The 144,179-nt window shown below is 35.3% G+C and overlaps 1 long non-coding RNA gene across 1 annotated transcript; it reads left to right on the top strand.

The window, feature by feature from the left end:
* The first annotated feature begins 27,803 nt into the window (after nt 1–27,803).
* On the top strand, nt 27,804–91,660 carry LOC139081130 (uncharacterized). The gene is made up of 3 exons (XR_011536123.1): nt 27,804–28,053; nt 90,458–90,603; nt 90,728–91,660. It is a non-coding gene; the product is annotated as an uncharacterized lncRNA (long non-coding RNA).
* Nucleotides 91,661–144,179: the final 52,519 nt, after the last annotated feature.

Raw genomic sequence — 144,179 nt, 5'->3', positions numbered from 1 at the left:
GACAGCTACTTTGAATTCTCTGTCATTTAGATTTTAAATTTCTGTGAATTCAGGGTTGGTTTCTGGAGACTTCTCATTTTCCTTCTTCTCTGAATTGTTGCTATAGTTTCTCAAGGTGTTTGATGAACTAATCCTTTGCCACAACTTTTGTGGTAGTATCAGGTCACAGATTACACCTGCTACTGTTGGGGGGATGTGGGAGCTGTGTTTCTGATCCCACCACAACTGCTGGAAGTTGTAAGGGTACAGTGGGCCCCGTCTCCAGCTGGGAAAGAATTTGCACGTGGCCTCAGTTATACTGCTGCCTCTTCCTACATTCACGCTAAGTCACATTACCACTTCTGGGGCTGTAGCAGTACCTGTTGGCTGGGAAAGTGTTTGTGTGCACACATAGATCTGCTGCTGCCTCTTCTTATGGTTTCAATAGCCACTGAATTTGGTGGATGGGGCTTCTTTGTGAGGTCAAAGCCTGGGCCACTCTTTGGAACCACAGTAGCACAGTGGGCTCTCCTACCAGCCCAGAAATTGTTCATGTGGCCTCAGGGCTCTTGTTGCCTCTTCTTACAATCATGCTTGTGCACATTTCCACTTGTGGGACTGCACTGGCCCTATGGACTGGGAAAGCTTTTGCACATGCACATAGAGCTGCTGGGGAAGGGTAGTGTAGTGTTAACTTATCTCCACTACTACCTGGGGGACCCAGTCCATCCACCTTTAGATATATACTTGTGTGGGTCTCTCAGATATCTTGTTGTGCTCTGTGGGTATCCTCCATTAGTCAATTAATGCCCATTTAGTTATAGATCAAAGAGGGAGAAATTAAAGAAATGTCTCACTCCACCATGTTGCTGATGTCACCTCCCTAATTTTTATAGTTTTAAGTGTATCAGTTTAGGGCCTGTTTTGTTAACTTATTCCTAGGTATTTTATGTTTTCCAGTGCCAGCACAAGTAAAATTATTTTGTCCTTTTATTTTCCAATTGTTTTTGGTAGTATTTGAAAATACAACTAATTTTTGTGTATTGAATTTGTATTACACAATCTTGTTAAATGCTATTACTTCTGCTGTTTGTTTCATAGATTCACTATTTTCTTAGTAAATAACTATAATACTTACAAAAATACAGTTATACTTCTTTTCTGACTTTGATTCCAATTCTTCCTTCCCTCCCTCCCTCCTTCCCTCTTTTGTCTTTCTTTCTTTCCTTCTCTTTAGTTCTTTCTTCCTCTCTTTCTTTCTTTGTTTTTCAGTAGCTTTTTCTCTTTCATTCTCTGATTGAATTCTGTAGAAATTACAGTAAAATGTTGAATAGAAGTGATGAGAAAGTTATCTTGGCCTCCACCCCAAACTTAAAGGAAAACATTGTCTTTCACATTAATTATTATGTTAGCTCTAGGATTTTGGCAAAAGCCCTATGTCAGAATTTGGAATTTTCTGTCTATTCCTTCTTTGGCGAGAGTTTTTTAATGTATAGGTAGTGAGTTTTACCAAATGAGTTTTCTGCATCTAGTGAGGTAATCATGTGCTTTTTCCTTTCTAGCCTGTTAATATGGTGAATTATGATGTCTGATTTTCAAATAATAAAACAATTTTGCATTCCTGGGAAAAACTTCATTACGTATTCTAATTTTTATATCTGTGGGATACAGTCTGCTAATATCTTTGTACTTTTAAAAATATTCATGTTCAACCCGTTAGAATGACAAAAATATCTAAAACTAATAGCAACAAATGTTGGAGAGGCTGTGGAGAAAAAGGAACCCTCATACACTGCTGGTGGGAATGCAAACTGGTGCAGCCACTATGGAAAACAGTATGGAAATTCCTCAAAAAATTAAAAATAGAATTACCATATGATCCAGCCATCCCACTACTGGGTATTTATCCAAAGAGCTTGAAGTCAGCAATCCCAAAAGTCCTATGCACCCCAATGTTTATTGCAGCACTGTTTACAATAGCCAAGACATGGAAGCAACCTAAGTGTCCAGCAACAGACAAATGGATAAAGAAGATGTGGTACATATATACAATGGAATACTACTCAGCTGCAAAACAGAACAAAATCATTCCATTTACAATAACATGGATGGACCTTGAGAGAATTATGTTAAGTGAAATAAGCCAGCGAGAGAAAGATAATCTGTGTATGACTCCACTCATATGAGGAATTTAAAATTATGGACTAAGAACAGTTTAGTGGATACCAGGGGAAAGGTGGGGTGGGGGGTGGGCACAAAGGGTGAAGTGGTGCACCTACAACATGACTGACAAACATTAATGTACAATTGAAATTTCACAAGATTGTAACCTATCAATAACTCAATAAAAAAAAAACGTGGGGGAAAAAAAATCATGTTCAGGGCCAGTCCCAGTGACCTAGTGGTTAAGCTCAGTGCACTCTGCTTTGGTGGCCCAGGTTTGGTTTCCAGGCATGAACCTACACCACTAGTCTGTCAGTGGCCATGCTGTTGTTGCAGCTCACATACAAAAACAGGAAGATTGGCAATGGGTGTTAGCTTATGTAAATATTACTCAGGGAAAAAAATTCATATTCATTTTATTATTAACTCTAAACTGTACATATGTTATATACATGATTTGTACTGATATGCTTTTGGAAGAAAATTTTTAAAATCTGGCATAAAATAGATATATCTTCTGTGTTGCAAATGATACTGTGTCTGGTAGATCTAGCAGGTGATTGCTACTTACAGAGAACATTCTTTCTAAAGGGCATGTTGCTTTCATTTTATAAAATTCCTTCAAATTTTTCAATATCCCTTGCAATTATTACTTTTTTTGGTAAACTCTTGTTTGAGAAATAAGTCAAATATTATGAATTCATCCATTTAAGGTGCACAGTACAGTTTTAAAAAACTATCTTCACAGGTCTGTGCAACTATCACTGCCAGCTAATTTTAGAACAATTTGATTCCCCCTAAAACAAATCCTACATACACTGTGTCACACCCCATTACTCCTTTTCCTAACCACTAGTTCTGCCTTAGGTGACCACTAATATAATTTTTCTATGTATAGATATGTCTTTTCTGGATATTTCATATAAGTAGAAACATAATATGTGGTCTTTTGTGATTTACTTCTTTCATTTGACATAATTTTTTTAGGGTTTATCCATGTTGTATCAGTACTAAGGTAATTTTTTTGCTGAATAATATTTCTTTGTATTGATCTACCACATTTATTTATGCACTCATCAGTTTATGGATTTTGGGTTGTTTGCTCCTCTTGGCTATTATTAGTAATACTGATATGACTACTTGTGTACAAGTTTTTCTGTGAACATATGATTTTGTTCCTTTTGAATATATATTTTGGAGTAGAGTTTCTGTGTGATACTGTAACTCTATGTTTATTTTTTCTTTTGTGAGATGTAATTTGCATATAACATTGTGTAAGTCTAAGGTGTAAACATGTTTATTTAATGCATTTGTGTACTGCAATATTATTACCACCATAGCATTAGTTAACACCTCCATCATGTCACACAATTATCATTTCTTTCTTGTGTTGAGAACACTTAAGATCTAGTGTCTTATCAACTTTCAAGTATATAACACAGTATTGCTAAATATATGCTGTGCATTAGATCCCCAGTACTTGTTCATCTTCTAACTGCAAATTTGTACCCTTTAACCAACATCTCCCAATTCCCCCATCCCCGAGTCCCTGGTACCCACCATTCTACTCTGTTTCTATGAGTTAGGCATTTTTTAGGTTCCACATATCAGTGATATCACACATATTTGTCTTTCTCTGACTTATATCACTTACCATAATGCTCACAAGTTCCATCCTTATGTCACGTGGCAGGATTTTCTTCTTTCCCATGTCTGAATAATATTTTATTGTGTATATATCTATATCTCTATCTATAACTACATGTCCTGTATATCTGTCTATATCTATATCTGTATCTATAGCACATCTTCTTTATCCATTCATCCATTGATGAATGCTTACATTATTTCTATATCTTATCTATTGCGAATAACACTGCAATAAACAAGGGATTGCATATATCTCTTCAATATCTTATTTTCACTTACTTTGGGTATATACCCAAAAGTAGGATTGCTAGATCATATGGTAATTCTATTTTTACTTTTTTGAGGAACCTCTATACTGCTTTTCATAGTGGATGAATCAATTTAAAGTCCCACCAAAAATGCACAAGGGTTCCCTTTTCTCGATATCCTCACTAACACTTTTTATCTCTTGTTTTGATGATAGCTCTTCTAACAGGTGCAAGGTGATATCTCATGCAGCATTTTACATTCTCATGAGGAGTGTAAGAGGGCTCCATGTTCTCCACGTTGTCACCACTTGGTATTATTTCTCTGATTACAGACATCCTAATTCGTGTAAAATGGTATCACACTGCAATTTTTATTTGTATTTCTCTGGTATCCAACAATTTTGAGATTATCTTCATGTGCTTTTCAAACATTTGTATATATTTTTGGAGACATGTCTACTCTCTTCCTTTGTGCCTGTCAATATTTGGTTATTTACCTTTTTATTGTTGACGTGTAGGCATTTTTAATATATTCTCAATTCAATTCATTATCATATATGTAATTTGAAAATATTTCTCCCAGCCTTTGGGTTGTCCTTTCACTTTTATCATGACGTCCATTGAAGTACACAAGTTATTTTCATGAAATTCAAGATATCTATTTGGGTTTTTTTTGTTATTTCTTTCTCTTTTGTTTTCTTTTGAGGCCCTATCTAATTATTCATTACCTAATCAAAAGTCAATAAGATTTATGACTTTATTTTCTTCTAAGAGGTTTATAGTTTTAGCCCTTACATTTAGGTCTATGATTTATTTTTCTTGCAATGTTTTATATTTTATTTTTATTTATTTAATTTTTTTGGTGAGGAAGATCGGCCCTGAGCTAACATCTGTTCCCAATAGTCCTCTTTTTGCTTGTGGAAGGTTGTCCCTGAGATAACATCTGTGCCAAGCATCCTCTACTTTGTATGTGGGATGCCAGCACAGCATTGTTTATAGAGCAGTGTGTAGGTCCATGCCTAGGATCTGAACTGGTAAACCCCAGGCTGCTGAAGTGGAGTGCATGAAATTAAGCACTATGCGACTGGGCTGGTCCCATATGATTTATTTTAAATAATTTTTTTCACATACGTATTTTTTACTTTTTTTATTCAACATTTATTTTCTGAAGTAATATTGGATTATAACATTATATAGCTTTCAGATGTACAATGTAATATATTTCAAATTCCATGTAAATTACATCGTGTTCACCACCCAAAAACTAATTACTGTCCATCACCACACATGCGTGCCTAATCCCCCCTTGTGCCCTCTGCCCTCCCCCCTTCTCCTATGGTAACCACCAATCCAATATCTGTTGCTATGTGTTTGTTTATCATTGTTTTTATCTTCTACTTATGAGTGAGATCATATAGTATTTGAATTTCTCCCTCGGACTTATTGCACTTAGCATAATACCCTCAAGGTCCATCCATGTCGGCACAAATGGCCAAATTGCATCATTTCGTGTGGCTAAGTAGTATTCCACTGTGTATATATACCACATCTTATTTATACATTCATCCCTTGATGGGCACCTAGGTTGCTTCCAAGTCTTGGCTATTGTGAGTAATGCTGCAATGAACATAGAGGTGCATGTATCTTTATGCATTTGTGTTTTCAATTTCTGTGGATAAATACCCAGCAGTGGAATAGCTGGATCATATGGTAGGTCTATTCTTAATGTTCTGAGGATACTCCATACAGCTTTCCATAGTGGCTGCACCAGTTTGCACTCCCACCAGCAGTGTATGAGGGTTCCCTGCTCTCAACATCCTCTCTGACACTAGTTTCCTGTCTTGTTAATTATAGCCATTCTGACTGGAGTGAGGTGATATCTCATTTTAGTTTTGATTTGTATTTCCCTGATAGTTAACGATGTTGAACATCTTTTCACGTGCCTGTTGGCCATCCGTATATCTTCTTTGGAGAAATGTCTGTTCAGATCTTTTGCCCATTTTTAAATTGGGTTGTTGGGTTTTTTGTTGTTGAGTTGTATGAGTTCTTTGTATATTTTGGATATTAACCCCATATCTGATATATGGTTTGCAAATATGTTCTCCAAATTGTTAGGTTGTCTTTTCGTTTTGTTGGTGGTTTCCTTTTTTGTGCAGAAGCTTTTTAGCGTGATGTAGCCCCATTTGTTCATTTTTTTCTTTTGTTTCCCTTGCCTGGTCAGACATGGTACTTGAAAATATGCTGCTGAGACTAATGTCAAAGAGCATACAGCCTATGTTTTCTTCTAAAAGTTTCATGGTTTGGGGTCACACATTCAAGTTTTTAATCCATTTTGAGTTGTTTCTCTGCATGGTGTAAGATAATGGTCTACTTTCATTCTTTTGCATGTGGCTGTCCAGTTTTCTCAACACCATTTATTGAAAGGACTCTCCTTTCTTCATTGTAGGCTCTTGGCTCTCTTGTCAAATGTTAGCTGTCCATACATCTGTGGGTTTATTTTTGGGCTCTTGATGCTGTTGCATTGATTTGTGTATCTGTTTTTGTGCCAGTACGATGCTGTTTTGGTTACTATAACTTTGTAGTATACTTTGAAATCAGGGAGTGTGATACTTCCAGCTTTATTCTTTTTCCTGAGGATTCCTTTGTCTATTTTGTGTCGTTTGTTGTTCCATGTGTATTTTCGGATTCTTTGTTCTATTTCTGTGAAAAGTGTTCTTGGAACTTTGATAGTGATTGCAGTGAATCCATAGATTGCTTTAGGAAGTAGTGACATTTTATCTATGTTAATTCTTCCAATCTGAGAGCATGGAATATCTTTCCATTTGTTTGTGTCTTCTTCAATTTCTTTCAACAAGATTTTATAGTTTTGGGCTTACAGATCTTCCACTTCTTTGGTTAAGTTTATTCCTAGGTATTTTACTCTTTTTTTTGGAATTGTAAATGGGATTGCATTCTTAATTTCTCTCTCTGCTACTTTGTTGTTAGTGTATAGAAACGCAACGGGTTTTTGGATGTTGATTTTGAATCATGTGACTTCACTGTATTCATTTATTATTTTTATAAGCTTTTTAGCAGATTCTTTATGGTTTTCTCTATATAAAATCATGTCATCTGCAAAGAGTGGCAGTTTCACTTCTTCTTTTCCAATTTGGATCCCTTTTATTTCCTTCTCTTGCCTGATTGTTCTGGCTAGGACTTCCAATACTATGTTAAGCAAGATTGGCAAAAGTGGGCATCCTTGTCTGGTTCCTGTTCTTAGAGGGATAGAGTTCAGTTTTCCTCCAATGAGAATGATATTTGTTGTGGGTTTGTCATATATGGCCTTTATTATGTTGAGGCATTTTCCTTCTATACTCATTTTATTTAGAGTTTTTATTATAAGTGAATGCTATATCTTGTCAAAAATTTTCTCTGCATCTATTGAGATGATTACGTGATCTTTATTCTTCATTTTGTTAATGTGGTGTATCACATTGATAGATTTGAGGATGTTGAACCATCCCTCCATCCCTAGAATGAAACCCACTTGATCATGATGTATGATCTTTTTAATGTATTGTTGTATTTAATTTGCTAGTGTTTTGTTGAGGATTTTTGCATCAATATTCATCAATGATATTTGCCTGTAATTTTCTTTGTTTGTGTTTTCTTTGTCTGGTTTTGTAACAGGATAATTTTGGCTTCATAGAATGAGTTAGGAAGCCTCCCCGCCTCTTCAATTTTTTGGAACAGTTTGAGAAGGGTAAGTATTAACTTTTCTTTGAATGTTTGTTAGAATTCAGCAGGGAAGCCATCTGGCCCTGGACTTTCATTATTTGGGAGGTTTTTGATTGTTGTTTCAATCTCCTTACCGGTGATAGGTCTATTCAAAGTCTCTAGTTCTTCTTGGTCCAGTTTTGGAAGGTTTTACGTTTTAGAGCATTTATCCATTTCTTCTAGATTATTCAATTTGTTGGTGTATAGCATTTCATAGTATTCTATCTTTTGTATTTCTGAGGTGTCCTTGGTAATTTCTCCTCTTTCATTTCTCATTTCATTTATTTGAGCCTTCTCTCTTTTTTCTTGGTGAGTCTAGCTAAAGGTTTGTCAATTTCATTCATCTTTTCAAAGAACCAGCTGTCGGTTTCATTATTTTTTTCTCTTTTTTTTTAGTCTCTGTTTCGTTTATTTCTGCTCTGATTTTTATTATTTCCTTCCTTCTTCTTATTTTGGGATTTTTTTATTATTCTTTTTCCAGTTCATTTAGATGCACTGTTAGATTGTTTATTTGGCATTTTTCTTCTGTGTCGAGGTAGGACTGAATTGCTATAAACTTTCCTCTTAGAACCACTTTTGCTGTATCCCATAGATTTCAGCATGTCGTATTTTCATTTTCATTTGTTGCCAGGTACTTTTTGATTTCTCCTTTGATTTCTTCATTGACCCAATCGTTGCTCAGTAGCATTTTGTTGATTCTCCACATTTTTTTTGGTTTTCTGATTTTCTTCCTGTAGGTGATTTCTAGTTTCATACATTTGTGGTGAGAAATGATGCTTGGTATTATTTCAATCTTCTTAAATTTATTGAGACGTCTTGTGGCCTATTATGTGATCAATCCTGGAGATTGTTCCTTGTGCATTTGAAAAGAAGGTGCATTCCATGGTTTCTGGATGGAATGTTCTATATATATCAAGTATATCTGGTCAAATGTGTTTTTAAGGCCAGTGTTTCCTTATTGATGTTCTGTTTGGATGATCTATCCATTGGTATAAGTGGAGTGTTAAAATCCTCTACTATTAATGTGTTGCTGTCTATTTCTCCTTTTATGTATGTCAATAATTGATTTATATATTTAGGTGTTCCTATGTTGGGTGCATAGATAATTACATGTGTTGTATCTTCTTGTTGGATTGTTCTCTTTATCATTATGCATTTCCCTTCTTTGTCTCTTGTTGCAGTTTTTGTTTTAAATTCTATGTTGTTTGATATAAGTATTGCTACACCCGCTTTCCTTTCTTTGGCATTTGCATGGAGTATCCTTTTCCATCTTTTCACTCTCAGTTTGTGAGTGTCTTTAGGTCTGAAGTGTATCTTTTGTATGCAGCATTTATATGGCTTTTGCTTTTTTATCCTTTTGGCCACCATATGCCTTTTGATTGGAGCATATAGTCTATTTACATTTAAAGTAGCTATTGGTAAATATGTATTTATTGCAATTTTTTTACTTTTTTTTTTTTTACCAGTGCTTTAGTAGTTCTTCTCTGTTCCTTTCTTTTTCTTTTGCTCTCTTCCTTTGTGGTTTGATGGCTTTCTTTAGTAATGTGTTTGGTTTCTTTAATCCTATTTGCTTACTTCTTATAGGTTTGTGGTTTGTGGTTACTATGAGGTTCCTATACAACATTCTGTGTATATTGGAGTCTATACTGAGTTGATAGACTCTTTAGCTTGACCTGTTTCTAAAAGCTCTTCTTTTCTCAGTCCCCTCCTCCCACATTTTATGTTTTTGAAGTCATATCTAATCTCTTGTTTTATGTGTGTCTGTCTATTACCCTCTTATCATTGAAATAGGTAATTTTAGCGCTTTTGTCTTTTAACCTTCATGTTATTTTCATAGGTGGTTGATCTGGTACGTTTACTATATTTTTATCTTTACCAATGATTTTATTGCCTGGTTTTTTGGATAATATTTTTATCCCTGTTTGTGCTTATCACCTTCCCAATTAAATAAGTCTCTTCAGCATTTCTTATAGAACTGTTTCTTGGTTATAAACTCCTTTAATTTTTGCTTGTCTGGGAAGTTCTTTATGTCTCCTTCCATTTTGAATGACAACCTTGCTGGATAGAGTATTCTTGGTTATATGTTTTTTCCTTTCAGCACTTTAAATATGTCATGCCATTCTCTTCTCACCTGTAGGGTTTCAGCTGAGAAGTCCACTGATAGCCTCATGGGATTTCATTTGTATGTCAATTGTTGACATTCTCTTGCTACATTTAGGATTCCCTCTTTATCTTCAATTTTGGACATTTTAATTATAACATGTCTTGGTGTAGAAATCTTTGGATTTATCTTGTTTGGAGCTCTCTATGCTTCCTGTACTTGGATATCTGTTTCCTTCCTTAGGTTAGGGAAATTTTCAACTATTATTTCTTCAAATAGATTTTCTGCCCTTTTGTCTCTCTCTTCTTCTTCTGGGACACCTATAACATGAATGTTAGTGTGGTTATATTGTCCCAGATTTCCCTTAGACTGTTCTGATTCTGTCTAATTCTTTTTTTTTTCTGCTCAGCTTGGGTGATTTACCCTAGTCTTTCTTCCAGCTGGCTGATCCATCCTTCTGTATCATCTACTCTGTTATTGAGTTCCTCTAGTGAATTTTTCATTTCCAGTATTGTATTCTTCATTTATGATTGGTTCTTTTTATATTTTCCAGTTCTTTGTTGATGAGCTCACTGTGTTCATCCAGTCTTCTCCCAATATTTGTGAGCATCCCTATGAGTGTTTGAACTCTTTCTCAGGTAGGTTGCTTATTTGTCTTTCATTTAGTTCTTTCTCTGGGGTTTTCTCCTGTTCCCTTGCTTGGAATGTATTCCTTTGCCCACTCATTATGCCTCTTTCTCTGTGCTTATATCTATGTATTAGGTGAGTCAGTTATGTCTCCTGATCTTGGAGAAGTGGCCTTATGTAAGAAATGCCTTTTGAGGCCCAGCAATGTGCTTCCCTCTTTGCACCAGTCCGAAAGTTCCAGGAGTGACCCCTCTGTGGGCTACTTGTGTCCTTCTGCTGTGGCAGGGCTGCTCTTAATGCTGGTACCCAGGGAGTGTAGTCTTTCATTCCCTGGACAGCTGTTTGTAAATCTGGCCTGAGGAGCCTCAGCAGCATCGGCTACAAGGTCTAACAGCACACTCCTGTTGCAAATTTCCTGTTAATTTGGTAGGTATCCAGTGTAGCTGGTTCCTAGGCTCAGGGGCTCACAATAGCTATAGGTCTGAGGCCTACAAGACTGTTGTCAGTTTTCTTAGGAGTGCAGCTGGCACCAGGCATGGAAGCACTCAGTTGTTTCAGGCTTTCGAAGGTGGGGGTGACCCTTTCAATGGCTATTTGTGAAACGCAGGTCTTCTGGTGCTGATAAGCCTCACCCTCCCACACTGGTCCACATACCATCAACATAGTTCTGGTCCATGTACATTTCCCACCCCCCTAGGGCATAACCCAACACCACACTGCAGAGGCCCCCACCTCTCCACCAATGCCCCCCACAGTTCACCTAGTCCTCACATAAGCCCTGCCCCACAGAGGCAGACACAATCTCCTGCCTGTAGAGGATCAAGGCACCCAGTCAATGCAGGCTGACAAGTAGCTTGAGGGCTTGCTGTTTGGTGGGGCTGCTCCCTATGGAGGGCTGCCTGCCCTGCCAGAACTGGGTTAAATCTGCACTCTAGTGGGTGTGGCATACCCTTGTGCTAATAGGCCAGGGGAAGAACTTCAATGGCATCTGCCAGGGTCTCTCTCAGCATTTCTGGACTAGGTGACACAATGGCCACCACCAATGTCTCAGTCTCTGGAGAGGTCTCTCCTCTCACCTAGATGCACCCAGAGCCTACCACATGAGTCTGCTTTCACCAAAGAACTGTCAGCCTTCTTTCTGGTGATATTAGGTTGCTCTTTGAGATGACTGAGTTTGTGCATGGGCCCTTCAAGATCCAGGTTTTTTTGGCTTTTGTCTGATAGCTTTTCTGGGGGTATTCCCCACTGCACCTAATAGCCAGCAAAGCCAGATAGTAAGACCCTTATCACAGTTGTGCCAATTCTGAAGGATGCTTATAGCAGTATCAGGCCCCCACTCAGGACCTCACTCCACCAGTGAGGGCTGCATATTTTAGGGTGGCTCCCACCTGACCAGCTCTGAATCTCCACTTCTCCTGAATGTGGCTTGTTTTTTCTCCAGAAGGAATTTCTGTCTCTTCCGCCTTAGTCAGGACTACACCTTTTTCTGGGGGTTCTTTTTATCCATTTTTCAGTTTTCTATCCAGGGTAATTTTTCCAAAAATAGTTGTAACCTGATTGTGTTCATAGGAGGATATGAGTTCAGAGTCTGCTTATGCTGCCATCTTGATGAGGTCTCTCAAGAATTTATACTTTATTCCTTTTATAATACTTTTAACTTTATTGATAGTCTCATTTTGTTCATGCATAATATCCCTGATTTCCTTTAGAGTTCTTTGCTTTTCTTTAGCTCTTTGTGCATATTTAAGAGAAGTGTTTTATTCTAAGTATCCACTGGATGAATGGATAAAGAAAATGTGGTATATATATACAATGAAATATTATCCAGCCACAAAAAAAGAATGAAATCTTGATACTTTAAACAACATGGATGGACCCTGGGGGCATTTGTCTAAAGGAAAGGTCAGACAGAGAAAGATAAATACCATATGATTTCACTTATATTTGGAATCTAAAAAAATAAAAAGAAAAGCAATCCAAGCTCATGGATACACAGAACAGATTGCCAGTTGCCAGAGGCAGGGTATGAAGGGTGAATAAAATGAGAGAAGGGGGTCAAAAGGTACAAATTTCTAGGTATAAAGTAAATAAGCCATGAGGATGTAATGTATAGCATGGTGACTACAGTTAAGAATACTGTCTTGTATATTTGAAAGTTGCTAAGACAGCAAAATTAAAACTCCTCATCAGAAGATAAAAAAACACTTATAACTATGTATGGTGACAGATGTTAACTAGACTTATCATGGTGATCAGTTTGCAATATATACAAATATCAAAGTGACATCAGCAACATGGCAGAGTGAGCTCTTCCCTTTATCTCTCCCCCTTTGAACTAAAACTAAATGGACATTGATTGACCAATGGAAGATACCCACACAGCACAACAGGATGCCTGAGAGACCCATGAAGCTATAAATCTGAAGGGGATGGACTGGGCCCCAGGGAAGTAGTGAGCACTACCCTACACTTCCTAAGGAACCCAGTACATGTGTCCAAATGATTTCCCAAAAGATGGGTGCACCCATAGCAGTCCTACAGTCCTGCAAATGGGAATGCACCTTCACATGAGTGCAAGAAGCTGTGGTGGCAACCCTGAGCCACAACACAAAAAATTTCCCAGCCTCTTGGAGTGACCACCATACTGCCACAACTTCCAGCAGACAGGGTGGGATCAGACACACAGCTCCTGCTTCCCCCTAGCAGTAGCAGGTGGAATCTGCCACCTAATACTACCAAAAATGCACTGGCAAAGATTAGTTCATCAAATACATGAGAAACTACAGCAAGCATTCAGAGCAGAAGAAAAATGGCATGTCTCCAGAAACCAATCCTGAAGTTGCAGAAATTTACAATCTAAATGACAGATAATTCAAAATAGCTATCATAAAGAAACTCAAGGAATGACAAGAAAACTCAGAAAGACAGCTCAGTGAGATCAGGAATAAAATTAATGAGAAGAAGGAATACTTCACCAAAGAGATTGAACTATAAAGAAAAATCAGAAATTCTGAATATGTAGAACACAATTAATGAGATAAGAAACCTAGAATCCTTAAACCCTAGACCTGACACAATGGAGGAAAGAATTAGTGATTTTGAGGATATAAATACAGAAAGTCTACAGGTGGAGGAGGAGAGAGATCTAAAATTTTTTAAAAGGAAGGAATTCATTGAAAAATATGTGATGCAATTAGGAAAAGCAATATAAATATTGTAGGTATTCATGAGGGAGAAGAAGGAGAAAGGAACAGAGAGGTTGTTCAAAGAAATAATAGCTGTGAGCCTTTGAAATCTGCAAAATGAACTGGACTTACAAATACATGAAGTCAATAGAACTCTTAATCACACCAATGGCAAAAGACCTCCTCCAAGGCATGTAATAGTAAAATAGGCAAAAGTCAAAGACAAGAAAAAACAAGTGCAGCAAGGCAGAAGAGAATAATCTAGAAAGAAACCCCTATGAAATTTCAGCAGATTTCTTGGGAGAAACATTAAGAGCTTGGAAAGAATGGAATGATATATTCAAAATACTGAAAGACAAAAATTTTCAGCCAGGAATATTCTATCCACTGAAACTATACTTCAGATATGATGGAGAAATAAAGGCTTTCCCAGATAAACTAAAGCTGAGGAAATTCATGGCCACTAGACTTCCCTATAAGAAATGAGCAAGGATGCCCTCATACCTGAAACACAAAGCCAAAAGACTACAAAGCTTTGAGCAAGGAGATAACTAGCAGACAAAATCAGAAAACTGCAGGTCTCTTTCAGAGCAAGGCAGCAAACACTTAATCATAACTTAAAAGATAAAGGGAAGGAAAACACCAAAAGTAACTATAAAAACTTCAACTTAGGGGCTGGCCCCGTGGCCGAGTGGTTAAGTTCGCGTGCTCTGCTGCAGGCGGCCCAGTGTTTCGTTGGTTCGAATCCTGGGCGTGGACATGGCACTGCTCATCAAACCACGCTGAGGCAGCGTCCCACATACCACAACTAGAAGGACCCACAACGAAGAATATACAACTATGTCCTGGGGGGCTTTGGGGAGAAAAAGGAAAAATAAAATCTTAAAAAAAAAAAAAACTTCAACTTAGTCACAACTCACAAAACAAAACAGAATAATTTGTGACAACTTTAAATCAAAAGGGGAGGAGTAAAGGGATGGAACCTGCTTAGGCTAATGGAGATAAAAGGCTATCAGCAAATGGACTATCTCATCAGCAAGATCTTTTATACAAACTTCATGGAAATCACTTAGCAAAAAAGCAGAACAGAGTCACAACTCACAAAAAAGAGAAAACTGAGTAAACCACTACAGAAAACCACTAAATGAAATGGAAGTCAGAAATACAAAGGAAGAGAAAAAATGGAAATAAACAACAACCGGAAAATGAGATAAAATGGCATTATAAGCCTTCATATATAAATAGCCACTCTAACTGTAAATGGATTTAATTCTCCAATCAAAAGACACTTAGTAGCTGGATGGATTAGAAAACAAGACCCAACAATATGCTGCCTCCAGGAAACACGTCAGCTCTGAAGACAAACATAAGCTCAGAGTGAAACAATGGAAGACAATACTTCAAGCAAATGGCAAACAAAAATAAGCAGATGTTACCATACTTATGTCAGACAATGTAGACTTCAAGGTAAACAAAAAGTGAGAGACAAGCAGGGGCAGTATATAACAATAAAAGGGGCTTTCCACCAACAGGATATAATTATGAATATGTATTCACCTAACACAGGAGCACTAATGTATACAAAGCAACTATTAACAGAACTAAAATGAGAAATTAACAGCAACACGATAACAGTGGGGGAGCTCAACACCCCACTTACATCAATGGATAGATCATCCAGACAGGAAGTCGACATGGAAATGAAACATTGATCAGATGGACTTAATAGATATATAAAGCATTCCATCCAAAAACCACAGAATACACGTCCTTCTCAAGTACACATGGAACATTCTCAGAGATAGACCATATGTTGGGAAACAAGTCAAGCTTCAATGAATTTAAGAAGCTTGATATCATATCAAGCATCTTTTCCAAACACAATGCTGTGAAACTAGAAATAAACTAGAAGAAAAAAGCTTGGAAAGTAATTATGTGGAGAGTAAACTACATGCTACTGAACAACAATTGGATCAATGAGGAAATCAAAGGACATATCAAAAATACCTGGAGAGAGACAAAAATGAAAATACAGCATGTCAACTCTTATGGGATGCAGCAAAAGCAGTTCTAAGAGGGAGTTTCATAGCAACACAGGCTACTCCCTCAACAAACAAGAAAAATCTCAAATAAGTAATCTTGAACTACACCTAACAGAACTATAAAAAGAAGAACACACAAAGCCCAAAGTCAGCAGAAGGAGGGAAATAATAAAAATTAGAGCAGAAATAAATTAAATAGAGACTAAAAAAACAGTAGATAGGTTCCAGGAAACTAAGAGCTGGTTCCTTGAGAAGGTAAACAAAATTGACAAACTCTTACGCAGATTCACTATGACAAAAAGAGAGAAGGTACGAATAATTACAATTGGAAATGAAAGAGGAAAAATTACAACAGATATTGCACAAAGGATTATGAGAGAATACTATGAAAAATTATATGATCACAAATAAGATAATCTGGAAGAAACAGATAAATTCTTACCCTCATACCACCTCCCAAAAATGAACCAAGAAGAAATACAGAATCTGAATAAACAAATCATATGTAAAGAGAGTGAAACATTAATCAAAAACTTTCCAAAAACAAAAGTCCAGGACCAGATGGCTTCTCCAGAAAGTTCTATCAAACTTTCAAAGAAGATTGAATACCTATCATTCTCAAACTATTCCAAAAATTTGAAGATGACAGAACACATCCTAAGTAATTCTGTGAAGCCAGCATTAATTACCCTGATACCAAAACCAGGAAAAGACAGCACAAAGTAGGAAAATTACAGCCAATATTGCTGATGAATATAGATGCAAAAATCCTCAACAAAATATTGGCAAATCAAATATAGAAATATATTAAAAGGATCATACACAATGATCAAGTGGGATTTACACCAGGGACAAAGGGATGGTTCACCATTTGCAAAACAATGTGATATAACACATTCACCACATTAACAAAATGAGGAATAAAATTCACATGATCATCTCAATAGATGCAGAGAAAGCATTTGACAAGATACAACACCCACTTATCATAAAAACTCTCAATAAATTGTGTATAGAAGGAAAGTACTTTAACATAATAAAGGCCATATATGACAAACCCACAGCCAACATCATACTTAATGATAAAACACTGAAAGCCATCCTTCTGAGAACAGGAACAGGACAAGAGTACCCTCTCTCACCACTCTTATTCAACAGAGAATTGGAGTTTTTGGACAGAGCAATTAGGCAAGAAAAAGAAATAAATGTCCTCCAAACTGGAAAGGAAGAAATGAAGCTCTCACTGTTTTCATATGACATGTTTCTATACACAGAAAACCCTAAAGAATCCATAAGAAAACTATTAGAAATAATCAACAAGTATAGCAAATTTGCAGGGTACAAAATCGACTTATAAAAGTCAGTTGCATTTCTATATATAGTAATGATGAACTATCAGAAAGAGAAGTCAAGAATAAAATCCCATTTACAGGGGCTTGTCCCATGGAAGAATGGTTAAATTCATGTGTGCTGCTTCAGCAGCAGGGTTTGCCTGGTTTGGATTCTGGGCATGGATCTAGCCACACTGGGGTGGCATTCCACATAGTAGAACTAGAAGGATCTACAACTAGAATATATAACTATGTACTGGGGGGCTTTGGTGAGAAGGACAAAAAAAATATCGGCAACAGATGTTAGCTCAGGGCCTATCTAAAAAAAAATCCCATTTACAATCACAACAAAAAGAATAAATTATCTGGGAATAAATTTAACCTAAGAAGTGAAAGACTACAAACGTAAAAATATGACACTATTGAAATGAATTGAAGAAGGTATTAAAAAATGGAGAGATATTCCATGTTCATGGATTTGAAGATTAAACATAGTTAAAATGTCCATATTACCTAAAGCAATCTACAGATTCAATGCAATCCCAATCAGAATCCCTATGATATTCTCCATGGAAATAGAACAAAGAATCCTAAAATTTATATGGAAAAACAAAAGACCTCAAATAGCCAAAGCAACCCTGAGAAAAAAGAACAAAGCTGAAGACATCAAAATCTCTAACTTCAAAGTACACTTACAAAGCCATAGTAATCAAAACAGCATGGTACTGACATGAAAACAGATACACAGATCAATGGAACAGAATTGAAAGCCCAGAAATACCACCACACATCTATAGGCAGTTAATCTTCAACAAAGGAGCCAAGAAATACAATGGAGAAAGGAAAGTGTCTTTAATGAATGATGTTTGGAGGACTGGACAGCCACATGCAAGGGAATGAAAGTAGATCATTATCTTTCACCATACACAATAATTAACTCAAAAGGGATTAAAGGCTTGAATGTAAGACCTGAAACCATAAAACTCCTAGAAGAAAATATAGTCAGTATGCTCTTTGATGTTGCTCTTAGAAGCATCTTTTCAAATACCACATCTACTCAGGCAAGGGAAACAAAAGAAAAAAAATAATAGGTGGGACTACATCAGACCAAAAAGCTTCTTCAAGGCAAAGGAAACCATGAACATAATGAAAAGACAACCCACCAACTGGGAGAGAATATTTGCAAATCATATATCTGAGAAGGGGTTAATTTCCAAAATATATAAAGAACTCATACAACTCAAAAACATGAAAACAACAACCTGATAAAGAAATGGGCAGAGGATACGAACAGATATTTTTCCAAAGATATACAGATGGCCAACAGACACATGAAAAGATGTTCAGCATCATTAATTATTAGGGATATGAAAATCAAAACTACAATGAGGTATCACCTTACACCTGTGAGAATGGGTATAATCACCAAGACAAAAAATAAATGTTGGAGAGGATGTGGAGAAAAGGGAACCATCATATATTGCTGGTGGGAATGCAGTCTGGCACAGTCACCAAGGAAAACAGTATGGAGATTTCTCAAAAAATTTAAAATAGAAATACTGTACTATACAGCTATCCCTCTACTTTGTATTTATCCAAATTACTTGAAATCAACAATCTAAAGAGATGTATGCACCTGTATGTTCACCGCAGCATTATTCACAATAGTCAAGATGTGGAAGCAACCCAAGTGCCCTGCTATGGGTGAACGGACAAAGAAGATGTGGTATATATTTACACAATGGAATACTACTCAGTCATGTACAAAGAAAATCATCCCACTTGCAACAACATGGATGGACCTTGAGGGTATGAGGTTAAGCAAAATAAGCCAGACAAAGATAAGTACTGCATGATTTCACTCATATGTAGAAGATAAACAGACACATGGATAAAGAGAACAGGTTAGTGGTTACCAGAGGGGAAGGGGGCTCATGGATGGGCTCAGTGGTTAAAGGGGCATATATATACGGTAGGTAAAAACTAGACTACTGGTGGTGAACATGATGCAGTTTATACAGAAATTGATAAATACTAATGTACACCCGTAATGTACACAATGTTATAACCATTATTATCTCAATAAGATAATTGAAAAACAAATATTGAATCATTATGTTGCACACCAAAAACTAATACAATGTTGTATGTCAATTATACCTCAATAAAAAAGAAAATTGTTTTTATGTCTTTTTATATCAGAAATGTTGTCTGTACTTCCTTAGGGATAGTTTCCATCAATTTATTTTGTTCCATTGAAGGAGCCATAGTTTACTGTTTCTTTGTTTGCCTTGTTTTTTTTCCATTGGAATTTGAACAGTATAATGTGATATCTCTGCAAATCAAATTCTTCACCTTTCCCAGGGTTTGCTGTCTTTTTGTTGAAGGCTACAGTATTTTGTTTAGTGGATTTCTCACATTTTGGGGGGGGGGTAAAGGCTGTATTCTTTGTTGTATATACTCACTGCAGTCTCTGTTCCTGAGCTTGTAAGGTTCTTGAAAGTCAAGAGCTAAAATACAGACAAATAACATCACCTCTCCCTGTATTTATAGATTGACTCTGTGTGGGCAGACCTTCAACACTTAACTAGGCTTGCTCCTAACCTAGAAATCAGACTGATATGAGAGTTTAGGGTTTTCTCAGGTATTTTCTGAGCATTTCTTTTTCACTGGGCCTGGGCATAGCCTTTTAAATTTCTCCATATACTGTTGTTTTTAAATATCCTAATTTCCCAAAGACACTCTCTCCAACTACTGCCTCTGTGCCTTAGGTGGTCTAATACATGTTTCAACCATAATTTTTTGCCCTAGTCATCTGTGGGTTGTGAGTTTGGTTGCATTATTTCTGAGCATTGCCCACTGCTTTTCAGGCCTGAGATCTAAGTTAGAAAATAAATAGAGAAACACCTTGTGTCAGTTCTTTAGGTAGCCTCCAGACAGGTGAGAACAGACAAGACAATAATTTGCAAATGAAGTCTGCTTTGCTCTCTCTGGGACCAGAGATCATGATATCAGTTTGAGAATGTGGGCCTCCCTCTTCAAGACTACTGCTGCACTACAGTTGGAGGTAGGCGATGGCCAGTAAAAATATCACAAAGTTTCCCACCATTTTGAATTTCTTTCTTTCTTGATTCAGCATTCACTTGGTTGCTGTAAACTTGTGAGTATTTTCCAGTGTTCTGATAAAGTTGGTTCTGACACTTCTGTGTATTTTTCAGTGTTTTGGGGGGATGGGTGTGTTTAGATCTGCCTACTTACTGTAGACTGTTCACCCCCCCCCCCCTCAATTCATATGTTGAAACCTAATCCTTATTGTGATGGTATTTGGAGGTGGGACAGTTGGGAGGTGATTATATCACCTGGATAGAGCCCTCATAAATGAGATTTGTGCCCTTATTAAAAAAAGAGAGCTCCCTCACTCCTCCATCATACGTGGACACAGTGAGAAGATAGCCTTCTATGAACTAGGAAGTCGGCCCTCACAAGATACAAAATCTGCTGGCACCTTGATCTTGGACCTCCCAAAATCCAGAACTGTGAAAAATAAATATTTGTTATTTAAGCCACTCAATCTATGGTCTTTTTGTTATTGCAGTCCAAATAGACTATGACAGAAATTGGTACTGGGAAGATGGGGGGTGCTGCTGTAACAAATACCTACAGATGTGGAAGCATCTTTGGAATTGGGTAATGGATAGAGGCTAAACAGTTTTTGAAGGGTACTAGAAAATGCCTATACTATGTAAATAGACCATTAAGGGCAATTCTGGTGAGGGCTCAGAAGGAGAAGAGGAGAGCTGTAGAGAAAGCCTCAATCTTCCAAGAGAATGCTAAAGTAATTCTGAGCAGAATGTTGTTTGAAATATGAACGGCAAAGGTCATTCTGATGAGGTCTTAGACAAAAATGAGAAACATATTATACTAGACACTGTAGGAAAGGCTGTCATTGTTATAAAGTGCCAAAGAACTTGGCTGAATTCTGTTCATGTTCTAGTGTTTTGTGGAAGGCAGAATTTGTAAGTGATGAAATTGGATATTTGGCTGAAGCTGTTTGTAAGTAAGTTGTTGAAGGACAGCCTGCATCCTCTTGATCACTTGTAGAAAAATGCAAGAAGAGAAAAACACTTAATGACAAAATTTTTAAGCAAAAAGGAGGGAGAACTTAAAGATTTTTGAAAATTCTCAGTAAATATATTGCAAGAGATGAAAGTGTTAAGTGTGTGGCCAAGCAACTCGTTGATAAGGAAATTAGTAGGATCAGCCTTCTTAACAGAATTTAGGTGCTATTCTTCAATACAATGCAAGAATGACCCCAATGGCAATTCAGAGATTATCAGGGTTGCCACTCCTATCACAGGTCCAGAGTGCAAGTCCCCAGGGAAAAAGTCTGCTGCTTCCTCCTAGGTTTCAAAGGATGGAGCTGCCTGGTAGAACCTCAGGTGTGGAACATCAACCCAGGAGAGCTGTGAGTGTAGGCTGAGAAGAGCTACACGACTCTCTCACAGAGTCAATTCAGAGGCAAGGCCAACAGAGAACATCCCCAGTGGTGGGGCCCCAACAGAGAGCCACTGTGGGGCAGTTCCCCCTAGCCATGGGGGTGACATTGCCACTCCAGTGGGTCTGGAAGGCAAAGCATCCAGCCCAAGAGGACTATTTTTGAGCCTTAAGTTCTAATGGAGTTTGCCCCATTAGATGTTGGACTGACTTCTTAGAAACTGTCACTCCTTTCTTTTTTCCTATTTCTGTCTTTTGGAATGGCAATGTTTATCTTACGCCTATCTCACTCTTGTATTTTGGAAACACATAACATTTGGTTTCACAGGTTCACAGCTGCAGAGGAATTTGCCTCTGATAAATCATACCTTGAGTCTCATCTATATGTGATTTACATGATATTTAGATGAGACTTTGGACATAGGTTTCACAGTTGATACTGGAATGAATTAAGGCTTTTGAGGCTATTGGAATAGAATGAATGTATTTTGCCTATGAGAAAGACATGAATTTTGGGGAGGCAGGGGCAGAATGCCATATACTGAATATTTGTGTTCCCCACAAATCTGTTCAATATGTTGAAACTTAACTCCCAATGTGATGGTATTTGGAGGTGAGTCCTTTGGGAGGTAATTAGGTTATAAGAGCAAAGCTCTCATAAACAGAATTAGTGCCTTTATAAAACAGACCCCAGAGAACTCCTTCAGTTCTCCACCATGTGAAGACACAGTGAGAAGATAGATTTCTATGAACCAGGAAGCAGACCCTCACAAGACAATGGATCTTTTGACACTTCAACTTTGGACTTCTCAGCCTCCAGAACTGTGAGAAATAACTATTTGTTGTTTAAGCCACTCAGTCTATGGTATTTTCGTTATAGCAGCCCAAATGGACTAAGACACTACTGTTTTGCTGAGGTTACTCCCCTACAACAGGTTTTTAGGAATCTCTTTTGTTTTAAATATTATATAGATACATGGATAACTTATTTCTTTTTGGTTTTAATTTTATCTGATATTTATCTGATTATTAGCTTAGTGATTTTCTTATGCCTCTTTCCAAGGGGGGTATACAGAAAATTGGAGGAAGGAGGGAGTACAGAGAATGGGCAATGGATTCTCTGCCCTTGCCCACCTGGTTTAAGTCATCAATCATACATGGATAACTATGTGGGTAGAGTAAACCAGCATTCCACTCTGGCACTACCCCACTATAAACGGCACCTATTTATTGTAGATAGGATTACTTCCCTAGGCACTCAGGTCAATTATGTATTTAGTTAATGTGTACTATGTGTCTTGCTGATTCTCTTTGGGCTTTTCTCTGCCAAAACCAGTATAAGTTTAAGCAAGCTTGGGATTGTTTTGCTCATTGTTAAAAATAACTATGGTAATTTTATCATTATTTTCAAGTTCAATTGGGTTTCTCAATGATAATTTTGATGCCTAACATTTTGCAAATTAGTTTTGTATAAAACAACATGAGGTGGAAAATAACTTATTAATGATTCAGGAATTTTAGGTGATCAGCGATTACTGTTATCATCTTTGAAACAAAGCTGCTCGTGACAATGATAAAAAGAGAACTAATTTGTACTTGCTGAATTTTGGCTAACTTTCATCTATCAGAAACTTGAAAACTTTTAAATCAATATTTTCTGAATGTGTTCATGTAGAAAGTTATCCAAACCAATTGTATAAATTTGCCTGTAAACTGTATAAGCCAGGATACAGATTAATTAGGCTGATAACAATGCCCAAAATAAAATATAACAGTCTGAATTTAGGTCATCCAAGGCCTGTGTGGTGACTCCACAGTAAGAGAGACCCAGGCTCTTTCTTGTTGCTTTAATATTTATATAAGTATGCAATCCTGAAGTTTTAGCATGAAAGAAGTTACAGAAAATGTGTAAATGAATAATTGTGGCTGTGTTTCAATAAAACTTTGTTTTTGGATACTGAAATTTTAATTGCATATAATTTTAACATGTCATGAAATATTATCCTCTTATTTCTTTCAACCATTTAAATATGTAAAAATTATTCTTAGCTCTCTTGCCATACACAAACAGATTGCAGACCAGATTCGGCCTTTGAGCTGTGGTTTACTGACACTTGCTTTACTAAGTCAGGTTAGCATTTCCCTACCTTAGCCAGGTTGGATTTCACTTTTTGTTGTGACCATCCTTGCTCCAGAGATCTGAAGGATCTGTCCTTGTTTTCTAAGGATGTTATAATCTGTTAGCTTCACAATTCAATCATTGCACAAGATTGTTCTTGATGAGGTTCCAGCAGTGTTTATGCATTTGATTCACTTTAGGCTGGGGATGTGGTTATGTGTTGGTTTACCTTTTAACTTTCCCAATATTTTTTTGTCTTATTTTTAATTTTAATCAATATTTATATAGTGCTATATTCCAGCCAGCCCTGGTGGTCTAGTGGTTAAGACTTGGTTCTCTCACCACCAGGGCCTGGGTTCCTTTCCTGGTCAGGGAACCACACCACCCATCTGTTAGTTGTCATAATGTGGTGGCTGCATATTACTGTGATGTTGAAAGCTAGGCCACCAGTATTTTAAATACCTGAAATGAGACTCTGGTGGACAGGGTTCAGCAGAGCTCCCGATTAACACAGACTAGGAAGACGGATCTGGCCATCTATTCCGGAAAAAATTGGCTATGGAAACCGTATGCATAGCAGTGGAGCCTTGTCTGATATAGCACCAGAAAGGTGATAGGGTGATAAAACAAACAAACAAAAAAGGGGCAGGATTCTGCTCTGCTGTACACAGGGTTGCTAGGCATCGGATTCGACTTGATGGCACCAACAACAACAAACTTATGTGCCAGGCATTATTACAAGATTATTACGTATATTAATTCCTCACAAAAAAACCTATTAGATCGGTACAATTATGACCTCTATTTTAAAAATGGGGAAATTATGGCTTAGCAAGGTTAAATAACTTGAGCTAATAACACAGCTAATAAGTGGCAGAGCTGTGATCCACATCTAGGCAGGCTGGATCCAGAGTTCACTCTGCCTTTTGATAGTTGGTATTTTTTTTAAAAAGGTTTTTGTTTTCTTTTGTTTTTTACTGGGCAAGACTCACCTTGAGCTAACATCTATTGCCAATCTTCCTCTCTTTTTTTAGTTTTTCCTCCCCAAAGCCCCAGTACATAGTTGTATATTCTAGTCTAATTCCTTCTAGCTCTTCTGTGTGAGCTATTGCCACAGCATGGCTACTGACAGACGAGTGATGTGGTTCTGTGCCCAGGAACTGAACCTGGGCCGCTGAAATGAAGCATGCCGAACTTTACTCACTTGGCCATTAGGGCTGGCTCGATACTTGGTATTTTTTTTCACACCAGAAATGATGTAGGAAAAGCTTTATTCAAATTCCAAAGTCTAGTGCATGCCACATCCTTCCTGTGCAGCTAAATTAGCATCACCAGTGTTCTTAGAGGCCTAGGACTGATGAGTAAAGCACTCCTATGCTGCAATAGATAGCTCATTCAGGGACTTGGTTAAATTTCACTCTCAGAAGATTAAATTAAATGACAAATTCATGGTTCCAAATTCTTTTAATTTGAACTACACACTCTGGATCTGTCTGGCTCCACTTCCTGTGCCTTTCCTTCTAAAATGGTACTCAATGGAACAAAAGAGGAATGTTGGGAATGATTTCCAGTTTATATTTAAAAAATAAATTACCAAGAACATTTAAAGAGAAGCACCATTATAAAGAAAATAAACAGGGTAATGAGGGAATATGATAGAGAGTGACTACAGTGATTGTATAGGGTTAAAAGATTAAAGAGAAGTCCTCACTAGGTGACATTTGGACCGAGACACCAATGTCAAAATGGAGTCAACTTTTCAAAGATCTAGAAACAGATGTTTCAGGCAGAGGAAATCGTAAGTGAAAAAGCCCTAAAGCAGGAAGGAGTTTTCCTAGTTGAGAAAGTTTCTTTCACCTTTGTCAATAAAAAAATTGTAAATCTATAAAAAGTGTTATAAATGTATGTATACATATGGGTATATATATATATATATATATATATATATATATAAAACATGTCTTCATGTTCTCTTGTATCACTACATTATAAAACATATACAAACAAACATTTAAAAAGATGAGCTTAAAAATAAATAAATGAAATAAATAAAAATTGATGTTCTAATATATTTTTCCATAGCCTATTGGATCATCTTGTATATCTCCCGGCATGTACACTCCCTACTTTTCCAATTGTAGATTTGATCTACAGCATTTGTAGTTAAATACACCTCATGTCCTAGAGCCATGCTATTCAATAAATATATAATATGAACCACACCTGTACTTTTAAATTTTCTAGTAGTCATATTTAAAAAATACAAAGAAATAGGTAAAATTAATTTTAATAATATATTTTACTCTACTATATCCAAAGTATTATCATTCCAACATTTAATCAATATAAAAAAGAAATTTATGAATGAAATATTCTACATGTGTTTTTGTACTTAACCTATGAAATCTGGTATGTATTTTGCACTCATAGCCCATCTCAAGTCAAACTAGCCACACTTCAAGTACCCAGTAGTTGCCTCTGGCTAGTGGTCACTATATTGTACAGTGCAGACCTCAAGGGCTAACTTTCTTATGAAAGTCCCTGAGAAATTCTTATACCTTTTCCCTATCATCTGATTAATAAACTTAGATCCTACTTCTTTTGGGCCAACGACTGGAAATTTTTTATCTTAGGAGTTCATTTTGTCTTTAACTGCCTTGATTTACTTTAACTAAAATGACTGTCACTATGCCTCAAAGGGGGTGATTTGGGAGTTGGAGACAGAAATTACTGTGTCTGAAAAAGTTTCGACCATTGAGCCCTAAAAGAAGGAATGTTCAGGGCATATCTGTTACTTCCTTATAGAGTATCATAAGCTTCTTGGAAGGGAAGTATGGGCTTTATCAACATCCCTAAGACTGTTCTAAAGATAGGACTTTTAAAAATATTTGTGATCTTATCATGCACCAGACATGCTGCATTTGCATCATATCTAAGAGTCTTCTTGTACTCTCTCCCTGCTTAGGAATGATTGGTGGCTGGGCATTTTGTGTTTGCTTAAGGTTTTAAGAGAGCAAAACAGAAAGGGACCTCATAAAAGCATACTTTTATAAGTGGGGCTGCTCACTTGGTTTTACCCACCCTCAGTACCAAACCTTGATTCCAATAGCCAGGTGGGGCCCATTGGGTGCTGGTGGAATTGGTCTAGTCCAGACTTTATGTGAATGACTAAAAGGCTTTGTTGAGTCCATAGCAATGAACTCATGTGGTTCCTATTACAAAGTGTGGCTAACAGGTCTGTTCTGCCACATTTTGGCTCTTTGTCTATGTTTCACATTTTATTTATTTAACAAACATTGTTTTAAATGCCATATAAATATTAATTTGTGAATTTAATCTTTACGGTAAGCGATTAACAGATGAGGAAACTGAGGCAGAGAGAAGTTAATTTGCAAAAAGTGATATAACTTAGTAAAGAGCAGATCCAGATTGTAACCAAGGTAGCATGGCTTCAGAGTTCCTGCACTTAATCTTTTTGCAAAGTCTGAGTCTCCTAACTTCTAATCTGCAAGGCTTTCTCTATTTCTTTCTTCAGGGACTTGACTTTACGGCTGATCACAAGAGGTTCTTGGCTTTAGTTAACTCTGACACACCTGCAACATGCAGCAGCTGTCTTTCTGATAGGAATGTCACAATATCAGGTTCTTCGAGGCCCCTTGACAATAACAAGTGTGTTTTTTTTAAATCCCTGAAGTGAAGATTCTCCCTGATTGAAATCTGAACTGGCATTTGCACAATGCCATGACCCCTCTTACAAAACATCACATATTTCTAAAACTACATAGGTGCTGTAACCACAGGGTTTTCCTGTATACATAATCCGTTTTTATCTTTTTATTAATTTTCCTTTGTCGATTTAATTACAAAAATAACACAAGCTCATTATAAGAATCTTGACAATACAGAGCTGTGTGTAGTTGTTGGTAAACGTCTCCAATATCTTTCATTCCTTTCTTTTTAATTTCCAGCTTAATGTCATAGAAATATAGACAAAACTTTCAACAGGCTATTCTACATGTCACTGGTCATGGCTGTTAGAGCTTTAGCTCAGAGTAGCAATCTCTCTATTCCTTGGGGCGGCTACATCCGGGAGTAAGGAACCATTGCCAGGGAAACGAAGTCACGTGGGACCCTCTAAACACAAACTAGGTCCAGGGAACCTGACCTGAACTGGGGTCTGAGCTTCCGGTGGGTGCTGTGAGTGCCAAAGTGCTGGTGGCGTGTCAGCGGAAGGATCCGATGAAGGACTAAGGGCACAAGACGGCCGCCTGGACGGTCTGGAGCCTACCGGAGGGCTTGAATCCTTGGCCAAGGGCGAAAAGTGGAGCGGCAGGCTGCCAGATGAAGGCGACTGCGGAGTAAGTTGGATTTGAACACCTGGTGGGAGTCAGGGAGGGAAAATGAGCTCGGGCTCAGATCTCTATAATTCTGCTTTTTTTCCAGAGGGACGTTGATCTGACGAGCGAGCTGCTAGGGGTGGGGAAATGAGAATGGGTGCAAGGAACAGGCCAGCGGGGGGGGGGGGGGGGCGGGGGAGGGGGGCTGAAATTCGTGGGTCCTGCTTTGCAGGTACTCTCTCACTGGTTGTTTCCTCCCTATTTTTGTTTCTTTTCCTGGTTACACTTTTTTGTTGCTCCAGAACCTGAATTCGAATGTAAGAAGTTTGGCTCCTGAGCCAGTTCTCTATTAACCTTCCTGCCAGGTACAAAAAGCTTTTAAAAATAGGGAAAGGTGGGCAAAGAATCAGAAGAAGCTATTCACACAGGGCCAGTAAACATTTGAAAAGTCACTTAACTTCACTAATAAACACACATGAAAAAAACAGGCTAGCATATTAAGATTAAGAGGATGGAAAAAGATTGTTTATGCCCAGTGTTGTGCAAGATTTAAGAAAACTGACACTTGATTATAGTATTTTAAGATGTAAATTAGTAAAACAGTTTACTGTTATGCAATTTGGCTTATGTAATAAACTTGAAAATTTATTACTCTTTGGCCTAAAAATTATACCTGTAGGAAGCTATCCAACACAATTTCTAATAGAAGTGAAAACATATATGCATACATATAATGTGTTCATTGCAGCATTATTTATAATAGCAATTGGGGATAACTGGACACTATTTGGTGATATTAAAAAATTATTGTTAATTTATATGTCATATGATTATGTTTTAAAAGAATCTTTGTCTTTAGACAGGGCAGCCTGGTGGCATAGTGGTTAAATTTCTGTGCTCCACTTCAGTGGCCTGGGCTTGCGGGTTCAGATCCCAGGCGTGGACCCACACATTGCTCATCAAGCCATGCTGAGGGAGCATCCCTCATATAAAATAGAGGAAAATTCACAAAGATGTTACCTCAGGGCAGATCTTCCTCACTAAAAAAAGAAAGAAAAAGAATCTTTGTTTTTAGAGATTAATTCAGAAATATTTACATATAGAATAATATGATATATGTGATATACCTGAAAATAATCAGTGTTAGCTAATAGATCAGGGGATAGATCTATTGATAACTTTTGAAGCTGGGTGATGGGAACATGGGGGAGTTCCTTATGATCGTTCTCTCTACTTTTGTATGAGTTCAGGATTTTCCATAAAGTAAAAAAACTAATTTAAGGTAGAAAATTGAAAAACTATGGATGAGTATAAATTCATAAAATCGTCTCCTGGGGCTGGCCCGGTAGTGTAGTGGTTGTGTTTGCATGCTCCACTTTGATGGAGCACCCTGCCTGGGCGTTCATTGGTTTGGATCCTGGGCACAGACCTACATACTGCCCATCAAGCCATGCTGTGGCGGCATCCCACATACAAAATAGAGAAAGATTGGCACAGATGTTAGCTCAGGGACAATCTTCCTCAAGCAAGAAGAGGAAGATTGGCAACAATGTTATTAGCTCTTCCTCACCAAGAAAAAAAATCATCTCTAAATCCATTGGACAGTTGTAACCAGCATTAAATGTTGCATTGTGTGTGTGTGGTGGATTGGTGCTCAACATCCGTTCCACCTTCCTGCTGTACCTTCTTATATTTTAGGAAGAGCCTTCAAAATCACAGATTCAAGTCAGATTGCCTAGGTAAGAATCCCATCTCTGCTCTTTACTAGCTGTCTGGTGTTGGACAGGTTACTTTAGTTGTTTGAGACTCAGTTTCCTCATCTATGATGTGAGAATGATACTGTACTGTATATTATCAAATCCAATCAATAGTCAGATACACTATTATTATTTGTGCCACTATGGAAGAAAAATCACTTCCAAATAAACTGACACACATCTTGATTTCACAGGTGTTAGAATATGTAAGGATAAGAATATTAGAATTAACGAAATATAGTGGCAGCTACCTCATTGGGTTTCTGTGGCAAGTAAATAAGTTTATAAATCTAAAGTACATGGCGCATGGGTACTCACTAAATATGAATTGTCATCATTGTTCACATCACCATCATCATCATAGAGTGCTCATTAGGCATCCTCATGCATTTTTCTCCCATTTAAGCAAGGAGGCCAAAGTGTCTGGATCTTGTTTGGTGTATAATAGCCTTTACTTGTGGGAAATGGATTTATTTTGGGTAGTATTCTAAATTGATAATGTATGAGAATGTTCCTTGCAGGATGATTGGTGAAAGAAAAAATTACCTGTAGTAGCCTAAGCGCCCACCAACAGGAAATGATCAAATACATTATGCAGACATTATGCAGATATTCACACTACAATACTATGCACTTATGAGAAAGAATGAGGGAGGAGCTGGAAGTACTGACATGGCAAGATGTCTCTGTTATAATGATTAGTAAAGAAAGCATTAAATACAATGTATAGTTTAAGTAGGAAAAAGGTTATGTTATTTATACACGTGTGTATATTTATGTGTGTGTGTGTGTGTGTGTAGACAGATAGGTGATAGATAGGTTCCACACTTTTGAAAGTGGTTGCCTCTGAGGGGTGAATTCAGATCAGAAGAAGATGAAATGAGACTTTCATTTTTCCCCCTATATATTTGGTTTTGTTGGATTTTTATACAATCTATTACTTTTGTATTTAAAATATAATTTTGAAAAAGTAAAGCATGAAATTTTTTTGAGAGTATGCACATCTAATCACTAAGTTTTTCTGCTAAGTAAGATTTGTTCTTTTAACATCCTATAATAAGTTTGTACATGCAACTTTTAAGAATGAAGTGAGTGAAGTTTAAAACACTGTCTTTTGCAAAGGCCACCCTTTATAAATTGTGAAGTTCTCATAGTCAGTACATTGTTGCCAGTCCTCACAGATGTTAAGCCTATTTATAATGGTCCAAGTATACCATTACTGTAGCAACATACTGCTATTACCATAACCTAATACTGTTAATTACATTTGTCCCCAAAGAGGATTTGATAAGGGATGTCATAAACATTACCTTTAGGGTTACTCACATTAAAATTTAAAATTAAAATTAAAATAAAAAAAGCGAACCCTGGGCTGCCGAGAAGCAGAACATGCGGACTTAACCGCTGCGCCACCAGGCCGGCCCCCAGAAATATCTTAATGAAACCAAATTTTTGCAATAACATGTTTTAGTCTTTAATGTGTGAAAATAATATCTCCTCATTATAGGAAATTTGAGTATATGTGTGATTGTGTAATAGACAGAAAAAAAAGTAAAACCAGAGGGCCGGCCTGGTGGTGCAGCGGTTAAGTTCACATGTTTCACTTTGGCGGCCCAGGATTCACTGGTTCAGATCACGGGTGCAGACATGGCACCACTTGGCAAGCCATGCTGTGGTAGTCGTTCCACATAAGTAGAGGAAGATGGGCACGGATGTTAGCTCAGGGCCAGTCTTCCTCAGCAAAAAGAGGAGGATTGGCAGCAGTTAGCTCAGGGCTAATCTTCCTCAAAAAAAAAAAAAAAGGAAAACCAGAATGGACTATAGTTGCATTGCCTTCTATAGTGAGTGGTATGATTCATATCCACGTGGAAATAAATACCTTTATTGCTCCCTTCCTCTCTCAGAGACTAGTGGGAAAAGAGAGAAGCTTGCTATTAAAATTTCAAGGCCTTTGCTGATTCCTTTGTGCTTCTAAAGTGTGAGACTGAGATAGATGGTCTACTGTTTATCAGAAGCCATTAATCAGTCTTTGGATGTGTAAAAGAAAGTGCAGAGCCTAACTTAAGATGGATATGGGGTGGTGGTGGTGTGGGTGCATGTTGTGTGTTTGATGGGGGATACCTGAGGGAAAGGCGCCTAGAGAGAGGGGAAGCAAAGCATCTAGAAGCAATAAATGAGGCCACGAAAGAAGGTGCAATATTGGAGCCTGAAGAGGAAGTAGACAAGTGAAAAATTGCCAGTTGTGGAGTTGCTGAAAGCCTTTTAGGTTGCAAATGTTCAGTGTTTGGTTATTTCCCAAGTCTTGTTGTGACCTAATCCCCACTTTGTTTCTCAGACCTTCAGTAATGTGTGGACTCTTACAAATATCTCGTGTGAATGATTCTTAAGTGGGAATATCATGGAACCTGCTGTTCATCTGCAAGTACCTTAAAGCAATGATGAGTTGGCACTTTAAATTTTATCATATTGTCATGGAATAAAAAGAATGATAGATGAGTGATGCTCGTGCATTAATTTCCAGTCCATGAACTGGTCCAATAAAGCCGTAGAAACTAGCTCTGGGTTCATTTCTCATTGCTCTGGGATCCCAGTATACAGAATACTGTATACTTTTGTGTCCAGCAAATATGTCTAATTTCATTTTAAAACTGTAGTCTTTGTGGGAGGAAGTGGGCTAGGGAAGTGAGGAGTAAGAGAAAACAAACCCTGATGAGAGTGCTAGATTATGTGATCTTGGTAAGGATTATTACCCAGGCATTACTCGAGGAGAGAAATGGAGAGGAGGTCAGAAGCAGGAACAGGGAGAAAGAAATTAAATTTTAGATCCTTTTTTCTAAATGAGAACTCACTGCAGAATGAAGAATATCCGGTAGCTGGAATGATGCAGTTTTGGAGGGTCTAAAAATATTGATGATTTCTTTCCAACACAGAAAGGCAGTTTTGGGGCAGACCGTGACCCTAAGCTTCCTTGATGAAATCACTGCCTATGTAATCAGGTGAGTAATAAAGATGAGCCAGCTTTTCATTTACGGTATTGTATTTGGATCTATAGAATATCTTTTGTGACATTTATGAAAGACCCAGAAAATATAAAAGCCAGTGTTATCTTAGCATAATCTCTTGTCTGGTGGGGTGACCAGCCTCCGGGTTTGTCCACACTTTCCTGATTTTAGCACTGAAAGACTTGCATTCCGGGAATTCCTTCAGTCCTGGACAAACCAGGGTTGGTTACTCTACTGCAAGCCTCCATCTCCTGCCCTCCCCACGTTATCCACCTCTTCCACTGACACAATTTCTGGAACCTTAGCACTGTCTTCTTCCTCTGCAAGGACCCTATTATCCAAACAACATGATGAAAATGAAGGTGCTCTGATGACATCATGAATAAGGAAGGCATAAGATTGTTTTTTATCTTTAACACAAATTTGGCAAAGAAGTGTGCCAGAATACTAACAAGTGACTGAGTGGGGTAATTGTGGATTTTTTACTTCTTTACACATCTCTTTATTTTCCAAACTTTACTCACAACAGATTATGGCAGTTATAATTACCGGATTGAAACCATTATAAAAACTAAAAATAAAAATACACTGGCTTTGGTTTCCATGTGAATGTTAAATTATCTTTCAGAATTGCCTTTAAGCCTATTTTTTAAGAAGGGGAGTAGATAGCATGTCCTATATGGTCCAGGAAACAATATGAGCTTCTGGGAAGATGCTTTACAGAAGATTCCGTTTAATTCCTTTAACATTTATTGATTGTTTATTCTGTGCCAGTTATTGTAATAGATGATTACTCACTTATAGGATCTTTGTTATGGGAATGTTTCATCTTTCTTTAATTCATTAAAATAATAAGTGTGTGTTTAATGATAGACATGTGTTCTTGATAAATAAAATGTTAAATCAGGATACAAACAATAGGTGTATATTTATATTAGCTCCTATTTTTCAGTTTTGTGTGAATTTTTCAATTTACACAGAACCCTGAATACAGTTTGATTCCATTTTCATAAAAAATTATATGTGTATATTTGTAGGTGTAAAACATTTAGGAAGAAAATGAAAGGAAATATCCCAAAATGGTAGCAATGGTCAACTTGGGATGGTTTGATTACTTGTTATTTCACTTGTTTTAGTCAATGATATTTTAAAATTTTAAATTAACTTTAAATTTTAGAATAGTTTTAAATTTACAGAATTATTGAAGAGATGGTACAGAGTCTCTATATACCTCATACCCGGTTTCCCCTCATATTAACATCTTACATATATAAATGATACATTTGTCCCACTTGATAACCAATACTGATACATTATTATTGACTAAAGTGCACTCTATTTAGATTTCCTCAGTTTTTCCCTAATATCTTCTCTGTCTTCTAGAATCCCATCTAGGATACCACATTACATTTAGCAGTCATGTATCCTTAGGCTTCTCTTGGCTGTGACAGTTTTCAGACTTTACTTTTTGATCTTGACAGTTTTCAGGAGTATTAGTCAGGCGTTTTGTAGAATTCCCTTCAACTGTGATTTGCCTGATGATTTTGTCATGATTGAACTGATGTAATTTTTTTTTGAATAAGAACACTTTATCACATCATATCAAGGTACATAACCATCAATATGCCTTATCATTAGTGATGTTCACATTCATCACTGGGCTGTATAGTGTTTGTCAGGTCTATCTACCGTAAAGTTACTTTTTTTTTCCTTTGGAAGAAAGTCACCACGTATAGCCCACACTTAGAGAGTGGGGAGTTATGCTTCTACTCATTGAGGGTGGATTATTTTATAAATTATTTGAAATTCTTTTTTAAGGGAGAGTCATCTACTCTCCCTCATTTATTTTTTAGTCATTTATTCATATTAGTTTGGACTCATGGATATTTTATATTTGGGGTTATAATCTAATACTGAATTATTAATTAATTTATTTAAATTGTTCCAAGTTAGGCTATTCAGAGCTCTTTTAATTGGCTCCTGTGCCCCTTTGACATACTGCCATGAATGTGGAGTTTTATTGAGCACTCCCTTACTTTCTGGTACTTCAAGGAGGGGGAGCATAGCTCCCCATTCTGTAAGTGTGGGCTGCACTTATCCAAAGAGCACAGTATGGGAAGGGAGAAAAAAAGAGGAACTGCACTGTGGGGAAACGTGACAAACACTACTTAGCCTGGTAACAAAGGTCAATATCAACAGTGATGTCATGTTAATACGGTGTACCTTTGATATGACGTAATGAAAATGGCATTTTACCTCTCTGGTCCTCCTCACCAAAACACATTACCCCAGTGTACTCATGAGAAAAAACATTAGACAAATTCCAATGGGGAATTATTCTACAATATTCTACAGTATGACTGACTAGTTAGTATTCCTTCAAACTATTAAAGTCACCAAAAACATGGAAAGTCTGAAAAACTGTGAAAACCAGGAGAAGCTTAAGGAAACACGACAACTAAATGTAATGTGGTATCCTATATGGGATCTTGGAACGGCAAAAGGATATTAGGAAAAAATGAAGCAAATCTAAATAAAGTGTATATTTCAGTTAATAACATCGTATCACTATTGGTTCGTTAAGTGTGACAAATGTGCCATAATAATAGAAAAACTTGATGTGGCGTATATGGGAACTTTTTTGCAACTTTTATGTAAATCTGAAAATAACATAAGATTCAAAAGTTTGTAAACCAATCAATTGGGCATATTTTTGGGGTCTGTTTTTGGGTTCTCTCTTCTGACCCATTGATTTATGTGTCTATCCTTCTAACAGAAACACTCAGTCTTGATTATTGCTGCAGTACAGTAAACTTTAATATCAAGGAAAAATATCTCCCGCTTTCTTTTCCTTTTTCAAAATTTGTTCACCTATTTCACTTCCTTTGCCTTTCCAATAAATTTTAGAATAAACTTGTCTATATCCACAGAGTTCTTGCTGGTATTTTGATAGGAATTTCATTCAACCTGTATTGATATCTTTACTATGTTGAGCCTTTCAATCCATAAACATTGTATGTCTTTCCATTTATTTATATATTATCTTATTTCTTTCATCACTATTTTGTAGTTTTCAGCATACAAGTCCAGCACGTGTTTTATTATATTATACCTAAGTATTTCATTTTATTGTGTAGACAATTTTGTTATCTACAAATAGGGACGATTCTATTTCTCTTTTCTTATCTGTATGACTTTGTTTACTTTACTTGTGTTTGTACTAAGTAGAACTTCCAGCACTACGTTGAATAAGTGTTGCAAGAGTGGACATCCTTCTCTTGTTCACAATTTTAGGGGGAAAGGATTCAGTCTTTCACTATTAAGTACAATGCTAGTGTAGGTATTTTGTATGTGCTCTTAACTTGCAGAAGTTCTCCTCTATTCCTTTTTTTCTGAGAGTTTATTATACAACTGTGCTGATGTTTGTCAGAAGCTTTGTCTGCATTGATTGATGTGATTATGTAATTTTTAAAATTTAGCCAGTTAATATGGTAGGTTACATTGATTAATTTTCAAATATTGGATCATACTTGCACGCCTGAAATAAACCGAACTTCGTCCTGGTTTAGAATTATTTTTATGTACTTTTTAATTTTAGTTTCCAATATTTTGTTAACAATTTGTGTGTCTAAATTCATAAAAGATATTAGTCTGTCATATTCTATTTTTATATTTTTTATCTGGTTTTGTTATTAGAATAATACTAGCTTCAAAAGACGCATGGGAAGAGTTCTTTCTTCCTTTTTTTTCTGAAAGAGATTGCTTAGATTCCTTTTAGTTCTTTAAATATTTGGTAGAATTCTTCAGTGAAACTTTCTGGACCAGGACTTTACTTTTTTTGAGAATTTTTAAACTACGAAGTCAGTTTACTTAATAGTTAAAGGGATATTAAAATTGTATATTTCATGTTTGTGAGTTGTGGTGGCTTATGTTTTTTCTACAGATTGATCCCTTACATGTAAGTTGTCAAATTTATCTGTGCAGTATTTCATAGTATTATTTTATTATCCTGTTGTTTATAAGATGATTTTATTGATTTTTTTCAAAGTACCAGCTTTTTGTTTCATTGATTTGTTCATGTTTCATTTTCATTAATTTTCTTTTCTTATCTTTATTTCTTTCCTTCTGCTTGCTTTGGCTTGTTTGCTCTTCTAGGTTCTCGAGGTGGAAACTTACATTATTCATTTTAAACTGTTTTTCTTTTCTTATGTATATAATTAGTACTCTAAATACCCCTCTTAGTACTGCTTTAACTGTGTCACACAAATTTTGGTATGTTGTATTTTCATTTTCATTCAGTTGAGTGTATTTTTTTATTTCCCTTGAGATTTCGTCTTTGATGTATTATTTAGAAGTGTGTTGTTTAGTGATAAGTATTAATTGTTATTTTTCTGTGTTTGATTTCTACTTTTGATAGCATTGTCATCAGAGAATACACTCTGTATGATTTCAGTTTTTTTAAAATTTTGAGAGTTATTCTATGGCATAGGATATGGCCTATCTAGATATAAGTTTCCTGGACATTTGTAAAGAATCTGTATTCTGATTGAGTTTAAATATCCTATAAACATTAATAAAATTGATTTCTTTGATGGTGGTGTTGACTTCTTCTATATTCTTACTGATTTTCTATGTCTTTCTATGAATTGATGAGTTAGCAGTGTTGAAGTCTCCACTATAATTGTAGATTGTTTATTTCTCCCTTAAGTTTTGTAAGGTTTTTTCCCCACTTATTTTGTAGTTCTATTGATGAGTACACACACATTTAGGGGTATTATGTCTTTTTGGTGGATTGACCTTTTATTATTATATCATGTCCCTCTCAGTCTCTGGTAGTTTTCTTCCTTTGAAATCTAGTATATCAGATACTAATATAGCGACTTCTGATTTATTTTGATTAAGGATTGCATGATGTATCTTTTACCATTCTTTTATTTTCTACCTGCCTATATGGTTACATTTGAGGTGAGTTTCTGAAGAGAGCATAGAGCTGGGTCATAGTTTTTAATCTACTTTGTCAATATCTGTCTTTTTTTTTTTTTAACTTTTTTTAAAAAAGATTTTATTTTTTCCCTTTTTTTTTTTTCTCCCCAAAGCCCCCCGGTACATAGTTATATATTCTTCATTGTGGGTCCTTCTAGTTGTGCCGTGTGGGACGCTGCCTCAGTGTGGTTTGATGAGCAGTGCCATGTCTGTGCCCAGGATTTGAACCAACAAACACTGGGCCGCCTGCAGCGGAGCGCACGAACTTAACCAGTCAGCCACGGGGCCAGCCCCAATATCTGTCTTTTAATTGATGTATTTAAACCATTTACATTTAGCACAATATTTGGTATGTTTGGGACTAAGTCTGTCATTTTATTTTTTGTTCTCTATTCATTCACTCTTATTTTCATTCTTCAGTTTTCTTTCATTCCTTCCTGTAGACTGCTTGAATATTTTTTAAAAATTCATATTTTTTCTAGATTTATTGAGGTATAATTGGCAAATACAAATTGTATATATGCAAGGTGTACAACATGATGTTTTGACGTATGTATATATAATGAAATTATTACCACAATCAAGCTGATTAACAGAACAATCATTTCACATAGTTACTCTTCTTTTGTGTGATGAAAACACAAGACCTACTCTTTTAGCAAATTTCAGGTATACAATACAATAACTCTTGTTACCATGCTGTAATTCAGATCTCCAGAACTTATTCATCCTGCATAACTGAATCTTTGTATCCTTTGACTAAAATCTCCCTATATCGCCCACCGCTCAGTCCCTAACAACCATCATTATACTCTCTGATTTTATGAGTTTGACTTTGGTTTCCACATATAAGTGAGCTCATGCAGTATCTGTCTTTGTCTGGATTATTTCACTTAGCATAATGTCCTCCGGGTGAGCCTATGTTGTTCCATATGGCAAGATTTCCTTCTTTTTAATACTGAATAGTATTCCATATTATATACATATCACATCTTTATCCGTTTATCCATTGACAGACACTTAGATTGTCTCCATATTTTAGCTATTGTGACTAATGCTGCAATGAACATGGGAGTGAAGATGCCATTTTGAGATATCAGTATTATTTCCTTTGGATATATACTCAGAAGTGATTATGCTGGATCATATGGTAGTTCTAATTTTAACTTTTTGAGGAACATCAGTACTATTTCCATAATGGCTGTACCAGTTTACATTCAAACCAACAGTGCACAAGGGTTCCCTTTTCTCCACATCCTTGCCAACACTTAGCAATTTTTGTTTTATTGATGACAACCATTATAACAAGTGTGAGGTGATATCTTGTTGTATTTTGGATTTTAATTTCTCTAATGATTAGTGACACGAGTACCTTTTCATATACCTGTTGGCTGTTTGTATGTTTTTCTTTGAGAAATGGCTATTCAGATTCTTAGCCCATTTTTTGAATTTTTTTTTCTATGGGGTTGTTTGGGTTCCTTATATATTTTGGCCATTAGCTCCTTATCAGATGTATAGTTGGCAAATATTTTCTCTCATTCCATAGGCTCTCTCTTCTTTCTGTTGATTATTTCCTTTGAGGTGCAGGCACTTTTTAGATTGCTACAATTCCACTTTTCCATTTTTACTTTTATTGCCTGTGCTTTTGATGTCATATACAAAAAATGATTGCCCAGACCAATGTCAAGAAGCTATTTCTCTATGTTTTCTTCTAATAGTTTTAAAATTTCAGGTCTTAAGTTCTTAATCTATTTTGAGTTGATTTTTGCATATGGTGCGAGATAAAAGTCCAGTTTCATTCTAATGCATGTGGATATCCACTTTTCCAGCACCATTTATTGAAGAGATTATCATTTCCTCATTGTGTATTTTTGACACCTTTGTTGAAGATTAGTTGACCTTAAATCCATGGACTTATTTCTGGCTTCTGTATTCTGTTCCACAGGTCTAAATCTCTGTTTTATGCCAGTACCATAGTGTTTTGAGTACTGTAGCTTTGTAACATATTATGAAATCAGGAATTGTGATGCCTCCAATTTCATTCTTCTTGCTCAAGATTGCTTTAGTTATTCATAATCTTTTGTGGTTCCATATGAATTTTAAGATTTTTTTATTTCAGTGAAAAATGCCATTGGAATTTTGAAAGGGCTTGCATCGAATCTCTAGATCACTTTGTGGAGTATGGACATTTTAACAATATTAATTCTTCCAATCTGTGAACATGGCATATCATTCCATGATTTGTGTCTCCTTTAACTTATTTCATCAATGTTTTATACTTTTCAGTGTACACATCTTTCACCTCTTTCATTAAATTTATTCCCAAGCATTTTATTCTTTTTGATGCTACTGTGAAAGGATAGTTTTCTTAATTTCTTTTTCAGTTAGTTTGTTGTTAGTGTATAAACACACACAGATTTTTTTGTATGTTGATTTTGTATCATGCAACTGAATTCTTTACTAAATTCATAGATTAGTTATAAGAATTTTTGGTGGAGTCTTTAAAGTTTTCTATATATAAGTTTTTGTCATCTGCAAACAGAGACATTATTACTCCTTTTTTACTGATTTGGATGCTTTTTATTTATTTTACTTGCACAATTTCTCTGGCTTGGACTTCTAGCAATATATTGAATAGAAGTGGTGAAAGTGGGCATTCTTGTTTTGTTCCTGATATCAGAGGAAAAGCTTTCAACCTTTCACTGTATGATGTTAGCTGTGAGCTTGTCATACATTGCCTTTATTATGTTGAGTTACATTCCTTATATACCTATTTTGTTGAGCATTTTTATCATGAAGATATGTTGAATTTTGTTAAATGATTTTTCTGCATCTATTGAAATAATCATATTATTTTTATTCTTCGTTCTGTTAGTAAGTGTATCACATGTACTGATTTGAATATGGTGAATCATCCATGCACCTCATGGATAAATCCCACTTGATCAAGGTGTATGATTCTTTTATTGTGCTATGGAATTCAGTTTGTTAATATTTTGTTGAGGATTTCTGCATCTATATTCATCAGAGATATTGGCCTGTAATTTTCTTTTCTTGTGGTGTCCTCGTCTGGCTTTGGTAACCAAGTAATGCTGGCCTCATAAAATGAGTTTGGGAGTATTCCTTCCTCTTCAATTTTTTGTAAGGGTTTGTGAAGGATTGGCATTAATTCTTTAATGAATTCTTTAAATGTTTGATAGAATTAATCAGTGAAGCCATCTGGTCCTGGGGTTTTTGGGAGATTTTTGATTCATGATTCAATCTCCATAGTTGTTACTGGTCTTTTCAGATTTTCTACTTCTTCATGATTCAGTCATGGTATATGTATATTTCTTGGATGTGTGTGTTTCTTCTAGGTTATCCAATTTGTTGATGCATAATTATTTATAGTAGCCTTTCACGATCCTGTGTAATTCTTAGTGTCAGTTGTAACGACTCCTCTTTCATTTCTGAGTCTTTTTTTTTTTTTTTTGAGGAAGATTAGTCCTGAGCTAACATCTGCTGCCAATCCTCCTCTTTTTGCTGAGGAAGACAGGCCTTGAGCTAACATCTGTGCCCATCTTCCTCTACTTTATATGTGGGACTCCTGCCACAGCATGGCTTGCCAAATGGTGCCATGTCCACACCTGGGATCCAAAATGGCGAAACCCGGGCCGCTGAAGCGGAACATGCACACTTAACCGCTGAGCCACCGGGCTGGCCCCCACTTCTGATTCTTTTTGTTTTTCTCTGTTTTTTTCTTAGTCTATCTAATGTTTTGTCAATTTTATTTGTCTTCTCAAAAAACCAACTCATAGTTTTATCTTTTTATTATTTCTCAAGTCTCTATGACATTTATTTCTGCTCTGATCATTGTTATTTCCTTCTTTCTGCTAATGAGCTTAGTTTCTTTTTCTTTTTCTAGTTTCTTGAGGTGGGATGTTGGATTGTTTATTTGAGAACTTTCTTTTTTTTTTAATATAGATATTTATTGCCATAAACCTCCATCTTAGAACTGCTTTTGCTGTATCCAATAAGTTTTCATATGTTGTGTTTCCATTTTCAACTGTCTCAAGATGGTTCTTGATTTCCCTTTTGATTTCTTCTTTGACCCATTGATTATTAAGGAGTGTGTTGTTTAATTTCCACATATTTGTGAATTTTCCAATTTTATCTATTTCTAGTTCCACACCGTTGTGTTCATAAAAGATACTTGATACGATTTCAATCTTCTTAAATTTATTAAGACTTGTTTTGTGACCTAACTTATAATCTATCCTGGAGAATGTTCTATGTTTCTGAGAAGAATATGTATTCTGCTGCTGTTGGATAGAGTGTTCTGAATGTCTGTTAGGTCCATTTGGTCTAAAGTATATTTCAGTTCCAATGTTTCATTGTTGATTTTCTGTCTGGATGATCTATCATTGTTGAAAGTGGAGTACTGAAGTCCCTTATTATTATATTTTTTGTCTATTTCTACCTTCAGATTTGTTCATGTTTGCTTAATATATGTAGGTGCCCGAGCGATGGGTGAGTATATACATGCAATTGTTATATCTTCTTGACAACCATCACTTTATCCTCCAAAATTTCTGTTTTGTTCTTATATAACTTGTATCTCTTTGTTGAACTTCTCATTTTGGTCGTGTACTCTGTCCGTGATTTCTTTGAGTTGTCTATATGTGCTGTCTTGTAGCTCACTGAGCTTCCTTAGCACAATTATTTTCTATTGTTTGTCAGGCAATTCATATATCTCCATTTCTTTGGGGTTGGTTACTGGAAAGTTATGTGTTCCTTTGGTCATGTCATGTTTTCTTGCTTTTCCGTGTTCCTTGAAGTCTTGTGTTGTCTTTGCATTTGAAGAAGCAGTCACCTCTTTTTTACTGTCTTTGGGAGACATATTCCTCATTAGTCAGTCCAGTTAATGATTCTGAGACTCTCTCAGATCTTTCCTTTTTTCTGTTTTTTCGTTTGTTTGTTTTGTTTTTTGAGGAAGATTAGCCCTGAGCTAACTACTGCCAATCCTCCTCTTTTTGCTGAGGAAGACTGGCCCTGCGCTAACATCTGTGCCCATCTTCCTCTACTTTATACGTGGGACGCCTACCACAACATGACTTTTGCCAAGTGGTGCCATGTCCGCACCCTGGATCCGAACCGGTGAACCCCAGGCCACCAAGAAGCGGAACTTGCGAACTTAACTGCTGCACCACCGGGCCGGCCCCTCAGATTTTTTATGAGTGTGTCCATTCCTCACCTCTTGTTATTTTTTATTGGGGGGAGGGGGTACTTGTAAGAATGTATACCTCTTTGATTCTGCAAAGCCAGTCCTCTTGATGAGAGTATCTCATTTTTTCCCTTGGCCAGTGCCCTGAAATGCTCAAGATTGTATGCTTTCTTCCAGTCCTGCAGATTTTGGCCAGCTTGGCGTATGTGCTTGTGAACATCTGCAATGGTTCGCACTTACTGTCTGCAGGGCCTGTAGCTGGCCGTGGTGGGGTGGATGGGGCACATAGAGTGTTGGGGGTGCTCTTGGGCTATTTTAGGAGGTTTAAAGGTGAGACCTCCCAAGCAGCTCATGGCAGGTCTTCCTAATGGAGTATGCAAAGTCCTTTAGTAGGATACGTGGCCTTTGATGAGTTCTGAGCTCTGGTTCCTCTAATTCCAGCTTCTCCAACCCCTCAACCATGCTGATAACTTCAATATTTTTGAGCGGGGCAAGAAAGCAGTATGCCTTTTGAGCAGCTTTCCACACAGTTGGGGAAGCTGGATGCTCACTCAATATGCTCTCACTTTCCCCTATAAGAGAAATCACCAGATAAAGGAGTCTCTCCTGGTACTGAGCTTGGGAGGGGAGCGACATGAGTAAAGTCAATTGTTCTTCTTAACTTTTTAAATGTGTCTATTCTCAGATATTTTGGTACAGCAGTGTGTTTGGAACTTCTCACTGGACTCTCACACACTCACAAAGGTGCTCTTTTCTGTGAATGTTTGTCAGAATAGGTATTCTGTGGCTGAATGACAGTAGAAAATTTCTATTCCACCACCATGCTGACCTCATCATCCTTGTTTAGGTTATTTTTAAAACAATTTGATAAGTACAATATTTGAGTTTAGCTCGAGTGATTTTTTTTTAAGATACTGTGTTTCAGCTTGCAGTGGAGAAGTAACAATCTAGGTTCCAAAACACAAGGCCATTTTTGACTCTTGTTGTGAAGTGATTACCACAAAGCAACCACACTACCTTCTTCCCTTTTCTTCAGCATCTGGCAACTACTAATCTGCTTTCTGTGTCTATGAATTTGCCTTCTCTGGACATTTCATGTAAATGTAATAATATAATATTTGGCTGTGTGTGTCTTTCACACACAAATGTTTAATGTTTTAGCATAATGTTTTTAAAGTTTACTGATGTTGTAGCATGTTCTTAATTCCTTTTTAAGGATGAATAATATTTCATTGTACAGATATACTACTTTTTGTTTATCCGTTCATCAGCTGATGGACATTTGGGTTTTTTCCATTTCTCTATTTATTATTTTTCTATTTAAATTGTGTTTTAGAAATTGTACAACATTAAATTTAGGATCTTAGCCATTTATAATTGTATAGTTCAGAAGTATAACTATATTCACATTGTTGCAAAATGGATCTCCAGAACTTTTTCATCTCCCCAAACTGAAGTTCTATAACATTAAACGGCTCCCTTTTTCTCCCTTGCCCACCCCTGCAAACCACTATTCTACTTTCTTTTTCTATGAATTTGACTACTTTAGATACCTCATATAAGTGGAATCATATAGTATTTTTCTTTTTGTGACTGGGTTATCTCAGTTAGTGTAATGTCCTCAAGGTTAATCCACATTGTAGCATTTGACAAGATTCCCTTCCTTTTAATGACTTCATAACACTCCATTGTATGTATATAACACTTTTTCATCCATTCACCCATTGACTGAAGTTTGGGTTGCTTCCACCTCTTGGCTATTGTGAATAATGCTGCTATGAATGAGGGCAAGCAAATATCTCCTTGAAATTCTGCTTTCAATCATTTGGATATATATCCAGAAGTGGGATTGTTTAGACCATATGGTAATTCTATTTTTAATTTTTTGAGAAAGCACCATACTATATTCTATAGTGACTGCACCATTTTACATTCTCACCAACAGTACTCTTCGATCTCAATTTCTCCACATACTTGCTAACACTTATTTTTTGTTGTTTTGATAATAGCCATCCTAATGGATGTGGAATGGATATCTCATTGGGGTTTCTTTTAATAGACTTTACTTCTTAGAGAATTCTTTAGGTTCATAGCAAAATCGATTGGAAGTTATAATAATTTCCCATAGACCTCTGCCTCTACGTACACAGCCTCGTCCACTATCGAAGTTTGGTACCAGGGCAGTCACTTGTTACAATCTATGAACTTACATTGACACATCATTACTACTCAAAGTCCATAGTTTACGTTAAGCTTCACTCTTGGTATCAATACCTCTTATGGGTTTTGACAAATGTATTATGGTGTTACTTACCATGGTAGCATAATACAAAGCAATTTCACTGCCCTAAAAATCCTGTACTGGATGTATTGAATCCTACCTCAACTCCAACCCCTGAAATCCCTGATCTCTTTTACTGTCTCCACAGTTTTGCCTTTCCAGAATGTTATATAGTTGGAATCATATTGTATGTATTTTTTAATAGTATGTATGTTTTTTTCAGATTTCCTATTTCACTTAGTCATATGCATTTAAGGTCCATACATGTCTTTTCTTGGCTTGACAGCTCATTTCTTTTTTAGACTGAATAGTATTCCATTGTCTACATGTACCACAGATTTATTTATCCATTGACCTACTGAAGGACATCTTGGTTGATATTCAAGTTTTAAGCAATTATGAATGAAGCTCCTATAAACATTTGTGTGCAGAATTTTGTATGGACGTGTTTTCAACTCATTTGGGTAAATACCAAGGAGTGCAACTGCTGGGTCATATGGTAAGACTATGTTTGGTTTAGTAAGAAGTCACCAAACTGTCTTCTGAATTGGCCATACTATTTTGAATTCCCATCAGCAATAAATAAGAATTCCTGGTGCTTACCAGCATTTGGTGGTGGCAGTGTTTTGGATTTTGGCCATTCTAGTATGTGTGTAGTGGTATCCCATCCTTGTTTTAATTTGCAACTCCCTAATGAAATATGATGTCAAACATGTTTTCATATACTTATTTTCAATCTATATATCTTCTTTGGAACAGTGTTTGTTAAAGACTTTTGCTCATTTTTTAATCGAGTTGTTCATTTTCTTATTGTTGAGTTTTAAGTGTTCTTTGGATATTTTGATTGTCGTTCATCAGATATGTCTTTCCAGATATTTTTCCACTTGTACCTTATCTTCTCATTCTCTTGACAGTGTGTTTTGTAGAACAGTAGTTTTAATTTTAACAAAGTCAATTTTATCACTACTTTCACAGATTATGCCACTGATGTATCTAAAAACTCACTGCCGTACCCAAAGTCATGTAGATTTCCTCCTGTGTTATCACATTATGGTTTTGATTTGCACTTCTCTAATTATTAGTGATGATTAGAATCTTTTGGTATGCTTGTTGGCTATTCATGTCTCAACTTTGAAGAAATGTTTATGAAAGTACATTTTTTTCATTTTTAAATCAGGTTACTTGATTTTTGTTGTTGAGTTGTAGGAGTTCTTCGTATATTCTGGTTATTAACCTTTTATCAGATACACAATTTGCAAATATTTTCTCCATTTGTATAGGTTGCCTTTCATTCTCTTTGATTGTATTCTTTGATGCAGGTAAGTTTTTTAAGTTTGATGTAGTGTATAGTTCTATTTTTTTATTATATTACTTTTGCTCTTGGGGTGTCATAATCAAGATACAATTGTCAATTACTACGTCATGAAGCTTTTCTCCTCAGGAGTTTTTAGTTTTAGTCTTTACATTTGTGTCTTTAACCCATTTTGAAATAATTTTTGTATATGGCTCAAGTTAAGGGTCAAACATACATTATTTTACATGTGCATATCTAGTTTCCCCCAAAACTATTTGTTGAAGAGACTGTAATTTCCCCATTGAGTGGTTGTGGCACCCTTGTTGAGGATCGTGTCAACTATGTACATAAGGCTTTATTTTTGAGATCTCTGTTCCATCCCAGTTTTCCATATGATTGCCTTTATGACAGTACCACACTATTTTGATTACTATAGCCTTTTAAAATAGATTTTGATATCAGAGGAGTTTGAGACCTCTAACTTTGTTCTTTTTAAGGATTGTTTTGGCTATTTGGGATCCTTTGAGATGCCATATGAATTTTAAGATGGCTATTTCTTTTTCTGCAAAAACTACTGTTGAGATTTTGTTAGAGACTGCATTAAAGCTGTAGATCACTTTGGGTGGTATTGAAATGTTAACAATATTACATTTTTCATCTGTTAACAAGGGATGTCTTTCCATTTATTTCTGTCTTTTTCAGTTTTTTTCAGCAATGTTTTGCAATTTTCAGGGTACTGGTTTTTTTGCCTTCTTGGATGAGTTTATCCTTAAGTATTTTATTCTTTTTAATGCTATTGTAATGGAATACTTTCTTTTCTTAATTGAGATATAATTGACATATACATTGTGTTAGTTTAAGTTCAAGTTAGTCGTTAAAGTTAGTACAACATAATGACTTGATATATATGTATATTGTGAAATGATTACCACAGTAAGTTTAACATCCTTCAGCACATAGTTATATTTTTTTGTGATGAAAACTTTTAAGGTCTACTCTCTTACCAACTTTGAAATATGCAGTACAGTACTGCAACTATAGTCTATCATGCTGTAATTACCTGGAACTTACTTATCTTATAACTGGAATTTGGTACCTTTGGCCACATTCACCCATTTTACACACTTCCCACTCCCCTCTCTGTCAACCACTAGTGTGTTCTCTGTAGTTTATGAATTTTTTTTGCATTCCACATATAAATGAGATTGTCCAGTATTGGTCTTTCTCTGCCTGATTTATTTCACTTAGCATAATGCCCTCAAGTTCCATCTATGTTGTTGCAAATGGCAGTGTTTCCTACTTTTAATGGCTAAATAATGTCTCCAACAATCTATTCTGTTAATAATACATTCCGTTACGCATTTTCTTTCTCCATCCATCTGTGGACACTTCAGTTATTTCCATGTCTTGACTATTGTAAATGTTGCATTGAACATGGAGGATGCAGATGTCTATTCAAGATAGTGATTTCATTTCCTTCAGATAAATACCCAGAAGTGGAGTTGCTGGATCATATGGTAGCTCCATTTTAAATTTTTGAGGAAACTCCATACTGTTTTCCATAGTAGCTGCACCAGTTTACGTTCCCACCAATAGTGCACAAGGCTTCCCTTTTCTCCACAGGCTTGAAAGCACTTGTTATTTCTTGTCTTTTTGATGATAGCTATTCTAACAGCTTTGTGATGATATCTCATTGTGGTTTTGATGTGCCTTTCCCTGATGATTAGTAATGCTTAGCACCTTTTCATGTACCTGTTGGCCATTTGTATGTCTCCTTTGGAAAAATATCTATTCAGAGCCTCTGCTCATTTTTTAATTAGATTTCTTACTTTTTAGAAAAAAGGTATGAGTTGTGTGAGTTCTTGATATATTTTAGATATTAACCCCTTATCAGATACATGATTTGTAAATATTTTCTCCCATTCTATAGGTTGCCTTTTTGGGTCTGGATAGTTTCCTTTACTGTACAAAAGCTTTTTGGTTTAATGTGTCCCACTTCTTTCTGTTTGTTTTTGTTGCTTTTGCTTTGGTGTCAAATCCAAAAAATCATTGCCAAGACCAGCATCAAGGAGCTTACCCACTGTTTTCTTCGGAGTTTTATGGTTTCGGATCTTTTATGTTCAAGTCTTTAATCTATTCTAAGTTGATTTTTACCTATGGTGTATGATGGTGATCCAGTTTCATTCTTTTGCATGTGGCTTCCAGTTTTCCTAATACCATTTTATTGAAGAAACTATCCTTTCCCTATTAGATATATTTGTCTTGTTCTTAAGTTAATTGACCGTATAAGTGTAGATTTATTTCTGGGCTCTCTATTGTTTTCCATTGACCTATGTGTCTGTTTGTATGCCAGTACCATACTGTTTTGATTACTGTAGCTTTGTAATATAGTTTTAAATCAGGAAGTGTGATGCGTCAAGCTTTGTACTTCTTTTCTCCAGATTGTTTTGTCCGTTGAGGGTCTTTTGGGGCTTCACACAATTTTTTATTTTTTATTTTTTTTTTTTGGTGAGGAAGATTGGCCCTGAGCTAACACTGTTGCCAATCTTCCTCTTTTTGCTTTGAGGAAGATTGTCCCTGAGATAACATCTGTGCCAATCTTCCTCTATTTTGTATGTGGGACACTGCCACAGCATGGCTTAATGAGTGGTGTGTAGGTCCATGCCCAGGATCCAGACCTGTGAACCCGGGGCCACTGAAGCAGAGCATGTGTCGTCTAACCACCACACCACTGGGCCAGCCCCAAATTTCATGCAAATTTTTGGATTGTTTTAGGAATAATTTTCCTAATTTGTTTTTTGGATTGTTTATTTTTAATGTATAGAAATGCAACTGATTTTTATTGGTTTTGTGTCCTGCAACATTACTGAGAATTTATTAATTCTAATACTTTTTGGAAAAATCTATAGGTTTTCCTACATATAAGATCACTTAATCTACAAGTGGAAATGATTTTAGACCTTCATTTCCCCCTTCGTATCCCTTTTATTTCTTTTTCTTGCCTAATTGCTCTGGCTACAAATTCCAGTACTAAGTTGAATAGAATTGGCAAGAGCATTACATGTTTTCCTGTTCTTTAAATTAGAGGAAAAGCTTTTGATCCCTCTTTGTTGAGTATGATGTCAGCTGTGGGCTTTCTATAGCATGGCCTTTCTGTGTTGAGGTAGTTTCCTTCTAGTCTTTAGTTTTTTTAACCTTTTTGTCATGAAAGTGTGTTGAAGAATTTTTCAAACGCATTTTATCTGCATTAATTAAGATGGTCATGTGATTTTTCTTTCCTTCTGTTAATGTGGTCTATTTCAATGATTGATCTTTATATGTTGAACCATCCTTGAAGTTTAGGAATTAATCCTACTTAGTCCTGTTGTGTAATCCTTTTAGTGTGCTATTGAATTTGATTTGCCAGATTTTGTTGAGGACTTTTTAATCAATATTTTACAGGGATATTGTCCTTTAGCTCTTTTTTATTATATTGTTACTTTATCTGGTTTTAGTATCAGGATAAATGCTGGCCTCATTGAATGAGTTGGGTTTGTTCTCTCCTCTTTCAAGAGTTTGATAAGATTGGTGTGAATTCTTATTTAAATGTTGTTTAAAATTCACCAGTGAAGCCTTTGGTCCTGGGCTTTTCTTTCTTGGGTGGTTTTTGATTACTGATTCAATCTGTTGGTCTGTTCACATTTTCTATTTATTTATGATTCAGTCTTGGTAGGTTCTGTGTTTTGATGGATTTATCCATTTCTTCTAAGTTATCCAACTTGTTGCCCTACAATTGTTCATGGTATTCTCTTATAATCCTTTTATTTCTCCCTTATGACATCAGTAGTAATAACCCCTTTCTTATTTCTGATTTTAGTTTTGGGGTCGTTTTTTCTTACTTAATCCAGCTAATGTCAGTTTTGGTGATCTTTTCAAAAAGACTACTCAGTTTCATTGTTGTTTTTCTATTGTTTTTCTTTTCTCTATTTTGTTGGTTCTACTCTAATATTTATTTCCTTTTTTCTCTAATTTTGTTTTAGTTGTTTTTCTTTATTTTTTTTAAAGATTGGCACCTGAGCTAACAACTGTTGCCAATCTTTTTTTTTCTCTCTGCTATTTCTCCCAAAATCTCCTTGGTACATAGTTGTTTATTTTAGTTGTGCGTCCTTCTAGTTGTGGCATATGCGGACACTGCCCCAGCATGGCCTGAAGAGTGGTGCCATGTCCGCGCCCAGGATCTGAACTGGTGAAACCCTGGGCCACCAAAGTGGAGCACGCATACCTTAACCTCTTGGTCACGGGGCCAGCCCCTTGTTTAGTTGTTTTTCTACTTCTATGAGGTATAAAGTTATATTATTGATTAGAGATGGCTCTTTTTTAATATAAGTGCTTTCAGCTATCAACTTCTCTCTTAGCACTGCTTTTGGTGCATCCCATAAGTTTTGGTGTGTTTTATTTTTTTTCTTAAGATGTTTTCTAATTTTATTTTTAATTCTTGTTTGACCCATTGGTTATTTAATACTGTGTTGTTTAGTTTCCACATAGGTATGGATTTTTCAGTTTTCTCTCTTTCTGTTATTGGTTTCTATTTCTTTTCATTGTGATCAGAAAAGGCATTTTGTGATTTCAATCTTGTTAAATTTGTTTTGTGATCTAGCATGAGGTCTGTACTGGAGATAGTACATATGCACTTGAGAAGAATATGCATTCTGCTTTTATTCTGTGGATTTTTCTCAATATCTTTGTTAAGTTCAGCTGTTTTATAGTGTTATTTAAGGCTTCACTTTCCTTATTGATCTTCTGTCTGGTTGTTCTATCCATTATTCAACATGATTATTGAAGTCTCCTTTTGTTGTTGTGCACTTGTCTGTTATCCCTTAAATTCTGTTAATGTTTGCTTCAGTTCTGTAGGAGCTCTGTATTTGCTGCACATACATTTATTATTGTTATATCTTCCTAGTGAATTGATTCTTTTATTATTCTTTGTCTCTTTTTAGACCAGCGTTTGACTTAAAGTCCATTTGTCTGATATTAGTGTGCACCCCTTGCTTGCTTCTGGTTACCATTTTCATAGGATATCTTTTCCATCTTTTCACTCTCAGTCTGTTTTCTTGAGATCGAAAGTGACTCTCTTGTAGACAAGGTATTTTTGGATTCTTTTTTTAGAATTCATCATCCAATCTATATCTTTTATTGGGGAGCTTAATTCATTTACATTTAATGTAATTATTGAAAGGGAAGGAGTTACTATTGCCATTTAAAATATCATTTTCTATGTACCTTGTATCTTTTGTCCCTCCTACTGCCTTCTTTTATATTTTATTGACTTTTTTCTATTGATGTGCTTTGATTCCCTTATCACTTCCTTTTGTTTATGTTCTATAGATATTTTCTTTAGGGTCACCATGAGAATTACATAAAGCACCTTAACGATAAAAACAACCTATTTTAAACTGATAAGAACTTAATTTAAATCTCGTATATAAACTCTATTCCTTTACAGTACCACCCCACCCACTTTGTTATTAAGGTCACAAATAATAGCTTTATATATTATGTACTCATTAAGATATATTTATAGTTATTTTTGTATTTTAAGTTGTATACCAGAATTAAAAGTGGATTTACACACCAAAATTACTATATATAAGATTGTATATTTGTCTATATTTGTCCATATACTTACCTTTACGTGAAAAATTTATATTTTAATATCACTTCATGTGTCTATCTTGTTTCCATTCATTTTAATTTGAAGTAGGTCCTTTGTCATTTTCTGTAGGGGAAGTGTAGTGTTAATGAATTCCCTCACTTTTTATCTGGGAAGGTCTTAATTTCTTCATATTTGAAGGAACAGTTTTGCCGGATATAGTATTCTTGGCTGAAAATTTTTTCTTTCATCTCTTCGAACATATCATCTCACTGCCTCTGGCCTGCAAAGTTTCTGCTGAAAAATTTCATAAAAGCTCCCTTGAACATGATAAGTCTCTTTTCTCTTGCTGCTTTCAAGAATTCTTTCACTTTTGACTCTTTTTGATCAAGTATCTCAGTGTGAGTTTCTTTTAGTTTAGCCTAGCTGGAGTTATTTCAGCTTTTTGAATTGGTTTATCTATTTCTTTCCTTAAAAATGTGTGAAGTTTTCAGCCATTATTTCTTCAACTAAGTGCTCTCTCTCTTTTTCTCTCATCTTCTTCTAGGAATCCCACAATGTGTTCGCTTGATGGTGAAACAATTCTTTTAGGATTTTGCACTTTTGTTCATTGCTTTTCTTTCTGCTCCTCTGACTTGATAATTCCAAATGACCTATCTTCAAGTTTGCTGATTATTTCTTCTGATTGGCAAAGTCTGCTATTTAACATCTCTAGTGAGTTTTTGAATTTACTTATTCTGTTTTTTAAGCTGTATAAATACAATTTTTTAAAAAATATAGTTTCTATCTCTTTGTTAATATTCTCTTTTGTTCATGTGTCATTTTGCTGATTTTGTCTAGTTGTGCATCCATTCACTTTTTAGCTCATTCAACAGCTTTAGACTTGGTTTTTTAAATTCTTTTTCAGGTAATTCAGAATTCTGCAGCCACATGTGTTGGTTTCCGGAGATTATTTCTTTTCATTGGGCTGTATTTCTCTGTCTTTGAATACTTTGGGGTTTTTTTTGGGCGGGGGTGGGGGGAATTTGTTCCTTGAGAAAAAATAGCCACCTCTCCCAGTGGCTTTTGATACAGGAGAGACGTTCACCAGTGAGACTGTATAGTGGTTCTGTGTTCTCTCAAATCTTTGCTGGATATATAGCTTCTCTGGTCTTGTGTATATGCTTTTGTTCTAGTATATGTGGCTACTTTTAATGATCTTAAATTTCCTTAAGCAGCTCACCCCTGTTTCTTCTCAGGATTTCTGTTTCTGTTGTATTCCTCTGCCCATAATCTCTTGATTTCCCCAGTGCCTGCCTGTGAAATGGCCTTGTCTCTAATGTTTTGTGGTGCTGGCATCATTGGCCTCGCTTATCCAACCTCCACTATTTCCCTCAGTTACCTATGCTAGATGAGACATAAACTCATCTTTCAGGCAGCCACAGGCAGCCTAGGACAGCCCATATTGGATGGAAGTTCCATTCTTTTTTTTCCAGTCCATGGAAATTGCCTGAAAACGGAAGATTTACTGCTGACTGCACCATATTATGCTGGGTTGGGAAGGGGCAAGATGGCAAACAAATTCTTCTACCTTTCTTGGTGCAGTTTCTTCTCTTGGTTATACATTCATCTGGGTGTTGCAGTCTTGTAACTCATTCTGGAGGTCTCACAAAGGTGTTTTGATATATTTCTATCTCTCCTATTCTAGCATTTGTTTTGGAGGAAGGAGGCTGTGGAGCTTCCTGAAGTCTGTAATCTTGGTGGTGTTAACATTTCTTCTTAACTAGGTGTTCAGTATAGTTCATGGAAACTTGTCCAGTTCCTAGGTTATCTAGTTTATAGACATGCAAATTTTCAAATATATATATATATATTATATATAAAATTTCTGTAAGGTTGGAGGTAATGTCTCCTCTTTTATTCATGATTTAGTAATTAGAATGTTCCTTTTTTCCCTTGTGCCAACTAAAGTTATCTGGGTACTTTATAATTGTCAGAGGAATCAACTTTTGTTGAATTTCCTTATTGCCTTCTGTTTTCTATTTTGTTTATTTCTATTATATACTTTATTATTTCCTTTCCTCTGCTTTCATTGAGTTTAGTTTTTCCTTTTTTCTAGGTTTTTAGTGTGGATTTTAAGGTTATTGATTTGAGATCTTTATTATTTTTTAATCTAGGAAATTGAGAATAAATCTTCTAGAATTTACTTTCAGTGCATTTCTTAAGTTTCAATTTGTTGTATTTTCATTTTTATTCATCTCAAAATATTTTCTAATTTACCTTGTTTTCTTTCATCTATTGGTTATTTCAAATGTTTTTGATTTTCACATATTTTGGACTTTCCAAATTTCTTTGGATGATTTCTCCTCTAATTTCATTCCAGGTGGTCAGAGCACACTGTGTAATTTCAATAATTGATAATTGTTTTTGCATCCTAACATATGTTCTGACCTCAAGTGTTACTGTGCACGTGAGAAGCATTATGTTTATTTTCATCTTTTTCTTCTATTTTGGTTTGGCTTCATGTATATTAGGAGTTCTGTTGTTAGGTGCTTATATGTTTATAATTGTGATATTTTCTTGAGGGGTTCCTTTTTCTTTATTATAGAATTCTATTCTTTGTCCCCCTTAACAATTTGATCTTGAGAATTCTACTTTCTTTTTGTACCCAGTGTAGCTAGTTCAGCTCTCTTTTGTTTACTGTTAGCATGGAATACCTTTTTCCACTCTTATACCTTCAACCTATTTGTGTCTTTTAATGTAAAGTGAGTTTCTTTGTTGAACCATATTTTTTAAAAAATTATTCCATCAATGTCTGCTTTTTGTTCTTGGAGATATTAAACCTATTTACATTTAATTTCTTGTTTACTGATTAGGGGAAATTACTGCCATTTTGCTTGTCTGTTTTCTATATGTTGTATATTTTTTTTGTTCTAAGTCTCTCTATATTATTCTTTTCTTTTGGTAAGTAGACATTTTCTCATGTATCATTTAATCCCCTTGTTCTCTCTTTTACTCCTTATCTTGAGTTATTTTCTTTTTTGGTTGCCCTGGGAAATACTACTACTATCTTTCTTTATAACAATGTAGTTTAGATTAATACCAACTTAATTTCAGTAGATACAAAACTTTGCTCCTATATTGCTTCATCTTCCTGCTTATGTTGTTTATCTTGCACAAATTACATTTTTATACGTTATTGTCTCCATTAAATATAGATTATATTTATTGTTTTGTTCATTTGTCTTTTATTCACATTGGAATAAAAGGGAGTTATAAGTGAAAGAGATATTAATACCAACCTTTATATTTACCTATGTAATTGTCTTTTCTGGTCTTTATTCCTCATGTAGATTCAAGTCACTATTGTCCTTTCATTTCATCTGGAAGGATTGCTTTTATCATATCCTGTCAGGCAGGTTTTGCATCATTTGACATGCTATCTGTATTGAGATTTTCTACAATTATTCCTCTCCTCATCACAGAAAATTATCATTGTATGCCTAGCAGGAAAAATAGAAAGAATATTTTATTATCAGCAACACAGCAGAGTCCAGTAGGCAGAGCTGATCATCTGCCGAGCAAAGCCAGTGGCCTCATTTGGCCAGGGAACTTGGGGAGCAGGTCAGCTTGAGTCAGGACCACAAACAAAGATCCTTGTCAGCTTTAGAGCCAGCTCTCCCCCTCTGCCTGGCCAGGGAAGCTAATTCATAGCTCCACCACTGCTGGGTATAGCTCCTGGCCCACAGAAACAGAAGCCTGACCAGAGCACCTGGAAAACCATCACTTTCAATAATCAGAAACCCCAACAAAAACCAGGCCAGATAGCTCACTGGTACATTTTATCAAACATTTAAAGAAAAATTAATGCCAACCTGTCTGAAACTCTTCAAAAAAGATCAGATTTGTGATGCGGGGATGGTGGGGCCAAAAGTTGGAAAAGAAACATTTGGACTCTCAAGGTGTGGCAGTGGTGCTACTTATTAGAGAATAGTGTGGATAAGTGTCCCATGATGGAACACCAGCCATCGGCAGTAAAGAGCTGCTACTGCTGCTGCATGGAGACAGGACCCATGGGCAGTCAGAGCTGCTGCTGCTGCCGCATGGGGACAGGACTCATGGGCAGTCAGAGCTGCTGTATACTGTCAATGGGTTGAAGGTTGCAGGCTAGAATTGTTCACATGGGTGCGTGGCTTATTTTTACTGAAAAAAGAAAAGATGATGTAAAAAGTCATTAAATGATTTCAGTGCAGTTGGGTATTGGTTCTATTATCGTAATACATTCATATCAATCTGGTCATATAGATTGGCATGTAAGGGAGTGCCTCTGGGCTTCTGCCCTGGGGCAGCCTTCATCCCACACCATAAAATCCATTGGGTCATATCAGTAGAAAAAGAGCATGTAGGCCAGGTGCACCTCAGCTTGTACCTGGGTGGCCTTGATCCACATCAGTTTGCAGTTTACAGAGGTGGGAGATGGGGACTTGGAGGGTTGCTGATGAAAGTAGTCAAAAGGTACAAACTTCTAAGTTATAAGATAAATAAGTACTGGGGGTGTGGTGTACAATATGATGACTATAGTTAACATAGCTGTATGGTATATTTTGAAAGTTGCTAAACAGAGTAAATCCTAAAAGGTTCTCATTACAAGGAAAAAACGTTTTTGTATCTATATGAGATGACAGTGCATTTAAAGTTATCTGGCAATCATTTCACAAATGTGTCATTTCAAATCAATAATGTTCTACGTTTTAAACTTATGTAGTGCTGTACAGGCATACCTGCTTTATTATTAAATTTTTTTGCATTTTTACTTTGGAGGAAGATTAGGCCTAGGTTGACCTCTGCTGCCAATCCTTCCTATTTGCTGGGAGGACTGACCCTGAGCTCACCTCCATGCCCATCTTCCTCTACTTTATATGTGGAATACATCTCCACAACATAGTTTGCCAAGCGGTGCCATGTCCGCACCCCGGAATAGACCTAGGCCGCCAAAGAAGAAGTGGGAGCGTGCGCACCTTCAACCACTGCGCGCCGGGGCTGGCACCCAGATATTTGCACTTTCTACAAGATGCTCCAACAGCAAAAAGAGTACAACTTGCTGAAGGTTTGGATGATTGTTAGCATTTCTTAGCAATAAGGTAAATTTTAATTAAAGTATGTGCAGCTTCAACATCTAATGCTATCGCACACTTAATAGGCTACAGTATAGTGGAAACATAACTTTTACATGTAATGGGAAACCAAAAAATTATATAACTGCAATATTCACTTCTTTTTGTGGTAGTATAAACAAACCCACAATATGTCCAAGCTACTGTTGTATGTCAATTATCTTAAAAAAAACTAAATGAAAAAAGAATTCGTTCATGAAGAACAGTTTTTAATAATATACAATCTCATTAAGTTCTCTACATTGGGAAATGTCAGTTATCCTATCAGTTTATAATGGTGAGTTTAAATAATTACAGAAATGGGAAATTATCTGATTGGTTCCTAAAACAAAACTTCTTTCCAACACACAAGAGAATGAAAGAAAATATTCCATCGTAGGCAGAGTTATTCAAGTCACCTCGGTAGTAGTGTATAGAGATATAATCTACATACGTGTTTTTTCAACTTTATTATTAAGCATACGAATACAGTCATGCATCACTTAATGACAGGAATACATACTGAGAAATACATTGTTAGGCAATTTTGTTGTTGTGTTTCATAGAGTGTATTGAAGGGGAACAAAATTTGACACCCCATAATGTGTATATTTGCATGAGGTTACTAGAGCTGATCATTTTTAAAAAATGCAAGATTCAGGAAGTTTCCATGTTACCACCCCTTAACTGCCTAGAATCATTCAGATAAAAAAGTCATCTTTTCAAAAGCATTATCACCTTAGCATAAAAAGAACTAGGTGGTAGACAAAGAGGAACCCAGAAAAGCCTGTTTGTTGGGATCCCCTCTGCGTTCTTCTGTTTTTGTGTGGCCAAACACTTGTTTTCCAAATGTTTGCTCTTCACATACCTGTGAATTGCCTTCCTCCCCTTTGAAGTCCCTGATCCCCACCCCCAACATCTTCTTTTGTCTGCAGCTAAGGATGGTATTTTGACAGGGGTAAAAGTTACACCATTTTGGTGTGTACTCGATTTACCTAGGTTTCTCCCATATATCCAGGTTATTAAACTTTTGTTTGTTTTTCTCCTGTTAATCTGTGTCATATCAATTTAATTCTTAGACCAGCCAGAAGAACCTAGAAGTGCAGAGGAAAATACTTCCTCCCCTATGGTTCTTGACATAAACATTGGAATGGTCACCTCCTACATACCTAGGCTATATGTTACTACAGTCTACTGGGACCACTGTTGTATGTTGGTCCATTGTTCACTTAAAGCGTCATTATGTGGCACATGACTGTATGCTTAATATTCCTATTAATAAATGGAATCATCATTATATAGTTATGGATGAAACTTACAGGTAGAAGACATCGACTCTTTCTCTGTGACTTCATAAATAAGCTATACATTTTTAATTTTGTTTTTATTAGTTTCCCTTTGATTATATAAGTAAGGGGTCCAGTGTGACTCTGGAAAATTAATTATCCTGAGATATTAAAAATATGCTAGGATAAATACATATAGAATTAGGATAAAAATAGATAGTTAGATGTGGTAAGATATATAACAAAATGTTGCTGACTGGAAATTGTCATTTTCATTTCCTTTTTAATACTTTTTTATTTTATCTAATGTCTATAATGAACATATATACACTGAGAATGTACAACAAAAAATAGTATGTAGTCTGCACCAAATAAGTATGCATACTCTAGTTTTTCAAAATCATTTTTTTGGGGCCAGTACTAGTAATCTGGCTTGGGGAACTATAGGACCAATATTGAAAAATGGCATAGAAATCTAATAGATCAACTTGGAAAAAGGTGGTGTGTTGTTATCCTTCCAGCATTTCTTCAACTGGCCTGAGATAAAATACTTATTTTGTTTTCTTTCAGTGAAAATTATGCCTAGATACTTTTAGCATATTTGTGCCTAGGATGTATTAATTGAAATATTATGTTTGACACTTTTGTGAAGGACTAAGTCATAGCTTAATATTGACCATAAGGGAAAACGAGCACATTCCCAATATTGAGTCTTGGTTTCACGCCAGTTGCCAAAACTCTTTGTTAAAGAATATGTTCTTACATTACTATAGCCATTAATTCTAGGAATAACTGAAAATGTTAAAAAAATCACTACACTTTAAAGTTTCATAAAAGGGATGCAAACTAAGCAACTCTATTTTCCTTTACCGGGTCATTTTTAATCAAGGTATTCACCAAATTTACTTATTATTACCAAATGAATATTTTTCACATTGGAAATACATATGCGCTGAACTGTGATTCATAACTTACTAATCTTTTTCTCCACAATGGATGTTAATTTCTTACTGTTTGGCTTTATCATTGTCTATCCACTTATCTGAGTTCAGTTCTTCACATTTTACCTTTCTGATTTTATTCTTACTTGTTTTTCTAACCTCACTGTGTGTCTTATTTGTTCTTCATTTTTTTCCTGCTAAGAAAAGCCTCCTATGCTCTTTCTTGGTTAGGCATTTTTTAATTTCTTTTCATTTCTGGCCCATATCGTTATGCAAAACAGTTTATGACTATGGTTCTACCAAGTGATTTTGAAAACATCAAGTGCCTTTGGTATTTAAATTTCAAAATGTGTTTACATAAAAATAGCAAAAGAATTACTTTTTTGTAATACCAGTTTATTTGTTTAAGAAGAATAAGATAAAATGAATTTACAATCACTGAATTTTTTGCAAACAACCCCTTTTGTTTAAAATTAAAACAAAATTTCAATCTTAGGCAATTTTATTCCTTTGCTTTCCTCTGTATGGCCTTGTCTTTGGAACTGAATGATATGCCAACTCTTCCACCCATTTAAACAATTTTACATGACCAGCTAGATTATGTAACTTTTAATTTTTTAATATTTATGATTGTTAATTCTTTTGTTCCAATTTGATGTACATTATTTGCCATATATGTTATGCTTCCCAATACATTTAGCTGTGTCCCTATTCAATATCAACCAATATTAGCATAAATCTAGCTGGTCATGTAAAATTGTTTAAATGGGTGGAAAGTTGGCATATCATTGAGTTCCAAAGACAGCATACAGAAGGAAAGCAAAGGAATAAAATTGCCTAAGATTTGAAATTTTGTTTTAATTTTAAACAAAGGGGTTGTTTGCAAAAATTTCAGTGATTTAGAATTCATTTTTGTCTTATTTCTCTTTAAACAAATAAACTGGTATTACAAAAAAGTCAATTCTTTTGCTATTTTTATGTAAACACATTTTGAAATTTTAAATACCAAAGGCACTTGATGTTTTCAAAATCACTTTGGTTAAAGACCATAGTCATCAACCTGTTTGCATAACGTATTGACCAGAAAATGAAAGAAATTAGAAAATACCTAACTAAGAAAAGAGCATAGGAGACTTTCTTAGCAGGAAAAAAGAATGAAAAACAAATTCGGTGGTTAGAAAAACAAGTAAGAATAAAAATAGGAAGGGTAAAATGTGAAGAAACTGAACTCAGGGATGATTGGATAGACAATGATAAAGCCAAAACAGTAAGAAAAAATTTAACATCCATTGTGGAGAAAAAGATTAGTAAGTTATGAATCACAGTTCACAGCATATGTATTTCCAAATATAAGATGTTTGGTTTTGCAATGTAATAGAGGCATCGTTATACCTTGATTAGAAAATTACCGGTAAAGGAAGGTACCTGGCTTAGTTTGCATTTGCTTTATGAAAGTTTAAAGTATAGTTTTTAACATTTTAGTTTGTACCCTAGAATTAATGGCTATAGTAATGTCCAACATATTCTTTAAACAAAGAGTTTTGGCAACTCACAGTGAAACAGAAAACTCAATATTGGGAAATATGTCTCCATTTTCCCTTATGGTCGATCTTAAGCTATGACTTAATTCCTCACAAAAGTGTAGAACGTAATATTTCAATTAATACATCCTCACACAAATATGCTAAAAGTATCTAGGCATAACTTTAGCTGAAAAGAAACAAAATAAGTATTTTATCTAGGACAGTTGAGAAATGCTGAAGGATAACAACACACCACCCTTTTCTAAGTTTGGAGTTTGTTAAGACTGCTATCCATTTTTAAAAATGACAAGTTCCAACCAGGGACTCTGGTACTCACCCCCTTTGAAAAAAAAAAACTGAGTATGCATACTTATTTGGTGCAACTACAATTACTGTTTTGTTACATATTCTCCATGTCATTATATGTTCCATTATAGACATTTAATAAAATAAAAAAGTATTAAAAAGGAAATGAAAATCAACAATTTCCAGTCAGCAACATTTTGTATGTATATACTTACCACATCTAACTATCTATTTTATCCTTAATTCTATATGTATTTATTCCTGGCATCCTCTTAATATCTCAGGATAATTAATTTTAAGAAGTCACACTGGACCCCTTACTTATATAATCAAAGGGAACTTAATAAAAACAAAATTAAAAATATATAGCTTATTTTATTGAGTCACAGAGAAAAATTCAATGTCTTTTCAACCTGTAAGTTTCATCCATAACTTTCTCTGATGATTCAAATTCCGTTTATTAATGGGAATATTAAGCATACAGTCATGTGCCACATAATGATTTTGAGTCAACAAATCAAACAACAGCATATACGACGGTGGCCCCATTGAGTTAGTAACATATAGGCCTACAGGTTGTGTAGGAAGCTACACCAATCTAGGTTTATGTTAAGTACATAGGGGAGGAAAATATTTCCTCTGCACTTCTAGGTTCTTACTGGCTGGTCTAAGAGAATTAAATTGATATGACACAGATTAACAGGAGAAAAACAAACAAAAGTTTAATAACCTGGATATATGGGAGAAACCTAGGTAATTGAGTAACACACCAAAATGGCTAAGCCCTACAGGCCTGAAATGAATACCATCCTTAGCTGCAAGCAAAAGAAGATGTTTTTTGGGGGTGGGATCAGGGACTTCAAAGGGAAGGAAGGCAATTCACAGGTATGTGAAGAGCAAACATTTGGAAAACAAGTGTTTGGCCACACAAAAACAGAAGAACGCAGAGGGAGTCCCAACAAACAGGCTTTTCTGGGTTCTTCTTTGTCTACCACCTAGTTCTTTTTATGCTAAGGTGATAGCTTGCTTCCTGGGGTCAAGCTTTATCTGAATTCCTCTGAGCAGTTAAGGGGTGGTAACATGAAAACTGTCCTGAATCTTGCATTTTTTAAAATAATGAGCCTAAAATAATCTTCATGGTAAACAGACACATTATGGGGTGTCAAATTTTGTTCCCCTTCAATACACTCTATGAAACACAACAACAAAATTGCCTAACAATGTATTTCTCAGAATGTATTCCTGTCATTAAGTGATGCATGACTGTATTCGTATGCTTAATAAAAACTGAAAAACAGGTATGTAGATTATATCTCTATACACTACTACCAAGGTCACTTGAATAGACTTGCTGATTATTTATGGAAGATTTCTTTGACTTCTCTTGGTGTGTTGGAAAGAAGTTTTGTTTTAGGAACCAAGATCAAAATATTTCTCCATTTCTGGTATCATTAAACTCACCATTATAAACTCATAGGATAACTGACGTTTCCCAATGTAGAAAGAATGAATATGAGATTGTATAAATCACGAAAACTGTTCTTTCATGAACGAATTCTTTTTTCATTCAGTTTTTTTGAGATATAATTGACATACAAGCATAGCTTGGACATATTGTGGGTTTGGTTCCAGACCACCACAATAAAGTGAATATTGCAATAAAGTAAGTCACACAAATTTTTTGGTTTCCATTACATGTAAAAGTTATGTTTCCACTATACTGTAGCCTATTCAGTGCGATAGCATTATGTCTAAAAAACTCTACATACTTTAATTAAAATTTACCTTTATTGCAGAAAAAATGTAAGCATGCGAACATCAGCAAGTTGTACTCTTTTTGCTGTTGGAGAGCATCTTGCTTGAAGTTCCAATCTGTTGGGGGGCCACTGCCGTGGCGCAGTGACATGCGCACGTCCCCACTTTGGCGGCCTAGGCTCAGATCCCGAGGATGCGGGCGTGAGCCACCGCTTGGCAAACTATGTTGTGGTAGGCATCCCCACATATAAAGTAGAGGGAAATTGGGCATGGATGCTAACTCAGGGTCAGTCTTCCTCAGCAAAAGAAAGAGTATGGCAGCAGATGTTAGCTCAGGCCTAATCTTCCTCCAAAAGTAGAACATGCAGATCTGTGAAGTCCAATAAAACAAGGTCCTGCCTCTACAGCACTACATAAGTTTAAGACATAAACATATTAATTTGACTTACACATTTGTGAAATGAATTACCACAATAACTTTAGTTAACATCTCATCTCATATAGATACAAAAACGTTTTTTCCTTGTAATGAGAACCTTTTAGGATTTATACTCTTTAGTAACTTTCAAATATACCATACAGCTATGTTAACTATAGTCATCATATTGTACACCACACCCCAGTACTTATTTATCTTATAACTTTAGAAGTTTGTACCTTTTGACTACTTCATCAAATCCTCCAAACCCCCATCTCCCACCTCTGTAAACTGCAAACTGATGTGGATCAAGGCTGCTCCAGGTAGGAGAACCAAGTAACCTGGCCTACATGTCCGATCTATATGACCCAATGGATTTTATGGTGTGGATTAAGGCTGCCCCAGGAGAGAAGCCCAGGCATCCTCGCCTACATGCCAATCTATATGACCAGATTCATATCTAAAGTTATACGACCACACAATAACCAGACCCCAACTGCACTGAAATCATTTTAATCAGTTTTCTCATTCATATTTTATTTTTGCATAAAAATAAGTCACGTACCCCATGCCTTATAAATTTAGCCCTAACCTTCGACCCATTGCAGCAGACCACTGACTGCCCATGAGTCCTGTCCCCCCTGGCAGCAGCAGCAGCTTCTGACTGCCCATGGGTCCTGTCTCCCCATGCAGCAGCAGTAGCACTCTTTACTGCCGATGGGTCCTGTCCCCATGGGACACTATCCCACACTATTCTCTAAATAAAATAGCACTACTGCCAGACCTTGAGAGTCCAGAGAAATCTTTCTCGAGCTCTTTGGCTCACCAGTGCCGCATCACAAATCTGATCTTTTTTTGAAGAGTTTAGACAGGGTTCACATGAATTTTTACTTTAATCTTGATAAAATGTACAGTGAAACTATGTTTCTGGTCTATACTTTCTTTGTTGGGAGATTTTGATTCTGAAAGCTATAGTTCCCAAGGATGCTCAAGGTAGGGCTTCCTGTTGGGGTGGGGCAGGGAGCTGTCCCAGCAGTGGTGGAGCTATGAATTAGCTTCCCTGAGCAGGGCAGAGGGGAGAGCTGGCTCTGAACTTGGCACAAGGATCCTTGTTTGTGGTCCTGACTCAAGCTGACCTGCTCCCCAGATTTCCCCTGGCCAAATGAGGCCACTGACTTTGCTCGGCAGATGATCACTCTGCCTACTGGACTCTGCTGTGCTTCTAGATAAGAAGAAGTACTTTCTTTCTATTTTACCTGCTGGGCTAACTCTTCTTGTAATAAGGAAGAAGGAAAAATCAAGAAATTGTCAGATAAACAAAACATAGTGTTTGTCACTAGTAAACCTGCCCTACAAGGATATGATGAAGTAAATGCTTCCAGAGATAAAATGAAAGGACAATAGTGACTTGAATCTACATGAGGAAATAAAGACCAGAAAAGACAATTACATAGGTAAATATAAAGGTTGGTATTAATATCTCTTTTCACTTATAACTCCCTCCAATGTGAATAAAAAGACAAATGAACAAAACAATAAATATAAATCTATATTAATGGGTACAGAATCTATAAAATGTAATTTGTGACAATAACAACATAAGCAGGAAGATGAAGCAATATAGGAGCAAAGTTTTGTATCTACTGAAATTAAGTTGGTATTAATCTAAACTACATTGTTATAAAGAAAGATAGTAGTAGTATTTCCCAGGGCGACCAAAAAGAAAATAACTCAAAAAATAAGGAGTAAAAGAACAAGGGAATTAAAATGATACATGAGAAAATGTCTACTTACCAAAAGAAAAGAATAATAGAGACTTAGAACAAAAGATATACAACATATAGAAAACAAACAGCAAAATGGCAGTAAATTCCCCCTTTATCAGTAGAAAACGTAAAATGTAAATAGGTTTAATATCTCCAAATAAAGGCAAACATAAATGGACCTAATTTTTTTAAAAAAAATATGGTTCAAACAAAACTAGTTTACATTAAAAGACACAAATAGGTTGAAGGTATAGAAGTGGAAAAAGGTATTTGCATGCTAACAGTAAACAAAAGAACTAGAAACTAGCTTACACTCATACAAAAAGAAGTAGACTTTAAGATCAAATTGTTGAAAAGGGACAAAGAATGGATTTCTATAATAATCCAAAAAGGAACCCCTCAAAATATCACAATAAACATATAAGCACCTAACAACAGAACTCCAAAATACATGAAGCCAAACTAAAAGAACAAAAGTTAAAATAAACATATGCTTCTCACGTGCACAGTAACACTTGAGGTAGGAAACATATGTTTAGGAGAATACAGAACAATTATCATTTATTGAAATTTTGCACAGTGTGTTCTGACCACCTCAAATAAAATTAAGAAAATAGTCCCGAGAAGGAAGAAATTTGGAAAGTGCCAAAATATGTGAAAATCAGAGAACATTTCTAATAACCAATAAGATGAAAGAAAACAAGGTAAATTCCAAAAATGTTTGGAGATAAAAATAAAAATGAAAATCATCAAATTGAAACTTTAGAGAAAATGCACTGAAGATAATTGCTGCAAAAATTATATCTCTAATTTCCTAGGATTAAAAAATAATAAAAAACTCTCAGAAATAAAAAGATAACCTTAAAATCCACCACTGAAAACCTCAAAAGAAAACCAACTTCAATGAACAACAGAGGAAAGGAAATAATCAAACTATATAATCAAAATAAACAAAATCAAAAACAGAAAGGACGTCAAGGAAATTCAACCAAAAGTTCATTCTACTAAAAATTACAACAAAAATTAACAGAACTCCGTTTCAGGACAGATAAGAGAAAGAAAAAGGAACATTCTAATTACTGAATCATAAAATAAAAGAGGAGACATTCCTTACCATTACTACAGAAATTTTATATATAATCTATCCTATCTTTAAAATTTGCATGTTGCTTATAAACTAGATAACCTAGGAACTGGACAAGTTTCCATGAACTACTGACACTCATACAAGAAATGTTAACACCCCCAACATACCCAACTTCAAAACTGCACAGCTCCTACCCCTACCACAGAAATACCAGTAACAGGAATGTACAGATACAAAACACCTTTGTGAGACCTCCAGAAACCAGTTTTACGACTGCAACACCCAGAATAAATGTATAGCCAAAGAAAACTGCACCAAAAAAGTGCAAAGAGACTTTGCCACTGGCCTCCCCAACCAGCATCAGGTATTCATGCATCACATAAATACTTCCGGTTCCAGCAAATTCTGCAAGCAAATCAGAAAGAAAAAGAATGGAACCCCATCCAATCTGGCTGTCTTAGGCTGCCTGTGGCTGCCTGAAGTACTAGGTTCCTGCTAGTTATTCACATTAGGTTAACTAAGGGAAGTAAGTCGCATAGGTTGAATACAAGTGTGAGGCTTAATGAAACAGAGAAAAGTCAGAGCACCACAAAACATTAGAGCAGTACACCATTCCACAGGCAGGCACTGGGGAAATCAAGGTATGGGCAGAGAGATACAACAGAAACAGAAATTAAATGCTCCTGAGAAGAAAACAGGGGTGAGCTGCTTAAGGAAATTTAAGTAGTTAAAAGTAGCCACATATTTGTAGAAAACAAAGACATATACACAAAGACCGAGAAGCTGTCTGTGTCCAGCAAAGATTTGAGAGAACACAACAGCTGCAGTTTTACTCTACTGCATTGACAAATTCTCTATCTAGAAGCCACTGGGAGAGGTGGCTATTTTTTCTCAAGGAACAAATTCCCCCACCAACCAAAAAAAAACCCCAAAGTGTTCAAAGACAGAAATACAGCCAAATAAAAGAAATAATCTCCAGAAACCAACAGCAATTGTGAGCAGAATTCTGAATTACCTGAAAAAATTTAAAAAAACCATCTTAAAGCTGTAAATGAGCTGAAAATAAATCAATACACAACTAGACAAAATCAGCAAAATGACACATGAACAAAAAGAGAATATTAACAAAAATAGAAACTATTTTAAAAATATATATAAGCTTAAAAAACAAATAAGTAATTAAAAACTCACTAGAATGTAGATAGGCAGACTTTGCCAATCAGAAGAAATAATCAGCAAAACTTGAAGATAGGTCATTTGGAGTTATTCAAGATAAGAAAAGAAAAGCAATCAAAGCAAAAGCCCCAAAATGCTAAAGAATTCTTCACCATCGCCTCAACACGTGTGGGATTCCTAGAAGAAGATGAGAGAAAGAGAGAGAGCACTTAGTTGAAGAAATAATGGCTGAAAACTTAGCAGCTTAGGAAAGAAATGAGTCAACCAATTCAAAAAGCTGAAAATAACTCCCAGCTAGGCTAAACTCAAAGAAACTCACACTGAGAATATTTAATAAAGAGTCAAAAGTGAAAGAATCTTGAAAGCAGCAAGAGAAAAGAGACTTATCATGTTCAAAGGAGCTTTTATGAAATTTTTCAGCAGAAACTTTGCAGGCCAGAGGCAGTGAGATGATATGTTCGAAGAGATGAAAGAAAAAAATTTTCAGCCAAGAATACTATATCCAGCAAAACTGTCCTTCAAATATGAAGAAATTAAGACCTTCCCCAGAATAAAAGTGAGGGAATTCATTAACACTACACTTCCCCTACAGAAATGACAAAGGACCTACTTCAAATTCAAAATGAATGGAAACAAGATAGACACATGAAGTGATATTAAAATATAGAATTTTTCACGTAAAGGTAAGTACTATAGGACAAATATAACAAAATATACAATCTTATATATAGTAATTTTGGTGTATTAATTAACTTTAAATTACAGTATACAACTTAAAATACAAAAATAACTATAAATATATCTTAATGAGTACATAATATATAAAGCTATTATTTGTGACCTTAATAACAAAGTGGGTGGGGTGGTACTGTAAAAGGAATAGAGTTTATATCCGGATTTAAATTAAGTTCTTATAAGTTAAAATAGGTTGTTTTATCGTTAAGGTGCTTTATGTAATTCTCATGGCTGAGTAAAGAGAAAATATCTATAGAACATAAACAAAAGGAAGTGATAAGGGAATCAAAGCACATCATCAAAAAAAGTCAATAAAATATAAAAGAAGGCAGTAAGAAGAGGGACAAAAGATACAAGGTACATAAGAAAATCAATATTTTAAATGGCAATAGTAACTCCTTCCCCTTAGATCATTTACATTAAATGTAAATGAATTAAGCTCCCAAAAGATATAGATTGGATCATAGAATTTCAAAAAAAATTGCAAAATACCCTCTCTACAAGAGTCACTTCGATCTCAAGAAACACAGACTGAGAGTGAAAAAATGGAAAAGATATCCTATGAAAATGGTAACCAAAGCAAGCAAGAGGGGTGCACACTAATATCAGACAAATGGACTTTAAGTAAACAACCTCAAAAGAGACAAAGAATAATAAAAAAATCAATTCACTAGGAATATAACAATAATAAAATCTATATGCAGCAAATACAGAGCTCCTACAGAACTGAAGCAAACATTAACAGAATTTAAGGGATAACAGACAAGTGCACAACAACAAAAAGGAGACTTCAATAATCATGTGAATAATGGATAGAACGACCAGACAGAAGATCAATAAGGAAAGTGAAGCCTTGAATTAACACTATAAACAGGCTTCCAGAACTTAACAAAAGATGTCAAAAATCCACAGAATAAAAAGCAGAATGCATACTCTTTCTCAAGGAGTCCATATGTCTTATTAGGTACAGACCTAGTGCTAGATCACAAAACAAATTTGACCATTGAAATCACAAAATGCCTTTTCTGATCACAATGGAACAAAACCAATAACAGAAAGAAAACTGAAAAATCCATACCTATGTGGAAACTAAACAACACAGTATTAAATAACCAATGGGTCAAACAAGAATTAAAAATAAAATTAGAAAACATCTTAAGAAAAAATAAAACACACCAAAACTTATGGGATGCACCAAAAGCAGTGCTTAAGAAAAGTCGTAGCTGAAAGCACTTATCCTAAAAGAGCATGTCAAATCAATAATATAACTTTATACCTGCATCAAAGTAAAAACAACTAAACAAGGGGCTGGCCCAATAACCAAGAGGCATTTATATTTCATACTCACTTCCTACAGGGTTTCACCAGTTTCAAATCCTAAGGACGCGGACATGGCACCACTCTTCAGGCCGATGCTGGGGCAGTGTCCCCCATCTCCCCACAACTGAAGAGAACAACACAACTAAAATAAACAAGAACTATATAAAGGAGCTGTTTTGGGAGTCACAAGAGAAAAAAAAAGATGGCAACAACTGCTAGCTCAGGTTGCCAATCTTTGAAAAAAAATAAGAAAAGAAAAACAACTAAACAAAAAAATTCAGAAAAAGGAAAATCAGAATCTTGAGTCAAAATTCAACAAAATAAGAAAAGAAAAACAATCAAAAACAGACAGATGAAACTGGGTGCTTTTTGAAAAGATCACCAAAACTAACATACTGGATTAGGTAGAAGCGGCCCAAACAAAAATCAGAAATCCAAGGGGTAGTTACTACTGATGTCATAAGGAAAAATAAAAAGGATATAAAATTTCATGAACAGATTCTCAGGCATAAACTGGATAACCTAGAAGAAATGGATAAATCCATCAAAACACAACCTACCCAAGACTCAATCATAAATAAATGGAAAATCTGAACAGACCAACAGATGAATCAGTAATCAAAAACCAGCCAAAAAGAAAAGCCCAGGACAAGGCTTTTTTCACTGGTAAAATTAAAGCTGAACATTTAATAAAAATTCACACCAATACTATCAAACTTCTTAAGAGGAAGAAACAAACCCAACTCATTCAATGAGGCCAGCATTATCTCTGATATAAAACCAGATAAAGACAATATAATAAAAAAGAGCTAAAGGACAATATCCCTGTGAAATATAATTAAAAAGTCCTCAACAAAATCTGGCAAATAGAATTCAATAGCACACTAAAAGGATTACACAACAGGACTAAGTAGGATTAATTCCTAAACTTCAAGGATGGTTCAACATATAAGATCAATACATTGAAATAGACCACATTAACAGAAGGAAAGAAAAATCACATGACCATCTTAATTAATGCAGAAAATGCGTTTGAAAAACTTCAACACACTTCATGACAAAAAGGTTAAAAAACTAAGACAAGAAGGAAACTACCTCAACACAGAAAGGCCATGTCTCAAAAGCCCACAGCTGACATCATACTCAACAAAGAGATCAAAAGCTTTTCCTCTAATTTAAAAAGAACAGGAAAACATGAATGCTCTTGCCAATTCTATTCAACTTAGTACTGGAATTTGTAGCCAGAGCAATTAGGCAAGAAAAAGAAATAAAAGGGATACGAAGGGGGAAATGAAGGTCTAAAAATCATTTCCACTTGTAGATTAAGTGATCTTATATGTAGGAAAAGTCTATAGATATTTTTCCAAAAAGTATTAGAATTAATAAATTCAGCAATGTTGCAGGACACAAAACCAATAAAAATCAGTTGCATTTCTATACATTAAAAATAAACAATCCAAAAAACAAATTAGGAAAATTATTCCTAAAACAATCCAAAAATTTGCATGAAATTTGGCTGGCCCAGTGGTGTGGTGGGTAGGGTCCCACATGCTCTGCTTCAGTGGCCCCGGGTTCACAGGTCTGGATCCTGGGCATGGACCTACACACCACTCATTAAGCCATGCTCCTGGCAGTGTCCCACCATACAAAATAGAGGAAGATTGGCACAGATGTTATCTCAGGGGACAATCTTCCTCAAGCAAAAAGAGGAAGATTGGCAACAGTGTTAGCTCAGGGCCAATCTTCCTCACCAAAAAAAAATAAAAAATAAAAAATTGTGTGAAGCCCCAAAAGACCCTCAACGGACAAAACAATCTGGAGAAAAGAAGTACAAAGCTTGACGCATCACACTTCCTGATTTAAAACTATATTACAAAGCTACAGTAATCAAAACAGTATGGTACTGGCATACAAACAGACACATAGGTCAATGGAAAACAATAGAGAGCCCAGAAATAAATCTACACTTATACGGTCAAGTAACTTAGAACAAGACAAATATATCTAATCAGAAAGGATAGTTTCTTCAATAAATGGTATTAGGAAAACTGGAAGCCACATGCAAAAGAATGAAACTGGATCACCATCATACACCATAGGTAAAAATCAACTTAGAATAGATTAAAGACTTGAACATAAAAGATCCGGAAAGCCCATTAAAACTAGAAGACATGGGTAAGCTCCTTGATGCTGGTCTTGGCAATGATTTTTTGGATTTGACACCAAAGCAAAAGCAACAAAAACAAACAGAAAGAAGTGGACACATTCAACCAAAAAGCTTTTGTACAGTAAAGGAAACTATCCAGAACCAAAAAGGCAACCTATAGAATGGGAGAAAATATTTACAAATCATGTATCTGATAAGGAGTTAATATCTAAAATATATCAAGAACTCACACAACTCATACCTTTTTCTAAAAAGTAAGAAATCTAATTAAAAAATGAGCAGAGGCTCTGAATAGATATTTTTCCAAAGGAGACATACAAATGGCCAACAGGTACATGAAAAGGTGCCTAAGCATTACTTAATCATAGGGAAAGGCACATAGAAAACCACAATGAGATATCATCACAAAGCTGTTGATCACTATAGTCAAAAAGACAATGACAGATTGCTTTCAAGCCTGTGGAGAAAAGGGAAGCCTTGTGCACTATTGGTGGCAACGTAGTCATAGCTATTATGGAAAACAGTGTGAGACCCTGGGAAAAAATTTAAAATGAAGCTACCATTATCATCCAGCAACTTTCCACTTCTGGTTATTATACTGAAGGAAATGAAATCACTATACTGAATAGACATCTGCATCCTCCATGTTCAATGTACAAAACATTTACAATAGTCAAGACATGGAAATAACTGAAGTGTCCACAGATGGATGGAGAAAGAAAAATGCGTAAACGAATGTATTATTAACAAATGGACTTATTTGGAACATTATTTAGCCATTAAAAGAAGGAAACACTGCCATTTGCAACAACATAGATGGAACTTAGGACATTATGCTAAGTGAAATAATAAGGACAGAGGAAAAACACAATACTAGACAATCTTACTTATATGTGGAATGCAAAAAAAATTCATAACTACAGAGACACACTAAGTGGTTGACAGAAGAAGGGGAGTGGGAAGTGTGTAAATGGGTGAATGTGGCCCAAAAGTACAATTTCCAGTTATAAGATCAGTGACAGGTAATTACAGCATGGTGTTTTATAGTTTAACAGTACTGTATACAATATTTTTGGAGTTTTCCATAAGGAGTTAACCTAAAAGTTTTCATCACAAAAAAATATAACTATGTGCCTGAAGGAATTGTAAACTTACTGTGGTAATCATTTCACAATATACATATATATGAGTCCATTATGTTGTACTAACTTAGCGACTTAACTTGAACTTAAACTAACACAATGTATATGTAAAAAATATATATTCATCCAAAAAAAGAAAAGAAAGTATTCCATTACAATAGCATTAAAAAAGATAAAATACTTAAGGATAAACTCATCCAAGAAAAGACAAGAAAAACAGGTACCTGAAAATTGCAAAACATTGCTGAAAAAAAACTGAAAAAGACAAAATAAACAAAAGCATCCTTTGTTAACAATGAAAAATGTCATATTCTTAACATTTGGATAACCAAAGTGATGTACAAGCTTCATGCAGTCTCTAACAAAATCTCAACAGTAGTTTTTGCAGAAAAGAAATAAGCCAGTCTTAAAATTCATATGGCATCTCAAAGGATCCCAAATAGCCAAAACAATCCTTAAAAAGAACAAAGTTAAAGATGCTCAAACTCCCTGATATCAAAATCTATTTTAAGGCTATAGTAATCAAAATAGTGTGGGTCCTGTCATAAAGGCAATCATATGGAAAACTGGGATGGAACAGAGATCTCAAAAATAAAGCCTTATGTACATAGTTAACCAATCCAACAAGGGTGCCACAACCACTCAATGGGGAAATTACCAGTCTCTTCAACAAATAGTTTTGGGAAGCTCAATTTATGCACATAAAATAATATTTATCTTTAAACCTAGCTTACGACCATATACAAAAATTATTTCAAAATGGGTTAAAGACACAAATGCTAAACTAAAACTAAAAACTCTAGGAGAAAAGCTTCATGACGTAGTAATTAACAAGAATACTATCTTGATTATGACACCCCAAGAGCAAAAGTAATATAATAAAAAATAAACTATACACTACATCAAACTTAAAACTTACCTACATACAAAGAATACAATCAGAATGAAAAGGCAACCTATAAATCAGGAAAAAATATTTGCAACTGTGTATCTGATAAAAAGGTTAATAACCAGAATATACGAAGAACTCCTGACTCAACAACAAAAATCAAGTAACCTGATTTAAAATGAAATATCTTTCATAAATTATTTTCTTAGAAGTTAGACATGAATAGCCAACAAGCACTCCAAAAAGTTGTTAATCATCACTAGTTAGAAGTGCAAATCAAAACCATAATGTGATAACACAGGAGAGAAATGTACATAGCTTTCAGATTGGCAGTAGTTTTTAGATACATAGTCACATATAGAAGTAGTGATAAAATTTGACTTTGTTAAAATTAAAACTACTGTTCTACAAAACACATTGTCAAGAAAATGAGAAGAGGAATTAAGGTACAAGTGGAAAAATATATGCAAAAGACATATCTAATAAACGACCATCAAAATATCCAAAGAACACTCAGAAACTACAACAATAAGAAAATGAACAACTTGATTAAAAAATGAGCAAAAGTCTTTAACAAACACTGTTCCAAAGAAGATATATAGATTGAAAATAAGTATATGAAAAGTGTTAGACATAATATTCGTTTTTAGGGAGTTGCAAATTAAAACAGAAAGAATGGGATACCACTACACATACTAGAATGGCCAATACCCAAAACACTGCCACCACCAAATATCAGTATAACACAGAGATTCTTATTTATTGCTGATGGGAATTCAAAATAGTATGGCCAATTCAGAAGACAGTTTGGTGACTTCTTACTAAACCAAACATAGTCTTACCATATGACCCCAGCAGTTGCACTCCTTGGTATTTACCCAAATGAGTTGAAAACACGTCCATACAAAATTCTGCACACAAATGTTTATAGGAGCTTCATTCATAATTGCTAAAACTTGAAATCAACCAAGATGTTCTTCAGTAGGTCAATGGATAAATAAACTGTGGTACATCTAGACAATGGAATACTATTCAGTCTAAAAAGAAAATGAGCTGTAGAGCCAAAAAAGACATATGAACCTAAATCCATATGACTAAGTGAAATAGGAAATACAAAAACATACATACTATTAAAAATACATAATATGAATTAGACTATGCTAACATTCTGGAAAAGGCAAAACTGTGGAGACAGTAAAGAGATCAGGGATTTCAGGGGTTGGAGTTGAGGATAAATTAGATACATCCAGTACAGATTTTGGGCAGTGAAATTGCTTTGTATTATGCTACCATGGTAAATACACGTCATAATACATTTGTCAAAACCCATAGAAGGTACCATACCAAGAGTGAAGCTTAACGTAAACTATGGACTTTGAGTAGTAATGATGTGTCAATGTAAGTTCATAGATTGTAACAAGTAGCTGCCCTGGTACCAAACTTCGATAGTGGACGAGGCTGTGTACGTAGAGGCAGAGGTCTATGGGAAATTATATAACTTTGACCAATCGATTGCTATGAACCTAAAGAACTCTCTAAAGATGTGGAGTTAACTAAAAGAAACCCCAATGAGATATCCATTCCACATCCATTAGGATGGCTATTATCAAAACAACAAAAAATAAGTGTTAGCAAGTATGTGGAGAAATTGAGAAAATCAAAGTTATATTCCAGTAGAATGTAAAATGGTGCAGTCACTATAGAATATAGTATGGTGCTTTCTCAAAAAATTAAAAATAGAATTACCATATGGTCAACAATCCCACTTCTGGATATATATCCAAATGATTGAAAGCAGAATTTCAAGGAGATATTTGCTTGCCCTCATTCATAGCAGCATTATTCACAATAGCCAAGGTGGAAGCAACCCAAACTTCAGTCAATGGGTGAATGGATGAAAAAAAAAGTGTTATATACATACAATGGAGTGTTATGAAGTCATTAAAAAGGAAGGGAATCTTGTCAAATGCTACAATGTGGATTAACCTTGAGGACATTACACTAACTGAGATAACCCAGTCACAAAAAGAAAAATACTATATGATTCCACTTATATGAGGTATCTAAAGTAGTCAAATTCATAGAAAAAGAAAGTAGAATAGTGGTTTGCAGGGGTGGGCAAGGGAGAAAAAGGGAGCCGTTTAATGTTATAGAACTTCAGTTTGGGGAGATGAAAAAGTTCTGGAGATCCATTTTGCAACAATGTGAATATCCTTATACTTTTGGGACTATACCGCTTGTAAATAGCTAAGATCCTAAATTTAATGTTGTACAATTTCTAAACACAATTTAAATAAAAATAATAAATAGAGAAATGGAAAAAACCCAAATGTCCATCAGCTGATGAACGGATAAACAAAAAGTAGTATATCTGTACAATGAAATATTATTCATCCTTAAAAAGGAATTAAGAACATGCTACAACATCAGTAAACTTTAAAAACATTATGCTAAAACATTAAACATTTGTGTGTGAAAGACACACACAGCCAAATGTTATATTATTTCTTACATTTACATGAAATGTCCAGAATAGGCAAATTCATAGACACAAACAAGTAGCATCAAGTGTCAGAAAAAAGGAAAGAAGGTAGTGTGGGTACTTGTGGTAATCACTTCACAACAAAGTAGAAAATGGCCTTGTCTTTGGAACCTCAGTCTCCACTGCAAGCTGAAACACAGTATCTCAATCACTGAGGACTAATTCAAATAATATTGTACTTATCAAATTGTTTTGAAAATAACCTGAACGGATCATGAGGTCAGCATGGTGGTGGAGATAGAATATTTTCTACTGTCATTCAGCCACAGAATACCTATTCTGACAAACATTCACAGAAAAGAGCACCTTTGTGAGTGTGTGAGAGTCCAGTGAAGAAGTTCCAACACACTGCTGTACCAAAATATCTGAGAATAGACACATTTAAAAAGTTAAGAAGAACAATTGACTTTACTCATGTCGCTCCCCTCCCAAGCTCAGTACCAGGAGAGACTCCTTTATCTGGTGATTTCTCTTATAGGGGAAAGTGAGAGCATATTGAGTGAGCATCCAGCTTCCCCAACTGTGTGGAAAGCTGCTCAAAAGGCATACTGCTTTCTTGCCCCGCTCAAAATATTGAAGTTATCAGCATGGTTGAGGGGTTGGAGAAGCTGGAATTAGAGGAACCAGAGCTCAGAACTCATCAAAGGCCACGTATCCTACTAAAGGACTTTGCATACTCCATTAGGAAGACCTGCCATGAGCTGCTTGGGAGGTCTCACCTTTAAACCTCCTAAAATAGCCCAAGAGCACCCCCAACACTCTATGTGCCCCATCCACCCCACCACGGCCAGCTACAGGCCCTGCAGACAGTAAGTGCGAACCATTGCAGATGTTCACAAGCACATACGCCAAGCTGGCCAAAATCTGCAGGACTGGAAGAAAGCATACAATCTTGAGCATTTCAGGGCACTGGCCAAGGGAAAAAATGAGATACTCTCATCAAGAGGACTGGCTTTGCAGAATCAAGAGAGGTATACATTCTTAAGACCCCCTCCCCCCAATAAAAAATAACAAGAGGTGAGGAATGGACACACTCATAGAAAAAATCTGAGGGGCCGGCCCGGTGGTGCAGCAGTTAAGTTCGCAAGTTCCGCTTCTTGGTGGCCTGGGGTTCACCGGTTCGGATCCAGGGTGCGGACATGGCACCACTTGGCAAAAGTCATGTTGTGGTAGGCGTCCCACGTATAAAGTAGAGGAAGATGGGCACAGATGTTAGCGCAGGGCCAGTCTTCCTCAGCAAAAAGAGGAGGATTGGCAGTAGTTAGCTCAGGGCTAATCTTCCTCAAAAACAAACAAACAAACGAAAAAACAGAAAAAAGGAAAGATCTGAGAGAGTCTCAGAATCATTAACTGGACTGACTAATGAAGGAATATGTCTCCCAAAGACAGTAAAAAAGAGGTGACTGCTTCTTCAAATGCAAAGACAACACAAGACTTCAAGGAACACGGAAAAGCAAGAAAACATGACATGACCAAAGGAACACATAACTTTCCAGTAACCAACCCCAAAGAAATGGAGATATATGAATTGCCTGACAAACAATAGAAAATAATTGTGCTAAGGAAGCTCAGTGAGCTACAAGACAGCACATATAGACAACTCAAAGAAATCACGGACAGAGTACACGACCAAAATGAGAAGTTCAACAAAGAGATACAAGTTATATAAGAACAAAACAGAAATTTTGGAGGATAAAGTGATGGTTGTCAAGAAGATATAACAATTGCATGTATATACTCACCCATCGCTCGGGCACCTACATATATTAAGCAAACATGAACAAATCTGAAGGTAGAAATAGACAAAAAATATAATAATAAGGGACTTCAGTACTCCACTTTCAACAATGATAGATCATCCAGACAGAAAATCAACAATGAAACATTGGAACTGAAATATACTTTAGACCAAATGGACCTAACAGACATTCAGAACACTCTATCCAACAGCAGCAGAATACATATTCTTCTCAAGCACACATAGAACATTCTCCAGGATAGATTATAAGTTAGGTCACAAAACAAGTCTTAATAAATTTAAGAAGATTGAAATCGTATCAAGTATCTTTTATGAACACAACGGTGTGGAACTAGAAATAGATAAAATTGGAAAATTCACAAATATGTGGAAATTAAACAACACACTCCTTAATAATCAATGGGTCAAAGAAGAAATCAAAAGGGAAATCAAGAACCATCTTGAGACAGTTGAAAATGGAAACACAACATATGAAAACTTATTGGATACAGCAAAAGCAGTTCTAAGATGGAGGTTTATGGCAATAAATATCTATATTAAAAAAAAAAGAAAGTTCTCAAATAAACAATCCAACATCCCACCTCAAGAAACTAGAAAAAGAAAAAGAAACTAAGCTCATTAGCAGAAAGAAGGAAATAACAATGATCAGAGCAGAAATAAATGTCATAGAGACTTGAGAAATAATAAAAAGATAAAACTATGAGTTGGTTTTTTGAGAAGACAAATAAAATTGACAAAACATTAGATAGACTAAGAAAAAAACAGAGAAAAACAAAAAGAATCAGAAGTGGGGGCCAGCCCGGTGGCTCAGCGGTTAAGTGTGCATGTTCCGCTTCAGCGGCCCGGGTTTCGCCATTTTGGATCCCAGGTGTGGACATGGCACCATTTGGCAAGCCATGCTGTGGCAGGAGTCCCACATATAAAGTAGAGGAAGATGGGCACAGATGTTAGCTCAAGGCCTGTCTTCCTCAGCAAAAAGAGGAGGATTGGCAGCAGATGTTAGCTCAGGACTAATCTTCCTCAAAAAAAAAAAAAAAAAGACTCAGAAATGAAAGAGGAGTCGTTACAACTGACACTAAGAATTACACAGGATCGTGAAAGGCTACTATAAATAATTATGCATCAACAAATTGGATAACCTAGAAGAAACACACACATCCAAGAAATATACATATACCATGACTGAATCATGAAGAAGTAGAAAATCTGAAAAGACCAGTAACAACTATGGAGATTGAATCATGAATCAAAAATCTCCCAAAAACCCCAGGACCAGATGGCTTCACTGATTAATTCTATCAAACATTTAAAGAATTCATTAAAGAATTAATGCCAATCCTTCACAAACCCTTACAAAAAATTGAAGAGGAAGGAATACTCCCAAACTCATTTTATGAGGCCAGCATTACTTGGTTACCAAAGCCAGACGAGGACACCACAAGAAAAGAAAATTACAGGCCAATATCTCTGATGAATATAGATGCAGAAATCCTCAACAAAATATTAACAAACTGAATTCCATAGCACAATAAAAGAATCATACACCTTGATCAAGTGGGATTTATCCATGAGGTGCATGGATGATTCACCATATTCAAATCAGTACATGTGATACACTTACTAACAGAACGAAGAATAAAAATAATATGATTATTTCAATAGATGCAGAAAAATCATTTAACAAAATTCAACATATCTTCATGATAAAAATGCTCAACAAAATAGGTATATAAGGAATGTAACTCAACATAATAAAGGCAATGTATGACAAGCTCACAGCTAACATCATACAGTGAAAGGTTGAAAGCTTTTCCTCTGATATCAGGAACAAAACAAGAATGCCCACTTTCACCACTTCTATTCAATATATTGCTAGAAGTCCAAGCCAGAGAAATTGTGCAAGTAAAATAAATAAAAAGCATCCAAATCAGTAAAAAAGGAGTAATAATGTCTCTGTTTGCAGATGACAAAAACTTATATATAGAAAACTTTAAAGACTCCACCAAAAATTCTTATAACTAATCTATGAATTTAGTAAAGAATTCAGTTGCATGATACAAAATCAACATACAAAAAAATCTGTGTGTGTTTATACACTAACAACAAACTAACTGAAAAAGAAATTAAGAAAACTATCCTTTCACAGTAGCATCAAAAAGAATAAAATGCTTGGGAATAAATTTAATGAAAGAGGTGAAAGATGTGTACACTGAAAAGTATAAAACATTGATGAAATAAGTTAAAGGAGACACAAATCATGGAATGATATGCCATGTTCACAGATTGGAAGAATTAATATTGTTAAAATGTCCATACTCCACAAAGTGATCTAGAGATTCGATGCAAGCCCTTTCAAAATTCCAATGGCATTTTTCACTGAAATAAAAAAATCTTAAAATTCATATGGAACCACAAAAGATTATGAATAACTAAAGCAATCTTGAGCAAGAAGAATGAAATTGGAGGCGTCACAATTCCTGATTTCATAATATGTTACAAAGCTACAGTACTCAAAACACTATGGTACTGGCATAAAACAGAGATTTAGACCTGTGGAACAGAATACAGAAGCCAGAAATAAGTCCATGGATTTAAGGTCAACTAATCTTCAACAAAGGTGTCAAAAATACACAATGAGGAAATGATAATCTCTTCAATAAATGGTGCTGGAAAAGTGGATATCCACATGCATTAGAATGAAACTGGACTTTTATCTCGCACCATATGCAAAAATCAACTCAAAATAGATTAAGAACTTAAGACCTGAAATTTTAAAACTATTAGAAGAAAACATAGAGAAATAGCTTCTTGACATTGGTCTGGGCAATCATTTTTTGTATATGACATCAAAAGCACAGGCAATAAAAGTAAAAATGGAAAAGTGGAATTGTAGCAATCTAAAAAGTGCCTGCACCTCAAAGGAAATAATCAACAGAAAGAAGAGAGAGCCTATGGAATGAGAGAAAATATTTGCCAACTATACATCTGATAAGGAGCTAATGGCCAAAATATATAAGGAACCCAAACAACCCCATAGAAAAAAAAAATTCAAAAAATGGGCTAAGAATCTGAATAGCCATTTCTCAAAGAAAAACATACAAACAGCCAACAGGTATATGAAAAGGTACTCGTGTCACTAATCATTAGAGAAATTAAAATCCAAAATACAACAAGATATCACCTCACACTTGTTATAATGGTTGTCATCAATAAAACAAAAATTGCTAAGTGTTGGCAAGGATGTGGAGAAAAGGGAACCCTTGTGCACTGTTGGTTTGAATGTAAACTGGTACAGCCATTATGGAAATAGTACTGATGTTCCTCAAAAAGTTAAAATTAGAACTACCATATGATCCAGCATAATCACTTCTGAGTATATATCCAAAGGAAATAATACTGATATCTCAAAATGGCATCTTCACTCCCATGTTCATTGCAGCATTAGTCACAATAGCTAAAATATGGAGACAATCTAAGTGTCTGTCAATGGATAAACGGATAAAGATGTGATATGTATATAATATGGAATACTATTCAGTATTAAAAAGAAGGAAATCTTGCCATATGGAACAACATAGGCTCACCCGGAGGACATTATGCTAAGTGAAATAATCCAGACAAAGACAGATACTGCATGAGCTCACTTATATGTGGAAACCAAAGTCAAACTCATAAAATCAGAGAGTATAATGATGGTTGTTAGGGACTGAGCGGTGGGCGATATAGGGAGATTTTAGTCAAAGGATACAAAGATTCAGTTATGCAGGATGAATAAGTTCTGGAGATCTGAATTACAGCATGGTAACAAGAGTTATTGTATTGTATACCTGAAATTTGCTAAAAGAGTAGGTCTTGTGTTTTCATCACACAAAAGAAGAGTAACTATGTGAAATGATTGTTCTGTTAATCAGCTTGATTGTGGTAATAATTTCATTATATATACATACGTCAAAACATCATGTTGTACACCTTGCATATATACAATTTGTATTTGCCAATTATACCTCAATAAATCTAGAAAAAATATGAATTTTTAAAAAATATTCAAGCAGTCTACAGGAAGGAATGAAAGAAAACTGAAGAATGAAAATAAGAGTGAATGAATAGAGAACAAAAAATAAAATGACAGACTTAGTCCCAAACATACCAAATATTGTGCTAAATGTAAATGGTTTAAATACATCAATTAAAAGACAGATATTGGGGCTGGCCCCGTGGCTGACTGGTTAAGTTCGTGCGCTCCGCTGCAGGCGGCCCAGTGTTTGTTGGTTCAAATCCTGGGCACAGACATGGCACTGCTCATCAAACCACACTGAGGCAGCGTCCCACACGGCACAACTAGAAGGACCCACAATGAAGAATATATAACTATGTACCGGGGGGCTTTGGGGAGAAAAAAAAAAAAGGGAAAAAATAAAATCTTTTTTAAAAAAAGTTAAAAAAAAAAAAAGACAGATATTGACAAAGTAGATTAAAAACTATGACCCAGCTCTATGCTCTCTTCAGAAACTCACCTCAAATGTAACCATATAGGCAGGTAGAAAATAAAAGAATGGTAAAAGATACATCATGCAATCCTTAATCAAAATAAATCAGAAGTCGCTATATTAGTATCTGATATACTAGATTTCAAAGGAAGAAAACTACCAGAGACTGAGAGGGACATGATATAATAATAAAAGGTCAATCCACCAAAAAGACATAATACCCCTAAATGTGTGTGTACTCATCAATAGAACTACAAAATAAGTGGGGAAAAAACCTTACAAAACTTAAGGGAGAAATAAACAATCTACAATTATAGTGGAGACTTCAACACTGCTAACTCATCAATTCATAGAAAGACATAGAAAATCAGTAAGAATATAGAAGAAGTCAACACCACCATCAAAGAAATCAATTTTATTAATGTTTATAGGATATTTAAACTCAATCAGAATACAGATTCTTTACAAATGTCCAGGAAACTTATATCTAGATAGGCCATATCCTATGCCATAGAATAACTCTCAAAATTTTAAAAAAACTGAAATCATACAGAGTGTATTCTCTGATGACAATGCTATCAAAAGTAGAAATCAAACACAGAAAAATAACAATTAATACTTATCACTAAACAACACACTTCTAAATAATACATCAAAGACGAAATCTCAAGGGAAATAAAAAAATACACTCAACTGAATGAAAATGAAAATACAACATACCAAAATTTGTGTGACACAGTTAAAGCAGTACTAAGAGGGGTATTTAGAGTACTAATTATATACATAAGAAAAGAAAAACAGTTTAAAATGAATAATGTAAGTTTCCACCTCGAGAACCTAGAAGAGCAAACAAGCCAAAGCAAGCAGAAGGAAAGAAATAAAGATAAGAAAAGAAAATTAATGAAAATGAAACATGAACAAATCAATGAAACAAAAAGCTGGTACTTTGAAAAAAATCAATAAAATGATCTTATAAACAACAGGATAATAAAATAATACTATGAAATACTGCACAGATAAATTTGACAACTTACATGTAAGGGATCAATCTGTAGAAAAAACATAAGCCACCACAACTCACAAACATGAAATATACAATTTTAATATCCCTTTAACTATTAAGTAAACTGACTTCGTAGTTTAAAAATTCTCAAAAAAAGTAAAGTCCTGGTCCAGAAAGTTTCACTGAAGAATTCTACCAAATATTTAAAGAACTAAAAGGAATCTAAGCAATCTCTTTCAGAAAAAAAAGGAAGAAAGAACTCTTCCCATGCGTCTTTTGAAGCTAGTATTATTCTAATAACAAAACCAGATAAAAAATATAAAAATAGAATATGACAGACTAATATCTTTTATGAATTTAGACACACAAATTGTTAACAAAATATTGGAAACTAAAATTAAAAAGTACATAAAAATAATTCTAAACCAGGACGAAGTTCGGTTTATTTCAGGCGTGCAAGTATGATCCAATATTTGAAAATTAATCAATGTAACCTACCATATTAACTGGCTAAATTTTAAAAATTACATAATCACATCAATCAATGCAGACAAAGCTTCTGACAAACATCAGCACAGTTGTATAATAAACTCTCAGAAAAAAAGGAATAGAGGAGAACTTCTGCAAGTTAAGAGCACATACAAAATACCTACACTAGCATTGTACTTAATAGTGAAAGACTGAATCCTTTCCCCCTAAAATTGTGAACAAGAGAAGGATGTCCACTCTTGCAACACTTATTCAACGTAGTGCTGGAAGTTCTACTTAGTACAAACACAAGTAAAGTAAACAAAGTCATACAGATAAGAAAAGAGAAATAGAATCGTCCCTATTTGTAGATAACAAAATTGTCTACACAATAAAATGAAATACTTAGGTATAATATAATAAAACACGTGCTGGACTTGTATGCTGAAAACTACAAAATAGTGATGAAAGAAATAAGATAATATATAAATAAATGGAAAGACATACAATGTTTATGGATTGAAAGGCTCAACATAGTAAAGATATCAATACAGGTTGAATGAAATTCCTATCAAAATACCAGCAAGAACTCTGTGGATATAGACAAGTTTATTCTAAAATTTATTGGAAAGGCAAAGGAAGTGAAATAGGTGAACAAATTTTGAAAAAGGAAAAGAAAGCGGGAGATATTTTTCCTTGATATTAAAGTTTACTGTACTGCAGCAATAATCAAGACTGAGTGTTTCTGTTAGAAGGATAGACACATAAATCAATGGGTCAGAAGAGAGAACCCAAAAACAGACCCCAAAAATATGCCCAATTGATTGGTTTACAAACTTTTGAATCTTATGTTATTTTCAGATTTACATAAAAGTTGCAAAAAAGTTCCCATATACGCCACATCAAGTTTTTCTATTATTATGGCACATTTGTCACACTTAACGAACCAATAGTGATACGATGTTATTAACTGAAATATACACTTTATTTAGATTTGCTTCATTTTTTCCTAATATCCTTTTGCCGTTCCAAGATCCCATATAGGATACCACATTACATTTAGTTGTCGTGTTTCCTTAAGCTTCTCCTGGTTTTCACAGTTTTTCAGACTTTCCATGTTTTTGGTGACTTTAATAGTTTGAAGGAATACTAACTAGTCAGTCATACTGTAGAATATTGTAGAATAATTCCCCATTGGAATTTGTCTAATGTTTTTTCTCATGAGTACACTGGGGTAATGTGTTTTGGTGAGGAGGACCAGAGAGGTAAAATGCCATTTTCATTACGTCATATCAAAGGTACACCGTATTAACATGACATCACTGTTGATATTGACCTTTGTTACCAGGCTAAGTAGTGTTTGTCACGTTTCCCCACAGTGCAGTTCCTCTTTTTTTCTCCCTTCCCATACTGTGCTCTTTGGATAAGTGCAGCCCACACTTACAGAATGGGGAGCTATGCTCCCCCTCCTTGAAGTACCAGAAAGTAAGGGAGTGCTCAATAAAACTCCACATTCATGGCAGTATGTCAAAGGGGCACAGGAGCCAATTAAAAGAGCTCTGAATAGCCTAACTTGGAACAATTTAAATAAATTAATTAATAATTCAGTATTAGATTATAACCCCAAATATAAAATATCCATGAGTCCAAACTAATATGAATAAATGACTAAAAAATAAATGAGGGAGAGTAGATGACTCTCCCTTAAAAAAGAATTTCAAATAATTTATAAAATAATCCACCCTCAATGAGTAGAAGCATAACTCCCCACTCTCTAAGTGTGGGCTATACGTGGTGACTTTCTTCCAAAGGAAAAAAAAAGTAACTTTACGGTAGATAGACCTGACAAACACTATACAGCCCAGTGATGAATGTGAACATCACTAATGATAAGGCATATTGATGGTTATGTACCTTGATATGATGTGATAAAGTGTTCTTATTCAAAAAAAAATTACATCAGTTCAATCATGACAAAATCATCAGGCAAATCACAGTTGAAGGGAATTCTACAAAACGCCTGACTAATACTCCTGAAAACTGTCAAGATCAAAAAGTAAAGTCTGAAAACTGTCACAGCCAAGAGAAGCCTAAGGATACATGACTGCTAAATGTAATGTGGTATCCTAGATGGGATTCTAGAAGACAGAGAAGATATTAGGGAAAAACTGAGGAAATCTAAATAGAGTGCACTTTAGTCAATAATAATGTATCAGTATTGGTTATCAAGTGGGACAAATGTATCATTTATATATGTAAGATGTTAATATGAGGGGAAACCGGGTATGAGGTATATAGAGACTCTGTACCATCTCTTCAATAATTCTGTAAATTTAAAACTATTCTAAAATTTAAAGTTAATTTAAAATTTTAAAATATCATTGACTAAAACAAGTGAAATAACAAGTAATCAAACCATCCCAAGTTGACCATTGCTACCATTTTGGGATATTTCCTTTCATTTTCTTCCTAAATGTTTTACACCTACAAATATACACATATAATTTTTTATGAAAATGGAATCAAACTGTATTCAGGGTTCTGTGTAAATTGAAAAATTCACACAAAACTGAAAAATAGGAGCTAATATAAATATACACCTATTGTTTGTATCCTGATTTAACATTTTATTTATCAAGAACACATGTCTATCATTAAACACACACTTATTATTTTAATGAATTAAAGAAAGATGAAACATTCCCATAACAAAGATCCTATAAGTGAGTAATCATCTATTACAATAACTGGCACAGAATAAACAATCAATAAATGTTAAAGGAATTAAACGGAATCTTCTGTAAAGCATCTTCCCAGAAGCTCATATTGTTTCCTGGACCATATAGGACATGCTATCTACTCCCCTTCTTAAAAAATAGGCTTAAAGGCAATTCTGAAAGATAATTTAACATTCACATGGAAACCAAAGCCAGTGTATTTTTATTTTTAGTTTTTATAATGGTTTCAATCCGGTAATTATAACTGCCATAATCTGTTGTGAGTAAAGTTTGGAAAATAAAGAGATGTGTAAAGAAGTAAAAAATCCACAATTACCCCACTCAGTCACTTGTTAGTATTCTGGCACACTTCTTTGCCAAATTTGTGTTAAAGATAAAAAACAATCTTATGCCTTCCTTATTCATGATGTCATCAGAGCACCTTCATTTTCATCATGTTGTTTGGATAATAGGGTCCTTGCAGAGGAAGAAGACAGTGCTAAGGTTCCAGAAATTGTGTCAGTGGAAGAGGTGGATAACGTGGGGAGGGCAGGAGATGGAGGCTTGCAGTAGAGTAACCAACCCTGGTTTGTCCAGGACTGAAGGAATTCCCGGAATGCAAGTCTTTCAGTGCTAAAATCAGGAAAGTGTGGACAAACCCGGAGGCTGGTCACCCCACCAGACAAGAGATTATGCTAAGATAACACTGGCTTTTATATTTTCTGGGTCTTTCATAAATGTCACAAAAGATATTCTATAGATCCAAATACAATACCGTAAATGAAAAGCTGGCTCATCTTTATTACTCACCTGATTACATAGGCAGTGATTTCATCAAGGAAGCTTAGGGTCACGGTCTGCCCCAAAACTGCCTTTCTGTGTTGGAAAGAAATCATCAATATTTTTAGACCCTCCAAAACTGCATCATTCCAGCTACCGGATATTCTTCATTCTGCAGTGAGTTCTCATTTAGAAAAAAGGATCTAAAATTTAATTTCTTTCTCCCTGTTCCTGCTTCTGACCTCCTCTCCATTTCTCTCCTCGAGTAATGCCTGGGTAATAATCCTTACCAAGATCACATAATCTAGCACTCTCATCAGGGTTTGTTTTCTCTTACTCCTCACTTCCCTAGCCCACTTCCTCCCACAAAGACTACAGTTTTAAAATGAAATTAGACATATTTGCTGGACACAAAAGTATACAGTATTCTGTATACTGGGATCCCAGAGCAATGAGAAATGAACCCAGAGCTAGTTTCTACGGCTTTATTGGACCAGTTCATGGACTGGAAATTAATGCACGAGCATCACTCATCTATCATTCTTTTTATTCCATGACAATATGATAAAATTTAAAGTGCCAACTCATCATTGCTTTAAGGTACTTGCAGATGAACAGCAGGTTCCATGATATTCCCAATACATTTAGCTGTGTTACTATTCAATATCAACCAATATTATTTTGTTATTTCACAGACTGGAGTTAGATGTTTCAGCCTTTTTGTTACTTCACATTCCTGTCTTAGGGAAGCTTATTGCCTCACCCCAATGTTTTTTATTCTTACTTGTCGTTCAATTTGCAGCAAAATGGATACCATGAAACTTTTATTTTTTATGCCTTTTGTATCATGTAATATTTTTTTAATTGAGGGGAAAAGTATGTAACATAAAATTCACCATTTTAACCATTTTTAAAGTATACAATTCAGTGGTATTTAGTACATTTACATTGTTGTGAAATCATTTCAACTATCTCATTCCAGAACATTTTTGTCATTACTAAGGGAAATCCCATACCCATTAAACAATCACTCCCCATTCTTCTCCCCCAGCTCCTGGCAACCACTAATCTGATTTCTGTCTCTATGTATTTTACTATTCTGGACATTTCATATAAATGGCATCATACACTATGTGGCCTTTTCTTTCACTTATAGTATTTTCAAAATTCATCCATATTGTAGCATATATCAGTACCTCATTAATTTTCATGGGTGAGTAATTTTCCATTTTATGAATATGCTGCATTTTGTTTATCCATTCATCACTTGTTGGACATTTGGGTTGTTTCCACCCCCGGCTATTGTTAATAGTGTTGCTGTGAACATTTGTGTACAAGTTTTTGTTTGAATACCTCTTTTCATTTCTTTCAGTTGCTGCAAACTTTTAACCATTTCCCAGAGTTGTGACAAATTTGTCTCTCACAGTTTCTGCTTGTTTTTCAGTGCTTTTGTTGGGAAGCAAGAGCTTGGAGCTGCTACTCTGCCATTTTGCTGATGCTGTTCAGCAATAACTATTGTATTAATAGAGTTTTAAATCATTTTAACTATCTTTGCTTTCCTAGAAAAAAATCTCAGTTGGCCAGAAAGTAGTAATTTTTACGCTCTACTGAATACTATTTTCTAACATTTTATTTTGAAAATTTGCATTGATACTTATAAATGAAATTGATCTGTAGGATTTTTTTTCTGGTTTTTTACTGTCTTTATTAGTTTCTGATATCAATGTTATACTGAGCTTATAAAAAAATTGAGAAAGTATTATTCCTGCATCCAGAAATGTTTACATAGTATAAAAGTTATTGGTTTACTGAAGTTTAAATAATTCTCACTTAACAGTATTTTCACCTGGTACCTTTGTGGGAATAGCTCTTTGACAGCTTTCTCTTTTTCTTTCATGCTTCTTGGTTTATTTTGGTTTTCTAACCTGTTTTAAGCCAATTTCATTAATGTATATTTTCTGGGAAAAATTTTCATTTGACTTAATTTTTAATTTGCAAAGAATTATAAAATTTGTACTCATATTTTTGTAAGTTCCTCTGTTTCTGTGGTTAATGTCCTGCTTTCATAACAATTTGTAAATACTAATATTTTCCCCATTTGATATCGAACTTGAAGTGAGTTTGCTCACCCGTCATGCAGCAAGCCAATCTCTGACACCAGGTGTAATAGAAGTAGGAATTTTATTACTGCACAGTGCTGAGCAAGGAGAAAGGACAGCTAATGCTGAAATCCCAAACTCCCCAAAAAGCTAACAGGAAGGGGTTTTATTTGGGGTTTTAGGTAAGGGCGGGGGAGCATATGGCCTTGCTGGTCAGAGCTTTCCCACCATCCTGTGTTTCACCTTGAGACTACTTGCAGAGAGGAGGGAGCCAATGACTTTGCTGGTCAGCAGCTTTCCCACAAGCCTGTAGCTCCTTGGTGGGGAGGAGGAGGAGGAGATAAGAAATCCAGGTGGTTATCCTTGGCTGTGTCTGTCTCCATGCAGGATAGTGGATTTTGGAGCTTGGAATCCAGGGAGTAAGCAGAGAATGAGTGCTTTGGTTTTAATCCCATATATGCTGGGTTTAATGTAGGGAAACCAATATCAGGGCCAGTATCACATTCATCTAGCATATTACATTTTTTTTCCAGATATCAACCCTTGGCTTTAGTTATCAATCCAAATGCATTTTCTATTTAACTAATTTATGTTTTTTCCTAATTAATTATTAATCCTTATGTTTTCCTTAGGGTTATTTGTTATTTTCCTAACTTTTTTAGTTGTATCTTAATTTATTTTAATTCACTTCTAGTAACAAAACTGTTTATTATTATGAATTTTCTAAGTATTGCTTGATACATAGTGTTCTCACTTTATTTTTATTTTTTTAATCCAGAAATGGAAAATAGGTTTTATCTCTCATCACCATGGACTGATTGATAATGGTTGACCAAATCATTATGTTGATGAAAGTCTGGGATGATCATCTACATGCTGTGCGATAAATTCCTCGATCAATTAACTCTGCCAAGAGTGTGGAAGGTAAGAATGGACGTTTTAAAAATCCTTTGCCTTTCTAAACTATAATTCATCAATTTTAACTTTTTAAAATTTGATCCAAAGTTGTTTAAGAGTTTTTATTTGTTTGTTTTGCTAAAACTTCAAGAATGTGTATTGTGGAAGATGCTGTGATGAGCCACCAATATCCCCCTTCAGGAGTGAAGGAATTCTTTTCCCAGTTGCTGGGAGTGCAGCAGGCAGACAGCTGTCAGCACCCGCTCAGGGATTGCTTCAGCTGAAGAGAGTTACATTACGCAAGATCATGCCCTATTCTGAGTTCAACTCATATCCAGTGACTGATTGAAGCAAGGGCATAAACATCCAACCTTTTTGCTCCTTTTTTTGTGAATATTAGAACACAGCCGTGCTCATTTGCTTATGTATTGTTGATGACTACATTCATATTATAATGGCAGAGTAGATCAGTTGTGACAGAGGCTGTAATGGTTAAGAAAGCCTAAAGTATTTACTATCTGGCCCTTCATATAAAAAGTTTACAGACTCCTGCTCTAAAGGGTTGTTTTAGCTCTCGTATTTCCTTGTAGGGTTGTGCTAGGTTGTCATTGGGACTGAATTACACCTAGACTTCTTCTGCCTTCTCCTGCATTCTTTCCCTTCCTTCCACAAATGTTGATCCCAGTGGCACTCTTTAATAAACATTCTTCACAGTAAATTCTGTCCTAGAGTAGGCTTCCTGGGAACCCAAACTACAATATATATTCTCTCCTTCTAGGTTATAAGTATATCTTTCTATTTGTAATCAACCTTATTACTTATAGTCTTTATAATTGTAATATCCTAATTTACTTTTTGTTTTTATTTGATCTTTAAATGATTGAAAAAAGTAGTTCATTGTCTTTTACCACTGTTGGATTTTTGTATATATTTCCTGTAACAGTTGCTGTACATATTTCAAAACTATGTCTTTGTAATAAAACTTTTCATGATATTTATTATTTGTATGTTGTATCCTTCATTGTTATAAAATACTGCAAGTTTACTGCATGCCTTTTGCCATAAATTCAATTGGTCTTAACATCAGCTTGCTTCCTTTTTTTTTTTTTTTTGGTAAGTTCTTACTTTCCAAATTTGAATTACTTTATTTTTACTATGCCTTTTACAAGCAATGTATTTGTGTGTATGTGTAACATTCAAATGCTAATGTACCTAGACTAATTCTAGCAATGGAGGTGGTGGAGAAATGAAGCTAGTGGTTTTAGATGATGTCCAGCATCTTGAATTTCTTGCATAGCCTCCTGTCTGTTCTGACATCAATGAGACTGATAGGCCTATCCTATAATTACGGTGTTTGGCATGGTCCTGATGGAATATCACTCCCTATACAGAACCTAAGTCATGATATTTTTCTTTAACCTCTTGGCTCAAACATAAATGTGAAACTCCACTTGAATATGCTACAGTTGATTTGGTAACATATTCTTTGTTTAATTAAAAGTATGAATGGAAATATATACCATTATATGAGGAGCAAGATTTGCCATCAGGTTTTTAATAATGTGGACTAATAGAAAAACTGGACAATGTGTTTTTTAATCATCCTTTGTTTTATTGGTTACGTGTCTCTCTTGTTTTGATCTACATTGAATTTAAAATATCTTTCATGTTTAATTTGAGTGAGGTACTATAAGATGTAAATATTTCTAAAACCCATTTAGTACACATTTAGAATCTTCATAAAATAATTTTTGAACTTATAATTTTTGTAGTCATCATGGTCTACTGCCATACATTTTATAATATTTACTATAAACTGTTGAAGTATAATATTATAGGACAGTTTTTTAGGTAAGCAATAGCACAATATTTTTTTTTTTATGAAGCAGAACACTTTCTCTTAAGGTGATTTGTATTTGCCTCAATATAATTCCTCAGTTAGCTATCATAGTTCTTCCTTAATTATTCTTTGCATGCTTCCATGGTTATAAAAAAATGTTTACTATTTCTCAAGCTACTAGGAAAAATGCAAAGTCATGGCATATAAATGACTTTGAAGTATATTTTTTGATAAATTGTTCGTGACAAGTAGAATGAGTGTGTGTTCATGATTAAAAAGTACGCAACTGGAGCTTGAAGGAACTGTAGTTTGTGTTCTTCAGCTAATATATAATTTATTTCTTACTGGAACACTGTTACTCTACACTTTGCTGATAATTAATATGGATTTTGAATATGTGTCATAACTTCGAAAGATTATTTGGCTAATTTAGTTACCCATTTGAAGTGGGATATTTTAAATATTATTATTAAAATAGTTATAAAATAACTGACACAGGTCAAATAAATGTCATGATTTAGGGTGGATTGTAGGCTTTATTAAAGAAAAAATTTGAACGTCTTGCTATATTTTAAATTTATATTTATTTTATTCAATCACCATATATTTATTGATACTCAACTATAAGCCTGCTGCTCCTGGTAATAGTTTCTAAATTAAAAGTAGATAAACATATAAAATAAAGCATTTAGCTGGAAAAAGGGCATATTTTGGCTATAATCTCATAGCATGTGATATAGCATATGTCCTTATATATAAACATATTTGTGTTTTTTCTACAGAAAATACACCCTCTTTCTAAATACATATAAATATGTACATATGTACAAACACACATTCACATATGCATATTTTAGGTGAAATCATATAGTGCATGCAATAATTTATATCACTTTAGGGCTATGATACAGTAGCAAAGTAGCATTTTAGAATAACTATAGAAAGATGGAATAAATGCATTCACATAAAATTATATGGCAAAGAGAATTTAAATGAAAAAGTTTTTACATGATCCACTCTAAGTAATTTTTGTACTTATTTTCTAGTGAACTAATTGAAATTATTTATAAAGCAATTGGCTTTTGGAAACTAAATTGGATTCAGAGTTTCAAATTACTTTACATAAATTCACCCTGAAAAGAAAATACATTAGAAGAACATTTTGATAGTTATGTTCAAGAAGTTTTAGTTTCAGTTTAACATATGCAAAAGGAAATGTATTAACACCTTCTATCTTGGCTTTTCAAAAAAAAGCTTTATTGAAATGTAATTCACATACTATAAAAGTCACCACTGAAAGTGTGTAAATTATTATTTCTTTGTAAATTTATAGAGTTGTGCAACCTTCACCACTATATAATTTTAAAACATTTCATCACCACAAAAATAAATCCAGTACCAATTAGCAGTCACTTTCCAAACTGCCGTTTCCAAAGCCCCTGGCAACCACTGTTCTATTTTCTGTTTCTATTGATTTGCATATTCTGGAATACCATATAGATGGAATCATACAATATACGGCCTTTTGTGTCTGGCTCCTTTCACTCAGATAATGTTTTTAAGATTCATTGGGTTGTAATAGGTATCAGTACTTCATTCCTTTCTATGGCTGAAATTAATTGTGCATGTATATACACTGTATTTTGTTTATCCATTCATCAATTGATAAACACTTCGGTTGCATTCACATTTGGATGTTATTTTATAAGCTTCTATGGATATTCATTTACAACAGTCTGTCTGGACATATGTTTTCGGTTCTTTTGAGTATATACCTATGAGATAAATTGTTGGGTCATATGGTAATTCTAGGTTTACCATTTTGAGGAACTGCCAGACTGTATTTCAAAGCAGGTGCATCATTTTACATTCATTATAGTAATATATGTGGGTTACAATTGTTGCACATTTTTGCCAATTGTTGTTATCCATTATTATGATGATAGGCATCCCAGTATGTGTGAAGTGGTATCCCATTGTGGTTTTGATTTGCTTTTCCTTAATAACTAATAATGTTGAGCTTCTTTTCATGTGCTTTATCACCATTTCTATATATTCTGTGGAGAAATGCCTTTTCAAATAGTTTGCCCATTTTTAATTGGCTTGTTTAAGTTTTTGCTGTTGAGTTGTATGAGTTCTGTTATACACACTGGATACAAGTCCTTTATCAGGTATATGATTTGCAAATATTTTCTCCCATCTACTTATATGTATTTACCTTTTCATTTTCTTGATGGTGTCCTTTGAAGCACAAAAGTTTTTAATTTTGATGAGATCCAATTTATCTATTCTTTCTTTTGTCAATTTTTGTTTTTGATGTAATGTCTAAGAAACTATTGCCTGACTCAGGGTTGTTAATATTTACTTCTATGTTTTCTTCTAATAGTTTTATAGTTTTAACTTTTATATTCAGGTCTATTATCTATTTTGAATTAGCTTTTGTATATGATGTGAGGTGGAGCTCAACTTCATTCTTTTGTATATGGATATCCATTTTATGAGCACCATTTATTGAAAAAGACTATTCTTTCTTCATTGAATTATCTTGGTATCATTGTCAAAAATCACCATAAATTTAAGGTTTTATTTATGGACTCCCATTTGTATTCCATTGATCTCTACATCCATTTTTATTCCAGTTCAATGCTGTCTTGATTGCTGTAGCTGTGTAGTAAATTTTGAAATGAGACTGTATAATTCCTCAAAATGTGTTTTCTCTTCACTAGTTATTTTGCTTAATAATATCTTAACTAGTAAATAATGCTCATTTTTAATGAGTGCTTTCAAGTTGAAAGTAAAGTAACATTTGTTATTGTTATATTTTACAAGTAAGAATTATGTATATTAAAAGTATACAATTTGATGGTTTGATACACATATACATTGTGAAATAATCATAACCTTCAAGATAACATATCCAGTTACCACGTTAATTTTTTTTTGTGTGGTGGGGAGGATCTACCCTCTTAATAAATTTCAACTATAAAAAAGAGTATTGTTAATTATAGTCACATTGTTGTGAATTACATCTCTAATACTTATTCATCTTGCATAAGTGAAACTTTGTACCCTTTGACCAACATTGTCTAATTTTCCCCACTGCTCCACCCTTGGTAACCACCATTCTTCTCTCTGCTTTTTTGAATTTGACTTTTTTGGTTTGCACACATAGAATTGAGATCACGCAGTATTTTTCTTTCTATCTTGGCTTATTTCACTGAGCATAATGTCCCCAAGGTTTATTCATGTTCTTCCAAATTGCAGGAGTTTCTTCATTTTAAATCTGATGTATGTAATGTATTACATACATGTAATATATAAATAACAAATTTTTATCATCTATTGATAGACATTTAGGTTGTTTCCATAACTTGGCTATTGTGAATAATGCTGAAAAGAACATGAGACTGCAGATATCACTTTGAGATCCTGATTTCATTTCCTTTGATATATACCCAGAAGTGGGATTGCTGGATCATAAGGGAGTTCTATTTTTAATTTTTCAAGGAACCTCTATATTGTTTTCCATAATATGTGAACCAGTTTATATACCCATGAATAGTGTACCAAAATTCCCTTTTCTCCACATCCTGGTCAACACTTATCTTTTAACTTTTTGATAATAGCCATCCTAATGTGTAATGATACCTCATTATGGTATTTATTTGCATCTCTCATGATTAGTAAAGTTGATCATCTTTTCATGTACCTGTTGGCCATTTGTATATCTTCCTTTGAGAAATATCTATTCAGCTCCTTTGCCCGTTTTTAACTCAGGTTATTTGTTTTATTGCTGTTGAGTTGTTTGAGTCCCTTATACATTTTAGATATTAACCCCTTACCAGATAAATAGTTTCTCCTATTCTGAAGGTTGCCTTTTTATTTTGTTTATTGTTTCTTTTGCTGTATAGAAGCTTTTTTGTTTGATGCAGTCCCACTTACTTATTTGTACTTTTGTTGCTTTTGCTTTTGGTGTCATATCCAAAAAATCATTGCCAAGACCAATGTCAAGGAGCTTCTTGCCTATATATTCTTCTAGAAATTTTATGATTTCGGGTCTTATGTTTATGTCTTTAATCCACTTCAAGCTAATTTTTTGAATGATGTAAGATAGGGATTCGATTTCATTATTCTGTATGTGATTATCCAGTTTTCCTAACACTATTTATTGATGAGACTATCCTTTTCCCATTGCTGGTTCTTGACAAGGGTCAAACATGAGTTGACCATATATTCGGGGGTTTATTTCTAGGCTGTTCCATTGGTTTATAAGTCTGTTTTTATGCCAGTGCCATACTGCTTTGATCATTATAGTTATGTGGTATATTTTTAAATCAGGAAACATGATGCCTCCAGCTTTGCTTTTCTGTCTCAAGGTTGCTTTGGTTTATTGGAGTCTTTAGGGTTGTATATGAATTTTAGAGTTTTTGGTTTCTGTAAAGAATGCCATTGGTTTTGTTGATACAGATCACATTGAATCTGTAGAGCACTTTTGGTATTATGGACATTTTAACAATATTAAGTCTTCCACCTATGAACATGGAATGTCTTTGCATTTATCTGTGATTTCTTTAATTCCTTTCATCAATGTCTTATAATTTTTATTGGACAGGCCTTTAACTTCTATGGTTAAGTTGATTCCTATTTTAATCTTTTTGCTATTTTAAATGGGATTGTTAATTTTCTTTCAGATAGTTTGTGTATAGAAACAATTGATTTTTGTACATTGATTTCATATTTTGCAAGTTTACTGAATTTCTTTATTAGTTTTAAGAGGTTTTTTTGTTTGTTTGTTTTTTGAGAGAGATTAACCCTGAGCTAACATCTGTCGCAATTTTCCTCTATTTTATAATTGGATCACCATCACAGCATGGCTGTTGAGTGGTGTAGGTCCACAACCAGGATCTGAACCTGCTAACACAGGCCACCAAAGTGGAGTGCACCAAACTTAACCACTATGCCATGGGGCTGGCCCCATCTTCCTCTTCTTTTTGCTTGAGGAAGATTAGCCCTGAGCTAACATCTTTGCCAATATTCCTCCACTTTTCATATGTGGGTTACCACCACACCATGGCTGATGTGTAGTGTCGGTCTGCACCCCGGATTCAAACCCACAAACCAAGGCCACCAAAGTGGAGTGTGCTGAAATTAACCACTACTATGCCATGGGGCCAGCCCCTACCATGACTTGTTTATTTTTTAACTGGAAGCTTGTACCTTTTGATCCTCTTCACCCATTTCACTCACTTTCCCCATTCCCTTCTGCTCTGGTGATCACCAGTTTGTTCTCTGTATCTATGAGTCTGATTTTATTTTGTTTTGTTGGTTTGTTTGTTCTGTTTTTTAGATTGGCCATATAAGTGAAATCATATGATATTTGGCTTTTTATGTCTAATTTATTTCCCTTACCACAATACCCTTAAGGTCCATCCACATTGTCACAAATGGCAAGATTTCATTCTCTTTTTATGGCTGAATTATTGTCTTCTTTATCCATTTAACATCTTCTTTATCCATTTATCTATCAGTGGACTCTTAGGTTGCTTCTATATTTTGGCAATTGTAAATAATGCTGCAGTGTACTATCAGATAAATGTTTTGCAAATATCTTCTCCCATTCAGTATGTTTTATTTTCATTTTGTTGATGATTCCCTTTGCTGTTCAAAAGCTTTTTAGTTTGATATAGTCCCATTTGTTTGTTTTTGCTTTTGTTGCCCTTGCCTGTGGAATCAGATCCAAAAATAGTATTGCTAAGAATGATGTCAAGAGGCTACCTCCTATGTTTTCTTCTGGGAGTTTTATGGTTTCAGGTCTTACATTCAAGTCTTCAATTTTTTATTAATTTTTGTATATGAAGTAAGATAGCAATCCAGTTTCATTCTGTTTCATGTAGCTGTGAAGTTTTCCCGACATTTATTGAAGAGACTCTCTTTTCCCCATTGTGGATTCTTGTTTCCATTGTCATAGATTAATTGACCCATATATGCATGTTTATTTCTCTGGGCTCTCTCTTCTGTTTCATTTATTTGTGTGTCTGCTTTTGTGTCACTACCATACTGTTTTGATTACTATAGCTTTGTAGTATACTTTGAAATCAGGGAGCATGGTATCTCCAGCTTTGTTCTTCTTTCTCAAGAGTGCTTTGGCTATTAGGAGTCTTTTCTGGTTCCATACAAATTTGGGGATTATTTCTTCTATTTCTGTGAAAAGTGCCATTGAATTGTGATACATATTGCATTGAATCTGTAGATTGCTTTGGGTAGTATGCATATTTTAACAATATTAATTCTTCCAGTCCATGAGCGTGGTATGTCTTTCCATTTATTTGTGTCAGCTTCAACTTTTTTCATCAATGTCTTATAGTTTTCAGAGTGCAGGTCTTTCACTTCCTTGGTTAAATTTATTGCTAGGTATTTTATATTTTTTTGGTGCAAGTGAAAATGGGATTGTTTTCTTAATTTTTCTTTCTGATAGTTTGTTATTAGTGTATAGAAATGCAACAGATTTCTTTGTATTAATTTTGTATCCTGAAACTTTGCTGAGTTAATTTATTAGTTGTAACAGTTTTTCAGTGGAGTCTTTAGGATATTTTATATGTAGCATCATGTCATCTGCAACTATTGACAGTTTTACTTCTTCCTTTCCAATTTGGATAATCTTTTTTTCCTTTTCTCACCTAATGCCTGTGGCTAGGACTTTCAATAGTGTATTGAATGAAAGTGGTGAGGGTGGGCATCCTTGTCTTGTTTGAGATCTTAGGGGAAAAGTGTTCAGCTTTTGATCATTGAGTATGATGTTAGCTGTGGGTTTGTCATATGTGGCCTTTATTATGTCATGGTACTTTCCTTCTATACACATTTTACCCAGAGTTTTTAGAATAAATGGAAGCTGTATCTTATCATGTGCTTTCTCTGCATCTGTTGAGATGATCATGTGACTTTTATCCTTCATTTTGTTAATGGGGTGTATCACATTGATTGATTTGCAGATTTTGAATCATCCTTGCATCCCTGGAATAAATCCCACTTGATCATGGTTTATGATTCTTTTAATGTATTGTTAAATTCCATTTGCTGATATTTTTTTTCCATTTGCTGATATTTTGATGAGGATTTCTGTATCTATGTTCATCAGGGATATTGTTCTATAATTTTCTTTTTTGTAGTGTCTTTGGCTTTGTAGCATAATTAGCAGGGTAATGATAGCCTTATAAATGATTTTGGTTACATTGTTTCCTCTTCAATTTTTTGGAATAGTTTGAGAAAGGTAGATATTAAATCTTCCTAGAATATTTGGTAGAATTCACCAGTTAAGCTGTCTAATACTGGACTTTTGTTTGTTTGAAGTTTTTTGATTACTGATTCAATCTTATTACTAGTATTATGTCTATTCAGATTTTCTATTTCTTCATAATTCAGTCTTGTAAGGTTGTTTCTAGGAATTTATCCATTTCTTCTAGGTTGTCCAATTTGTTGGTGTGTAATTGTTCTTACTAGTCTCTTATGATCCTTTGAATTTCTGTGGTTTCAGTTGTAACTTCTCTTTCATTTCTACTTTTATTTATGTGATCCCTCTCACTTTTTTTCCTGATCAGTCTGGCTAAAGATTTTTCTATTTTGTTTATCTTTTTAAAGAATCAGCTCTTGCTTTCGTTAATCTTTTGTGCTATATTTACTCTCTGTTTCATTTATTTCTGCTTTGGTCTTTACTATTTTCTTTCTTCTACTAACTTTGGGCTTTGTTTGTTCCTCTTTTTCTAGTTCTTTTAGGTGTAAAGTTAGATTGTTTATTCGAGATTTTTCTTGCTTTTTGAGGTGGGCCTGTATTGCTTTGAACTTCCCTCTTAGACTGCCTTTGCTGCATTTCATAAATTTTGGCATGTTGTGTTTCCATTTTTACTTGTCTAAACGTATTTTTTGATTTCTTCATTGATCCATTGGTTGTTTAGTAACGTGTTGTTTAGTCTCTCCAAGTTTGTGTTTTTCCCAGTTTTCCTCTTGTAATTTATTTCTCGTTTCATACCATTGTGGTTGGAAAAGACGGTTGATATGATTTTAAACTTCCTGAATTTATTGAGACTAATTTTGTGGCCTAACGTGGTTTATCCTGGAGAATGTTTCATGTGCACTGAGAAAAATGTGTATTCTATTGCTTTTGGATGGAATGTTGTGTATATATCTGTTAAGTTCATCTGGTCTAACATGTTGGTTAAGGCCGATGTTTCCTTATCGATTTTTTTGACTGGATAATATATACATTGATGTAAGTGAAGTATTAAAATCCCCACTATTATTGTATTGCTGTCTATTTCTCCTTTTAGATCTGTTAATATTTGCTTTATATGTTTAGGTGCTCTTATGTTGGGTGCATAAATATTTGTAAATGTTACATCCATTTGTTGGATTGACCCCGTTATCATTATGGAATGCCCTTCTTTGTCTTTTGTTATAGTCTTTGTTTTAACATCTATTTTCCTTGATATAAGTATTGCTACCCCAGCTTTATTTTTTCATTTTCACTTGCATGAAATATCTTTTTCCCTCCCTTCACCTTCAGTCTGTGTCTGTATTTAGAGCTGAAGTAAGTGTCTTGTAGACAGCATATAGATGGGTCGTGGTTTTTTTATCCAGTCAACCACCCAGTGTCTTTTGATTGGAGCATTTAGTCCATTTATATTTAAATACTTATTGATAGCTATGCACTTATTGTCATTTTATTAATTTTTTTCTGGTTGTTTTTATCATTCTCTGTTCTTTTCTTCTTCTCTTGCTCTCTTGCCTTGTGGTTTTGTGACATTTTTTAGTGTCATGTTTATATTTGTTTCTCATTACTTTTTGTGTATTTATTGTAGGTTTTTGGTTTGTGGTCACCATAAAGTTCATATATATATATATATATATATATGCGTGTATGTGTGTATACATGCAGTCTATTTTAAGTTGATTGTCACTTATGTTTAAAGCACTTCCTTCTAATTCTAAATTCTAAAAGCACTACACTTTTACATTGTTGTTCATGTTTTATGTGGTTTTTTTGGAGAAAGATTAGCCCTTAGCTAACATCTGCTGCCAATCCTTCTCTTCTTTGCTGAGGAAGACCAGCCCTGAGCCATCATCTGTGCCCACCTCCTCCATCTTATGTGTGGGACGCCTGCCACAGCATGATCTGTCAAGTGGTGCATAGGTCCCCACCCAGGATCTGAACTGGCAAACCCCGGGCCACCAGAGCAGAATGTGCAAACTTAACCACTGAACCACCAGGCTGGCCCCTCATGTTTTTATGTTTTTGATGTCATATTTTATATGTTTTTATTTTGTTTATTCCTTAACTAGTTATTGCTGTTATAGTTGATTTTACTGCTTTAGTCTTTCAGCCTTCATACTATTTTTGTAAGTGGCTGGTCCAAGACCTTTACTATATATTTGTCTTTACCAGTGAGATTTTTTTCTTTTGCATATCATCTTATTTCTAGTTATTGCCTTTTCTTTTCATGTTAAAGAAGTCTTTTAGCACTTCTTATAGGGCCAGTTTAGGGGCAATGAACTCCTTATATTTTGCTTCTCTGAGAAACTCTTCATCTCTCCTTCAATTCTGAATGATAACCTTGCCAGGTAGAGTATTTTTGGTTGGAAGGTTTTTTCCTTTCAACACTTTGAATTTATCACGCCACTTCCTTCTGGCCTGCAAAGTTTCTGCTGAAAAATCTGATATTCTTATGGGAGTTCCCTTGTACATGACTAGTTGTTTTTTTTCTTGCAGCTTTTAAGATTTTCTCTTTATCTTTAAATTTTGAGATTTTATTTATAATGTGTCTTGGTGTGGATCTCTTTGGGTTTATCTTGTTTGGGACTCTCTGCTTCCTGGATCTGGATGTCTATTCTCTTCCTCAGGTTAGGGAAGTTTTTAGCCATTATTTTTTTCACTAGATTTTCTACTCCTTTCTCTCTCCCTTCTTTTGCTGGGACCTTTATAATGCAAATGTTAGTATGACTGATGTTGTCCCACAGTTCCCTTAAGCTATCCTCACTTTTAAAATTCTTTGTTCTATTTGGGTGATTTACACTACTCTGTCTTCCAGGTTTCTGATCTCTTCTTCTGTATCATCTAGTCTGCTATTGATTCCTTCTAGTGTATTTTTCAGTTAAGTTATTGTATTCTTCAGCTCTATGAGTTCTGATTGGTACTTTTTTATACGTTCTATCTCATTTTTGAAGTTCTCACTGTGTCCATATATTCTTCTCCTAAGTTTTGTGAACATCTTTATGACCATTATTTGAACTCTTCATCAGTTAAATTGTATATGTGCATTTCAGTAAGTTTTTTCCTGGTGTTTTATCTTTTTCCTTCGTTTGAAACATATTTCTCTGTTTCCTCATGCTGCTTGACTCTTTGTGTTTATTTCTGTGTATTATGTGAAACAGCTATCTCTCCCTGTCTTGAAGGAATGCCCCTGTATAGGAAATGAACCTTATTGTTTAACTTTGCCCTAGTTCTTGGTTGTCTTTGAACTGTCTCTCTGATTATTTCAGACCCATGGGGTCCGCAAACAAAATGCCCCCTAAAGAACTAAACCTAGTGCTCAAAGGGCTTCTTCTGTGTGGGCTGCACACTCTCATATGCTCTATCAGGGCTATGTGAGCAGCACAGGTGGGATAAGGCTGCTCCCTTGCTGCATCTGGCACTGCTGCATGAATGGTGCAGTTGAGTGAGGCTGCTCTCTTGCCATGTCTGTTGAAGTCCACATGAGTAGCATGGAGTAGTGGGTCTGCTCGCCTGCCACATCTGGCAGTATAGCAGGAGTGGCACAAGAGCGTAGAACTGCTTGCCTGCCATGTCTTTTAGGGGCCATGCAAGTGGCACAGGGGTTAGGGCTGCTCATTCACTGCATCTTCCAGGTCCACATGAGTGATGTAGGGGGTAGGGTTGCTCACTAACTACATCTGTTGGTGCCATGTGTGTAGTGCTGGAGGCTGTGTCTGCTTGCCTACCAGGTATGACAGTTCTGCACAAATGGCACAAGGGGGATGATTTGCTTACTTGTCATGTTGGTGGTGCCACATGAGCAGCATGGGGTGGTGGAGGGCTGTTTTCCTGCTTCTGTTTGTGGGTTAACGTGAGAATACAAAAATGGCACCCACCAGTGCTGGTGCCAACAAGGTAAAAGGAGCTCATAAAAGTGGAATCCACCAGTATCCTGTCTCCAGAGAGAGCCCCAACAGTCTTATACCCCTCTGACAGATACTTTAAGATTAACAGGTGAGTTTCCTTCACATACAGTCTAGGCTCTTTTCGAACTACTGCTTTGTATGCTGGGTCCCAGGGTAGGTGGGTCTTCATGCAACCCTTTTAGATGCCGAATCTTTATTCCCTAAAGCCATATGTTTCTCCTGAACACAAGCCCCATTGCTTTTCAAAATCACATGTTTTGGAGGCACATCTCTCTGGGGAAGGACTCAAGGGTTGGGGCGCCTAATGAGGTGTACAGATTCTTTGCTCCTCAGAGAACAGCTCCATTGATTTAAAAAAATTACTTTTAGATTTTCGTGATTGTGAGTTGCTGTGCTTAGGGTGGGTTTTTGGCAAGAACATGTCTCTGTCTCTCCTACTTGTCTTGATATGGCCCTTTATCCTTTGTTGTGGAGTTCAGATACTTCTCAGAGTGAATTGTTCCATGTGTAGCTGTATATTTGTTGTGTCTATGGGAGGAGGTGAGTTCAGGATCATTCTACGCCACCATCTTGTACTGTTCCCCCTCTTTTCCTGCGTTTTTAAGGTTGAAAAATACTCCATTGTGTATATATATCACGTTGTGCTTATGCACTCATCTGTTGATGGACACTTGGTTTACTTCCATGTTTAAGCTATTGTGAATAATGCTGCTAAGACTCTGCTTTCAATTCTTTGGGGTATATACACAGCAGTGGAATTGCTGGATCATGTGGTAATTTCATTTTTAATTTTTTGGGAAACTGCCATACTGTTTACCACAGTGACTGTACCATTTTACATCCACACCGACAGTGCACAAGATTTTCAAGATCTCCATATCCTTGCTAGCACTTCTTTTCTGGGGTTTTTTTGGCAGTAACCATCCTAATAGGCATGAAGTTGTATCTCGTAGTATTTTTTGTTTGAATTCCCCTAATATTTAGTAATATTGAGCATCTTTTCATGTGATTATTGGCTATGTGTATATCTTCTTTGGAGAAATGTTTATTCAGTTCCTTTGCCCATTTTTGAATTGGGTTGTTGTTGTTGAATGTTAGGCGTTCTCTATATGTTCTGGATATTAATCCTTTATCAAGTATGTGATTTGTTAATATTTTCTTCCATTCAGTGGGTTGCCTTATAATCTGTGTATAGTGTTTTTTTTGCACAAATTATTTTGCTTTTCGTGAAGTCCAATTTGTCTCTTTTTTCTTTTGTTACTTCTGCTTTTGATGTCAAAGCGAAGAAGTTATTGCCAAATCCAAAGTTATGAAATCAGTTATTAGTCATTTAGTAGCTGTCTCAGTTATCAGATTGACTGTCATGGTATCACAGTGCTTGTGTTCAAGCAAACCTTATTTTACTTAATAATGGCCCCTAAGCACAAGATTAGTGATGCTGGCAATTTGGATATGCCAGAGAGAAGCTGTAAAGTGCTTCCTTTAAGTGAAAAGTTGAAAATTGTCAAGGAGGTAAGGAAAAAAAGTATGCTGAGGTTGTCAAGATCTATGGTAAATTTTATTACAGCATATTGTTATAGTTATATTTATTATTAGTTATTGTTGTTAATCTCTAATTATGACGAATTTATTACTTAAACTTTATCACAGGTATGTATGTATAGGAAAAAGTACCCATCAATGGATGAATGGATAAAGAAGATGTAGTATATATATACACAATAGAATACTACTCAGCCATAAAAAAGATAAAATCATGACATTTGTGACAACATGGATGGAACTTGAGGATATTATGCTAATTGAAATGTCAGAGAAAGCAAATACCATATGATTTCACTCGTCTGTGGAAGATAATAAAAAACAAACACATAGATATGGAGAACACATTGGTGGTTACCAGAGGGGAGGGGTGCAAGGGAAGGGGAAAAGGGGTAAAGGGGCATGTATGTATGGTGATGGATGGAAATTAGAGTGTTGGTAGTGAATATAATGCAGTCTACACATAAGTAGAAATATAATAATGTGCAACTGAAATTTACAAAATGTTATAAACCAATGTGACCTCAGTAAAATTTAAAAAACGATTAAAAATGAACAAAACAACATAGTATATATAGGGATTGGTACTATCTGTGGTTTCAGGCATCCACTGCAGGGTCTTAGGACCCTATGGATAAGGGCAGACTCCTGTATGTCTTTTAAATCTATTTGGTTTATTGTGTTCTTTATGCCATTTTCTTATCTTCTATCTGGCTGTTCTATTATTGAGAGTGGGAGTACTGGAATCCCCAATTATTGTTTCAGAGCTGTTTCTCCCTTCAATTCTGTCAGTTTTTGCTTCATGTATTTTTATGGATGGTCATTAGGTGCATAAATGTTTATAATTTTTATATATAGTTACTATACCAAATGTTTTCTTAATGTATAATGTCCTTCCTTGTCTCTTTTAACCTTTTTTGATTTAAAGCCTATATTGTCTACTAGTAGAGCCACTCCTGCTCTCTTTTGGTCACTCTTTGCATGTAATGTATTTTTTCATCCTTTCACTTTCAAATAGTTTTGGACTTTTGACCTTAGTGAGTCTCTTGTAGACAGTGTATCACTGGGTTGTATATTTTTATCTGTTCTATAATATCTTTTGATTGGAGAGTCTAACCACTTTACGTTTAATCACTGATACAGAGGGACTTACATCTTTCATTGTGCTATTTGTTTTTTAATATGCCTTGCAGCTTTCCTGTCCCTCATGTCCTGTATTATTGTCTTCCTTTGTGTCTAGTTGATTTTTTCTAGTGAATTTTAAATTTGTTTCTCATTTCTCTTTATGTATATTATATAGCTATTTTCTTTGTGATTAACATGGAAATTACATTAAACATCTGAGAGTTATAATAATTTGAATTTATACCAGTTAAACTTCAATACCATACAAAAATGTTGCTCCTTTACAGGTACATCCCTACCTTTTTTGGTTGTTAATATCACAAAATTTCATCTGTATATATTGTGTGCCCCCCAAAGTTAACTGATAATGCTTTTAAATGCATTAATCTTTTAAATTATGTAGACAACAGGATTTAGAGTTACAAACCAAAGTCATAGTAATACTAAATTTTACATTAGTAATTTTTTATTAAATATATTAGTATCATATAATGTAGAAAACAAAAAATGGTATTACACACCACTGTTACAATAATACATACTTCTCACAGGGGGCAATCCTGGAACATTTGGAACAGGTTACAGGAGGGAAGCACATTGCTGGGTCAAATAAGGCATCTCTTTCATTTCCAAGAATGAGTGACATAGCTGATCTACCTAATATGTAGATATAAGGACAGAGAAACAGGCAAAGTGAAGAGACAGAAGAATATGTTCCAAATAAGGCAGCAGGACAAATCCTCAGAAAAAGAACTAAAGGAAACAGAGATAAACAATCAACCTAATAAAGAGTACGGATTAATAGTCATAAAGATGCTCACTGATCTCGGAAGAAGAATAGATGAACACAAAACTTCAACAAAGAACTGGAAAATATAAACAAGAACCAATTAGAACTGAAGAATACAAAAATGAATGTGAATAAAATCAGAAACAAAAGAGAAATTACAACTGACACCACAGAAATACAAAGGATTATAAGAGAATAGTACAAAAAGTTATACGACAACAAACTGGATAATCTAGAAGAAATGGATACATTCTTAGAATCATACAACCTTCTAAATTGAATCAAGACGAATTAGAGAATTGGAATACACCAATCACAAGTAAAGAGATTAAAGCAGTAATCAAAATCCTCCAAAAAACAAAAGTTCAAGACAAGACAGTTTCCCTGGTGAGTTTTACCAAACGTTAAAAGAAGACTTAATACCTATCATTCTCAAACTCTTCTGAAAAATTGAAAAGGAAGGGACACTTTCTCTGTCATCTATGAGGCCAACGTTGCCCTGATACCAAAACCAGACAAAGACAACAAACACTCCTTACGGACCAATATCACTGACGAACTTAGATGCAAAACTCCTCAACAAACTATTAGCAAATCAAATATAACAATACAGTAAAACGATCATACCCCACGATCAAGTGGGATTTATTCCAGGGATTCAGGTATTGTTCAATGTCCACAAATCAATCAACATGATACACAAAGGAAATAAGAAACAAATCTCAAAGTTAACAGAGGGAAGGAACTAAAGATCAGAGCTGAAATAAATGAAATACAGCCAAGGAAACCAATAAAGATCACCAAAACTAAGAGCTGGTTCTTTGAAAAGATAACAAAATTGAGAAACCCTACCAAGGCTAATTAAGAGAAAACAGAAGACTCAAATAATATCTGAAATAAAAGATGAGACATTACAACTGATGCCACAGAAATATAAAGGATCATAAGAGAATACTATGACCAATTATTTGCCAACAAATTGAATAAACTAGAAGAGATGGGTAAATTCTTAGAAACATACAACCTACCAAGAGTGAATCATGAAGAAATAGAAAATTTCAACACACCAGTAATGAGTGAAGAGATTGAATTTATAATCAAAAATCTCCCACCCAAAAAAAGCCCAGAACCATATGGTTTCATTGGTGACTTCTACAAAATTGAAAGAAGAATTAGCATAAATTCTTTTCAAAATCTTCCAAAAATAATTCAAGAGAAGCTGACACTGCAAAACTCATTTTATGAGGCCAGCATTACCCTGACACCAAGCTAGATAAAGACACTACAGGAAAAGAAAAATATGGACCAATATCTCTGATGAATATTGATGCAAAATTTCAGTAAAATATTAGCAAATTCCACAGCACTTTAAAAAGATCATACACCATGATTAAATGAAGTTTATCCCTGGAATGCAAGGATGGATCAACATATGTAAATCAATAAATGTGATATACCACATTAACAGAATGAAAGTAAAAATTTATAATCATCTCAATAGATTCAGAAAAAAAACATTTAACAAAATACAACATCTTTTCATGATAGTGACACTCAACAAATATATATATAAGGAACACCTCAATATAATAAAGGCCCTAAATGACAAGCCCACAACTAACATCATACTTGATGGTGAAAGTTTGAAAGCTTTCCCTCAGATCAGGAACAAGACAATGGTGCCCACTCTCACCTCTCTCATTCAACGTAGTATTGGAAGTCCTAGTCAGGACAAGCAGGGAAGAAAAAGAAATAAAAAGTGTCTGAATCAGAAAGGATAAATTGTCTCTGTTTGCAGATGATATGATCTTATATATAGAAAGTCCTAAAGACTTCACCAAAAAATTGTTAGAACTAATAAACAAATTCAGTAAATTTGCAGGATACAAAATCCACATACAAAAATCAGTTGCATTTCTATATACTAACAATGAATTATCTGAAGATAAAATAATGAAAACAATCCCATTTACAATAGCATCAAACCCAATAAAATAACTAGAAATAAATTTAATTAAGGAGGTGAAAGATCTGTACACTGAAAATTGCAAGATATTGAAAGAAATTGAAGAAGACACGAGTAAATGGAAAGATATCTCATGTTCATGAATTGGAAGAATTAATATTGTTAAGATATCCATACAACCCAATGTAATCTGTAGATTTAATGCAATCCCTTTCAGGATCCAATGACATTTTACAGAAATAGAAAAAACCCCTAAAATTTGTGTGGAATCACAGAAGATCCCAAATAGCCAAAGCAATCCTGGGAAAGAAGAGCAAAGTTGAAGGCAGCACACTTCCTGATTTCAAACTATATTACAAAGCTATAGTAATCAAAACAACATGGTACTGGCATAAAAACAAACACAGACCAATGGAACAGATTTGAGTGCCCAGAAGTAAACTGTTTCATGTATGGTCAACTAATTTTTGACAAGGGTAAATAGTGGTGAAAAAACTGGATAGTCACATTCAAAAGAATGACTCTGGACCGTTATCTTACACCACTCAGAAAAATTAACTTTAAATGAATTAAAGACTTAAATGTAAGACCTGAAGCCATAAAACTCCTAGGAGAAAACATAGGAAAAAACCTCTTTGACATGGGTCTTGGCAATGAATTTTTTGGATACAACACCTGAAGCACAAGCAACAAAATAAAAAATAAACAAGTGGGGCTATATCTAAGTAAAAGGCTTCTGCAAGCAAAAGAAACAATTAACAAAATGAAAAGGCAAGCAATGGAATTGGAGTAAATATTTGCAAATCATGTATCAGATGAGGGATTACTATTCAAAACTTATAAGGAACCCATACAACTCAATAGCAAAAAACCCCCAAATAATCCAATTTAAAAAAAAGGCAAAAGACCTGAGTAGACATTTATCCAAAGAAGATATTTAAATGTCCACAGGTACATGAAAATTTGTTCAACACCATTAATCATCAGGGAAATACAAATCAAAACCACAATGTGTTATCACCTCACACCCATTAGAATGTGTTTTATTAAAATACAAGAGATAACAAGTGTAGACACGGTTATGGAGAATAGGGAACCCTTGTATATGATTGTTGGGAATGTAAATTGGTACAGCCACTTTGGAAAACAGTATGGAGGCTCCTCAAAAAATTAAAAATAGAGCTATTATTTTATTCAGCAATTCCATTTTTGTGTATATTTCCAAAGAGAATGGAATCACTGTCTCGAAGAGAATATCTGCACCCCCGTGTTCATTGCAACGTTATTTATAATAGGCAAGATGTGGAAATAACCTAACGTTTGTTGACACATGAATATATAAAGAAGATGTTGTGTATATATACAATGGAATATTATTCAGCCATAAAAAATAAGGGGATCCTGCCATTTGTGACAGCATGGATGAAGCTTGAGTTCATTATGCTAAATGATGTAAGTCAGACAGAGAAAGACAAATACTGTATGATCCACTTTTATGTAGAATCTAGAAAAAAAAAGCTCATAGAAACAGAGAACAGATTGGTGCTTGCATGAGGTTAGGTGTTGGGGGTGGGCAAAATGGATGAAGGTGGCCAAAGGGTACAAACTTCCAGTCATAAATAAGTTCTGGGGATGCAATGTACAGCATAGTCACTGTAGTTTACTATACTATACTGTATATTTACAAGTTGCTAAGAGAGTAGATTTTGAAAGCTCTCACCACACACACACACAAAATTGTAACTAGGTGATGATAGATGTGTTAGCTAACCTTATTGTGTTAATAATTTTGAAATAAAGACATATATCAAATCATTATGTTGTATACCTTAAACTTATCCAATATTATGTCAATTAATCTCAATAATCTGAAAAATTAGCATATCTTAACATCTTTAACATCTGAGAGCCATAGATCATCTCCATCCTTACTCTGAGAAGCATAAAGATATTAACTGTGTATTTATTGGACATAAAATGTTGCTTATTAACACATTGGTATTTTTAATTATTGGAGAGAGTTTGATAATTTTTTTATTGAGGTAATATTGATTTATATAAGTTTCATGTGTACGACATTATAATTCAACTTCTGTGTATACTACATTGTGCTCACTGCCAAAAATCTAGTTTCCATTCATCACTATACAATTGACTGCCTTTACCCATTTCACCCTTCCCCCATCCCCCTTCCCCTCTGGTCAGCACCAATCTGTCCTCTGTATCTGCTTGATTTTAGTTTGTTTTGTTTGTTCATTTTTTAAAATTTTTTATACTCCATACATAAAGGAGATCATACAGTATTTGTCTTTTTCCGTCTGACTTATTTCACTTAGCATGGTGCCCTCAAGGTCCATCCATGTTGTTACAAATGGCGAGATTTCATCTTTTTATGGCTGAGTAGTATTTCATTGTGTATATATACCACATCTTCTTTATCCGCTGACAGGCATTTAGGCTTTTTCCATTTCTCAGCTATTGTAAATAGTGCTGCAAAGAACATAGAAGTACATGTATCTTTTCAAATTAGTGTTTTTGTATTCTTCAGGTAAATACCCAGGGGTGGAATAGCTGGATCATATGGTAGCTTTATTCTTAATTTTTTGAGGAAACTCCATACTGTTTTCCATAGTGGCTTCTCCAATTTACATTCTCATCAGCAGTGTATGAGAGTTCCCTTTTCTCTACATCCTCTCCAACACTAATCTCTTGTCTTTAATAATAGGATAATTTCTTAATAGATTCAAAGCTCTAGTAGGTTAACATAAACTGGATGAACAGTGCTATTTCCATATAATATCAGGATAATGGCATTTCATTACCATTATCAGCATAATGTGTATTTGTGCTTTATAAGTTCACAAAGTACTTCTACAACCATCATTCCATTTGAGCGTCACATAATCCCTGTGAAGTATCCAGGACCAATGGGTTTACCTCTATTTTAAAGTAATGGAAGGTAAAACTTAGAATGATGTTTGACTTGTTTGAGGTGAGTTGGGACTTCAGTACAAGTGTTCTGTCTTCCTGTTCAGCATTGTTTAACTTATGTCTGAGTACCACATGCACTGAAAGCAGGCCATGGCATTAGTCTCACTTATGTCACTTAAAAACATGTTGTTCATGAACATTGTTTCCAAGCTCATTTTTAGCTCTAAAATTCTGACTCTTTAGTAACTATTGGTTGAAATAAGTAATTTTGCTCTCCTGCAATATGTTGCAATTCCACTGAATTTAAACTTAAGTAACCAGAGCACAAATCTTTAAAAAGATGTAAAGTTAGTGAGCCACTCAGGAAGTAAGATCCAATAGAACTAAGCTGTTAGAAGGGTAACATTTAGATCTCTGGTTTTTTAACCCTAAGCCAACAGGTGATATAAAATCGTTAGAGTAGTTTACTCTCAGTACTTTGATATTACTCTAGGTATTGAAGAGGCTGGAAAAGAGGGTTAATGAGAGGGCCTCAGGCTCAATATAACTCTCAAGAAACCATGTTTCACTAATATCAGCTGCACCCCTTTAGCACTGCAGAAGACATTAATTCCAGGCAAAATGGTATTTCTGTCACTCATACCTAATATTTTACACTCTTTCCTTAGGCAATTGAATAATTCCACATATTAAGGCTAGAATACAAGATTTTTTTGGTCACACCTGAGCATATCTGTCTTTAACATTTTCCGGTGAAGTGTTTTCTCATTTTAAAGATATAGAGTTCTATAAGCTTTTCCAATCGTGAATTTAAGAACAGCCAGGGAATTGCACACAATAAACAAAGTCACACTGAGTGCCAGCGAAAACAGAAAAATATATTTTGAAACTTTTAAATATCTTTAGTAATATAATATGGATATATAAAATCCAATGTACATAATAACAACATATTTGTCTTACAGACATTGAATTAGAGCCTCTTAAAAACTCACTTCTACCAGTTCTGTGTTTAATTTTCTCCTACATTTTTTGGAGTCTCTCTAAAATATTTTTAATTCAATGCTCTTCTACCTCCTATATATATATAGTTCCATCATCAGGTTTTACAAATTCTTTCTGTAATCTCTTTCAGAACCAGCACCATACGTCTTCATTTATTCTGCCACCACTTCAGTCCTGGCCTTAATTATTTATTTTTATTTTGTTGCATACCTGAGTGTCTGCTTACTGGTAATCTCCATATTCTCCTTCTATAAAATCTCATTTTCATAATGTCACCTCCCTAATTAAAAACATAAAATGATTCCTTTTTATATATCATATATACAAATTCCATCTGAGTGCAGACTAATGCTTTCCATCTACTATTTCTTCCCTTCTCTCTTTGGCACTTAATAATTTGTTTGTTTTCTTTTTAATCTAGACACAGAAATTTGGCACTTGCAGTAAACACATTACCATAGAAATAATTATGATGGCACAAAATAGGCAAAGAATCCTCCCTTCATTACACAAAAAGTTTGCCAGAAGTAGCAGATGTGACTGTGAGTTAAGGGACTTTGGCATTAATATGTTTTCCCATTAAGAATCAGAGCTTGGAATTTATTGTAAAAATCTGCTTTCGACCCATTAAGAAATCACCTGAAAGGTGAAGTGATTTGGCCAAACTTACATTTGTGTTTCACAACCACAGTGTGACCTGGATCTCAAACAGCAGGTTTATTTCATTGCTCTCCATACCTTCACCCTCTAGTAAAAAAAAAAAAGAAAAAAGTATAAACATAGGTTTCAAGAGTCATCCCTTTTAAGCAAGATTTTATTTTAAATTCACTCACCATTTATGCATTTGTTAAGTGACCACTATATGCAAAATATTTTGGTATATAATATGGAAAATAAAACATAATAAGCCACTGATAGCATATTAATATAACACTAATTTATAATATGTACTTATCTATTTTATTTATTCTGACAGCAACTATGTGAAATATTTAAACATTATCCCTATTTTACACATGAGGAAAGTTCAGCCTCAGTATTATTTTACTATTAATTAGCATAAGTGAGTTTAGATCTGATGTCTTCTGGCTGCAAGCTAGTAGGAGAGACACACGTAAACAGCAAAAATAGAAGAATTAATCAAATCAAATTAAATTAACACATTAAATTAAATCAAACCACATTTGCAAATGTGCATTCTTATAAACTGATGCTGTCTTTGACATGTGAATATTCCAAACAGCTTCACAAAAGGGCTCTGAAATTCATAGTTAATCAGTCATCCACATATATATTCCATAGAACTATTTTTAATTTATGCTAAATATCTATTTATAAGTAGAAATAAGCAAGCTTTTTGTCTTTACTCAAGAAAACCTGAGTAGTGAGGGTTGAAATATAATAGAAAGAAGTAACATAAATTATACTACATGGGAAATTTAAGGAAAGACTACTGTGTGATTTTTTTAAAGATAGCTAGCTATTGCTAATAGTATTATGTGAGTGTCTTATGAATAGCATAATAGAAATATGAGCTTACAAGAGGTTTTTTGCTTTCATTAGAGTGACTTTTTATTATGTGTAAACTTAAACTATAGTATTTGGAAATTACATTGTCAGAGAGTGTCGATTCAGCAACATGAGGCTGATTCAATTACTAATCTGATTACCAACCCATGAATAGCCCCCTTTACTGTAAGACAGAAACACTTGCATAAATGTCCTCATTTAGTGTAAACAATAAAACGTTTGTTCATATTCCATTAACTTAATAGAGCAGCTTTCCAAACTGTTGCTAATGAAAACCTGTACTTGGATGTTAAGTACAAAATTAACTTAAGTTAAATTGGCTTCTTGTTTATTCTAGGAATTCTCTGAACTTTTCCTGTGCGAATGAGTATTGTACCTTTGTTCTTAAGGCACTTATTTTGAGTGTTAGTAACCAGTGTTCACTGGATCCAGTTTGGGAAACCTTTTTCTAGGGTATTCTAATGTTTAGAGAGCTCTTCAATCTCTTGTATTGTGTGATGTCTGTCCTCATTGCTAGACCATGAGCAACCACAGGGCCAGAAGTGTTTGCCTCATTGCCCTTTTTAAAATTTTTTCCCATTTTGCACTCTCCCCAGTCAATCTTCTCCACTCCTCTGTGTATATATTGGGACATGGAAAGATATCTATGTCTATGTCTATCTCTGTATCTCCCAAATATATATCTTGAGCCCTTAAGCTTTGGGCCACATTCCTATGTTAAAGATTTGTATTTCCAACTGTTTGTAGAACACCCCTGTAGGCTGCTGACTTCAATTCAAAATAGTTGGAGGTAAACATTATCTTCATCTCCAAACTTGTTTTGCTTCCTCTATATCTTACTTGGTTAGCACTTTTGACAACCAACTAATCACCCAATCTAGAAATCTTGCAGTTATTTTTAATTCTTCTATGCTCTCAATGTTTACATTTATGACTTCCAAGGTCTTTCTATTTCTATTTCAAAAATGTCTCTTCGATCAGTTCCTTCTTTTCCATCTTCAGTGCCACTACCACAATGTAAGTTCCACAAGGTTAAGGATCTTTGCTTTGGTTATTGATGTACCTAGTCTCTAGATGTGTCTAACTTCTAGAACAGTGTGTAACATATAATAGACCCTGCATAAATGCTTGTTAAATGAATGAATGAATAAATAAATGTTCTAGTTTAGGCTTTCATCATATCATGTCTAGGCTGGTGATAGAAAACTCTATGGAAATCCTAAAAAGAGGATGTCTTCTTGTTTTTTCCTCTAATCGCTATAGTGATTTTTTAAAATACACAGCCCTGGACATATCATGCAAATGCTAAAAACTTTGATAACTTATCATTTTCTTAATAAAATTTGAATTCTATAGCATAACATGCAACGAATATGACCTTGGCTTAGGTCTTTTAGCCACAGTGCCTCAATACCTGCCTGCCTCATCCTCTCATCCAGTTTAGCCACTTTGAATATCCAACATTCACCTTGTCATAAAGGTTCATGTATACACTTGTATGGGTTAGATTCACATAGAGGCAGCCTATTTGTAAGTGTTTTACGAAGTGTATTTCAGTTCAGAACATAAAATCAGTTAACCACAAGGAATAAATAAAGTTACATTATTAAAAAAGAATAAGCCAATGGAAGTAATCAGTTGACAAATGGTGATAAGTATATGCTATTTTAATGGCACCCAGAGCAAAAATTATTTCATTTGTATTTCCATTTTCACATGTTTATCATATTCTGGGGGGATAAATTCCTTCAAATAGAAATCATATTTATACATCGTCTTCCACAGTCTAAACCTTCATTATTTTAAAATGCTGTAGTACTTCTCTTTGAAGTACTTCTCTCTAGAGATTGGAAGAGAACAGTTTGAGAGGGTGAGTTACTGCTGTGTCCAGCTCTTACGCCTAACCAGGACTTAGAAGGCTCAGGATAGAGAGACATCAATGAAACACTTTTCCCGGCATATGTTTTTAATCATAAAGGCACAACATTAAATCAAAGTCACAAAATTTACTCTTAGCTATACTCCCTGTTTGGAATAACTGCATAGTATTCCTTTGATCTTCCTAAATTCCTAACTCTCATGAAGTGAATTTGGAAAATCGAGAAAACACGGTTTTCTCCTTAGAGCCCTTTCTACCATAAGACAAGTTGGAAATTTATTTCAGCAGGTACTGGGTATGGACTCTAGGTGAGTCACAATGCTAAGTGCTGTGGGAAAGATAAAGCTAAAAAAAAACAGTCCTTGCCTCTAGTGAGGGAGGGAGACAGGTGAGTATACAAGTAAGGACAATTAAAAGTAGACTGTAATAGTGTTAAATAGACATCAGAAATATTTCATGATAAGCCTTTCTCCCACCTTTTGTAGTCTGCCAATATTTTAGGAACCAAATTAGTTAATGCTGAAATTAAATGAAATAAATTTAAATGTTCCCATTGGGCTTAGGGTTAGGAGGATTACCCTTTTTAGAAAAATGTAGTACTAGGGTAGGTGCTACCCTTGCTCTCATAAGTAAACAAACAGTAAAAACAACCAAAATAAACAAAACATAGCAATCAAACCAAGAAAACTGCTGAGAAAGTTACCTAAAGTAACCATTCTGTGTTTAACTGAAAATACCCAGGTTACATGTCATTTCCATATCATGCATGGCAATGTGATCAGACAATTACAAGAACTATCACAATCCATAGATGATCCACCAACTTCATCTAGTCCACTACCTCCCCATCCATGCTGGAAATTTAGAAAACGACAATTTTCAAGGCAACGAGTATGCATACTTATGTCTGTGTGAATGGATGAATTGGTATTGGATGGTTTTGTGTACCTTGTAGAATATTATAATGTCATACTTACTTCATATGGACCATAAAATACAAAAGTCATAGTCTTAAAAGCATTTCAGAAGTAGTTTTGGCCATTTGCCAAGTTTCACTTTGACTCTCTCTTCAGTTACCTTTAGAAGATAAATAAATATTTATTTAAATAGAACAAAAGACAAAAACTCACAAGGAATGGGTACTCATGGTAAGTATATAGTTCTGATTATGTGTCAGTCATTGTTCGTACGTACCCACAAACCTATAATCATAGGTTCTATGATTATCTCCATTTTACAGATGAGGAAACTGAAGTACAGAGAGGTTAAGTAACATGCTCATGATCACACTGCTAGAAAGTGACTATTAGGATTCATTAACTCATTAATTCATTTATTTAATAGATAGTTACCAAGTAATTCCTATGTACCAGACGCACTTCTCTAGATCAAGCAGTGAATAAAACAGACAAGATTACTTCTCTCTTGGAGCTAACATTCTAGTAAGGGGAAACATACAATAAATTAAGAAAGCAAGTAATATATCAAATGATTATAAGTGCTAAGGTGAAAAATAATTCAGGAAAGGGTTATAGGCAGTGCTAAGGGTGATAGGAGGAGGAAATCACATCATCAGGGTAAGCTCCTCTGAGAATGATATGAAGGAGAGTAAGAAGGAACCAAGGAATCCAGATATCTGGGGAAGAGTGCTTCAGGGAGAGGGAAGTGAGTAAGTGCAAAGTCCTGAGGTGGGTATGGGCCTGGCAAGTTTAAGAAATAGAGGGAACAAGTGAGGCTAGGGACCAGTGAAGAAAGGAGATAGTAATAAGACATGAGGTTAGACAGGCTTCTAGATCACGTGGAGGCTTGTGGACTATTGGTAAGATTTTGACTTTTACTCTGAGTGAAATGGGGACTTATTGGAAGGTTTCAAATAGAGGTAGAACATAACTTTTTTCTCTTATATTTCAATAGGTTCATTCTTCCTGCTGGATTGAGAATAGACTGTAGGGGAACAAGGAAGAAAGTGAGAGAAGTAGTCATGAATTTATTGCAGTGATTCAGGCAGGAAATGATGGTGGCTTAAATCAGGGTGGTAATGGTGAAGAAAATAAGTGGTCTGATTCAGGATGTGTCTTGAAGGTAGAGAAAACAACATTTACTGATAGATTGAATGTTGGGAGTCAAAAAAAGAAAAGAATAAAGGATGTCTCCCACTTGTTGGTCTGAGCAAAATGGAGTTATCATTTACTAAGAAGGAAGACTGGAAAGAGCAGACTTGGATGGGAAAATCAGGAGTTATTAGAGACTTGGTAGGACTGAAATGTCTCTTAGATCTCCAAGTAGAGATGTTGAATAGGCAGTTGGTATATGATGTTCATCAAGATTCAAGGACTAGTTCTTTGTATGGCTGGGAATGCAATAAAACTTCTCCACAGTGGTCTTTATATTGTTTTCCAAGTAAAATAAACCCTGTTTAGACTTTCATCTTTGGTATTGTTTCAAAACTTTCACTATCTTTGTAGTTCTGTGAATATTCTTCTAGCTATTCTTATTCTAAAATTGTGTTTGTATTATAAGCATTTTCTTGTTATAACACTTTTGGTTACAAAGCCACAGATCTAGTTAAGCTAGTTGTAAAAGGGTAATGGTTATATAGTAAAGACACAGCAGTATTCCATGATTTCAGGAATAGGAACTGCTCTCTAGCTGGGAATCTGTCAGATGCCACGGCAACGTCTCCTGCATAGTCATCCTCATCTCTGCTTCGTTCCTGTCTCAGTATCCCCTTTCTTTGACATCTGGCTTCTTCTGCCCACTTCAAATATCAATGGTGTGAATGTAGCTCATCATGGCCACTGACTATGCTCACTTCACTTCAAGCCTGCTCCACTTCAGCTGCCCCAGCTCACTGGCTATAGGCCCTGTTTTTCGATCCTACAGTTTCCACAAGAAGTATCTACATGGCTTAGTTCATCTTCTCTTGCCAGGTCTCCAGCAAGTCAAAGTCAAAGAATTTGCTGCCCTTGAGTCCAGTGTATACCCTTGGTCCAGCTGTGGGGAGTGTTTTAGGATGGGATACATAGTATGGTCCTTATATCTTGTCCTTTAACAAAGGTTATACGTAGGAGCCACATGCCTTTAGAAGGAACTTTGATAGCGAAAAACAGAGATACAGTGATTCTTACTCTGGAAGAGGTATGTTTATTTTAAGGATGCAATGGGAAATTTCATGAATGTGCACAGACATGATCTAGTATATTAAGCACCATTCTACTTACAGCTGGAAACTGGAAAGCCTGTGACTGAGGCTTTTCTCTCTCTTAACTCTCTTCTTGGTCTGTTCTGTTTCTCTCTTTGTATCTGATCCAGTCACTTCTCTCACCTGAGTAACTGTCTCTCATAATTCATCTTACACATGAGCCATGATGGCTTCCTTAGTAACAGCTCCTCTATGTGATCTTCCATAACCAGTGCCTAAGAACAACTACACCTTTCTCATCTCTTGTAATGGAGAGAATTTAATTATTCTATCTCTCTTTTTTTTTAGCCCTGCTTGAAGTCTTAGGTCCCTGGTCAGGCTATTGCTCATCTTGTGCTAGGTGTCAACCCTGGACCATTCAGGTATGGCCAGGGTTTTAGGGTCCATCACACAACAAATACATACTTGAGAGTTATGGTAGATTTTCCCTTAAGAGAGTCTGACCAGGCAGGCATCCTAAAATGTGCCTACTGTGCTCCGGGTACTGTGTAGCCATAGTAGTTATTCCTATACTTTACTGTGGTTACTTTTTAAATTTAATATTTCTCAATTTGTACTCCACTATTTTTTTAGACTGTTGGCGCTAAATCTGAATGGATCTATGATTCCCATTATAATATTTTTTAGATTAAGAGAAACTTACTATGTTATCACTGGCTCAATTCTTTCAGAGATGGTAGCTGTTTCTTCTGACCATTTCATACACCTCTTGAATTTATCCGGCCATATTTCACTGATCTGACCTCTCCACTAGAAAAGGAGGAATAAACTCAGAATCTTCTTATCCCCAGAGTCTAGCATAGTGCTTGGCACAAAGTACTCCCCCAATAAACATTTGTTAAATCAGCGAATCAATCTGAGTTCCTTGTGACAAAATGTTCTTCAAAGTACTCATTAAACTTCAAAACAAATATGTTATATTCTAGTTATTTCTTTTGAAATGTACTCCCCTACCTACTAGAGAATAAAAGTAATGGGTACCTCTAGAAGGGAGTACATATAAAGCTTAAATAAATTTTTCTGTAGCTCCAGAGAGCAAAAATATCTTAAGATAATGAGATTTAGGAAGTTTGACTGAAGCTGAAATCCACTTTTAATGATTGTGTAGGACAATATGGAATGATGATTTTCCATCTGGCTTCATTTATAGGTCAACCCTTACTTTCCTCTCACCCTCATTTCCTTATCTGTTTTCAAATGCCATTATATTCTATGTATTTTTATAAACCATCATGAACTTTTTGGTAGAAAAAAAACAACACATAGCATAGATTTTAAAAAGTGAGGAAATAAATAAGTTTATTAAAAAAGGATTGATCACTATAGAGTCCACTATAGTATTTAAGTACTTAAGTTGACTGTTCTTTATTTTTTATTTTATTTATATTTATATCATAACAACAATAATATAGACATTATTTCCTGAGTACTTACTATATACCAGGTATGGTTTTATCAACTTTACATTAATTAATATTATATTCCATGAAAACTCTGTTATTATCTTCTTTTTATAGATAAGTACACTGAAACACCAGAGTTAATTATTAGCCCAAGGTTGCATACTATTGAGGAGTAAATCTGGCATACAAACCTTGGCAATCTAGTACCAGAATCTATTCTCATAATGACTAATCTACAGTTCCCTACCTAAAGTTATTGTTAATATTTATTTATACAAGGTAGTTTTTATTTACTTTATTTTTAGACTTATAAAATACTGTGGATGGCTCCAAATTGTTTGCAGTTGTTGTAAGTTTATGAAAAGTTCTATAGTACTCTTATACTACTCATTAATTAAATCTGTGAAAACTGAGTGATAACTATTATGTAAAAATTTCATAATTATACTGACAAATTTCCTTCAGGCAGTTTCCTTCAGAAACTGACAATTTGCCAGGTGGTATATTTGACTAACTACACTGTGTTAAAATTTAAAATATTGTTTTTGTAAATCACAGAACTGTGGAACCAAAGCCTGGATCAACTTTAATTTTACTTAATACTGTTTGCTTTGATGTGTGTTACATATCAAATTACAAGGAAAACTGTGTTTTTAAAGGTTTCCTGCTCTAGCGAAAAGTTTAGGGGTTTTTTTTATTGTGGTAAAAAAGAGATAACAAAATTTACCTTCTTAACCATTTTTAAATGCATGTTCATTAGAATGCTGATTTTTTAAAAACCTTTATAAATTTACCTGTGATTTTTGAAAGCTTAGGCTGGCAAAACTACTTGCCCTGTGGTGGTCATCTTTGCCTATTATGAAAACTTTTCAAAGCTAAATTATCTAGGCTTGGTTTAGAATTGCACTGACAACAATTCAAGCATTTCCCCCTGGTACTGTCAAATACTTTTGTGAGAAACTGCTTACAACATCCAGAACTGAAGAGCTTCTGGAGAGACATTCTCAAGCCAGGCAATCTGTGGAGTCCATCCAGCCTTTTTGAGAGAGTTTTCTGTGGTGAGGTTTGTGAGGGATGGGAATTGGCCACCCCAAATATGTCTTTTTGGCATGAGGATTATTTTAGGCTGGTTGCTTTTAAAAACTGCAGATGGGAAGGAGGCTCTGAGGAGTAGAATTTGCTTACCCTTTGTTAAGAGACATTTACATGGTAAAGGAAATCTCCATCAGTAAAGGTGTCACCCTCTCTGTACCAGGAAGAATTGGGGCAGATGACCTTATCTCTAGAAACTCTTAATCAATGCCAAAGGCAAGGATTTAAATCTGCATCTTGTTTACTGTACTTGTGTGGTAACCCCCCATGATCAACTCCCCCTCCACCCCCAACATCCTCCTTTGTCTTTAGCTGAAGATGATATTTAAGGTGGTGGCTTCAGCTATTTTGGCAAGTTGCTCAGGTTGCCTGAGCCTCTCCTATGTATACATATTATAAAGCTTTGTTTAATTTTCTCCTGTTATTCTGTCTCATGTGAATTTAATTCATTCTCCGGCCAGAAGAACCCAGAGAGGGTAGAGAAAATGTCTTCCTCACCTACAGTTTGGTGACTTGGACAGGATAAAATTTCACTGGCTGGACACTGCTCACTCCTGGACTGCTGCAGCCGAGAGATCTCAGGCCCCTGATGAGAGCTGGCAAGAGGTAAGTGTTCTTCCCACGTCAGTCTCCCGGATCTCTGCCTCTGGGGTCCAATGGAAGCAAGAGTGATGAGTGTTTTTGTTCTTCTAAATTTACATTAGCAGGAAAAAATTTTGGTGAGGCTAGTTTCTTAGATTCAGCAACGTTAGGATTTGGTTGAGTACTCATTGATTGTAGATCTTTTTCCTCCCAGAGGTAGTACTTTTCCTTGTCTCTGTCTTTGTTGTTTGTCATAAGACACAGGTATCTCTATAAGCCTGTTGTATGGGCGTTTTGTCTTGTTCTATGTCTTGAGAGCTTGGCTTTGTGACCTTTCTGGTCTCCGCCATCTGGAAGATGCATGTACCAGCACGCATCTTGGCGGCCAGTCAAGTAGACTGGGGTTCCAGGACACATTGTTTTTGTCCAGCTGTTTCAGCTCTCAGAGGAGTTTGTCATAAGGGCTCCCAATTGCTTTCATAAGGGGCCTTTGTCGTCTGAACCTTTGTTGCTTGCTGTGCAATGAAGGCCTTTACTTTCTTAGACTATTTTTGGGAACGAACTTTCTGGATCTCTTTTGGAGATGCCTCTTGCATCCATGGTTAAGCTTATTGGTTAAACAGCTGTTAAGATCCTACTCATCGCTGTGGCCACACGATGGATCATTTAAATTCGGAAAACTTCTAAATTGGGGGAAAAAATATTGTGAGAGCTCTCATCATAATTTTTATTGGTACCTATGAAAAGGCCAAATTAAAAAGGAAACACAAGAAAATGATGACTAGGTTTAAGGCCCTGACTCAGGTTACAATTCAATTGATGAAATGTAAATGTCTATGTGTTGATAAGGTTACAACGATTAGAATGCTTGAGCTGATTTTCTTTATGAAGAGGTTATATCAACTTTGCCTGAGTATGTTTTAAAATGTCTGGCTGGGAGTACTTCCCTATCCAATAGTATAAGACTAAGACCCGTTAAGCCCTGCCCATGGGTCCTGTCCCCATGCTGTTCTCTGAATAAAGGAACACTACTACCAGTCCTTGAGAGTCCAAGAAATCTTTCTTTTGACTCCTTGGCTCACCGAGCCCGCTTGCTTCACCAGCTTGTTAGCTGAAGTTCTAGTCTTCCTTGTGCCTTTTGCTTTTTCAAAGTGGATCTAAATTCACTTCTCCATCAGGAGCCTTCTCAGACAGCTGTATGAATCCATGTTTGCTGCCCATGGCTACTCTATGAAGCAAATTGTGGCATTCAGCCTGAAGAGAATCAGTACCTTAAGCCTGAAGGTGATGGAGAATGAATTAATCTATTCCTTCCTATTCCTATCTCTAATATATAAATTTTACATGGGCAGGGTCAGCCACTTAAGTCATTAGGACAATCGCGAATCTCCAAGACTCCCATGGCAGGTTTCTTTTCCTAAGGCTGGGTTGGTATCCCTCCCTATGGCTCCTGACCACACTCCCAACCGTGGGAAAGTCCCAACTGGGACTCCGGTTCAAGGAAAGTACCAAAGTCTAACCTTTGGTTGCGTATGGGAACCCCTTCTTGGGAGAACAGCTCCAGGACACAATTGGGTAGAATGTCCCCCAGACTGGTGGAAAATTCTTCACTGTTTTTCTCTATTCTTTTATCTTTGGGACAGTTCACCTGGCACTTATTACTGCCAGGCATAATAGGGAAGGTATACAAGGGATGCAAAGCAGAGGGACGCCCCCATTCTTCCTTGCTATAGGAACCCCACAGGCAGAATGGGTAGGACGCTGCCCTAGGTTCAGGAGATTTTCAAGGTAATAAACCCTTTTCTTTCCTCTCTCTTAAAGTTACAGTGGCCATTTTGGGCTCCTTTTGAGCTTTGCAATAGAGTAAGAAATTTTTAAAGTGTCAAAGGCTCCACCCCTGGGAGCCCCCACTCTGGTTTCCCGGCCTGATCACCACAGCAACCCCAGGTGGGGTGCCTTCTCTTGGCGGCTGACTCATTGAATATTTTAGGTGACTACTGAGTCAGTTATGAGGGTAGGAGACCTGTCATTCATTCTGTGAACTGTCCTGCTGGAGTAGTGTGCCCTGGCAAGGGAACTGTTGTGTGACTCTTATCTTGATATCCTCTGGAAGAGGCCATGAGGGTGATACCTGATCTCTTTTCCTTTCTGTCTGCTTTGTTCATCACCTTCTCTGTTGTCACCAAGTCGAGGTTAAGTTCAGGCTGGACCTAAACAGAACCTGGACCTTCTGTACTTAATCCTGGGCACAGGGAGCCCTGGTTCCTAGCCAGCTCCAGGCCTTTGCCTCCTGCTTCCCTGCCTTGCCTTATGCTTGCTCAGGGACTAAGTCCTGGGCTAAGTGGGACTTAACTAGATCTTATAACTGTGTTGATGGCTGCAGTCAGGCTCTGCATCCTTTCTCTGGCCGCTGTCAGTCAGACACCAGCTTTACTGCCATGGGGAATGCCTCAACCATCCCCGGAGACTCACCCCTCAGGCGCATTTTAACTAGTTGGAAATGCTTTCAATTGGGTGGTTTATGCCCCCAAAACTCCATCTGAAAAAAAAAACCAAAAAATCTTGACTGGTTTCTCTGTGCTGTTGTGATGAAGTTAATTCCCAGGACTGGGGAAAAAAAAAAAAAAAAAGAGGGGAAAGGCTATAAGCGTGCCCTTGCAAAAAAGAAAGAAAAAAAATCTAGCATCTCGAGTGTCTTCTCCACAAGTATGAGTAAAAAGCCTCAAAACAAAATTTGGATTCATAACTAGGGAGCTTTGTATTACTGTACTTGATTCATGGCAGTGATTTTTAAAACAATAATTGTGAAGGCTCTGTGCATGTGTGTCTATATGTATCTTAGATGTGCGTGATATTTTTACCCCTGCATAGTACGGCCAAAACTAAGAGCTCTATTTAATTGACTTAAAGTAAGTGCTTACATAAATTCTAAATGTAATAGAAATTAACCCAATGTCTTTTAAGTGACTTATATGACTTTATATAGATTAATCTTTGGTTAATGAAAATTTAAGCTTGTTGGTTTGATTAAAATGGATATGTCCTCCAGAGTTAGCACTGGATATGATGCAAATAGCAGCCTGGGTTTACTAGTTTAAAAGGAAGGAAAAAAAAAAAAGCTCATGTTATCCCTGTTACAAATTTGTCAGCATAATAACTTTAAATGATAGCTAATTTTGTCTAATGTCCCGTGAAGTTTTCCAGGCAATCTAAATAAGTATTGGGAATGAGTAAACTAAACAGACATGAAAAGATAAAAGTATTGGGTAAACTTTTTAAAATAATTACATCTTATGACATATATATTTAAAATAACTTCCAAAATCGTTTTGGTAACTTGAAATTTTGAAGTTTTGCCAGGTTAATTTAAATGATAAAATTAATTGAGTATCTAGATCATTTCCAAATAAGATAAGATATTGGATGTTAATTATTAAATGTAAGTTTATCTATTTTTGGCTTCTTATTGCAAAGAGGCTAAAAGCATTTGGGTCTATTAGAAAGCATGCCTTGTGTTTTATTGTGAAGTGGCAGGTTTGTAGAAATTATGAAAAGTGTTTAGAATGCTGATATAAAAGTTCATAATTGCTTAGTTTTTAGTTTTTACTAGGGTCTGTAGGGGTTAAAAGTTCTAATTAACATGCAATTAAAGCTACTGGAAATTAATAAGGAAAACAGCTCTGTATTCAAGGAAAGTAAAATGTATGTTTTCAGTAAAGAAGGTATAAAGAATGGAAGTATTTTTGTTTGTTGGGTTAAGAAAGATAAATTTGTCCTAAAGTACTAGAAGGAAAAAAAGAAAGCATGGAACAAATTCTGAAGGTAAAAGAAAGTTGGATAAGTTTGTGAAGGAGAAATTCTGAAAGGAGTTTTATGCTGGTCAAGTTGGCTAAGGTTAACTAGATAGAATTAAGTAAATGAGTTCTAATGTTAAAAAATGAGTGAGTGCAAAAATTAAAATTTGGTTTTTGCTCTCAATAGGATAATTTTCTTGAACTTTTTGCCTGCTCTAAGTCTACCTGAAAGACAGAAAATCTATTTTGTTAAAATAATTTCTTCTGTTCAGAAAGAAAGTAGTCTCAAGGTTTTGACTGTTTTAACTGCTTTGCCCTTGACTGTTTCTGTTGTCATGTTAAGTATATACCTGAGCATTGTTTCCCAGTGAGCGTTGTTTCCTATCTGAACAAATGTTTCAAAACCATTTGGTATTTTTGATAAGCTTCTCCCTCAAAAATATTCAAGTCCTGAATAAAGGCTTTCTTTTTACCTGGATGAAGAAAGAGGATTTCTCCGGGGATTTTCAGGGGGCCCTTGGGACTTCACAAAGAAATCTGCTCTCTCTTCCTATAAGGTGGAAGATTCTAAACTAATTAGGCTTATTTGGTCTGTTAAATTACATTGGAAGCATTGTCAAATAGCGGTGATAATCTTTCTTAAGTGGCATTATGTGGGTAAACGTTATTGATATAAATGTTCTGAAAATTATATAACATTCCTAAAATTCTGATCTGTCCTGCTTATCAGGCATAATTCTGCTTATTTTAAAGTGTTGTATGTCACAAAATCAACCAAATTTCTTTGTCAATTTCCATTTTTGAGTCTTTTGTTGTTTACAGACAGTTATTGCTTTACTCTGATGCTTTTTGCTTTTGCAAATATGTCTCATCTTCAGAGAAATTCATGGGAATGACTCTGACACTTACTCTGGAATACACCTTTCTGATAAACTTTCAGATCATAGAACTGAACTGAGTAAGAAATTACAGAAATCTAATGGAGAAACTGATGACCTCATAAAACTGCTAACAGAAGATTAAGATCAAGAATCCATTATACAGGACTGAATGGACTAATGAGAATGATTATAATTTTTATGACTTTTATTTGAAATGTTGATTTTTGATGTTTTGTTTTGTTTTCTGAGATTTAAGGAAATCTTTTTCTCTTTCCTCTTAGGCTAAATATGACTCATTATAGCAATTTGGTGAAATTATACCTTCATGAGCAGAACTGAAACATTTATCTTTTTCTCCCTACCCGATCCCTCCAGAATTTGGAAACTTAGTGAGTGAGTATGGTTATTTCATGGCAGTATAGTTATTTGCATAAGGTCAATAAGAATCTGTTCTCCTTATAATTGGACATATTGGTTATCTTACCAAAGCTTTGACTGGAATGTCATATTTGAGAGAAACATACAGACTCAGATATGACAAAATACTGCCTTTGAGGAATAAGATTGACTTTCTGGAAATAAAGCCACTTGGAAATATGGGCCTGGTACTTTATTTACAGAGAGATTCTAACAACCTTACCTTGTAAGTAAGGAAGCTTATTTATCTGTCAGGTGCAAGGAACCTCGAAATATTTTGGTGAATCTTGAGAGAAGAGAGAAATTCACCCAAATCTGTAGGCACTGCAGGCAAAATCTGATGGCACAAATCCTTGGCTTGGCTTTGCTGGCCTCAAGAGGCCTTCAAGGTTCAATCTGAGATTCCTCCTAAAAAAATTCTAGCAAAGCAGATTTAAGAGCCTATATAATCAATTGCTATTCTTGCTGCACTTATGTAAATAATTGGGGCAAGTTTATTGAAACTAAACATTTTGCAAACCAATTAGTCTTAATTCAGCTATCTTTGGTAAAAATGAGGGTGATTTTAGAGAGAAGAATTATGTTTCAGTGAAAAACTATAACACATTTGTGGATATTAGATCCTAGTTCTGTTAATTGTCTTTGAGGGTTTTTTCTACCTGTGAATTGGACTGGATCCTGAATTCTTCTGCTGAAATATCTGGTTACAAATATCCAAAATAATGTTTTCAATTTTTTCCCTCATTTTCATTTGGAATCATTGAGAATTGAACCTGCTCTTTTTCCTGAAGCCCTGCAAACTGAAGCTGAACGACTTGATAGAAACTTAAGAGAGATTCCTGTCTGTTGCTGTGTAAGCTGCAAGTCACTCAGAAAGATACCTGAATGCCCAATGACATCATCAGAGACATATCAAGCTGCAAAAGATGCTTTGATTAACTAGTTTATAATTTGCTCCAACCATTAACCTTGTTTTACTTTTTATTTCCATAGAAATACTTATTAAATACCTAATTGCTTGCTTCCAAAATATAGGACTAACTTTGGGAGCGCACCTGCATCACTGCCTTCTTGACTATGAAACTTCTTAAAGTTTCAAAGGACTGTGAAACTTAAAGTTTCAAAGGTGGGACTGTAGGGGACAGGAATTGGCCACCCCAAGACATGTCTCTTTGCTATGAGGATTATTTTAGGCTGGTTACTTTTAAAAACTGCAGATGGGAAGGAGGCTCTGAGGAGTATAATTTACTTACCTTTGTTAAGAGACATTTACAATGTAAAGGAAATCTCCATGTGTAAAGATGTCTCCCTCTCTGTACCAGGAAGAATTGGGGCAGATGACCTTATCTCTAGAAGCTCTTAATCAATGCCAGAGGCAAGGACCTAAATCTGCATCTTGTTTACTGTACTTGTGTGGCAATCACCCATGATCGACTCCCCCTCCACCCCCAACATCCTCCTTTGTCTTTAGCTGAAGATGATATTTAAGGTGGTGGCTTCAGATATTTTGGCAAGTTGCTCAGGTTGCCTGAGCCTCTCCCATGTATACATGTTATAAAGCTTTGTTTAATTTTCTCCTGTTGTTCTGTCTCATGTGAATTTAGTTCATTCTCCAGCCAGAAGAACCCAGAGAGGGTAAAGGAAATGTCTTCCTACCCTACAGGTTCCTTTGTGGTAATTCACAGGAAGGTAAGATCCATGGCGAAGCACTTGGCAACGTAGCAAAAGACTTCTTAGTTTTCAAGATACACAGGAAACACTAGTCATGACCATAATAAGAAAAGTCTGATTACTGTTTGTGTGGTGAAGCTCCCAATGCTTTCTTCCATTTCTATGCCCAGACTCCCAAAGTTGAATCTTACTAGAATTTTAAGTTTTATTTAAGACCTTGTGTTTCCTTCCATACCTGTATTTCCCATTTTTTAAACAATTTTGTTAAGATATAATTCATAGGAGCTGGCCCCATGGCCGAGTGGTTAAGTTGGCATGCTCTGCTTTGGTGGCCCAGGGTTTTGCTGATTCAGATCCCAGGCGGGGACATGGCACTGCTCATCAGGCCATGCTGAAGTGGCATCCCATATAACAAAACCAGGGGCACTCACAACTAGAATATACAACTATGCACTGGGGGGCTTTGGGGAGAAGAAAAAAAAGAGGTATAATGCATATATCATTTAAACTGTGCAATTCAGTAGGATTTAGTACAATTATAGAGTTGTGCATCCATCACCACAATCAATTTAGATCATTTTCATTAATTTTAAAAGAAATTTCTTCCCCTAAGCTATTGCCCCACCCCCACCCCCAGTGTCCCCATTTCCCCCTACAGCCCTAGGCAACCGTTCATCTACTTTTTGTCTGTGTAAGTTTACCTATTCAGGACAATTCATATAAATGAAATCATATAATATGTGGTCCTTTGTGATTGACTTCTTTCACTTAGCATTCTTTCCAGGCTCATCCGTATTACAATATATATCAGTAATTAGTTTATTTTAATGCTAAATAATATCCCATTTTATGACTATATCACACATTATCCATGCATCAGTTGATGGATATTTGGGTTTTTTCTACTTTTTGACTATTATGAAGAATGCTGCTGTGAACATTCATGTGTTCACCAATTTTTGTGTGAATGAACACTTTTAAAAATTCCATTTTGATTTATATATGGTGTTTTGAATGTATCTCATTGTACTCAGATTTTTAGAAATTGCTCTAGATACTATGTTATACATACATAACTTATCACTGAGTACTGATATCAGCATTTTATCAGTGTGAATGAAATGTAGAAACCACCCATACTCCAGGGTTTGAATCCATGCCCAACCACCTTCCACCTGCGACCTTGGGCAAGTTACCTAACATTTCAGAGCCTCAATTGCCTAATCTATAAAATTGGAGAAATAATACCTCACAGGATTATTCCCTTGGTATTTATAGTTATCTAAGCTGTCAAAAGCAATGAGCTATTTGAATTCAAGGTACTTCTGTTACTATATATAGAGTTTACTTTTTAATTTTTTTTTCAATTAACAGAGAGGATAAATGGCTTGTAATCTTTATGAGGGCAGGATGAGTGCCTATCTTAATGCACCACTCCATCCTTAGGGCCTAGCATAGTGCATCACACATGATAGGTATTTATTAAGTGTTTTTAGAATGAATGAATGAAAATGTATTATCACATTTGTGCCTTTAAACTATAATTAAGCAATTTAGAACAATTGTAGAATGTTCAGATTAGTACGAAGAATGCATCTTAGAATGCTTTTTTTTGTTTGTTTGAGGAAGATTAGCCCTGAGCTAACTGCTGCCAATCCTCCTCTTTTTGTTGAGGAAGACTGGCCCTGAGCTAACATCCGTACCCATCTTCCTCTACTTTATATGTGGGACACCTACCACAGCATGGCATGCCAAGCAGTGCCATGTTCCCACCCAGGATCCGAACTGGTGAACCCTGGGCCACCAAAGTGGAACGTGCAAACTTAGCTGCTGCGCTTACCAGGCTGGCCCCTTGGAATGCTTTTCAACACAGGAATTTTAACAGCCTGAAGTGACTGGAACAAACTTCTAGCAAAACACTTCCTAGTAGAAGTTTTGTTGAGCCAACCTTAACAGGTCAGTGGACTAAGTTCTAAATATCAACAGTCTTTTATGTGTTGGCAAATTTATAAATACTATGAAATCTTGAAAATCCTAAGTCTTGTGGACTGTTTTAATTTTAATTCATTTAATAAGTACAGCATTTGTTGGGTGGCTAGTCACTGAGGAGAGAGAGATGAGTAAGATAAGGCCCTTGATCTGAAAAGGCTCACAGTCTAATTCAGACAGCAAGATCATACAACCAGTGATTTCAATATTCTCTTATGGGTGCTATGAGTGAGGTATAAATTTGTTACCAGGGTAGCAGAGGGGAAGAGGTATAATCTCTCATTAGAGCCAAATGTGGTATTGTGGGATGTGGTGAGATGGTGGGATGGTGCCGGGAAATGCATCTCAGAGGTATTAACCCTTGGAGCTGAGTCATGAAGGATAGCTGTTTTAGGCACTCAAATGAGGGAAGGTGTTACGTGCAGATGAAGCAAGATTTTTTTAAATGCCCTGAATTGAGAGAAAGAATGCCATACTTTGGGAGCATCAAGGCATTTGTATAGCTGGAGTTTTAAATTTTTGGTATCTGGAGAAGGATACGAATTAGGCCTAAAATACAAAGCTCAGGAATTTGAATTTTCTTTGTCAGAGTACAGTGAACATAATTCTGCTCTTTTCCTGATAACTCAGGACCACTGACGTACATATCAATTATCAAACTGAACATAATAAAATGATATTTTTAGGCCTGGCCTACTGTAGTTTTCAGGACCAATGTACCTTATGTTGGTGTTGCGATCCAATGTACACACTAGGATAGATGCGGAGAGGGCTGATGACCACTCTGAGTTTATTATAACCAGTGTTTCAATATATACATAGCATACACAGGTGTTCTGGACAATGTAATTAGTGAATGCCAAGAATTCTTAGTGATTTCTCAAGGAGCCCTCCCTTGGCCTCTGTTTTGATATTATCATGTTATTGCTGTGCTCATATATTTTTATCTTGGAGCATGCAAGGCCTCCTAGGCAATAGCCCCTCCTGCTCCCAATATCGTGTCTCCATCTGTGCCCCCGGACAGCTGTGCCTGGCTTAGTTTGCCTCCCCCTGGAGGTCTTACCCATCATTGGCTAACCGGCCTTCTCACCTTCGGGTCACTGTTTGTTGGCAAGACTTTTCCAGTGATTATTAACCCTTCCTGTGTCAGGGGTGGCTACACCTTATATAAAATGTCCTAATTTGTTGCAATTAAGACTACAATAATTTTCATGTTTACATCCTTACTATCAGTTTCTAACATTCTCAACCTGTAGTGGGCCAACTTTAGCAACCCCTCTCCCAATTTTCCAAATTATGTTTTTCATTCTGCTCCAGGCTAACAAATTAAATAATTAAATTTTCTAGAATTACATGTGAATTAAGACTGAGATCCATGTGAAGATTTGAAGCAGATTTGCTACCATAGTCCCTCTCTTGTCCATGGCATACAGTGCCAATTGATCATAACATCTCTTCCCATATAGTCAAATTGAGGCTTTGAAATTTCTTCTTAACACAATCCCATATTTTAGGCAGCTACTGTTAATTAGTTGAAGTTAGTAAGAGGGATGAACTCCATTTTTATGACCTCTCTCAGAGTTCTCTTTTGAGTGCATTTTGTGAGTCTTAGTGCAGGAACTGTTTGGTTTCATAGAGGTATTTTTTTGCTCAATTTCTATTTCTCAGCTATGTTCACAGATGTGAAGATATCAGAGAGTGGAGGTGTTCCTTACCCAAGGACTTGAATTCAAACAACATACATGTTAATGTGCTTTAAATAATTAGATTGTTAAGTAGATCGCACTTTCTAATTAAAATCTGGCTTATCCAGCAAACCCAAGACAACCAGAGGATCTTCTAAGGGTTCCTGTGGTTTGGTCTAGGAAAAAATGGCCAAAGTCACAGAATTATAAACTACTAGAAAATCAAAGGCCCATAAAAATTATCCAATCCACTCTACTAATTTTATGGATAAGAAATCTAAAGACTAAGGAAACTGAGTGACTTCCAAGGTCATATCGTGAAAGCAAGCCTAGAGCTCAGCTCTGGATTTTATACAGTCCTCCATTATGGTGGATAATTTTATGTGTCAACTTGACTGGGCGCAGGGTGCCCAGATTATACATTATTTCTGGGTGTATCTGTGAGGGTGTTTCCAGATGAGATTAGTATTTTAATTGGTGGACTCAGTGAAGTAGATTGCCCTCCACAATGAGGGTAAACATCTTCCAATCCATCGAGTGCCTGAATAGAACAAAATGCAGAGGGAGGGAGCATTCATTTCCTTCCTGCCTACCTGTTTGAGGTGGGACATTTGTCTTCTCCTGCCCTTGGACTAGGGTTTATACTATCAGCTCCCCTGGTTCTCAGGCTTTCAGACTTGGACTGGAACTATACCACCAGCTTTCCTGGGTCTCCAGCTTGCAGAAGGTAGATCATGGGACTTCACCTCTTGTGTAATTGCATGAGCTAATTCTACTTAATAAATCTCCTTTCACAATATTCTATTGATTGTGTTTCTGAACACTGATCAATACATCTGTATACTCTTACGGCATTTAAAAGGTAAACTCCGATTCAAATGAAATTATCCTAAAGCTGATTTCAGACTAAACTGAGTTAACGGGGTTTTATTGTTTAGAAGCATAGAAAATATGAATTTGTTTTCTTAGTTTAGACAAATATAAATCTTTGAAATTGTGACATAAATATTCCACACTTGTGCTTCTGACATTTTGTCCCTGCCCTGATTTCTCTCTCCATGGAAACTGAAGGAGATGCTGAAGACATCCTGAATTTAATAAGCCATTTGAATTCTCTTGTGGTTCACTTACTCAACTGTCTATCTGAAGCTGCAAACGTCCCTTTAGCATTGTGTTCACACACACTTCATTTAATCACGTCTCAGGCTCAAAGAGTTTAATAAAAATATCATTTTATTGGTAGATTCATAGGAATAAGCAGTTTTTCAACTACCTAAGATATATCTCAGAGTAGTCCGAAAATGCTTTCCTGATGTTTTGCAGGAAGCATATTGTTTACTGTGTCTATGGGTACTGAGAAAAATCTTTTAAACAGATAGTTTGCCCCTCTTAAAAACCTCTGTTCTGTTTCCTGGGTGATTAATTTCTTGAGATCATTTTAGAAGGCCTGATCATAATAGGTGTTAATAAAGTGTCCTAAAAGTATACGTAATTGTGTATTTGTAAGTATTAAATTTACATGTGGAATGCCAATTGGTGATAAACTTTTTATTGAGATTATCCAGTAACTGCAGGTGTTAGGGATGCTTGCCTGTGGGCAAAATATAAATATTGTAAGGTATTTGAATTTATTGTTAGTGTGAACACTTAAAATATGCAAAAATGATTGGCTCTCTGCTGCCCTGGCCCATCTGTCTTGAAGTGATAAAATGTGTTTTGACTCTGCCTCAATTAAAATGGGAGAAGTCACTTTAGTAGAGCCTTGTCTCCTGATTCCAGTGGTATGTGACTGATGAACTCCAGCTGGTGGGGCCTTGCTCTCTCAGGCTAGGAAACAGATGACCCAGGAGCTGGAACCCCTAGATATGCATTCTTCTTGTTCTCCACCTATGTACTGTGCCAATATTTGGGTATGGTGTGTCCTGCTAAAATTCACCTCTTCTTTGGGAGTCTAGAATTTAGGGGTGGTGTGTACTGGAAGGAGTATATTTGCTTGTGTACATTCATAATTGAAAACAGAGGAAACTTACTCTTCATAAATTTCCTTTGCACTAACTCTAATTAGCTTCCTTTGAGTTGGAATTGGCAGCTGTTTACTGATATGTAATGGAAATGTACTCAGCTTAAAAAGGATTTAGAAAGGAATCAAATGACATGGGGAAGCTTCAGGGAAGCGTGAAATAAAGTGAAATTTGAACCTACATCCTGGGTAGCGTTTCCTATAGTGAAAGGAAAATATTGTTGAGAAGAGACCAGTATGGTAGCGTGACATCTTTTATGAGATAAACTTTTTAGGTTAATCATGATCTTGAGCACTCTACCTAAGCGAGAAGTAATGCAGGCTTAACAGAGAATGTTTCTGAATTGTTCTTAGGTAAAGCCTGCTGACAACATCAAGGCCAAGGGTAGACAAAGCAAAAATACCTAAGTGTAGCAATTTATGTTTCCCTATCCCTTCATTTCCTGGCTCCATGATTCTGACCTAAATTGATCTTGTGAAAATAACGTGATAGAGTAAATGGAGAATTGTTATAGGAACATATCTTTATTGCCTAAACCAGCTTAAAGCAGGATAGTTGCTGGTCTTGCCAATATCAATGTGTATAATGGTCTTTAGTTACTTAGATATGGAAGAGAACAATTGAGCTGGAATTTGCTAGAAACAGCAGTGTTGGGGAGAAACTATGGAGATGGGGGTGCAGAGAAGAGAAATGTTGCTGTGCCCCTCGTAGTAGCTGAAAAAGCTTTAGCATGGGTAAAAGCTCCTACCTGATGTGATTATGTCTTCATTTGTTCCCAGCCAAGGCCATGCTGTTTTGGAAAGTTTCTCTCTTCACCCTTGTCTTGCATCCATAAAAAAACCCTGCTTTTTCTTCCCATGACTGCCTAAGGTAGTTTCTGCTATTTTTAAAAGGCCCTTTGTTGAAGTCACTTGCAATTAGATTCTGTCTTCTGAGGTATTAGCAAATATATCCAATTTCCTGTCACCTGCTAATTTAAATAACAGTTCTGTAATGCAATTTGTCACAAAAAGAAAGAAACTTGATCTTCTTGGGATTGAGGCACTGATTAAATGTTCCTGGAGAGATTTATGATCTAAGCATCCAAAAGTAATGCTCAGATTAAAAGCCACTCACCACTAACTAAATCCGGATTGAATCTTTAGTTTGTTTTAAATTTGCAATTAACATTCATGAATCTGCTAATCTTCTGTCTATATATTTTATGGTCAATTCCAGGTACCTTTATTTTACTTTGCTCACTTTCTAATGAGAGAATTGCTGTCAAATAAACGTGTACTTAAGTGAATATGATCATGGTTACAAATGATCAGAGGAAATTTTTTTATTAGTTATTATATAACAGGATTTAGTAGCTTTCTTGACCAGTATGAAAATCTGTACTTGGTCTAGAAAACATTGTCTGATACATTGTTGGTTTAAACTAAGTTCTACTGAATTCTGATGCATCTTGTGTCCCAAATGTCTTGTCCTATATTTAACAAAATTAGTTACGTGCTAAAACATGGTATTCCGTCCTTGTTTCAGCCTGCATTTCTTTGATTAGCATAGAGGTTAAACAGTTCGTTATGTTTTCTGATAGCAACCCTCCTTTAGCAAATCTTGACGTGTAGCAGTGGACCTTCTTCCCCAATTCTCTCACTAGTAGCCTCCATTTCTTAGCACTGCTCTCTGATATTTAAGGATTCTATTGTGCCAGTCCTCTTTAGGGAATGTCCCAGTGTATGCTGTAATTAGTGAAAATGTTCCCTTGGAAGTTATAATTATTTTTTTTAAAAGAATAAGCTAAGATTCCAGTTTGTAAATCAGCTTTGTGACTGGGGTTTGTGTGAACATATTCATTAAAACACAGAAAAAATTTTTAGCTGCAAATCTAAGGACAAAACTCTAGGGAAGTGGTGCAGTTCAGCCTACCCAGTTAAATTTTGCTTATCTTGAGTCAATGTATGCCATACCCACTATATGCTCAACACTGCTAAGCACTGAGGGTGCTCCAGAAATGCAGATCTTCTGCTCCAGGAAGTTTATATTCTAATTAAGGAGTTTAAGCTGTTGGAGGCAACATATAATTAAATGCTAAATTGTGTAATAAATAGGTGCTGTAGGAATTTAGACAAGGGAAAAAACTCTACTTAGACTTTAAAAATGATATAATCTAAGTGCTCATCTTATGTTTAGAAAAACTGAAGCCTAAAACTACTAAAAAATTTTGACAAGGGTCTCACAGCTCTTAACTTCATAACTGGGAGTAGAATCCAGTCATCTGAATCATTCCAGGCTCCTTTCCACTGGAGAGGAGACTCTCAATTTGGGTCCCTGTTAGTTTTTGGACAATGATTTCAAGAGAAACCTTAAGCCAGATGCTTGTTTCCTAGAGATTTAAGTAATACTTTGTCATGACATTCTTGAAAACTCATTAATACCATGAAATACCACAATTGATCATAAAAATAAAGGTAAAGTAAATGAGAACTATATTCATTTACAAATTATTATTAAATACATAAAGTCAATTAAGATTTAAAAAAGCTGTATATAAACGGTCCTTTAAGGGAAATGTTCTGCATAGCTGGATTGATTTAGGATTCTGAAATATTAAGTCCAAAGAAATTGGGACCAAATATGCTTGCATTTTTATCTGGCAAATATTTCTGAAGCAATTCGTCATTGCTCTAACAATCTTCTAACTGAATTCAAAATTAAGGTTTTCTGTTTTGAAAATTTTTCTTGCACTTTTGTATGCATGCATATTTCTGAAGGTATTTTAGTGGCACATATTTGGAGATAGGCAGTTCCCAAGGCAATATCTTCTTCCCTGATCTCTTGCTCTCCCATTTCAGTAAGAGTTAGCTGAGTCACTTCAGTTCTAGACAGGCTTGTTGGTGATGGCAACTGATAAAGTGAGGAGGTATTTGGGCTTCAGTGTTGGCATCAACACAGTTATTAGACAGCCTAATAGGAATTTTGGCCAAAAGTGAAGGACCACAAATCAAGATATTTTAAATCAGGGATTTCCTATATACCTTATCGGATATGAGGTTTGAGGAAGAGGAAGGAATCAAGTTCAAGGCTAAAGAAATGAAATTCCTTGTGTTGAGCAGAAATGGGGATGTGAGAGAGGAAATTTTACTGCTGCTGCTTCTACAAATAAGCACGCATGTTGTGGGAGCAATAGAGATAATTTGAATGAAGCTTTGGTGCCCTTTGGTTGATGTCCTGTCTAGGCCTTTATGTTGACAGTCCACCTTGAGCCCACAGACACCACTTCTCCCTTCCATCAGACCTCACTCAACAGTGGCCAGAACTATGGCTTCCTTTGCCACATGGAGTGGACTGACTCAAAGCAGTTGTGTCAGTGATACTTTCAATTTGTTTTTCCTTGAGACCAAGGCAAAACAAAGCTGCTTGAGGTGTAGCCAAAACTGCCAGATGTTGTTTGATGTTATTTTGTGCTCTCTAGGGAAAGCATTGTTTTTCAGTGAAATTTGCAATTATTTCTTATGAAAGCTATTCCTGAAAAGTTGACGTAACAAAAGAAAAGTGAAAAATCAAACAAGCTTTTGGAGATACGAGAATCTAAGAAACAGTGTTTCTGTGTCTCAGAAAGACCTACGTAGGCAGGAGCAAATTGATGAGCAGATGAGCACAGGTCATGCAAGAACTATGTTGATTTGGTGTTGATTTGCGATTTTTTCTCTCAGTTCCTACTTCCATGCCAACTTCCTCTACTGTGAGTATCCAGCTTGAACATATCTTCCCAATTGGAGCATACCTCTTCCAGAGTTTGCCTGTATTAAATAGAGCTTGCTATACTTTCACTCTACGTGTCTTATTCCATTTCTGAGATAATAAGAGCCCTTTGAGAGCCATTTCTTATTACTTATTGTGTCCTAAGATGTCCCTAGGATAGGCACTTGCATAAAGTCAGGACTTCAATCAGTATTTGTTGAAATGGTTTGCATGCTTTCCGTAAGTATAAGGCAAAGTGTGAATAAAATAGGAGAGGAAATCATGATATAGAGCAGATCAGAGGACAAACATAGAAAGAAGGGAATGAGAAAGAAGAGGTTCTTGAGAGAGCTTAAATCATAAAAGAGATAAGAGAAAGTCAAAAGGAAGAAAGACGGAAACTAAAGTTGTGATACAATTGTAGAAGGGCTATGAAAGTAAGGATTCATTTCTTGTGTGTGATATCTAATTTCTGCTTTTCCTGTCTTGTTTTTAAAATTTGTAATCAAAATTCAATATTAAATATTCATGGTATACTTAGCTACATATTTTAACACATATAAAAGTATCATTCAAATCCAAACTTTAGAAGAAAAGAAATATTACCTCCACAAGAAGAATAGGCAGAATTCAGTTATCAGCTTTTAAAATAAAATTTTATAAGACCATTAAAATAATTATCTATATTCAGAGATGTAGTATGCCCTTAAAGGATTTAACATGAGGTGCAGAAATCGTTTTATAGTTTGAGATAGGCTGAATAATGACCCCCAAATATATCCGGGTCCTAATTCTTGGGAACTGGAAATACCTTTTAAAACATAGCAAACGTGACTAAGTAAAGGATCTTGAGATCAGAAACTTATCCTGCATTAACTGGGTGGGCCCTACATGCAATTACAAGTGTCCTTATAACAGTGAGGCAAAGGGAGATTTGACATAGAGAAGAAGGCAATGTGACCACTAAGCCAAAATGTTATTCTGCTGGCTTTGAAGACAGAGGAAGGAGTCACAAGCCAAGGAATACAAGAAATGCAGTTCTAGGAGCTTGAAAAGTAAACTAAATGGATTCTTCCCTAAAGCCTCCAGAGAGAATGCAGCCAAGGCTGTATCTTGATTTCAGATCAGTGAAACTGATTTTAGAATTTTGACCTCTAGAACTGTAAGAGAATAAATGTGTGTTGTTTTAAGCCACAAAGGTTTGGTAATTTATTAGAGCAACCATAGGAAACTAATACATAGCCCTTTTAATTACTAATGAAATTATCCCAGAATCTTTGAAATATTCTTTGGAAATGTCTATACCATAGGGATATATTATCTACTTATAACATGCTATTAAAATCTTTCTCAAATCAAAATATAATTCTTCAAAAATGTTTCAAAATTCATTTTTTATGGTTGTATAATCACTGGAAAGAAAGATTATTTTTCTGAATAATTTCAACTCTTAAATATCTTAACTATGTAATGATTTTTATCAGTGATTTTTATTATCTTTTCACTACATTTTGAAATGATTTAAAAAATCCAAACATAGCAGATTTTATGTAATAAAATGTATCTAAACCTAAACTATGTAAATATAATTATCTAATATGAAGGTTCCTACTCTCAATCTCTCATTTGTTTTACACAAGGGAACCAAGTTTAAAGAAAAGAAGAGAAAAAATTTTATCACTGTGTTAACTATCAATTTATTTATGTAAGATATTGTGGCAAAGAGAAAAATGTAGTAAGAATAAAGAGGAAGGATGTTATAGATTTTCTAAGTAGGATTTTTAAAAAACTTGAATTTTTGAGGTTACTTGACAACATATTATGGATACAGATAAGAAAAGGATAAAATTTCTTAAAAGGTGAATTATAAAACACAATTTTGTATACTAAACTTAGTTATTTTCTATTTGTAGCATATCATTGGAAGTTCATGTTTGTTTAAAGAATTTGGTAAAAGTTGGAAACAAATTTTAGCTACATCACCTCTAGAGGGATTCTCCTTTTCATTGTTTCTTCACTGACTGAGAGTGCTTGTCTGAAGTCCTCACACCTCAAGCTGTGTTCCTGTGGCCAGAGCAAGAAATTTCTACTGAATCTCTTAAGATTTTCTAAGATCTTCTACCTCAGTAGGGGCAAATAACTTTATGTGTTTTTTAAATTGGGAAATGTCTACTACATGCAAGAGAGTATATAAAGAATATAGAGTTCACAGAGTAATTATAAAATGACAACTGTAGACCTAAAATATCCACCAGTTTCATAGATGTGTCCTATGGAGGCAAACCAATTTTTGGTAATTAAATATGGTTATCCTTTGTGTTTAGTTCAGCAAGTGAAAGAATAGGATGAAGAAAAATGGAGCAGTTGATTCAACTGAAAAGAAAAACAGTGATCGTTCTACCTGAATAGCGTTCATGAGGAAAATGGAGAAAAATAGTCCTGGGAAATGCTAGATGATACTTTGCATATTTTAATTTATGTAAATGTTAACTTATTCTGCAATGTGTAAAAATCTATCTTTATTTCATATATTACAGTAAACATTTTTATATTGAGTTGTCTATCGATTCCCTCATATTTGAAGTTCTTATTTCATTTTATTGTGGGAAGAATATTTATGTTAGATCTACTTTCTTAAATTTTTATGTGTACAATATACTGTTGTTAATGTCATACAGCAGATCTCCAGAGTCTGTTCATCTTGTGTAACTGAAACTTTCTGCTTCTTGAGCAGCAATTCCCCATTTCAACTTCCACCCAACACCTGGCAACCACCACTCCACTCTTTGATTTTATGAATTTGTCTATTTTAGATGCCTCATATAAGTGGAATCATGCAATAATGTTTTCCTATGAGTCACTTGTTTCACTTGGCTTAATGTCTTCAAGGTTCAACCATGCTGTAGCATATTGCAAAATTTCCTTTTTATTATTTTTTAACATTTATTTATTTATTTTTGTGAGGAAGAATAAGATTTATTGGTTTCTGGTGGCATGCCAACATTAATTACATCCCCTTGATGCCAAGCAAAAATCACAACAGAAAAAAAGTAAATTTGTCCAAAAGACAAATGTAGTGATAAATTTATGATGTGAAACACCTTACATAGTGAATATGCCAAGTGAAAACTGACCAAAGAAACTAAACTAATAATTCACAAAAAATGCTATACAAACTACAATGAAAGTTGGATATTGTTAATATCAAGCAGTAGCAGACTTGTTTTTTCTGTACTTATTCTACATTTATTTGACCAATTAGTTTTTAAATGGTTGGGTAACAGACGAGGCAAGCCTCCTCACTTCTCTTATGTGGCATCTTTTCCTTGTATTTTTTTATGGTTTATACATTTATTTGAATTATGGTCTTGGATTTGCTACTCAGGTGCAAAGAAAATTTCGTTGGTTCAAGGTCGGAAGGTTTTTCTTTACAGCTTTTAAAGTTTTGTTTTTTAGTATTTAACTGAGGTCATCTTGGTTTATAACATTGAGTAGATTTTGGGTGTACATTATTATATATCAATTTCTGTATAGATTGCATCATGTTTACCACCAATAGTCTAGTTTTTATCTATTACCTGGCTTACGTGCCCCTTTACCTCCTTCCTCCCTGGTAACTATTAATCTGTTCTCCTTATCCACATATTTGTTTATCTTCCACATAGGAGTGAAATCATATGACATTTATCTTTCTCTGTCTTATTTTGCTTAGCATAATACCCTGAAGATCCATCCATGTTTTTGCAAGTGGCACAATTTTGTCTTTTTTATGGCTGATTAGTATTCCATTGTGTATATATACCATATCTTCTTTACCCATTCATCAGTTAATGGGTGCTTGGTTTGCTTCCACACCTTGACTGTTGTGAAGATTGCTGCAATGAACATAGGGCTGCACAAATCTCTTTGAATTGTTGATTTCATGTTCTTTGGATAAATACCCAGTAATGGGATAGCTGGACCATATGGTATTTCTATTTTTAATTTTCTGAGTAATCTCCATCCTGTTTTCCATAGTGGTTGCACCAGTTTGCATTCCCACCAGTAGCGTATGAGAGTTCTCTTTTCTCCACATCCTCTCCAACATTTATTATTTCTTGACTTATTAATTATAGCCATTTTGAAGGAAGTTAGGTGAAATTTCATTGAAGTTTTGATTTGCATATCCCTAATCAATAGTGACATTCAACATGAGGGAAATTTATAGCAACACAGGCAGGCCTATCCCAACAAACAAGAAAAATCTCAAATAAGTAATCTGAAACTATACCTCAAAGAACTAGAAAAAGAACAAAGCCCAAAGTCATCACAAGGAGGGAAGTCATAAAAAACATAGCAGAAATAGATGAAATAGAGACCAAAAAAATAACAGAAAAGATCAAAGAAACTCAGAGCTGGCTCTTTGAGCAAATAAACAAAATTGACAAACCCTTAGCCAGACTCACTAAGAAAAAGAGAGGATTCAAATGAATAAAATCAGGAATGAAAGAGGAGAAATCACAACAGATACCACAGAAATATAAAGGATTATAAGAGAATATAATGAAAAGCTGTATGCCAACAAGTTGAATAACACAGAAGAAATGGATAAAGTCTTATAATCATACCACCTTCCAAAACTGAATCAAGAGGAAATAGAGAATCTGAATACATCTATCACAAGTGAAGAGATTGAAACAGTAATAAAAAATGTCCCCAAAAACAAAAGTCCAGGACTAGATGGCTTATCTGGGGAATTCTACCAAAGATTCAAAGAAGACTTAATACGTATCCTTCTCAAACTATCCTGACATATTGAAGAGGATTGGACACTTCCTAAATCATTCTGTGAGGCCAACATTACCCTGATACCAAAACAAGACAAGGACAACACAACAAAGGAAAACTACAGGCCAATATCACTGATAAACATAGATGCAAATATCATCAACAAAATACTAGCAAATCAAATGCAAAAATACATTAAAAGGACCATACACTCTGATCAAGTGGGATTTATTCCAGGGTTGCAGGTGTGCTTCAACATCCACAAATCAATATGATACACTACATTAACAAAATGAAAAATAAAAATCAAATGATCATTTCAATAGATGCAGAGAAGGCGTTTGACAAGATCCAACATCCATTAATGATAAAAAAAATCTCAATAAAATGGGTATAGAAGGAAATTACTTCAACATAATGAAGGCCATGTATAACAGATGCACAGCCAACATCATTCTTAATGGTGAAAAACTTAAAGTCATTCCTCTGAGAACAGGAACAAGAGAAGAGTGCCCACTCTCACCACTCTTATTCAACATAGTACTAGAAGTTTTGGCCTGAGCAATGAGGCAAGAAAAAGAAATAAAAGAGAT

The sequence above is a fragment of the Equus przewalskii genome, chromosome X (genome assembly GCF_037783145.1).
Source record: "Equus przewalskii isolate Varuska chromosome X, EquPr2, whole genome shotgun sequence".
Lineage (NCBI taxonomy): Eukaryota > Metazoa > Chordata > Mammalia > Perissodactyla > Equidae > Equus > Equus przewalskii.
Note: the sequence above shows the minus strand (reverse complement) of the source record. Positions and strands in the feature narration are given on the sequence as shown.